Genomic DNA, 144,179 nt, shown 5'->3' with positions numbered 1-144,179 from the left:
GCCTTGCAAACCCTCTAAATCTTGTGGAAGATCCTTCTCCTCCTCCATCTCATCCTCTCAGAGATTTCCCCAAGACTGAATACGACATAGGACCTACAGGAACCATATGCCTTTCTGGAGTAGCAACTGGTACCAGGCAGCATCTGCAATGATATTGGATACCTATATTTGAGCAGCCCTGTGGCTGGGTGCCCCTCTGTGCATCGCAGAGGAGTGATTCCCCTCCCACCACCCTGACTGAGACACCAGCAGCCCCAGACCAAGGCAACCCTGCTGCTTGCCCGTCTCACATGGCTACAATCCTTTATGAAAATATACCTTACTACAGGATTTTTAAATTTCTTTAAAGAACATCAAAACCACACAATAATCTTATTGCCCCAGTCACTTAGGCTTTGTAATTTACATCTATGAGATCTACTAAATCAATGCAGACTATAAAAAACAAAACAGAGGACATTAAATACTAAGCACAGACGTTCCTCTAAGACATGTATCAAGGTGGGAGAAAAACTATGATAGTTATTATTGTTGAGAGCCTGATGCAATTCTGAGTTTTCCTGGTGAAATTCAAACCTGCAATAAATATACCTCTTTCTTTACAGTGTGTCAAGTTTTCTTGCTGTACTATTTTTAAGACATTTGTAGTAACAACAACAACAACAACGAATAATATTATATAAATAGATATATTCTATATGCAGCATACTAGAAATCCTGAACTACTTAATGACACTATTGGCAAATAGCCATGAAACACTGCTTAGCTATTCCTTTCTCACCAATTTTTACATAATTCAGGTCAAACAATATTCAAACAACATTCTTACAGTTTAGTCCTGCTGCAGATTTGAATCCAAAAATACATAATTTAAGCTTGAATCAAGTTGGTGACTTAAGAAAGAAAAAAAAAAAAAAAAGAATAGAGAAATACACAAAAAGGGAAGGGATGCCATCCAGAGGGACCTGGACAGGCTGGAGAGGTGGGCCTGTGCAAACCTCATGAATTTCAGCAAGGCCAAGTGTAAGGTCCTGCACGTGGGCCGGGGCAATCCCAAGCACAAACACAGGCTGGGCAGAGAATGGATTGAGAACAGCCCTGAGGAGAAGGACTTGGGGGTGTTGTTGATGAGAAACTCAATATGAGCTGGCAATGCGTGCTCACAGCCCAGAAGACCAACTGTATCCTGGGCTACATTGGAAGAAACGTGGCACAGCAGGTCAAGGGAGGTAATTCTGCCCCTCTACTCTGCTCTTGTGAGTACTGCGTCCAGCTCTGGAGCCCTCAACATAAGAAGGACTTGGGCCTGTTGGAGCAGGTCCAGAGGAGAACCACAAAGATGATCAGAGGGCTGGAGCACCTGTCCTATGAAGACAGGCTGAGATAGTTGGGGTTGTTCAACCTGGAGGAGAAAGAGCTCCAGGGAGACCTTATAGCAGTCTTCCAGTATCTGAAGGGGGCCTACAAGAAGGCCGGATAGGGACTTTTTACAACAGCATGTAGTGATAGGATGAGGGGGAATGGCATCAAACTGGAAGAGGGGAGATTTAGAATAGATACCAGGAAAAAAAAAAATTGCACTGTGAGGGTGGTGAGGCACTAGAACAAATTGCACGGGGAAGTTGTGGATGTCCCATCCCTGGAAGCGTTCAAGGCCAGATTGGCCAGGGCTTTGAGCAACCTGATCTAGTGGAAGATATCCCTGCATATGGCAGGGGGGTTGGAACTCAATGATCTTTAAGGTGCCTTCCAACCTAAACCATTCTATGATTTTGTGAATTCAGCATTTACTTATTTATATTAGAAATGATCCATCTAGGATTCACTGGTGATGGGTTGGGCATTTGGTTTTGCAAAGCTAGATACAAGCAGAGGCAGCACCAGTCCCTGTTTTCAACCAGATAATGTCAATAATTTGTGAGAGCAGCAGAACTGAAGCAACGTCCTCCCTTTGTGACCAACTTATCAAGGGGTTCAGTTATCCTAATAATAAGATTGCTAATAGCATGCTGAGTACGCAGCCAATTTCTTTGCAGACATGGCTGAAGATCGATCAATGGGGGGCATGCAAGCTCCCCTGTCATCTTCCCCCTTGTGAACAGCCGTGGTGACCATCACAAAACTTGCATCTACAGCCTCATCCTGGAACATGTCCAAGATCATCTCTTGAGAAGCAGTCATACAAGATTTCCTGACAAACAAACTCTGTCCATCCTTCTGAGAAGGATGGCTCCAAACTATTCTATCACTTTATGTCACAGTGCTGGCGACCTTCCAACTATATGAATACTTAGCATTTACAAAGCGCAGGAAAGTGGAGAGGATTGACATCAGCAGGCAGGGTTGGGTTTTTTTTTGTTGTTTTTTTTTTTTTTGCAAGCCCATTTGCTATTATCCTGTCTGTCATAAATTCAGGATTCAGCATGTCATAGAATCAGAATTCTGTGGCTCTGCACTACAGGGGCAGGGCATGTTTGGGCAGGTGGGCATTACTGAAATCAGCACATAAGAGCTGTGGCAATAGCAGACACGAAGAAGGAGCAGTAGGTGTATAGGCTACATAACTGAGGGAGAATTCAGTTTTCAGAAACAGATGATGTCTCTTTTATCCAGTGTAAAAGGAAGATAACTACTGAAGCTTCCCTCCAGTGACCACTTCCCACTTTACTTTGCCACCTTCTGTCTCTTAGTGGTGTCTCACTCAACTACATGGTTAGCGTCCCAAAATATTTAGTTATAGACCCATAGTTGGTTAAGCTGGCAACAACCTATGGTTGTCCCCATCTGGCAGCTGTTTGTTGGCTTGCAGAAGGTAAAGTGGTCTGTTTTCAGTGTGGAGGAGGCCAGGTGTCCATGCCATTAAAAATGCCAATGCCACAACTGTTACTAAGTGATGCCACTGATGTCTGCAGAGAGGCCAGGGCTGGCCAGTGCCAGGGAGTGAGGAGTAAGCTACCAGCCGGAGGACAGTCAGTGGAATCACTCCAGCTGTGTTTGATGGGAGCTAGACAAATCTGTCTGCGGGGCTCCTCCTCCTCCTGGTCTCTGCATCAGTGCACAAGTCGTTTAAAAAGTGACAAAGACAACATTCTTCTTTAAAACGTTACAATAGAACTGAATCTTACCATGGTTTGAAAAGGGCTGTGAAATCTTCACCTTGATGAGTCTTGTGCTATTTAAAGCAATCTAGCATATTCTTCCCTCCACTGAGCTATCAATGACATCTTACGCAATGATCATGTAAAATAGTATGGCAGAATCCACAATTCTGAACATAAAGCAGATAGATGGTTTTCTTCGGAATAGCTTAATCATTTTCTCCCTCTAGTTCCATGGGTTTTCTGCTTTTGCTCCACTCAGCAACTTTGCAGTGGAGGGGGGCACTGAACTGCATGACCTTATAGAATTAGCCACCTGCACGACTCCAAATACAAACTGTTCTCTCTGCAGAGCAATCAAAGACACTTTCTTTTTCATCAAAAGCGAACATGTTAACTAAACCACCATGACAAACTCTGTACTATTGCAGTCAAATCTAAATGGCTGTTCAGTGATGCACAACAGCCTCTTCTTTTAAATTCTAGCCTGCTTTGTCTCTCTAACACAACCAGTTACAATTGTATTTTTCATTCTTTCCACATCCCTTTCAACCACCTGCAGTCAGAGCATGTGTTTCTCATCCAATCCGTTCATCCTCTGTACCTGCCGATGTGGAGATGACCTGAGGTAAATGGATAACACAACCCACCAGCTACCTGATTCTTGTATGGAATAAGCTTCAGGAAGGGTTTCAAGAGCTTAAGCACGTTGGCAGTTGGGAGCTGTCTTTGGAAGTATATAGAAATAAAACATAAGCGAGGATCATTTTGTGGTCTGATTTTAGTCATTACTGGCCTAGATTTTCTGACTCGGCACTTCAGTTACCTTTAGCTTAGTTAGAATTTCTCAGCACTTCACAACTGGGATCAAAGTAACTAATCTTACAGGAACTAGCCCATAATTTAGCCCGGCAGTGCTCCTTAACAGAAGCCCGACACTAGGTTAACCAGATTCACGTGAAGTAGAGAAAAGCAGAAAAATGGCAGATGCAACTCTAGCACAGCATCTGTCCATGCTGGGGCTAAAGTGAGCCACTCCGGGTAAAATAGGAACTACCTTTAATTATCTTACACCCAAACAGAAAACCATTTTTGGAAGTGGCCATCTGTTGTAACACAGTGGTGGTTTCCAGGGCTATTCAGATCCCTCCAACATTTTCAAGTACCCAAGAAAATAATGTTTTGTATATATTTTACTAAAATTGCAATTTCTTCCTTTCATTATGTCTAGGCATGTATTATCAACATCTACACATACCACTTCTCTGGGAATTTACATCTGTAATTTAGCATTTCTCAGTTTGCAGAGAAAATGGAATAAAAAAGAACTATCTGACAGTATTAGGTAGTGCTGGATAGTATTACTCGGCTTTGTAATTATGTCTACCTGCGCAGCCATCTTTTCAATCAAAAAAACCCTCAGTGACTTCTACTCCTGCTGCAGATAACACAGGCCAACAGATCACTTAATCTATACCTATTCCTCCGCAGAGATGCTAACAGAAGTACTAACTTCCCTAGGATAGTCTTGCAGACTCATCTAGGAGTAGGAGAATCACTGCTGGGTGAAGCAGAGACACCCCGAGATGCAATTCCACCATGAGTCGGGTTTTCTTGAGACCAGAAGTTACAACTCAGAGTAGATGTAGGTCCTATCTAATTATTTTATCCACTTCACACACACTCACATCAAACAGAGTTTGGTTTCCTCATTATGGCTGTACGACGAATAGAAATCACTTTTCAAGCCCTTTCTCTTTTCATAAAGTCCTGTAACACTGTTGCTATAAGAGGTTTTGTTCTCCTCCACAGCACACTATGGGAGGAAAACAAGGGTAAAAGGACACACAGGTGAGCTCTGATCACTCATAGCCCACTGTGGCTCAGGGCAGAACCACATTCAACCCCTTCAGCACTAATCCGGGTTTCCAATATTTCACTATTTAATTGCCATTATAATTTTTCCCCCCAAAGGATAAGCAGCAAAGTAAGAAAAAAAAAACAAAAAACAAAAAACAAACCCAAAATGAAAGAAAGAAAAAGACAGCAGCAACCCCCCTCTCCAACCCCAAGAAAACAAACACCACTTCAACAAACTGTCTTTTGGATACAGTTCTATTCAGTAGCGAGATGAAATTAACCCAAAGTATTTTGCCAAGGCTGTGACATATGTCAACTGCAAGTATTAGTACTGTGGCATATACCTAATTTATAGCTTTTACAGAACATTTTCAGCTCTGATCATGCTTCTCTCACACTATTTAAATCTATTTTAAAAAACAAAGAGCCCTGTAACACATATTCCCTAATGCACATTTGCAAGCAAAGCATCTATGGTCTCAAATCCAGCATGACTCACGTTACAGAGCAAAAAGAGTAAGATGATTAAATAGACTGGCTCACCCAGCTTGTTTTTACACATCAATAAATAACCTCAACGCAGCAGAAATAGAGATGTGGTTTTCCGTTTGGAGATAATTCAAACACTGGCTCTTCTTCAGACCTTCCGCACTATGTAAAATAGAGCTGGGCGAATAATTCATTATGAATTATTCATTCAATTAATTTAATTTCTTCTGCTCACTAATTAACTACCTTGACTTTTTTGAATGTTTTCATTATCTGAAAATTATTTACTCAACAGTTTCTATGAATAACTCCTTGCCTCTAGATTGTTCACAAGCAGATTACTGCAAGAAATCAAAATTGTAAATTCAAGCTGTGCTGAATAGTTTTAATTAGACATACAAGTCACATGGCATTTTTCAGGTTCCTTACTGGATATATGGGAAAAAAAAAACACCTCCAAAACAACACAACACCACAGATATCTCCTGCAAACAAATGCATTTCAAGAACTAAATTTATTTGCCACAAAAATTCCTGAATATATTATTTTTATAGCATAGAATCATTTTGTCTTAATTTTTGAAAAAAAAAAAAAAAAGAGTAAACTAAGCATGTTAAATCAGAAAAGTAAAACACAAATTGCATGCATCTATTCTTTAACCACTTCAGCTTCCCCTAGAAGTCTAGGTTCTCTTCAAGCTTCAAACCTCTACCGCAGCTCCCTACTCTGGATCTGGATAGGGAAGAATGACAGTGCCACCAGTAGGAACAACATCAAGAGGTTGTCCGAGTCTCCTCTCTAGTCTCCATCCAAGGAGAAGGTCATTTCATGGCCAGGTTTAGCAGGCTGTAGGGAAGCTCTTACAGAGGCTATGTTGTTCTTTTTCTGCTTTCCAGAGGAAATTGAGACATTCACGGGGATAAACAAAAAGACCACGTAGAGTAAGTTTTGTCTTTTGATTCAAATCAGACCTCAGCGCTGGGTTCGCTGTTTCCTTACAGTGGCACCCCGGCAGGTCATTCAGCCATCTGTGCCTCTGTTCCCTGGCTACAGGCACAGGGACAGAAACATGTCCTTATTGCGTTTGGTTAACACAACGGTAACAAGCGTAAAAGGGAATGATGGGATGGGAGTCAACTACAACAAGCAACCAGAACATGGTCAATAGCGATGAACCCGGCTGGGAAATCATCTGTATACGCAAGAGATGAGGTCCATAAAAAGCCTTTCAACTTTCCAGTAACCAAGCAAAGGAAGATTTCCCCTGCATCATCTAATAACAACAACAAAAAAATCTCCCCCAAACCCCAAACCTATGTTGGGCATATCTTTCTTCTTCCTACAGCTGTTGTTGCTTGTAAATGGGAGATGTTCACTTCCACCCCTTCTAGGGTGAAAGGGAGAAGTTAAGATGACAAATAATAGTCTAACAGAGCATAGAGTATTTCAAAGAGAAACACAGAACTACCGACAACTACTTACTGTTTCTCAGAGGAGATGGCAGCAGACCGTCTCATATGGGATGGAAGAGTGAGAAGCAGCTATGATTGCTGTGATCATTACTTGCTATTACTTGAGGGAACTGAGCTGCTGACATCAGTTAAAGTTAGTTGGCAATTCTCTTGCCAATTTACAGCCAAGAATTATATCTGCTTCCCACCCACCCAAGGTGGAGGAATTGTGCTGCGGACATCTCATCAGATGTGAACAATCAATCTTAAACGAGCTCATGAGACACATGTGATGCAAGTCATCTGCTAAAAGTTGCAGATTTTAAATTGAGGTGATGGTTAACCAAGTATATATTTTCATAAGAAACATGCCAGATTTGGATATATTCACCCACAAGAACAAATCTTTAACCTACCTCGGTGCAGATGATAAATTATTTCAATTTAAGTCCTAAAGTGTCAGTTTGACCTTTTCCTTCAACACATTAAAGACCCCATACTCCACAACTGAAGACTTTCTGAACAGAAGGCTATACGTAGGCTTTGCCAAGCAGAACTCTTAGCATATGGTACAAATGAAATAGTCTTTAAAAAACATTTTTCAGAGAGTACACGTTACAGATAGATAAAATATGATTTCTGTTAAAATAATTTCTATCTCTATCTTTGATCTAATATAATGTATTTCCAGCCAATTAATTTCAGTTAAAATTAGTGTCCCACAGTATTTTTATTCATACAAAACTATTTTTCCTATAATACCACACGGACCTATATTGATGAAAATCCTTGCAGGCTTTCTTAAATATTTACAGCTGAATTTTAATTCTGCTCACAAAAACAATCCTAACTCATTTCTTGACTACTGGAATTCCTCTTATTAAGTCTCTAGCATACGTGTTACAGCCAACAGATGAAACTCTTGGTGACAACATGCATAATGAAGAGACCCCGTTCCGTACAGAGAAGGCTAATTAATCATTAGGTGAGTGCTATTAAATTTTCTGAATCACCAAGTTTCTGACAGACACGCTGTTAAGCCAGCAGAATGCCCACAGATGTTACTTGCCCATCAGAGGGGAACATATTCTCTTGAGGACTCTGAGCATCTTGTCACAGTTTATTTATTTATTTTTGAATGAAACGAAAAATTAGCAAACCCATGTAATGATTAATGTATATGTGCAAGCAAATAATAATAGCATGAAGCCTATTAATAATTAAAACTAGTGCTGGATTTTAAGATACTAAACCATAAATGTGAATTGCTTTCCAGCAGCTCTGAAATGGTACACTTAATAGATCTACTGCACTGTCTCCCTAATAGCCTAAGCATAACTTAATTCAGAGAAAACAATCCTGAATTTTCACAGCGGGATTCTCAGTTCTGCTTTACCTTCTCCCTATGCCTTTTAGTGCTTTACTAGAGCAGTCTCCACACAAAAGCTCCATCACTAGTTCAGTAACCTGTGTCATTCTCTCCCACCGCATATAAAAGCCAGAGCCTTGGTACAGCTCCACGTCTGCCAAGAACCACCCGACCCGCTCTTCACCTGGTGGGAATCGGAGGAGACATCACACCACTCTTCCTATGAGCAGGGCTCACCACTGTCCATGGGGAGCCTGGTTTTGCCAGCCAGGATATGTCCGAATATGCCATAAACCCAAAGGCAAAATTAGACGCAAAGCAAACAGCCTGTGTAATACATCAGGTGCTTGGATCAGGCTTTTGCAGGATACAGATTATGACAACGTACTAATCAATGACACCTTAGATCTGCAGTTTCATTTAAATTCTCATTCTCCTTCACAGATTTTATAAGGATGGTCTCAGAAAAACATTAAGGAGGGTTTTTTAAGTATTTCTGTAATGACAGGGATATTTTTTCAGGTGCAGAATTCCAGGCAGGGTCTCAGCAGGATTCAAGCCTGGAACCTCCCTTCCTCGCTAAATGTTTTCCTTTCAACAAATCTTTAACTTTTTCTTTCCTCCTGCCATCATAAAATGTATTAGGGGCTGGCATATATGAAAACTGCTGTTTCTTTTATTCCTCCCCCTCCCTCCCCAGGTATTAATTACATTACAGTTCATTAGCTGAGCTCATTAAGACCACAGTACAGGTAGGAAATAGGTAATTGGCTGGGTACAATTATTACATTAATTTAATTAGCTGGTTTGTGCTTTTATCAAAAAGGTGACCTCTGTGGATACCGGACTAGGTTTCATTCCCTTGCTGCTTGCTGGGTTGCAGGCAGCCATGGGTCTGTCATTACCTAAGAGAATGAAAAGCCACATTAAAATTGCTTTCGGTGTGGTTCAGACCGAGGGGAAGAGGCAGCTGTATCCAGATAGCTGTCATACAAGATTCTTGGATTTTAATATGACTCTGTCCCTCCTCGCTTACTTGAATGCCACTGATGCTTTATCGCGTGCCAGGCAAAACACGGGCCTGGATATGGGGAATGTGGGAGTGTGCTGCCTCAGCCAGACATCACGGAGGCTCTGTATTCGAGGCAGGCCGTATCTCTTAAGATACCAAGACAGTAAAGCCCGAGCAAAAGAGTCAAAAAGCATGGGAGAATACAGAAAATATACGCGCATCTCCATATAAATGCAACTGAGCTAGCTGATGCCAACATCGGAGGCCCTGGGACATCCCTCCCATCCCGCTGCTGGGCCGGCGCCTCTGGCAGAGCAGGCAGCAATGACCCACACGGGCTGGCTCGGTGACAGTGCCACGAAGAGGACAGCAAACCTTTCACCCTGTGTCACTGCTGAACGCTTGCACAGGGCTCATCACAAGCTGCCCCAAAACACTCCTAAAGGTTTTTTTTTTATTTTAATATTGCTTTAATTAAACAAGTAGAATGATTTGTTCCTGAGAATACCACACAATTGAACACTATTGATGGGCAGCAGCTCTAGGGATGCTTTCAATTAAAACAGCAACTGGTAGGGGTGGCAAGGCACAGTCCAATTACTAATTAAGTAAATGTGACATCTCCCACTGACTGAGCTGGGTGCTGGACAAAGCCCAAAACAGAAAAGGAGGGGGGTCAAGCCGTGAGTAAGTTCAAAACAGCATTAAGAAGTTTACTTGCCACCTTCATGGGAAACTACCTTTGTGTAGTCTACAAAGAAATTCCTATTTTCCAAAGAATCTTCTACCTAAACTGAACGTAGAGATACATTCTGTTTAGGTAAAAAGAGAGCAAAATTTTAAGTGGAAAAAAGGTGGTTGGTTTTTTTTTTTTTTGATGTCATCTTTGTCTTGATTTTGAAAATTTTCTCTTCAAAAATAAAATATCTGTGACTATTCCGAAGCTTAACAGTTTTGTTGGTATTACAGATGCTCAGTCCTAAATTTCACATTGCTAAAATCCATGTTTATGTACTTACTGCTTCAATATTATGTAACTTCCCAGTGTTGGCAAACAGCACAAATAATACCTGTCTGTTTGTGCAATCACACAGGGGATGTAGCTGGGATTATAAATTACCTCCAGACAAATAAGAGGCACAAAACATAAGCTTGTCAAGTCAACTGGAGCAAATTGGTATTGTGCTGGAACAAACTGGAGAACTAACAAGCAATACAGATGAAATCATGGACAGCTGAAACAGATCCACAGTTTATCTTCCAGAGTCAGTTAATGTCAATGTCAGTGGAATTTGCACAAGCAACAAACCCTCAACCTCAGCTCTGCGCTAGCTGACATTTCCCTCCTTTTAAAATTGGCAGCGTGAGCTGTGGAACCTAAATTTAACCTCTGGAGAATATGCCACATGACATCTGTGTTCTTTACATGTTCAGCTTAAGACTTTGAAAGCTAATTTATCCATGCACCACCTCAATAAGTGACTCGCCTAGCAACTACTGAACTTCTGTCACTTGTTGGCTTCTGTTGGCAGAGCCTTTTTCTCTTGGGAACTCATTCTTTGATAATGACCATCTTAGACCCCCGAGGATGACACTAATGAGCATTTGAAAATGCCAAAAAATATCTAACAGTGTTCAGTGATTTTTGAAGAAACTACACCTGTTAAAAGTGGCCATTGCACCAATAGATTTTTGCAACTAATTGTGCCAGGCTGTGTTATTAGATTCACATTGAATCTCGCATCCAAAATACAAACATTGAAACAGACGTTTGAAATACTGAATGCCAAATTAAAGATTTCTTACAAAGTGCTGCCTGTTACATGCTTAAGAGAACAGTATGTGAAAAGAATTGCTAAACAAATATAATCTCCAAACCAAAATAGCTCCAAAATAATAGACTGAAGTACAGTCACAAAAGAGCTGTGAAGTCCAGTCGTATCTCCTCCCCCTCCCCAAGATTCCCTGAATCCAGTTGTAAGTGAAGAAGGATACAGAGAAGCAGCTTTTCTGCCAGCAATGACACCGGACCTGTCCTTGCACTGATGGAAAGCAGCAATGCTCTCAGCCACCGGAGAGACACTGCACTTTTTGCCCTGCATCAGCCTACATATCCATAGAGTTTCTGCAGCTATACAGAAAAGTCACAAATTGTACAACCATGAGTTTACTGAATTTCCCTCCTCAGTGAAAGTAATTCTTTTCTTTCCACCTATGTGGCTTTTGTTCCATGTATGTCATCAAGACAAGAATACGAAATAACTCTATACCTGCAAAATAAACATTATTGAGAAAACAGATGCGTAATGCTGCAGTCATACGTTGGTCAAAGAGGCTGGTTCCACGGTGACGCTACTACGCATTTCCTTTGGTCTACACACCCTGTGCTCTTCTCTCCATCTGCCCCATTTCTTTCTCTTAGGTTTCGATGCTCTATGTGTATGACAGTGAGACAACAAGACAAGTCTGCAAGGTATTTACATGAGTTTGAAATGGAGACTATAAGTACCGAATAAAGATAGATACTTCTACCACTTCACAGATATTCTTAACAGCTTCCCTTAAAGAAATAAGCAGTATTGTACCCAACTGTATTAGCAACAAATCAAATATTCTGCAAACATCACAAGGCCAGGAGAAAATGAGTTTGAGAGATTATCCAGATTCTTTACTTACACGCCCCCATTTGTGGAAACACTCAGCTATATCCTCCCTTTATATTAGAGCAAATTAATTAAATAAGTTACCATTTAGAACAAACGAGAAGAAATAACCGGTAATACAAAGCCACACTTAATGAGGAAATGTTACTTGAGAACAGATGGATAGATGATAACAAAAAAAAAAAAAAAAAAAAAGAGAGAGTAATTTAACAGGTTTAAAACTCTTTGCCTTTCATATATCCATGGTCATTTCAATAAAATGATGTGCTTGTTTTAGAGGAATCCAGCTCTCCTGAAGGCTAGGTAAGAGTTTAAATTACTCCATCTATTTACAGTTACTGAATAGCAAAGTGCTAAAGGAAACTATGTCCGAGAATAGCTGGATAAATGTTGATAGAGTCTTGTCACCAACCTGAGATGGGTTCTTGCACTTATTTAAACATCCAGATAACTTTACACAGGGAACAGGAACTATTCATATGTATTATCGAACCATTGTATAAATGCCCTCTGGATCAGAACCCTAAATTGTCCTCTCTGTAAGACGGGAGCAATTTCTTTACTATATGTTGACTTTTAAAAAAGTGTCCCGATTCCTGTCTGTAGACATCAGATAAAGCATTAAAAACAAACAAACAAAAAAAAACCCTCAACATATCCAAATTCTTTTTGATCTGCCTGAATACGCGCACCCACACATCCTGCCCTTTGTGCACTGTTTGGGTGAGTGAGTGAGTGAGGTTGGGGTACTGGAAGCTGGCAGAACAGTAATTCAGATCAAATAAAAACTATGGCTACAGAGAACAGCCTTCGTTCCAAAATATTAGTTCCAGAAAACATGCCATCTAACCCACTGGAATAGCTGCGAGAAAAGAAACGTTGTTTATGGTTTCACGAGTTTGGTGTGCAATCGCTGGCAGATATTAAAGACAGAGCATGCTAAATGGCCAGGGCTTTCAAGGCAACCATTTCCTCATTCTGTCTCTGGTTACTGAGAGTTGTTTTTCTGCTTATTTATTTCCTCTTTCATTTAATTCAACAAAAATAAACACAAAGCAGAATCTGAATTGCACATGATTAAAATTAATCTCTTCAAATTCTACAGATCCAAAATCCTCTTGGTACCACTTTATTTTTAAGGGATGCCCAACAATGATTTACTGGGAGATGAATAATGCATTTATATCACATACCAGTTGTAGCAAAAATAATCTATAAATGTTTAATAAATATTCTGTAATGCTTTTGGTGAGCATGTTATAAATAAGTAACAATAGATTTGCACTGAAATATTTATATGCATTTTGGCTATTGTTATGCTTTAAGTGTTCAAGGAGCCATTACTAACAAAGTGAATGGAGTTATCAAGGTTATAGATATGTTCTGTAAGCCATTTATAATGAAATGTTCAACACTTAAAGTAAACGCATTTGTAGAGGTTGTTGACGAAGTGTAAGTGTCTAAGAAACCATTCATACTAAACTCCACACAGATATAAATGATACGTAGTTATTTGATAAGTCGTTTATAGTGAGATGTGAAACTCTTCTCTGCTGGGAATATATTGTAAGATGTTTATGTGTTCCTGTATACTAACTGTAGCATGCTTACAAACACACGGTCAGGTCTTGGCAAATCTCTCGCAAGTCATATTATGGAGACTGCATCTCAGCTATCACATCCAGATAACTTGAAGGCTCAAGAGCATGGATAACTTCCAGAGAGCCACGGGGGTCAAAAAGCAGCTTCAGCGTTCTTCCCATAGAGCGTGATGCTAAATATCCACTGCTTCAAGGCATGGCTGTGGAAGGAACACAGCGAAGCCCTGGCTGACTAACGGGCCTTAGGAGTGCTACAGAGATGGCGTCAGCCTAATATATTTAGCTAATGCCATCTCATTTGTAGTGACAGCAGCTTAAGAAGACGACACCTCTGTCACAGAGATGCCCAGAAGATAATCAATACTATAGCAAGTGTTTTAAGGAAAAAATTCCTCAGGTTTAACTATACACACATCCATCCTGGTATGAAGAACAGCCATTATATGAGGTTCTGACCTGGGCAAGATAAATTGTGTCCCCTTGAACTTTACGAACTCAGAGTACTCCTGGTACTATTGAAAAAGATATCCATGAACGATTCGTATGGATATTGATAATGTATTTGTATCACACGCTATTATCAGAGACTTCCACCTCAGGTTTCACAGCACCCTTGTTTGCGGTGGGGAGCACGTGTGGTTGCTGTTGGCTCCCACAGCTGCCGTAACTGTTGCTGCTTTATACTCAAACCATCCTCAGCACTATCACAGCTCCTACAAAACACACCAATCTCTCCAGCAATCGTGTTCACAGCTCTTACTGACCCTCAAAGACTAAATGCTCTGGACAGTGACATTCTTTTCATGATAGAAAATCATACTGATTTCCTCACTTAATGAAAAGAGCACTACAAATAGTTGGAAATGTTTAAAACCTGTTTTAAATAATACCATTAAAAGGTAGAAGGATTTAACTTCCTCTTACATAGCCACTCACCCAGGGCTTAACAATAGGGGCTTTGGCTTGAAAAACTGCAACAATATCAGAACAACAAGTTGAATACAGGAAAAAGGAATAGTCATTTCTGTATTTCAGTTAATCTTCCAAAACACGGGACTATTATAGTCTGCTGGAACAGGCATATAGCCACAACAGAACTGAAAAATAAATGAAGACTTCCTTTCAGTCCCTCGCAAAGATGATAAAGTGGATGCCATTGAAGGGAAGAGGACATCAGCACGAGATAAATTAGCCAAATCACTTGCTCAAAATATGGGATTATATTGCATTAAACTTCTACGGATATAAACACAATTTTAAATTCAATAACTTTCTTTGACATTAGGAGCTATTGTATAGCAACTGTAATGCAAATTTAATTGCTATACTATTTTGTATGTAGTTCTACGGTGCTGATTCATTCCAGGGTCAATATGAGGTTTTCTCATTTTGTGTCTCTACCAGGAGTGTCAGGCACATATGAGAAGTATTAGATTTTGCTCTTCATTTATCCCCTTTCAAATTGCAAAATAAGTAAGACCCGATACATGAAAATAACCTTCACTCTGTCTTTAGCTACTTGCAAAGGTAAATTCTTATCTCAACTTTATCCATATCCTCAGCTTTATAGCAACACTAAAACATTAGAGGGAAATACTTTCTAATAATGATACATTAATGAACAATAAATTACAGAGGAAATACTACTTAGAACATCCATATTAATACTAAACGAGTTCTTCATTATTAATATAGTACCATAAATATAAAAAGGAATTATCAATAATTAGGCTATGATTTTATATTGTTTAACACCAGAGATTATATTTTATTTCAAATAATTTTAATAGATGTTGAAAAAGTCATCCACCTTCCTGCACAGAACTTCATATCAGTGAAGCAATCTGTGCAAAGAGCAGGTGCTTCAAATGCACAAGCCCTGCCATGCCTGCCTTAAAGCAGCAATCATCTCACTAACAGGGGAAGCTTGTTTTCATGAGGATTATAAAATTAGAACTAACACAGCCATAGATTCTAGAAAAAGGAAGTAACGATAATTTGTACTGTGTTGTGGTTTAACCCCAGCCAGCAACCGGGACCATGCAGCTGCTTGCTCACCCCCTCCAGCTGGGATGGGGGAGAGGATCGGTAGAGTAAAAGTGAGAAAAAAAACTTGTGGGTTGAGATAAAGACAGCTTAATATAGTTAGAGCAAAAGCCACGCACACAAGCAAAGCAAAACAAGGAATTCATTCCCTGCTGCCCATCGGCAGGCAGCTGTGCAGCCATCCCCAGGAAAGCAGGGCACCATCAAGCGTAACGGTTACTTGGGAAGACAAAAGTATCATAACTCTGAACGTCCCCCCAGCTTCTTCCCCCAGCCTTATATACTGAGCATGACGTCATATGGCATGGAATATCCCTTTGGTCAGCTGGGGTCAGCTGTCCTGGCTGTGTCCCCTCCCAACCTTCCCCACTGCGCACTGACGGGGCAGTGTGAGGAGCAGAAGAGGCCTTGACTGCTTAGCAACAACCAAAACCACCAGTGTGCTATCAACACCATTCTCATCCCAAATCCAAAACATAGCATGACACCAGCTGCTAGCAAGAAAGTCGACCCCATCCCAGCCAAAACCACGACAACTGGTATAACACCTTTCTGTTTGTGATCATAAAGCATTTCATAAGCAGAGTACTCAAATGAGCATCATCAATATGAAGTATGTCCCAGTGCTCCTGTGCCTAATGTCCACACTAGTGCAAACGGCAGCTTTTTGACTGGAGTTCATCATCCCATGTTTTCAGATGTTAGACCCTGATAGTGCAGAAGAACACGGGCTTTTTCCAACAAAACCCATTCTGATGAGACAAACTCAGATTTATTTTCTTATACTTATTTTCTTCTTCTTCTCTCTTTTCTTAACCTTCCCTGATGAAAGATCTCTGATACAGCGGCTAAAAAAATGCTGGTGGTGATGCTGCTTCATTGCAAAAATTAGTTGAAAAGAAATAGTGTTTAGGCAGTGCATAAAATGATAAAAAAAAAAAAAAATCTAAGTTGTTGTTCCTTTTCTAGCAGCTGAGGAGTATCAGTGTAAAGGAATCAAGTAATTATGTGTTTAAGTGAGACAATGGGGGCTTCATCATATATAACAACTCCATTTCATGCAGCAGAATCTTACTGGCGTATTAGAGGGGTTTGGGCTGTTTAGTCTTAAATAAATGACGGAACTGGGGGAAGGGAGCTACAGAAATTCTTTTTAGTTTTCTGCCTTCTCATTGTTTAAGGAGAGCCTCTGTACATAGACGAATTTGCACAACCCATCATTAGTAAAAGCTTTGGAAACTTAACACTTCATAATTTTACTTTGTCACAGATTTTAAAAAAAATAAAAAACAAAACAACAAACATGTACACAGCAAGTGACAAACTGCAATCTCACAAGCCACCGTGTCTATGCAAATGCTGTCAATAAGGTTCTAAATAGCTCATTCATCGCTAGAGACTCATACCGAAAATTGAAGCTCTTCTCACCAAGCTATTGCAGACTGGAGGTTATTTTTCATTTAGATAACAGTTTAAAATATAACTATCTTGCTGAGATATCATTTGTCTTTCACGTTCTTTGAAGAAGCACACAATTCAGAATTTTGCTTGCCGGTGCTAGAGAGAGACAGGTGTCACAGTTGCCTCCAGCTTCCCGCTGGCCCTGCTCCTCTTCCCATTGCCCTCTCCGGGCTTTGCGGAATCCTCTCCAGTTCACCAGCACTGATGTTTCTCTGAACCATCAGTAAGCAGATTCCTCTTGCCAAATCATTAAAAAAGCCCACACATCTTTTTTGCATTGTTACTGGGGCTGCATACATTTGATAGTGGGTTACCCCTGAGGTTGGAGAGGGGCAGCACGTGGGCCAGAGCAGCACAAAGGAAGCAGTGGAAGTGCAAGACAGGAGGACAGGAGTGGGACCATCCTACTAAACAGCAGTGACATGTTAGTCCAACTTTAGCTTCTTAGGTGAAACACCGTAAGAGAAGCATCTGCAACCCGACTTAGTCCAAAAACGTGTTTTTGTGATGGAGTTCTCCGTTTCCACCCCAAGACGACAGAAGAGTCTTAGAGACGAAGCTGAGCTATGTATTCTGCTCCTGCATAACCTTCATGGAAAGGGTAATGTCAGATGGGGACATAAACTGTAATCTGTGACCAGAAAAAGAAAAAAAAAAAAGACTGCTGCAGTGTCAGAACAAACCACTAGTGGGAAATATTTAGAAAGAGGAACATGGTTATACAATCATTAAATAAAATTTTGTGTTTTCACGTGACTATTTAAATATCATAGTTATGCTCCAAAAGAAATAACTATCAAGGAGGTGTATAATTAGGGGAAACCAAGAACCTCACTGTAAACAGGAATAGCCTGTCAGATCAAGATTTCTCTTTCACAAACTCATGGAATTGCAATGACAAGAATTCATTTAATGGATATAAGACAGTGATACTGCTGCTTTCTTGTGTTACTGATCTTGCTTTCAATAAGAAGACGTTTTTCCTTTCCTCTTTTTGTTGGAAATTATGCAGGGAGCCTTCAGTCTGCTCAGATGCATTCAGTGCAATTGAAAAGGTGCTTCCAGTTTCTGAGGCTGTATATTCAGTTAGTGTAATATGTCACAACATTTTCAAAATGCAAGTTTCTTAGAAAAAGAGACATTATTGTGAAAGAAGGAATTTAAAACACATGTAAACCACATTTTCGTGGGGAAGTATTTGATTCAAATCATTAGAAGACAAAAACCCATAAAGGTCTCTTTTATGCCTTCCTTCTTAATCTTCAGCCAAAGTTTCAGGACCATAAACTGGTATCAATGGAAGCTGCATCTCACGAATGAAAGGAATATATGGCCTTTAACGGAAGAAATTTTTACACTTAGAGAGAGAGGGAACATTTCTATGCTTTGCAGTCATTCAGCATAAAATTACTTACTACTTATTCACAACCATCTTTAAATGCTTTATTGAAGCATAATGCAAAAAAGTACCTGTCCATACTTAAAAACCAAAATTTCATGAATCCAACCAACATTTGGGTTTGGGCTTCAACATCTTTCAAAGGACTTCATTATTTCCCCTTTTTTGACGTTGCTAGGTCACTGCACTGTCATTCCTTGGGTGTGACAGGGACAACGCCTTACCAAAAAAAAAAAAAAAAAAGTCACAGCAAATTTCAATTGTATTGCTTGCAAAGGAAAGCTAAAGATAGAGTTGCTAAGTGATAGCAAGAGAAAGTCTGAGGTGCAGCAGGACTTGCTCTGGGTATTCAGTGTCCTGGGACCCACAGAGCGCATTTTTTCCTTAAGGCTTGCTAGTAGCATTCAGTTTACTTGAACCCAAAAGCTTCACGCACCTCGACTAAACTTTCTCATTTCACATTGAAATCCTCTGACTTATTTCTTTCCCCTGTATTCAGGATATACAGATTCTGCTTTTTCAGATATTTTGGGGAGGAGGGAAATGGATAACACTGCCTTTCTACTGCAGCCCATCTCAGATTCTGTGCTTTGACGAATCCTGATTTATCAGCAACCCCTTAGTCCTACCTGGAGCTACTCCCAGGGGAGCAATCAGCTTGTTTTTCTACACACAAAAAAAGGGGCTTTTGAGGAGCAGGCAACTATTCTCCTGAATTTGGCTCAAGAATAACAAAACAAAGTACCTGCCAGTGCCTGGGTCAAGCCCAGCACGCACTCAGATAAATTCCATCAAAGTATTAGAGCAGACAGCTGTTAAGCACGTATATGCAATTTGCAAATATTAAATATTTTTTCCAGGTTATGAAGAAATGGCTTAGTGAAGAAAAAACAGTGGTTTCATTTAGCAAACTGTTTCGTTTGTTAATGGTTGCGTTTTTTCTGATGTTGGGAGCTCTCTTCCGCTTTACTCACAACTTCAGGTTCGTGCAAGTCTTTCTCGGGTAGAAAATGCAAGTGTGATGACTTCCCTCCTCTGCACTCCTCCAGCTTTACCCAACAGTGCTGAAACTTCACGGAGGCCCCAGCAGCACCCCCTGCCCATTCGCGTTCCCTGTTGCCACTGCACATCCTCAAAGGTCTGCTACAAGTGCACTGGAATGGGCACACATTCCCCACCATCCCTCTATTTCCTTCTCATCTCTGCCTGCATAGTGCAGTCCAAGCTACATTGCCTTACTCTGAGGCTATAAGTGTAAAGCAATGGCTAAAGCATTGATACTCTCCTTTTTTTTGCAGCTGCTACAGATCAAGGTATTAGGCGGGTTGTTTGCCACACAAAGATTTGATCCACTATAATTAAAGAGACGCTTGAGCCTTTCTAGTTGCTCCCTAGCCAGACAGAAAGGGCAGGACATCTCTCTGCCTCCTGAGGAACGTGGGGAAGAAAAGCAACCAGCTATTCCTTTCCCACTTTGATGCATACCTTTGCAATCCCAGTGTCTCACAGAAGTCAGTGCTCGGACCAGAGAGGGAAATTAAAGTCTTCTAAGTCTCAGTGGAGAGCACCTGATCACCGCACTATTTTTCCCGACAGACCACCTCTGTCAGAGTTGGTGAGATGATGTAAAGAGTCAATGGCAGAGTTGCCAGCCCTCTGCTACACAGCAAGTGGCCACCACGTGGCAGCCCAGTGCCCTAACCTAAGCCACTGCCCATTCCCGGTCAGGTTTACCCCCGGCTTCAACGCCTGGCACCCCCAGGCCCATCCTTGCTCCAGGAGTCACAGCCTCTGGCAGTGGGAAGGCTGAGCACTGGGAAATGCTGACCTCACACCCATCCCAGGAGGAGGAAGTCAGCCAAGCTCAGCATATCAAACAGGCCTTTTCCTAGTGTTTAACATGGACCCAGGGCATACACCTGCATAACGTTATTCTGCAAATGAATGGACTTTTCATTCTGTTAGCGGAGTCTCCCTGTTGGTTGGAAGTTTACTCTTTCGGCAGTTATTCTGGTGGAATGTAATCATTTAACTGTGATTTATGGTACAGCTATATGCAGCTGGCTTAGTGCAAGGTGAACGCACAGTAGTATTTTAATAGTTCTTTTCCATTAGCAGGTATGTTTTTCAGTTGGCTTCACCGCGATTGGAAGAGTTGATAAATGTAACATATAAAACACTGTTGGTAAATGTCTTCAGGCTAAGAGTAAGCTTACTGCTTGCCTCTCAGAAGGCGAGATAACTATATGCCTCTAGAAAATAACCTTCCAGGTGATAGCTGTGACTAAAAATTTGATGGGGAGGAGGAAAGTGTTTACAGTAGTGAGCTTGAAAGGAGTATCTCTACTCAGAAAGAGATCTAGGGGGAAAGAAACAATGCGCTCTTTTCTTGCATTGCTCTTCTTGCTTATAGACTACCTTTCTGAGTATCGACACTGATGCTAAATGGCATTAATAATTGCTAAGTTATATTAAATTGTATATCAATCAAATTAATAATGTCTACCCTACTTGAGGCACTTAGGTTCTTCAAAATCACTAGCATCTGCTCCTATTAAAAATGACAGATGATTTGCAAATCCAAACTTTTGGTGAAAAACATTAGCTAACAAGGTGAAATTAAAATTTACATCTTGTTCCAACATAATGAAGATAATTAAAAAGAGTGATAAAACCCTTTGATTAACCCTCATCGCATTTTGCAGAGCACTATTATGCAAATTAAACATGGAACACTGTAAACTTAGTACCAGCAAAAGATGCCAATATAAATATATATTCTAATTTAAAAATTAAGAAAAAATAAAAACATGCCATTGGATCTCTGACTGCACCCTTTGTCATTGCTGAATTAAAGAGCAGAACTGGGGGCATATGCCGCGGGGAGATAACTCATGTCTTGAGTTGCTGAAGGATTAGAGTTTGCTCCTGTTTCTTTCTTGTACCAGGCATGGTATTATTCCCACAATGATTTTGGTGTATAGTTTAATTAGCCTCCCTACTATAATCAAGCTGTGCTCTGTCATCAGAAACGTTCAAACCCTGCAAAATATGCATCGCAATTGCTGCGTTCTGGGTTACTGGGTTTTGTTTTGGTGCTTTTTGTTTAGCTTTATTTTTCCAGTGGTAAAGGTATCACAAAAATGTTCATTTTAAGTTCTGCCCGACAGAACGATGCCTGGCAGCACTATACAGCTCGGAGCATTTAAAACCTTTGTTCAAAGTCCTTTCGGTTCCCCGGGACTCCTTCCTTTGGTCTCTACAGCTACTCTGGGAAGGCCTCAGCTCTAGACAAAAGCACATCAGCAGTACTGAGTTTAAGGATTTTGTTTCCTTCTGTGTGTATGTTTGTTTTGGAAGGACAATTCAAGGGTTCCTGCCTGCAGTTTTTGGGCAGGTAGGCCTGCATTTCTGGCACAGGACTAGAACAGCTAACAAGTATTCAAACCAGAAACTTCTTTAAATTCACAATATCCATCTTGCAGAGAAAACTATCACTGTGCAGGGACACAGATGAGGTGGTACAAGGGCTGTAGTCTATCTCTCAAATACCAGCTGCTGCTTAGAAATACTGTATACAATGCTCTCTACCAAATTTACAGTAAGTCATTGACCAAACTACTTGTCTGCTTCTCCCCCCACCGCCCAAATTAGAGTAGCTAACTTAATGAAAAATGATTTTTTTTCTTTTTGTCGCTTAGGAGGGTCTGAACATGAAGCTCTTATCACCAAGCCACAGCTGTAGGAGGAATCCTTTAATCACAGCCTCCCTCCTTGAAGAAGAATATAGATTTATGACCGGACTTTGGTTACTGAGCGAGAAAGAAATATTGCCAGCAGCCACCATACTACTTCCCATAGGCTGTAAACAGCTTTAATCTGCTTTAGCTGTCATTTTGAAGTCGAGAGATATTAGAGTACAATGTAATTATGTAGTTGTGGGCAGAAGCACAGTTTATTTTCTTTAAACTAAAGCGGCAGAGGTAAATTCGTAGACTGTGCCTAAACAAACCAATCCTCCTCCCTCGCTCTTACTGCCACCATGGCTGTAACAGTCCCATGCCTTTTGTGCTGCTTCGCTCGCGCTGCTCTTCTGCTAATACGCTTTCACGGGGACCCTGGCATCCCGCCACGGTGAAATGAGTTCACGTGTCTCTCTCCCACGCACACACAAAAAGGTAATGTTTTCTTGGATAGTACAAAAGGGTACTGGAAATGCTGTATGCTGTTTTTGTTAGGAGCACAACGGTGAACTCTGAGCTTCCCAGGGCAAGAATAAGCACAGACGCCGACTTCTTACTTGCTTAAAAATAGCATGTATCTGTTATTATATAGAGAGTTTTAAAACAACCTGATTATTTATCATTTATCTTTGCTTTCATATCCAATAGGGCGTGTCAGGAAAGAAAACTCCTACTTGATCTAATGCACACCAAAAAAGGGCATTTAGCTTCCCGCCCCCATCTCTAGAAAAAAGAAAGTAGTACCTTTTGAATTTTTGGGGAGGAAAGACCCCTAAGTTCACACCTGGAACGTGCAAGTTCCAGGTACAGCACTTATTTGAACAGTTTCCTGTATTCTAGGTGAATGTTACAAACACGAAGTTACAGAGTTATTCTTCATCTGACCTAACATTTTGCTTTGCATATGAAATAAAATACTTCAACAGAAAATAAGAGAAAGACCAGTTCTCTACCACGGTACCTCAATTATTGGCCAATATGGTACCTGCTTCTCAAACCTCTGCAACCTTTAATTCTGTCCTGTACTTGAGAAATCTTTACAGTCAGTTTCTACAAATATTCTCAAAAGATGGACCTATTGGATCCACTTCAGTAAAGCAGAGCCATAAGTGCTTAAATCTAACTTAATTTATCCTATCATCTAAGCGCACGCTTATCTTTACTGGGATCCATAACTTTATAAAACTGTAATAAGCATACGGATATATTTCCTCACTTTATTTATTTCTTTATTAAGTGAACATAATGAAATTACGTGGACTACTATCATTAAAGGATATTTGCTTCTTGGTCTGAGATTTCAGGGAAGAAAATACTAAAACAAACTTTCTTCCTTATATGATGTAATTCTGCTGTCTTTGCATGAGTTAAGACAACAAAGTGCAGATAAATTGCAGTCTTCCTGGGTTTATATTGTTCTATGTTGCATACTGCATTTTAAGATTCATAGATTGAGGGATCTATTTGCCATCAGCTACACACGATTGCCTTTTCAAGGAGCTACTGTAACTATTATGCAGGACATTGCAGCATCTCTGGATTTTCGTACCAATAATCTCCTCCTGATCGTGTGAGTTTGTCCACCTCCCAAATTCTATCAGAAAGTGCTTAAACAGTCTGAGCCTGTTACATGCTGAGTGCCATCAGTTCAACTGGTTTTAGGAGATGCCTAGACAAGATGTCATGCATTAATACCACTATGACCTAGAGAAAATACATTTGCTCATTCGTTAGCAAAAAGAAAAAAAAAAAATGGCAAAACATGGTTTATTAGATGAATTAAGAGGAGAATGGTGTGCTATAGCACTGGGAGCAGTAATTATCAATTCTGTCTGAAAAGGGAATAAACAGTCCTGCGGGGCTTTTGCAGCATCATTTTGCCTCTGTATTCCAGCCAGGCATCAGTCTCCATGGAATCCAGTTATCCAAGCAAATTATTCCTGCTAAGAGCAAGACTTCTAGCGAGCACTCAAGATCTTGGTGCTGTGAGCCTAGCGGTAAGATCTATTAGGCTGAACTTCTAATTTCAGAAGCTGAGAAATATATTTAGCCCAGATATACAAAGAAGTAAAATACAGTGGCATATACGCTTCAAGAGTCCTTCCTGCTACCCAATAGCTCCCTCAATTCATTATCCAAATGAAAACACAAAAAGGATAGGCAATTTTAGCATCACTTCCGAACTTTAAAAAATGAAGTTGCAGAGCTTCAAAGATTGAGCAGGTCTTTTGACTGAAGACAAACATTTTCAATTAATAACTTTTATGGTAAATTGTTGTGATAATTAAATGGGAATAGACGTTGCGTTTGTATAAAAAGTTCAGGAGAGCCAGTGACTGCAAATTTCTCCAACGCTGTTCTCCATCAGCATCGACCATTCATTCCAGACATTAAAATGAACAGTTAAGCATAATCCTGTACAAAACGGCACCACAGTGATAAAAAACCCTAAAAAGCAATCCTATCATTTCTATTGAAATAGACAGGGATGTTCATTCAAAACTGGCATCTGCTAGTGGGAGATATCAAGATAAAGATAACCATCAAGAATATCTTTGTTGGATTAATGTCGTAGGTGGGGTCACACTGACACTTTTCTGTAGTAAGCTCTATGATTAATAAAACTGCTTGGAAAGTGGTTCTTTTAATGACAGACAGATATATATTGTATGACCCAAGTTCTTCGTAAATGCCATCTTATTGTCAAAATGCTGAGAGAGAAATTTGATATGATTAATGTTCTTTCTTCCTCCCTTTTCCCCACACTGATCAAACGGAAGAAGCTAATCCAGTTGCCTACGCTGAAGCGATTAACAATAAAAGGGTGATTTCTGCAAAATTCAGTCCTTGTATCTTAAAGTAAAACCTTTCATTTGACTCACTTTGCACTACAAATAATTACGGAATATGAATCAGAGGGCTGGAAGTGACCTCCAGAGATCAGTTAAATCTGTTTCCTGGCTTGCAGGCAGAAAAATCATACGTGGGGTTTCCCAAGGGATGTGTGTCTATCTGAGGTTGTTAAAGACCTGCAGATAACGTTCTCTATAGCCTCCCTAGCCACTCTGCTTCAACGTTTCATGATCGAGGAAAAGCTTTTCCTAACACCTAAGCTAAATTTTCTTTTCTATAGTAAGAATTTATTATCCCATCTGCCATCAGCTTGGAGAAACATGAAATTTCACCGTTATTTTAAACTTACCCAGGATGATATTTTTGTCAAAAGGTGTGATCCCAGTGACTCTGGCTGCACATCCCTGTTGTGTCCCTTGCAACGGCTCCAGTGATTCAACATCCGTCAGCTGAGCTGCTGATGCACCTGAAAGTGAATTGAGAAAACCTGAGTAATTTTGAAGCAGATCAATGGCTGCAAGGCAGTAGGTCAGCTTGATGGCTGAAACTCCTCCTGATGTTGCTGCTACCAAGAAAACCAGCCCAAGATCCTTTCCCACTAAATTTCCACCTAGTCAGCTGTTTTCTACCCTGTATTTAGGCACTTGATTATTCCTGTGCAAGCCCAGTACTTTCCTCTTGTCTGTGTTGAAAAGTCATGTATTTATAACAAAATCGTATATCTAATCATCAGACCCAATCTCCTGCCATCCAGCATTCTGATTTCTCTTAGTTGGTAACATCTGCAAGTTTAATAAGCCTACTCTCCATCATATCCTCGTGATCATGATTAAAATAAAATTAAGCAGCATCAGTATTAGACACAGACAAAATGGTGGGTTGGTTAATGCTTCTGTAATTGAGGACACCTGATAAACATTTTAATACAAAAAGAACAGAGTGCTGGTGATGCATCACTCAATTAGAAATTGGGCCTCACTCCTACCTCATCAGCTGTAATATCAGAACAACTGGAAACAAATACAGCAAACACAATGGTCATATGTGATAATGAGCCCGGCTTCTTTAGAGAATTAACTTTATTATTTCCTTTCTCATGCTAGCCATGATGGATCTTAAGAGACATGGAAAAAGTACGGTGACTACTCTTACTATTTTATTGTAGCTACAACAATTAGAAGCCAAGATTGGGGGGGGGGGAAGAGAGAAGGCCTGCCTTTCAGGAGGAATAAAACCAACATTTAATGGAAAATTACTGCAGTTACTTATGGCCTAAAGAAAATCAGTTTTCAGCGACTTCATGAATATCACTGTTTGCATTCAGGAGTAATCTCCAAGCTGTAACAACCCCTGTAATTCTTCGACACAAGATGTTATTGAGGCCAAGAGCTACAGTAGACCTAGCAAAGTTATTTTCATGTTAACATCAGCAAAGCCCTCTATGGTCTCCATGGGGAAGATGGAAACACCAGAGAAAACTTTGAAAGACATTACATAAGCTCATTTCTAACAACAAGGGCTATGAGAAGTGTTAATTGTGACTACCAGAAGTTTGCTTTTGAAAAATAAATTTGTTGAAAACGGAAGGGTTCTCAGATAAGGTTTGTTTACTATTTCTCTTCATAAGAAGCTTTCTGATACAGAATCAGGGAGGTAGAAGAGGGAAGGGTGGAGAGGAGACCCTATGGAAGCTGGCCATCGTTATCCAAACAGCAGCGTTAGGAACCTAGATTTGCCCCTTTCCATCCAAATCCCCTAAACTACTGGGATCTGGAGTTACATTGTTTCTCCCTTCCCCCACAACCAGTATCTACTCTTTTTTCACCTGCTTCATAAACCAGAATTACTGTGTCTTATATAAGCCTCGAGAAATGGGACACTAAATTAGATAGACTACTGGCTAATCTGTTAAGGTGAATTCTTGTATTCCTCATGGAGACCAGTTCTTGGAAAGTCACACTCATGAAGTTAAAATTCATTCCCTGTGGAGAGAACCAATATAAGGCTTTTGTGCCACTTCTCAGCCCTACAGCTGTTGTGCTGCATAGATATATATTTAACCCATTCATATTAGTGAGCAGGAGCTTCAGGACTCGGTTCAGTCATTAAATAGACTCTAGAGGAGGTTACAAGAAGAAAGAAAAAGAACGTACTTGTTCCACACCTACACAGGTTAAAATCCTACGGGATGTTTTCTGCTAATCGGAGTCTTAAAACCAAAGTTTAGGCGTGTCATTTGCTCTTCACAGGGGCACAGTACTACCACTTCCTCATGTCCTTTCCTCTACCTCAGAGACTGCAAATCTAACACTTGTTTCTTGAAAATAACAAAATTGTTAAAGTACAGCAGTTTCATTTAAGCACCAGAAAAAATATATTTACGACTAGAGCATTATGTGCTAATATAACATTCAACAATTAAAATTACTTGCATCCAAATTTTATTGCCAGTTAATGGCATCTAAAATAATATTGATAACAAATGACGCAGAATATCTTCCCAGAAGTCTAATTCTGATTCATAAAATTTTTTCATATACTGGCTTGAGTAATGATGCAATATATAATGGGAATAATACATCCCATTGGTTGATTATTTTCTGCAAGTTCTGTTAGTTTTCTTCAAACTTAAACAGAAAGCTCAAGAAAGTAAACTTCCTCATATAAAATTCACAAAGAGGTTTAAACGGTGTCTGAGACCAGCTCCGTTTTTCCTTGTGGTTCCAGCAGCAGAAAAGGAAAATCCAAACCAAACCCCAAACTCGACAAGCTTTTCATGTTTACAAGGATTTCAATAGACTCCAGTCCAAAAATACGCAAAGATGGCCCCGTTCCAGAGATCACAGTACGGCAAGTAGTCCTTTTAACCATTATAAGCAAAGGTAAAAAGCAATCAAAAGAAACTCCGGCTCACTGGTATGCAAGAAGAGAAGGAAGCAGTCAACAAGAACTCAGGTAGTTGCTAATTAGCCAAGTTTTCCCATAGCTCTGAGAGCTTTCAAAAGTAAGCATTCAGCTCATTTACATGTGTTAGAAGGTGAGCACTTATTGATGACTCTTGAGAGCAGTAGGGGGTTGGTGAAACCCATGCACTGAACTGCTTTTTATTGCTCCCGAAACTTTGCAATCCCAAGAAGTCTATGGAGTAAAGCAGATACACTCCCCCGATGGGTTCTTTTTTTGCTGCTCTTCACTCATTCCTCACTAAACTCTTTGGGAGTGGAGCTTATAACTCCTTTACAGAGCTAAGTCATTCAGATCATGCCATGCATAGTAAATGCTCTCCGGTTGCCCTTTCCTACTGCACCAATTCTCACTTGATACTATAGACAGGACCATGTGCGGTCCCTTTGCCTGCATTTTGCAGAAATTAGGGTCATCAATAAAAGAAGTCATAGCCACAGTACAGATTCCCTCGATTCACAGCAGGAGGGAATGCTACGTCTGAAAGAAAGTGCTGTCATTTCAAATGTCACCCGGTATGTCACCAAATGTCACCTTCCTAGATTTTTTTCTGTAATGACAGTTTAAAGCTATATGTGATGTTTGCTGAGCCCCCTGGTAGATCATCTATTATGTTCCACTTCAAAATCAGATGCCAGACCTTCCTGACATCTGGCAAGTGATTGCCCTGTAGTTACAACAGTACAAAATGAAAAGAAACCCAAAACACCTCCCTACACACACGCACGTGCATGCACGCACACATACACGCACGCTCAGGAAGCCTTTACCTTTCAAAAACAATTTCTAAGTGTCTTTTAATCCACACATGCACTTAAAGATCACACCAGCACCTTCACCTTTCACTCCCCATCTGCAATCGATTTTTCTGCTGTATGTCGTCTTTAGGGGTCGCTTATTTGGAAAGGTGAGCATTTGTCTAAAAACAGAGATTACTCGCTACCTTTTTTTAAAATGAAAGTTCTGAATGGATCTTTCAACAGGTCAGGACAGATGGACTCTCTTTTTAGACTAAAGAGATGTTTGTAAACAGTCACACATGGAAACAGGGCCCAAGTATGAACATTTAGAAGAATTAGTACAGGAAAGCTTGCTCCACTTTGCTGCTATTTTTCATCAGCTGGCATTCATGGTAAGTTCTGTTATACATTTTTGAAGTGTTAGCGTTATTTCCAGTTTATATTGGCACATTTTGAATATCAGCCACACAGCAGCAATAACACCTGGTTTACATGAAAGAGAAAAAAAGCAGCTGGTGCACATTTTCACAGGAACTCTAGCAGAGTTAAACACTAAATAAAACCCTCAGCTCCATCAAGTGCCACACCCCAATATCATCCAACTCTTCTACAATTTTATATCTAACACCTCTGCTCTGACAAGCCTTATTTTTAACAATTTGTGTCTCCAAAAGCGACCTAATCTCTTATCCCCCTATGCAAATCTTAAACCAATGCAGGGACATTTTTAATCGCATTCATCTATTTTTTATTAGCATTGGTTCTAAAACACTTGCAAAAGAAGCGAGCAGTTTTATTGACGACACTCTCCGGGTTTATTTCCTGACTGCTAGCCCACTGTTTATCGATGCTCGTTTTTTTCTTCTAACCCTCAACTTTCCCGCTGCTCTTTATTCTTAAAATTCTTAACACTTGACTCTACTTCAAAGCTGCCTCTGCTACATTTATTGTCCTGCCAAGTGTAAGGCTTCTCTCTCTCCGCTCTGCTTTTGACACGAAACTCAATGATCAGTTGATCAGTCTAGCCTATCTGTCTGGCTGTTGACATTGAGCCCCTTCAAGCTTCTGTTTTCCTGTTCTATTTTTGTATCATTCAGCAACTCGCGTTTTCCTCTGAGGTCACCCTTAAAGGTCCATGTGTCATGTTTTTCATTTCTGCCTTGTCAGGAAAATCTCGCCACTGCATCTATCAAAGCAATCATCAGGCCTTGATGTAAGAGCGTGGTTCCTCTCACATTTTTCATTACCAGATAATTTATTAATATCCTCCTGAGCAAGACTAGATTTATCTTGATAAAACCACTATCAGTGGCGACACAGGATACAGCACTGAAAGTGTTCAGCTAGTTTGGTAAATGCTCAGAGAAGAGGTGTCCTTTAACCTCTCCCACCCCTTAATTCCTCAGCCAGCTAGAAGAAGATTTTGGCTCCTGAGGCTCTGGGCGTCGTGCCACTTCAGTAAAGCTGACCCGGGTCAGCCTCCCCAGCCCAGCCCCTGCAGCACATCTGGCTTCTCCGTCGCGACACTCTCTGTTGCTGGCACGGAATACGCGCTCATTAAACGAAAGAAAAGTAACGTAATGATACACATGGAAGCAAAAAGCTTTAGAGTTAGGAGTGCCATCTGATACCAAGAAGAAGCTCCAGGCAGTCCTTTTCCATTGCAGGCTGGGCAGCCCCCGCCACCGCTCTGGGTACTTTCTACCCGGGCAGATATTCTGTGTTCCTCAGGCAGTTGAGGAACACAGCTGTGCACCCCTCCCCACCTCGCCACACTCTTCCTCTAACAGCCTTTTCTCTTTTACATTATCTTTGCTGGAAAAAAAACATTGTAAGGCTACTCAGCCAGCTCCCCGCTCTATTATATACTGAAATTAAAGCACAGGAGGCCCTCCACAAAAGCGGCTGGCTAATGACTCTCCTGGTGGACATTAGGCAAGAGATGCATTTGTGACATGAGTGGCAGCTGTGCAGACACCAGTTTATGTGATTCAGCACAGCTATTTCATTAATTGTGTTTCACGGTTCATTTCCTCAGATTACACTCAAAATAAATAAATAAATAAGAACACAAAGCTGCTGTCTTCTCTGAACCATCCACCAAACAAAAAGAAGGAAAAAAAATGCCCTTCTTTTAATTGGCTTCCTACATATTTTCCTGTCTTCGGTGCTTTTCAAACTGTAAAGTCAAAAATAAAATAAATTGCACTTATATTCTGCTGTCTAATTATCTCTTCAGTTTTCCACAGAGACCTGGTAGCTTACAGAGAACCCCGCTATGAGGAAGCGTGCTCTAATGAAAGTGAAAATATTGCGGAGGCTTACCTACAAACATGAGGCATCTATATCTGCTGCTTTACATGCTTATGTTTTGTTGCTTAAATTTAACACAGGAAAACTGCGTGCAGTCTGGGGGAAAGAGACTTCTTCATTTACAAACTGACCCTCTATGTATCTTCATAACTACATGCATAATGGCCAAGTAATTACAAGAAACAATGAAAAATGCAAATGCAGAAATGGGAAAAAAATTGCTTTGATTCAAATCAGTAATGTGAGTGCTCTAAAAAGACATCCAGCTCATGTTTGAACAGACAGTGACAGGTGATTTGTTCAGCACCACAAACCCCAGGGAAAGCAGCCAAGGTGGTCATGAATTTTTAAGATTAAAAGTTACGGGAGACTGTCCCAAAAAATTATTGTTTGATAAAACAGAAGTTTTCACATCAGAAGGTGTAACGTTAAAAAAACCCCACACCTTCTGTGAGGAGCTTTTCCTAACATTGAAATTAGAGTGAAACCTTGGCCCCATTCCAGAGCTCACTGCTGGAACCTTTGCCACTCATAGCCAAAAATCGAGCTGAATCAGAGGCAGCAACCCTCTAAAGACCAAAATCTCTATAGATTTTTCAGAAGCCTTTCCTTAGGAAGTTTTTCAGGTTTACAGAGGAAGAGATGCACCCAGGAATAGCCTTCAGCCTTGCCATAGAGCAATCATGTGGGAACGTAGGTTCAAATCTTCATTCAAAGTTAGTCAGGGCACGTTCTAGAGAAAAGTCTTATAAAGCAGAGACCAATTCTTCCTGAGAAAATGAACAACATCCCCTCAGAAAACGACTGCTTTTGACAGGGACAAATATCTGGTGCTTCTTTTTTCTTTTTTTTTTTTTTTTTTTAACAAAAGATGCAAATATTGAAAGCTCAATGTTTGCAAAAAATTGAGTGAACATATTTAGAAGAATATAGGGCAGGGAGTCTAGGCAATGGCTGAGATATAATCATCTATCTACTATAAATATCTATAGTGTGAAAAAGGCTCTCTCTCCCTCTGTATTTCGGTGCTGCTGCTAAGCACTAAGCTTTTTTGTGGTTTCATTTTAGTAATCAGGATCTCTCGTACTTCCCGGACAGATGGCCATTCACACTTCAGTGCTCATTTAAACACATACGTCAATGATGACAGAACATTTCAGCTGAGAACAGGCCAATGTAATCTTCCAAATTCAAGGCTATCTGTCATTTTTGTTGGTTATATAAAACCAGAGTCAAAAGAAAGTAGGACTGTTCTTATTTGGAGAGCTAGAAAGAAAATGGAAAATTCCACTTGGCTAGCTGTCAACGTGAAACTCGCGCAAGGCTATTTAAAATGATTTGAGAAGGTTTGGATGTCTAGCCTCTTCTGATCCATTGGCAGTTGCTCTTGGGGCCTGCTAAGAAATGGGAGAAGCTAATATCAGATTCGAGAATGAATGTTGGGCATTGCAGGCTGCTCAGAGCCCCCACAAGAGCATTAATTCTATATATCCTCTTCAAATCCATCCCATGTTTATAATGTAATGGTCCTTCGTTTGTCTCTTAAGGTATTCGATAAGTACATGCCAGCACCTCGCAGCTGTGCTCCGCAAAACACAAAAGACAAATTGGAAATGGAGGGCAAAGCACCTTCCTCACTCTGATGCTGATCCCCTGTGTTTGCTCTGAGTGGACGCAGTACTTATGTGGATAAATAGACAAAATTATTTTCCACTGCTGTCAAGGCAGCATCTTCGACAAGAAGGAAAGCATTTAAATTTCATAACATTCTCTTCGGTTTCAGGGTGGACTACGTATAAGAAATTGAAAACTAAAACGTGCAAAAAATCTCTTCATAACCTTTCTGGTACCTGCCAGTTGCAGGAAGAACTTGTATTCTGCCAAGAACGTCTACTTAACTGAGGTTATCAGCAAATGATTATTTATTTTGTTTTTAGTTCAAATAAACTTTACAGGCAATCTTTTGGGAACTTTGCCAAACCTAAACCAACCTATGAGCCATTTAAAGTTCAATTAATTAGTAATTAGGAGGACAGAATTAACACAGGGGAGCATTTAAGGGAGCGTATATGTAATCAGCCAATAATTATCAACACAGCAACAGAAGTGTGACACAGTATGAGGTTCCAGCATATCTACCTAAGTGTGCAGCTTGCCATCCGCCTGAATCTCTAAGTCTACTTCTGCAATTTGCACCTAAGCTACTAACCGTAAAGCTCAAGAGGCTCACCTGGGAGTAAAAAATTTCCCTAAACTTACAATGCTGTTTAACAGCCGAGTCTCAAAACTGTATTTTTGGGGAGTGCTGCCAATAATTGAGACACTGTACTTTTGCCATTTGTGTCTGCAAAAGGAGATTTCTCATTAATAAACAAAGCGCAGCAGTGGGTCAACAGTCCAGTCGGAGTTGCTAAACAAATGGGTCTTACAAGTGAAAAACAAAGGTCATGAAATTCAGTTTGACCCTGAATGACTCTATCATCCTGAAAATAAGAGCTGTGAAAACTGCAGAGTTTAGAGAACACATTTTACAAGTGAGTTAACTGAACTGATGCTGCAGTGACTTACACAGCCAGGGCAACCACTGCCACCCTGCTGTGGAAGTCTAACACCGGTGGTACTGGAAACTACTAGTGCATCGCGAGAATGCAGTCATGATCCTCACAAATGGATCATAAAAGATCAAAGAGTTATCAAGGCATTCAGTATTTTACTACTTCTCCTGACAAAAAAATTTAGAAACAAATGATTAGGCGGAATAAAAATCTTTGCGATAACAGAAGAAGTATAACTACTTCCAAAGGTGTAAAACACACCAGCGAGTAGTTGGATTTAACCTTAGTCATGTGGTTTGTACTGGAAAAGGCCCCTTAAACAAACTTGTCTTGTCAAACACATTGCGAAATAAAAGAAGCTGACCCCAGAAGGATCCTTCAAGGCACAACAGAGGAGTGACTTTACAGATCAGCAGCTTTAACAAAGTAGAGGAACTGACCCAGGAAAGGATTAGCTGGATAGGCGAGCGGTATGTTGTGAGCACCTGATTGAGCTGGAACAAGACAGAAGATGAGAATAAAACGCCTTTTAGCTTCTCGCAGAAGGCAGTGCTAAACTTTCTGGGGAACTAGATAAATTTGAAGGAAGAGAATAATTAGCTTTTCTTCTGGAATGTAATTGGTAATTCACTCTGACTGAAGAAAAAGGAATGCTTTTTTGTGGAGGAGGCTGAAGGTATCTGAAAGAATCTCTGTGCCTCACTTTTTTGCATTCTTGGAATTCAGCTGTCTCTTGGAGCTGGTGGGAACATGTGAAGTTGACTGAATGCAGACAAGAGGGCAGGATGGTCAAGATGCACGTTCTTTTTAACAATTTTTTTTTCTGTATTTTATAAACTTCTGTTGTTCGTGCATATGATGAGATGTGCCACATCTGGTTGACCCTCCTCTATGGGACTGTCAGCAAAGCAGAAATTGCTTCTAGGTGAACAATATTCATTTAGAAATATCATTTTTTATAGAAAGCTTTAATCCAAAATTAATTTCATCTTAACTATATGGAAATGCCATCACTCTTCTTGAAAGTAACAGTAACTCTCTATGCCTCCTACTGTAAGTTTTACATATTTTGCTTATGTAATCTCTGGCAAAAGTTGGTTAACAGTCACTATAGACTTGGGTGCAACGTATATCAAATACTACAGATCTCCTTTGAGTACGTCAAATTTTTTTACCACTCAGTAGTAGATACGAATTAGATAAAGATTTACTGAATGCTTAATTTGAATTGAATTTCTGAGTTTGGGGTTTGTTTGCTTTTCACTTACACGTGATTTGGCACTCCCATATAGTTTAAGATGGTTTACGAGAGCTCTGAATTTCATTTTTGCAAGCTGCTAAGTACTCACCTTTAAACACATATTTTGAAATGCAGATGAAAGAACAAAATGACATAAATGAGCATTATTGGAGCACTTAGATATGCAAATGTATTCCTTTCAATATCCCTCCTATAAGCAGATTATTGAAGTAGGATGGGCTGTCCAAAGCCTGTTGGTCTCATCTGAATTTTTCAAAAGGTATCTTTCAGCCAAAGAGAGAGATCTACCTGCTCGGTAACCTAAGTCTAAAGATTATGATTCATGATGTTTCTCTATATACAGTTAGTCGGTTCACTGCCTGCCATCTCAGCACATTTTCCTATCAGTTATAGGACTTTTTTTAGTCTCAGGGTTTTTTTGTATACTTCTTGACCGCATAATTACTACTAACGCCTACTAATTAGGCATATAAGCAGGCTTCAGTCTCTGTCGATAACGTAAGATCAGTTCCTCTGTAGGACACATTAGCTTTTGATATAACTTCTTTTGGTGATGCTCATCGGCTCACAGGAAAGGCGGAAGTCAACGTTCTTCATAATTCACAAATACGCTGTTTGTTAGTCACCTTGCTGTTTCAGTCATTGCATCACCTCAACCACACAGCCAAAGTAGGTAGGTGGTTATGGGTTTGGGTTTTGTTTCTGTTTTTCAAGCCTGAATCATCAATACACCATTTCAAGCCGTCACTTGAGAAGGACTGCTTTAGCCCAAAGTAGTCAGTAGCAACAGGAAGAATTTGCTTGGACTATCTAATTATTATTTGTGGAGCAGTTCTGTTCAGTAATATTAATGACTGTATAAATAACAAAGTAACTTCTTACAGTTTTGCAAGATGTAATTCTCTTTTAATACCTGACCTTCTTATGCTTTAATAAACTTATTGAAATTCCTTTTTTTAATTATTAAACACTGTAGCTATAAAAAGAGAGAAAATGCCTTGGATATTGCCTGTGGTTTAAATACCATAAACAAGAATTTTGCCTTTCAAATGTCAGTTGTCAAACATTTTGTTGAACATATGTCTTTCATTTAAAGATGATGGTAGTTGCACTGCCTGAACTGCTTTAAAAATATCAATCTATAGATATCACCAGTACAGCCCATTTTCCTACCTTCAATTATCTCATAATAGCTTGTACAGGATATCCAGCTGGAATCTAACTCAGTATGGAAAAGAAAGGGCAGCCCCATTTGCGCAAGACTTGTTCTGTAATGATTAACGATTTTATTTGTGCCGTGCTAGTGCCCAGGAGACTTGCCCCTTATAAACAACACTAGCACCAAGAATTGCCCCAAAGTCCTACTACCGAACGAATCCCAAGCTGAAAATCTTTACACTGTGTGTTCCTCGTGGCTAAGTTTAGAAACTAAATGTTTCTAAGAATATTTCTGAGCAAATGGACTCTTCCCCCTGTTTTCTTCAAACACACATCACACCCCAGAAACCTGAATGGCAACTCAGTTACACGAATGTGAAGTTAACAAATGAACACAATAACAGCAGAAGATGTGAAATCACGGGCCGTGACTCATTCCGTGAAGACATACCTATTTCTCTCTAGAGAAAGACGTTTGCATGACATGTCAACAGAAGATCTGTAACCACTAGGCAGAACCACTAGAAAGAAAGACTTCAAGGGCTAATGAATCTTTTGGAAAAAAAGTGTTTATGTAACGAGGTTCTCCACACACAAGCAGCTTTGAAAAATCTTTAAGCTCTGTTTCTTCAGGTAAATTAGAACCCCCTAGCAAACTAATAACGAATGCCAGCACAGTACAGTTGAACTTCCCTTCTAAATGGAGCAGGAAGAAGGGACCGATTTTAATAAGACCGAGATTGGTTAGGAAAAAATTACCCCAAACTTCCAGAACACTTTTGTCTTAAATTTTATGTGACTACCCGTATTTGTTTGTGAAAGAAGAAGAGGAGAAACTCCAAGTTTTTTCTTACTTGTGTTTTCTGAAATTAAGTTATACTTACCATTACGTGACTGCTTGAATAACATCTTTTGCTACCTCATACTCTAAAAAACAGTTTGGAAAATTGTAAAACCCTATTTCAAATGGAGAGTAGTCTCCTAAGAAGCTAGGATCCAATCTACAGCCATCTTAGCTCTGTAAAACAGATCATTATTTGATTATCAGACACACATGCCAAGTCATAAATTAATATTAAAGTCAGTGATGGGACCTGAACCTTGATCTGGTGGCTTCCCAGGTGAGTGCTCTGCACTTGAGGTAATAGAGTAATTAGACAGCTTTTCCCTCTGAAGGATAATTGCTAATACATGTTAGCTGTTGGAGAGGAAGCCCTCCTGAGGAGCAGATGTGGGCTTCCTTTTTCATTAAAGAAGAAACTTAACTTTTTCAGTGGTTAACCTTCAGCATATTAAAATGTTTAGTGCCTAAGTTAGATAGAAGTGTTCCTCTGAGTAACAAACAATTAAACATAGCAGTCAAGTGGGAAAGTAGGACTATGGTTCTGAGACAAACCCACAGTGACAATTAAGTAAAAGCTGCCCCGCTAACCACTCTGTGTAGGCGTAACCTACAGTACTGCAAGCCAGCACACAACTAGTACAGTTGTTGATAAAGGTAATAAACCCACAGGTTTAGACCCACAAGAAGCTCATAAACAGTCTATACCTTACCTACAATTGTAATTTTTCAGAGATGATACCCAAGGTGTGTCACACTACATGTGTACAAATCTCTGCTTACAAAGTGCAAGGGCTCAGTTTCCTCATTTTTCTTAACTCTGCTATTACTTTTGGAGAGTCACAAACCTGCTTATACATATATTAAATAGATTAATAACTGTCATTTGATCTAAATCTGTTCTAATCTTAGCAAATTAAGATTACCCTCACCCATACAAAGACAGAAACACTGCATATACTGAGTCTTAAAAACTATAGATACTCAGAAATTCTGATAGATGAAAGAGAATTGTACAACTCATGAATACAAAATGTAATACCCTGTCAGGAGCTCAGTTTGGTCCACTGAAATGTGCAGGAGTTTTCCTATTGACATGAATTAAACCAGGTTTAGAGTCTAAATCATTTAGGTCTGATCCTGTCTTCCCTTACATCTTCTGTGATCAGTAGCATTTTAAAGACTGAACGTCCAGTGGGTATGAAATGCGGCTAGTCTGTTGAGTCTCAGAATATAAAAACCAAGATTTTCATTTCCTTTTAGGTATTTTTACTTCCAGAAAAAAGTTTTTACTTTCAGAAGCACAACATAAGATATATCTCAATACATTAAAGCTGAGCATATTACATTGCTGGACACATTCCATGGGCTTCATCTGTTTGGTAACTTTGAATTGGAGTGACAAAAATCCCTTCAACTGGATTTCAGTGCTAACATGAGATAGGTTTGAGCAGCAGAGCATCCTTTCCTTCATTCCAATTCTTTTTTGCCTTCTCTCAAAAATTTTCTATAGCATCTCTCTCTACATCTTTCCAGGCCGAACTGGCATTCCTGGAACTCAGCAATTCCTGTCAATCACTAAGAGTTAAGTCCAATTCCAGAAAATTTGAGCTATCGGCACGGCAGCATCAGTGCTGCAGGGACAAGTGGCATGTCAGCAGTAGCAGATGAAGCCATTTACAAATCGCATTTAAAAAAGAGGGTATGATTACTGACCCCTGGAAACAGAGTGAGAACCCATCATAGCATTTTTGGTGATCATCCCAGACTAAACAGTAATATTCATACTAGACAATAATAAATGCACCCTTTTGTTTTCAGGCCACGCTTCCCCATTGCGCTACTTTACAGTCACCATCAATAGTACGCTGGTTAGTTTCTTCTGGAATAGGTGTGAAGTCAAGGTCCTGTCCATAAATGCTTACTGAAGACTGCTCTGTGCTTTTTGCACATTTGGAAACATTAACTTGCATGTTCTATTTAAACTGCAGTTTGAGTAACCACATATGCTAGCCCCTCAGCTTAGACTTTTTCAAATAGACAGGTGGTTTTCTTGAATGTCTTTTCATAAATAAGTACCTGCACATATATACACCTGAATTTTCAATCTGATAACAAAAAGAAATGATTCACTTTTTCTATTTACATTCTTCCTCCGTGGACCTGCTACCACACATCCTCACAGATAATCCCTCGGCATTCGTGTCAAGGGACTCTCTACTTGGAGCGCAAGTACCTCGCAGTGCAAGGGTGAGGTAAGGCCGTGCCAGTGTACTCTGTTACAGATGGGAATTAGGGAGACACTAAGGCCCACATCTTCAAAATTATTTATGCACCTGTCTTCATAGATCTTAAATACATTCATGGATTTCAAAGCAGTGCATCCATAATGAAACAGAAAACCGAAACAAACTTTCCGGAATCTCAGATTAGTGATATTTCCTATTCCCAAATGCAGCAAGCCTGTACATGCCAAATTTGCTAGTACTGTGCAGGACCTCAGAGCCCCACCGTTTGCACAGGAAGGCGGAATATGTGCAAGCACGCAGACTTCATCGCAGGGAGGGGACTTAAAGTTTTATGGATGAAAAGCTGTGGAGAGGAAGATTTCCATTAGAACAAAAAGCAAACAAAGGAGAGCAGCAGTGAGAACTCTCACTATGCCGCCTTATTGCCAATGTATCTCGGGAAGGACAATTAATGGAGGCCTTGTGTCTGCATATTCATCAGTCCTTTCGCTGAGACTGCCAACATGAATAACTACGAAAGCTACTTGTGGTGCTGGCTGACAACTGTCCTCCAAGAACCTGATCGAGAGCACTGTGACCTACAAAACTTCATTTTACAGATGGGAGATTTTGGGGTCCAGTTTGGGCCTTCAGAACTAAATTGCCTTAAAATGAAGTTTGGCTTTGGGGTTGGACGGGTTGCAGTTGTTAAGACTGCAGCTGGGAAGGGTCTCTGGGATGTCAGATGCCCCCGTATAAGACTGTTTTATTCAAAATGCCGTAGGAATGTTTTGGAGTGGGAAACTAACAAAGTCTGCCTCTTTGTCTGTTGGCAGGTTACTGTTCTGTAATTTATTCATCCCTGCTTTATCTGCCAAACTCTTTCCAATATTTAGCCTATTAATTGGACACCAACAGTGTACATTATGAGTATCTGATATTCATCCTATTGTTTCTGACTCTCCTCTGGGTGAGAAGAGTTCTTGGCAGCTGACTTCCACTGTGACCACTCAGGCTTCCAAGTTCCACATTAACTTTCTGGTGAACATTCTCTAATAATCACTTAAAATTTACTGTTTCGGCAACATTACTGCCATTAAATCTACTTGTCTGAATATTCACAGAAGTCAGCCCGAACAATATAAACCCAATATGTTACTGAATATAAGTAAGGTTAAAAACGTGTATTAATCTAATAATTTTTTGTTATTTGAATATTTCAGTCTGTCACATTGCTGATGTCATGGTATTGATAATACTTTGGTTAGGCAGGCACTGTTTTCAAGGATTTGCAGTCACTACCTTTTATGTTCTAATTGATGTGCATGCCATGGTTTTATTACAGTTCACTTATTAATCTGGATCTGAAGAAGCTCTTAGTTAACATATTAAAACTGACAACACCTATACTGACATATTTCTTCTTAAAGCTGAAATTTGTTTATAATATTGCCAGAATTAAAATTTTCCAGTGTCTAGGATCCAAAAAAAGTAGTTTATATAGCATAATTTGCTTGGGTTTGCCATGATATGGTTCTCCCATCCGCATTTTCTGACTGCATTATTAAACTTCATGTTTGGCACGGATATTTTAATCTACCCGGCACAGAAAAAGACTTTTCTCTGGTTTTATTTCAGAATTGTTGAAAGTCGTATTTTACTCTATTTTTTCATATCTATTTAGATGAACTTGATATTTATTAAAAGAGCAAACTGTGTTATGATGCTGGCCTAAGAGTGCCCTTTTAAATTTACCTCTGTCTTTTAAAATCTGAAAGATATGCTGGGAGAGAAGATGTGATCCATGTGACCATAATGACCATTCAGTAGTCAAAGAGGCAATTACTGAGTCGATGTTAGCAAGGAGTTCAGGATGTCAGCTTGCCAAGATGAAACAGAATAGATTCTGCATGAAGCCAGGGGCTCTATATCTGCTTTGTGCTCATTCCATTAATCTGAAATCACAGGCTCAACATATCCACAAATAAGGAGACCAGACACGCTTTAGATTTTGTTAGTGGTGTTACTGAATAGTGAGCTCTTATGTGCGGATGTGGAGATTATGGGTGGTTTTGTATTTTATTCAAATTCTTATCTGAGTGATTATGCAGTAGAAATGAGCCTTTGGGGTACCTAGTTCCCATCCAGTTTAGTTGGTTTTGAAGTGGAAAAAAACCAACAAACCCAAACCAGTGTTTTCTACTCACTGTGACTTTCTGAATGTTATTATTCCTCTAGGGTTTTCTGGTTTTACATGGTTTTGCATTTCCCTAAATTTTCTTAGCTGCCCTTAAATATTACTGTAAGTCCCTTCGCCCGTTTCCAGTTTGGCAAATCAGCTTTCTCTTTGTTTAACCCTTTGCGACAAACATATTTTAAAGACACTTTTCTCCCCTCATCTTACTTTCTAAGATATCAAAGAAGACCCTTGGGATCACTAAGGGTAGAAGGAAATTTTTCACACGAGGAGCCTAATGCCCTGATCACATTCGGGGTTGAGTAATTGCATTTCATGCATAGTGCATGAACACGTGGAAGAATCTCCTCTTTGCGCTGTCAGCTAGATACAGCACTATGGATCAAACTGTTATTTTTCAGATTGCTAGGAATGCTTTATGGAGAGAAATGTATATCTGCCAGCAAAGCATTTTCCAAATGAAGACAGAGCATAAAACCACCCTGCAAGTAACACAAACTGGTAACGGTGACATTTTGCAGTATAACTGCATCTGCTAGCACAGTAATAAGAGGTAAAGAGCAAGGTTTTCACGGGCATGCAATGTCAGGGAAAGTTGACAGCATTAGCGTGCAGCTTGTGCTGGAAAAATACAGGAGAGGCCTCAGCAGTGTCAAGAAGGATTTCTTCCCGACAAACAGAATGTCTCCTGGCTTCCTCATCCTGCAGCCATACCAGCCGGGTCCCACAGTGGCAAGCGAGAGCGTGCCCTTTGCTTGTCAGTCCCACCAGTACCGCTGCAAGCAAACATTCAGATCACAAACAGAAGCTGTACTTATAATCTGTGTTGCTCTTCTCTCCTCTTTTGCAAGCATTTGTCTCATCTTCTCTTCAAGGAAACAACACTGAGTTGTAACAGAAGCAGCATATGTGAGCCACTATCAAGTTATTTTTTCTTTTTCCCCAGGAAAGAGCAAATAATACCGTCACTGGTGCAACTGAAAAATGATTAAAAAGGTGTGGGTTTTTTTAAATAAAATCTGCTGCTAAAAGGGAAAGGGAATAGGGGACCTTGGTACAATGAATGCTTTACTTTATACATCAAATGCTTTAAACCACTTACTCTTTTTTCCTGCAACTTTAAAGAAAGGTTAGAAATATTTTTAGATGTGATTGTTTGCCATGGAAGTAAGTGGGTCAAAGCCTCTATACTTGAAAATCCGGATCTTTTCTCATTATTTAACTCTGTGCAGCAGCAAACCAGAACTTCCTGGATTCACTTATTCCATAAAAATTAATGGAATAGTCCCCATAGAGCAAGAAAAAACCCAACATTTTTTTCCTCACGTTTAGAAAAATAAAGGGCATTTAGTTACCTAGGAGGAACAGAACATGCTATTCACATGCTGGTGATAGCAAATTTTAAAATTTTGCAACACTTGGTAAGAGGCAGAAAAGCTATACCAATTTAAACCTGTGAGAAATGCAAAAGCATACTAACATTAGGAGAACAAGAATTTATGTAAATCTAGCTCTCGGAGGGTAACAGGTCTATTTTCATAGTCTGGAGACTGGAAATGTTGTCTGTCAGAGGGCTAGGTTCACTTCAGAAAGTAAAAAGAAGTCTTTAACTGTTCACACAAAATCAGAAGTCAGCTGATAGCTGAACAGAGACAAGATTTTCCTGTTTCTTGTCTTTTCATCCCACACTGATTTATTTGAGCGTCTTTTTCATTTAAGGGAGAGACATCTGCCTGATTACAGAAAATGTATGAAATCCCTAGATCACACCATTAATGAACCCCAACGTAGAAGTTGTTTTCTTCCCCAAGTAACTTCTCAGAGTTGTAGAGCTGTCCTTGTTTATTTAATCTCTCCTCATATGGGTATTTTCTGTTGTGTTCTCTTCTGATTTCCTAGCAATTCCTAATGTTCTACTTAGTGCTTTGGCAGCAAATCAGCACTAACCTGATGTCTAAAGAGAACAATTTACAATGACTTTAAGATGTCTTTCTTGAGTGGCAATATTTAATTTAGAGCCCATAATGACATAAGTAAAGTTAGAATTACTTTCCTCTCTATAAACAATACTTTGAATTAATTGTCCAATAACTCAATATTAAGTGATCCTCCTGTAACTTTTCCATGTCTGATATAGATTAAATTGTCCTGCATAAATTTACATCAAGCAAACTTTGTCAGAGAAACTCTCCTCAATACACAGCACAAAGTTTAGCACAGAGCCCTGCGAGACCTCATTAATAACCTCCTTCCAGCATGAAAATTAAGCATTTATGCCTATCCTTTGTTTCTGTATTTTAACCAGTTAGTTCACAGAAGAAACCTGCCCCTCTTAAAAACACGTCTGCTGACAAAAAAAAAAAAAAAAAAAAAAAAAATCAGGTTTGTTATATTGCTCAGGTCAGCCTTATCCACATAGCATGTTTGCTGCTGGCACCTGTGGATCTGCACAGTCACTATGCGTACGCATAGCGGGTCCAATGTTGCTGTCATGAAAAGGATATCACACAGCCAAAATTCATACAATCTCCCACACCTCTGTCAGCATGGAATTTAGAGGTGTGGGGGAAAGTGCTGAGCTGTGGAAAACACATATATATGTAACCATAATCCTTTCATCAGATCAGCCAACCTCTACTCATGAAGCAGCCTAATTCAGGAAAAGCAGAGGCTGCTTCAACATAAAGTGGTGATACAGACGTTTTTTAAAAGTATCAGAGTCTATAACAGCTTTTAACTGCCCATCAGTACGATAGGACTGCAGTCCTAGATGTCTCCTGTTGCTGCTTGAGTCCCAGGGAGTTGATAGCATTGTGGTCCTGGTGGCAGGGGCTGCCAAGCGTAATGTTGCTGGACCCAGGACTTGCTTATTCTTTTTTTTGTTTATGGGCCTTTGAAGGTTTGACGTTATGCCTGGACCCAGCAACATGAACGGGTGTTTCCCCCAGCAAAAGGTAGAGGCCAGTATTTGATCCAGTGACACCATATGTTCTTGAACTATGGTTTTCTCAGCTACTCACTATATTTTTAGCACCTTCCTGATCAGTTTTAACCAAGCTTGACATCTGGGTAGAGGAAAGAGACCTTGCTATGTCCTGTCAAAGGAAAAACGGGAGAGTTCATCTTTTCATCATGGTGACTGACTGAAATGCTGGATAGAAGTGTGGAGGGAGTCTGGGTGCTGTCAGGACCACAGAGGAGAAGGAGAGACTTGGAAGGGGAACACTGGGGACATGAGCAGGTTCCCAAGGGAAGAGTGGGGTGGACAGAGCAGTGTTGGAGGGAACGGGAAAAGGAGGTTGCAATATAAGGAGAATGCACACATGAAAAGCATTTGAAATAGAGACACGCAGGGGATTTAAGACGCAAAAAAAGTGTAGGAAACCAGACTTCATTTTCTGCTGTTGACAAAAAAGAAAACCCCACATTTCTCTTCTACTAAGCTCTCCTTGTTAACAGTCGTCTTAGATCGCAGACATTTTCAAAGAACTAATGGTCTCTTCATCTACTGCAGATGATTCTTTTTTATGCAGCTGATTGTTAATTCCTACAACTCTGGTGTAATTCCAGATTCTGAATTAATCTCCATTCACTTTCAGGATGTAACTATCATATTACTCCTTGAAGTCATTAAATTCACCTTTTCTTATTCAAGAAGCATGATGAAATCCTGATGGACACTTTTGTTACTTCTTAGTTGAAGTACTTTAATGTGCTTGATTTGTTTTGGCTTCCTAATTTCTGTGTGAACTGTTTCGCAGTAACCTAGAATACAGCACGTTCTACTCTTTGAACTCACTACTTCTGTAACTTGTCAGAGTCTGTGTCTTATATCAGACTATACAGAAAAAGCTAATGTTAGCCTCAGTGCAAAGCCAAAGATGGCACTGAAAATATTTCCCACCCAACTTCTGTCACAGTTACCATCCAAGCCACTAGTTAAATCTGGCTCCCTAAAGCACACAAAAATCTGGCCAAAGTCAAATCATTCAGTGATTACCCCTTCCATCCCCCAATTGTTTACCAGTAGTGAGTCTTGCAAAACCGTTCGCATCACAGTGTAGACAGCTGATTTTCAGCAGAAAATGTAACTGTAATAACCATAAAAGAATGTGCTCCATACTTAAATTTCTTTATAACATTCATTGTGTATAATTACGAAGAATGGTATATATTTAAAAAAAAATGCATAAGCAAAAGAATGTACATTGTTTCTCTAAAAGTAAAAATTCCCCATTGTCTCAGACTTTCTGCATTACGTTATGATACAGAACAGTAGATTCAGGATTTGCTAGACCACAGGAGAAAGCTAACTGCTGATTAATATAATCAATACTGAAAACACTATCTTGAGATACTTTAAAGAAATGCCAAAAGCTCGACTGTTGCAGCTGGAGGATCAGGCAGGTAACTGGCCCCCATATATTACCGCTGACTTTAAGCGGAATCACTAGGACTCTAGCCAGATTCAGAGATGCATCTAGTTTTAATTTTAGGACCAGGCCTTGTTACTGAACTAAGCACTGCAAATTCCTATAGGATGAGGGGAAGCCGATTTTCTCCTACGACCATGTTCTTCCCCCTGCAAAGCAGAGAATGGGCAAAAGAGGACTCTGCCTCCTCTACACCTCCCGACCCTCAGTTCCACTCGAGTTCAGTCCCTCTGAAGCCCTCCTGGGCTCCAAAGCTGAGACACAAAGTTGTGAGCTTCTGCACTCACGCTTATCACATGAGGGTTTGCTGGGAGGACTTGACATGGTGTTGCAAAAAAGCAGAAATGGATGAAGAATCCATTTCAAACTATACTCCTTGTTTTCTGAATCTAAATGTGACATACTGTCAACAGAAGGCAATTTAATAGCCTTGCATTTGTACAGGTGGCTTATAAAACATATATGTCTCTCCTCCAGCTAGTGACTATTAAAGAGAGCAGGTAATACACAAACACGTGATCAAACCTACTGCCTGAAAATGTGGAACAATTAAGATATTTTATCGCATGCCCTTCTTTGTTTAATTCCAGTATAGTTACAAAGTTATAATCTGCAGTGCCTTAAAACCTAAAAAAAAAAAAAAAAAAAAAATTAGCATGCTGTTCACCTGAATAAAAGTATGTTGTTCTTCACCGATTCCTTTAAATGGTCTGAAAAACAAACTAACTAAAAGTTTTTTTTACCTAACAATAGCCAACTCCAGTATTTCAGTTTTCACTGAAAGGGTAGCACAGCAGAGGGTAATCTTCAGATACGTAAATGTAAAAATATTACTACCTTAGTAAACAGGAAGAGACAGGAGAAAGACATCCGTAACCGTTTATTCTGTTCTCCCTAGTTATTCAAAATACCTCGTATTTCGGCTAACTAAAGGTACTTACAGGAAAGGTTGAAGTGGTAAGGGTGAGAATGAGAATGGGTCTGGGCAGTTTGGTTAGTAACCTTCGTGTTGATTTCAGTTGCTATGTGGGAGAGGAGAAAAATTATTCCCATTTTAGTTTTAAAACCTAAAGCCAAAACAGTTTCATTTACTTAATGATGAAACTAGTCACAGCAGAAAAGATTAATTTTTTGTTAAAGTACTTTGCAATATAAAAAGATCTTTGACAAGCTTCAAAATAATCGTATGACATTTCTGCTTTTTTCCATTTCTCCCTAATATCATATATGAATATATGTACAATAAACAGTTCATTTTGACAAAGACTTCAAAATAGGGATAGAAAAGTGATGGCAAAATCTATACCACAATAGATGACCAAACAATAGTGTTGACTCTCTCAGAACTGCTAAGTAGATTGAATTCTTGCAAACACTTTGCCATTATGTATCTAGTAATGTTTTTTGAGATCATGTTCCCTTAAAGCATCTTGGACCGTACAAGACTAAAGGGGCCTACCCATCCTGAAATCCAAATGCAGTCTGAGCCAGAGTCTAATGCTTGCAAAGAATAAGGACACGTCACCTCACCCATGTAGCGCAACAGCTTCAAGATCATTATTTACTTGAATATTTCTTGATTTTTTTTGTTCGACAATCCACACGATTTTACTCCTGATAACGAGCAAGTCTGTGAAACACAGTTGTCCCGCCTGCTCCATGTGCAAACAATATGATTCCTCAAAACCTACAACCTGCTAAACTTGTTTGCCATCAGCCTTCATTGAGCAAGGCTTGAGGAGAAGAGCTGGGGCAGACTTGCAACTCAAATGAGCCTGAAACCATACAACTCTTTAAACCAATATAATAAAACCTGCAAAAGTAATTTTCAAAAAAAGAGGAATCAGAAAGAACAGGTTAGGATGTATATTCCAAGGCAGAGGTCCACCAGCATAGTCAATGACATGCTGAAGCCCCTAAAGGAAAGAGACTCCCCGATTAGGAGGATAAAACTCACGAAAAAGGCTTTTAAATATAATGACCGTGATAGCATGCTAAAATATTCTGATGCCTTGGTTGGGAAGGTGATGCGTAGATTCTATTGCTGAAAGCTTTTTAAGGATCTAAACAGAAACTCCCTATGCTTTCAAGGTTGAAATAGCATAGCCTGAGGAACACAGCTGTTGCTCAGAGCCTAGTCAGAAAACGTCTTCTTTTTAGCTTTATAAATCAATCTAGTTGAGGCTTTCCTGCTTTGACACAATGTTCTAACCTCAGAGAGGGAATTTTGTGCTTGGGTGAGAAACAGAGGGTAACAGATTTGCTGAACATTTTGCATAGTAAAAGAGGAGACCTGGCTGCTTTCTGATTGTGCTCCCTGAATCTGAACAGGTTTCTGTTAAAATAAATGGCAAACCAAGCAAAGAGAGCTGACAGAAGAACAGACGGACACCTTGAGTTGTAACAGCAGAGCAAAGAACATGACTTTGTTCTGCAATTACTTTAGCAACCCACAGATCATCTTGAACTTACATTCTCGTTTGTAATGACTGCAAATCTGGTGATACACCAAAACAAGGCTATTCTGCAGTAGCCCAAACCCGATCTTGTAGACTGCCTTACAATACATTTTTAAAATACACATTTGTGTCCCATGACATGACGTGTGTCCCGCGCGTCTAATGCATCATCCTAAAACCTCACACTGCCTGAAATGCATGAGATTAAAGAATGGCAAACAAGAGAAAACCAAGAGTTCTATTTCATTTTGTGTCTGCATCAGTAGAAGAATTTTCTTTTAACACCCTCCTTATTAATTGATGCGCTAACGTCAGTTTGGTCAGAAACGGCACCTGCTCCGGTGCCTGCAGCACCTTCCCCCCCCCTCACCTGGGTGCTCACAGAGCTGTTTCTCACACTGCGTTCCTAACTCTACACCAGGCAGGGCTTTACCCTTTCTCAAATCTGTTTTCCCGGAGGCACCGCCAGCATCGCTGCGGGGCTCAGCTGTGCCCTGCGGTGGGGCCGTTAGGGAGCCAGCTGTGCCTGGCATGAGGCAGCCCCAGCCTCTCCCCTCAGAAGCCCCTGGAGCCAGCTCCTGGGCACGGACCCCCACTACAGCAACGCAAACCAGTACAACAGCTACAGGGCCGACGGGCCTCAACTATGCTTGCTTTCCCAGAAGACAAGGGCATGAGATTGTTCAGTATCACACTATACTGATGCATGAGGCATCTGTGATGCTGATTACCAGTGCTCATTAATCACCCGGACGAAACACAAGTCCTAACTCGGCATGGATTGGAATGACAAAGGCCCAGACCTGAGTGCCATCATTTAACTGGCAATTGTGATTTCGAAGTATCAAATATCCCATAGTTGATTCCATGTAGCTGGAAAAACAGCATGTGAAGCTAGTCAGGAGACTCGGTAAACATCCACAATTTTTCCAAGATAGATATTCAGCTATAGCAGACTTTACTGTAGCTACACGCTTACTTTATCATAATCGACATATACACCAAGCGTGCCTACTAACATGCAAGAGAATACCAAATCATTTCCAACAAATCCAACTGGTGTTGTAGATAGCGTGGCTGTGTAGTGAGAAATAGGTAAAATTACCTTTCAACAATGATAGACAAGCTTTTAGCAACCCAGAAAAGAAGTTATAACCTGACTGGCCTTTATCAAGATGGTTTACATATTTACAAAAAACAGATTCTCATTTCATTTCAAGTTCAAGGAGAAAGTGGGAGGGGGGGAGGGGGAAGTAACAAGCTGCAAACTGACAACATACTCAGTTAAAGAAAACCGGGCAGCAGATTCATAACTAATGCTCAGGGCGAGAATAAATGAATGAGCAAGCTACAGTTCATATTTTCATTGTAAGGAATGGATGTGGGGTTTCAGAGGGGAAAACTTAGGTCGGGGGATGTTGGTATTAAAGAAAACATTGCCCTTGTTTATAAGCAGTAAAGGGATGGTGAAAATGTGTATTTTACTCTCAGTGCAGAATTGTGCTAGCTCAGGAGAGCGCTTTAAGACCCGAGTTCCGTGGATATTAGCAGAGTCAGATATACAGAAAACACTGTGGAGGATTTAAAAGTATGAAAAGCATAAGGATTATATAGACTTGAACTGTGAATGAGGTTGAAGTGCATTCAAGAAAGCAATAAAGACTAGTGAACCAGAAACGCCCTGCTCACTTATGATAAAATATCTAGTTAATACCAAAGAAAAGCTTCAAATAGACTTGTCTGGTTCTTTAGAAAGTCACTATAAAATAATGCCAGTATTCTTTGTATAAATACTTTCACAAATAAAGAGTCTCTTTTAGAAGGAAGATTGAACTTGGTAAGTAAGCAGCTTAAGCAGTAAGGAAATGCATATTAAAATTATTTCTGAACTTGCAGAAATGTGGAATAATGGTCCGTGGCCATGTTCTGTCATGACAACAGACCATACACTGTTCCCAGAGTAACGTAGCTTCCCACGTTTTACATACGAGACACATACCAAAAGGTTAATTTGATCCAAAATGGCAATACTAACTAACACAAGCACACCAACTACTTACTCTTTAAGTTTTTCAGTTGTGTTCATTTTCTTGAGAAGTGGGGAATTCCCCAACCTACCTACTCTTCACCACCATTCTTTTCACCATTTTTAGTGAAAAAAAAAAAAAAAACAGAGTTCAGACTAAGTGGATTAAATTATATTAATTTTACTAACCAAAATACCTGATGGAAAGCATGAAAAGCTTTCACCTTAATTAGCTCATATTTCATTTGAACAAAGTCAGACTCGCTGTACTTCAGAGGAGGGAATCTGTAGACACTGTAGACCCTAAAAGTGCCTTGTTTTGTTTATGGGGGATCTTACTAGAATTAAGACTCAAGCGCACTATGCAAGAAATAAAAACACATTCTAGCATAAGAAGCATTATAGACACTAAGGCAAAACTCAGCACTTCTCCATCTGTTACCAAATGAAAATGTGATCCTCATCCATTTCGAATGTGAGACTAGTCTGGATAAATCAAGTATTGTCTTACTGTTGGGTGAGGATATTGTTTTCCCTTTTCAGCTATGGAACTTGGGAATGTGAACTGCGAGACTCCTACTCTAAGTAGGGGTGTACGAAGCAGTGCTAATCGAATAAAGACAGCGTCCGAGTAGAGCCAGGAATCTTTCTCATTCTCTTAAAGCTCTGGGCACTGAGATTCCATGTGGAAAAGTGCATGGAGAGCGCCAATAACTAAACTCTTACAGATGCTGAACTCTTGCTCACCAAACCAGCTCTCGATCAGCCTCCTAGCACCACCAACTCGTTGTCTGTGCCTCCACATTTGCAAAGCCTCATTAGCAACTCATTAGAAACACTACAGATGTGACACACAAACTTGCTCTGGGAGAGGGAATTAGGGAATGTTTATTGGAGAACTAAGTCAGAAACATGGAAACACTTTAAATGATTGCTCAGAGAACACTGATCATTATGTGAAAAATAATAAATCACCATTTTTAGCAAACACCGAGTGCAGAGAAAGATACACGTTTTTAGGGTTTGAAAGGTTGAAACAAAAAGAATTGCTGTCTAGGTCAATTCCTAAATTCTACTTAGATTTGCAGTAATAACAGAAGGAAGCTATAGCTTTTACTTAGAGCCTTCAGGAAGGACTGAGTTTATTTAAAGGCAGTCAGTGTCTTCTTACTATAATGAAAAGGATCTTTCTTTCTGCCCTGCTGTTAGCATCAACAGCTCCTAAATAATTCTAACAGTTTCTTCTCTCTTGTTATTCATTTATTATGCTAAAACAAATGACACTTATCTGATACTTGTTTCACACTTAGTTCAGCCTAAAAAAATCACGTATTCTGAATGGACTCAGTCCTCCTCAAAAAAATCCATAGCAAAATTCTGCCTTAATTCTATGGAAGCAGCCACAGCGCTGCATCATTCACACCCCTTATCTGGGAACAGAGTGCCTTTTAAGGATGGAATACCTGGAAATATACAGTTAAAAAGATGAAAATGTTGTGACCTACACTTGTTCAGCGGAACTCCTCAAGTCTGTCTGTAATCCTTCCACCTGAGCATGTGTGATGGGGATACGTTTGTTAAGACTGTGATGGGAAGAAGGGTAGAAATAAGGCTAAATGTAAACGACTGCCATACCTCTGATGTAACTTTGAGCACTGATCCTTGAACACAGGGAAAAAGCTGAATTCTTAGCGGAAATATCTTAAAAGTTGAGGACTCGGTTATACTCATGTATTACACTTCTTTCTTCCCCCACCAACATCACTTTTCGAGCTGATAAAACTGACTTCAGTGGGGTTTATCATAGCCTATTTGTAAAGAGAAGGGCCATTTTAAGGCCAAAATTTACACAAAAAATAAATACAAGCAAGTTTACCTCTGGATATATCAAAACAACTAGTCGCCAAAGTAATTACAGATGCCACGTTCTCTTCTCTTTCTGCTGTTTTCTGCTATTCTTCCTTTCCAAAGTAACTGAAGCAGGATCAATTTAATCAAAATTTTGTCTTTAAACCATCTAGCCTGATAAAGTATACAAATGCAAAATAAATACCGAAGGGGGAAGAAACTTCTGAGGGTGTTCATGGAGTTACTGTTGCTATGGGAACTATACAGCTGCTATTCACAGGCAGCAGGTTTGTCTCACTTTGTCTCTGGTGCCTGGAGGGGCAGGAACTGCCCTGTGCTGTGAGGTCAGGAAAAGGGAAACTTATCGCATCTTTCAGAAATATTCATACACACCAATTCAAAAGGTTGTTGGTTAAAACGGACCCGTGAGAGCATATCATAAACTCTCATGCTCAGAGTAGTACGAACATCAAAAATTCCTGTTCTCCTCCCATTGCAACCCCATTCCTACTTCCTTTAACACACTGCATTTCTGTATCCTATACCTTTCAGTGACTATATGCTATACACTAAGGAAGAGGATTTGTGTACGATAACCTACTTGGCAGCGCTCTGTTTTTTGTCAAGAGCTCCCAGGGAACTAAGAGATAAACCAAGCAAATTAATACAGATAACTGTGTGAACCACCAAAACAGGTAACATTGGCTCTTCCTTTCTGCCAGTAAATTTTAGAGTAGACACCATCACTTTTAAACATACTTAGAAGCCTCATTTATGTTTGAACAAGCCCAAAGCCTACTCAGGGAATAAAGTAGTCTTCAGTATTTCAAAGAGTGATCACATCTTGCATACTGCTCATCACGGTACTTATTCTGGGACTACATTCTGTGCTTAAATTTTACACCATCAATCTGGTAGGACTTAGCACATGAAAAGTACAGCCACAACGTTGTGTTTAGACTTCTGTTATCTAGGTGAATGCTAGACCAAAAGAGCATTCTTCTTTTCCCCTAGGAAATACTCGGAAACTTAATTACTGGTTTCGGTGCTCACTGAATGGATTTCATGCATGGTCAGTTCATAAACTTGAGTATTCCTGGAGCAATCCAATATTAGAATTATTGCTAATCACAGAAGCACAGAACAACTACAGGTGTAACAACTAGACACAACTACAAGAGAAAGCAAAATGCTGTTGAGGTTCTGTATCGTTTCAGTTTCCCATTAGTATCATCCTAGGCAAGGATTTTATGTCATGTATGTAGGTTTCCAGCAACAGAAAATGCTATGTATGTCATCACTGTAGATCAGCTATGTATACGTAAGCCCAGTTGCAGCACGTCTGGCAGATCCAGATTAGTCACGCTTCCTGTACATGTCCTGGCCATTTAAGTCACCATTTCCACCTGTACTCTGGACGTAAGTGTTGGAGTGCCTCATGGGACTGTGCAAATCTGTGCCATCACCTTCTTTTAGGCAGAGGCCATTTCCAAGGCAGCAGACACAAGGCATTACATCAGGACAACTCCAATTTAGGATTTCTTATACTGAGCAAAGCCACACAGTCAACTAATGTATACAGTCAAGACATCAATCTGTTCTCAGAAAATTAATACCCAGACCCAAACCCAAAATAAAGTAAGTCAATAAGAGCTGAAAGAAGGCTGTCAATTCAAAAGCAGCGTACATGAGTAGTTGTACTAAATAACTGTTCTAAAATCCCATTAATTCTAACACTCATTTGAGTGAAAGGGGGGTTTAAAAGAATCACAGAATGGTCCTGAACAGTTGCAGAGAACTATGTGGGTAAGCTATATCCTAATTATCCTATTCAGGGTTTCTTATGCTGTCTTCCAAGTACCTCATCTCAGCTTCATCTGATAAAAAGGTACCAGTCTAACTCAATACGGCAATTTTCATTTATCTATGGTAATGCTGAGGAATTTTATGAAAGCAGATTTTATGTCATGTTGGCTGTGAATTAGACTGTGGACTTCCCAGACTAAGACCTTTGATTGTGAAAATTAAAATGAAGAGTTCCTAAGTCTTCCTTGGAAAGAGTTCTAGGATAATAGGTCCATTTCTTCAGGTTTTTTATGACCTGTTGTTACCCATAAGAAAAATGCACTTTTTTTTTATTAACTTACATATCTTTGTGTTTATTTCCTTAAATTTAATAAAGCCTTCAAGCTCTCAGGGTAATTTAGTCTCAAATCTCCACTTTCCGGTCCAGTTTTCATTATTTCACATGATTCTTTTACCCTTATTATAGAAGCTGGCTTTATTCCCAACTCATGAAGTGACCTGAATTCTCCAGGAAGTATTTTCTAGCATTGATTTTTCTTCATTCATAATGTTAATGGCACGACTGTTCCTATCTTCACTTTCTGCACTTTCTTAGCTTTTATTATTTTCATAATCCCACACTAACACACTATTTTTTTTTTCCTTATCTAGACCACACTATCTTTCTTGTAATAATGCTACGTGCACTTCATTTTCCTTTTCTCTCCCCCTAACCCCTTAGACAGCAGGAAATAGAATTTGGGGTTTTATCTGTTTTAAAAATAACTTCAAACAAGAATACAAGACAACAAAAATTTTACAATAAATTCTTATTTTGTAATCTTTGAGTCCCTTTTTGACACCTGTAATTCATGTGACCAAAAATTCCCCTCCGAATATATTCTAAAGCTCTTTATCTCGAATGTTTTTCATCTAGAGCACTATCGGCATTATGTAAACATGGTTTTGGGGATGTCACACCCACTCTCTTGTTAATGGCATTTATGAGATCCACAGTATTTTTTAAGCTAGAGTTTAGGACCCAACATTTTTAGGATGAAATAATTTCACCCCAGTATATAGTTTGCCTCTTTAGTAAGATTGTCTGTACGTGGAAAACTCCAAATATTATTACCTTTGGTTTATAAAACCTCATCTTTCTTCCTTCAAAATATTATTGCTTTTTTAAATGTACACTTTCTCTTAATTGTTTATATTTTTTCATGTACTATATCAGGTTTTGTGAGATAGCCATTAAAATATAGAAAAATCTATCATCCTGTTTTCATTTAGGGATTAAAATTTGCCGTTTAATTCACAATAGAAAGTTTAACAATCCTCTATCAAGTCACTCCCATTCCGACTTAGACTGGTTTCTCGATCCCTTGCCTGGACAAGGTATAGTAATTTCTTTCTCCATGGCCACGCCATATGTTTCTCATCATTGAATGGCATGGTTTTATCCCAGACAGATCTCTGACAGAGGGAAGTTCCATCGCACAAGGCCCATTTCAAATCACTAACATCCATAGCTAGTCCTTTGCCATACTTTTACTATTTGCTTTCTTAACAGGAGATTAGGTAACCATAAACAAGTCTTTCCAAAAATCAAGGCCTTCATTCAGTAAATCGAAACCTCTTGACTCTGAACTTCTAACCCTTTCTTAAAAAGGATAGAATTTTTTAATTCCACTAAAGTCTATTTCACCTTCCTTTACAAAAGACTCTCTCCTACTTAAGAAAAAAATGACGACAAAATATCATCTCTGTTAAATTACTTTTTCAATAGTAGATGATTTATAGTTGATTAGGTAATTAAATCAAATACAAGTGGCTGAAAGTAAATCTATTTTTATCATCCCTGTAAATTAAAAGTTCCGCATCATAAAAAATCATGACCATCTTGAAAATGACTAGTCAAGTGCTTTTTATAGGCAAGCAGGATTTATTGTCAATTAACGTATTGAACTGGATAGTCAGCATAACCCTGTGCTCAAGACTTTTTAAATTATTGGCTTCCGCTATCAAGCTGCTCCATATCACAGTAATGAAATGTATCTAGCTATTCACATATTGAACAATTCCTTAGGTTGGGTTTATATCTCACTATAACAACATTTCATTTTATTATTATCTCCGATCCCCTGTAATGAATACAAATACATTCCTTTTTTCCATCATGGGTTTATCAATTTTCATTGATTTGCCTGTAATGAATGCAGACAGGACAGAGGAGAAAAAAATTTAAAGAGATCATATCCATTAAAATATCTGTAAATTCAAATGTTTTCCACTTGCAGTCGCATCATTTAAAAGAAATCATTCAGAAAAACAATTAACAGGCAGTATTAGTTTAAGTCTTAATACTTACATAACTGTAAGAAGGAATTTGTGGGCCTCTATTTTTTACAGAATATTTGCTTTTGCAATTTTCTTTCCAGAGACCTTAAAAAAAGAAAGATAATTTCTTGTTATAGGTTTGCATTTCATAGAGATTAATTTGTCGTAATGCACCACATTTTTCTTTTTCAATAAAGGTCAACTTGACTAATGAAAATGCAGCTTATGGTGCAGTGTGTGGTTTGCTATACACAAAAGATGTTTGAAAATTACTCATGCCAGCATCTGCCTTTCCCATTGGGGAAGCCCCAGATCAGCCCTCACTGAGGAAAGCCCTCGCACTGTTGAAGCGCTTGCTGCACAGAGGAGACCTGTAGAAAATACAACCCATGTATTTTCTACAGTTTGGGTACTGATACTTCCAATGTTTTTCTTCTTTCTGAAACCTAAATAAAACCTCATTGGTTGAAGACCAATACAGACATCTTGAAACTCACATTCAAACTGTGTTACAAACTTTCATATTGAAATCCAAACTTTTAAATGAAAATACAAACAGTGTTCTCAGTTGTGACATTTTATTGCACTATAACAATTGCATCTGCTTGTGTTTGGCAATTATATCATTATGCGACAATATAATTTGATATGAAATGAAGTGATACAATAACATCCTGGCTTTCATTCACGCATAGCAAAAAAAAAAAAAATAATCCGTGGAACATTTAATGTCCGGTCCATCCAGAAAAACAATACTGACAGCAGAATCTGACCCATTGTATTTATGTTGTGTGGCAGAATAGGACAAGGTTGACTTTGTAAAGGAAAAGGAAGAACCGTTAGGCATAAACCGGCTATCCTACTTTTTACACACACAGCCACACGCACACGCTCATTTCAATTGGCAGAAGACTTGTTTGAAACAGATGCACAGATAAGTTTGGTGGGGATTTTTAAATGAGGAAATGCACTTCTAACAGTCTAGAAGAATCCTATAGGGTTTTAATGCCTCAGGAGATCGTAACTGAACACTATAATCAGATTTTCAAATGAGACGGATAGTATGACCAATAGTAAAAGCATGCTTCAAGCAGAGAAAAAAACCCCAACTCTCAGACATGAAAACATAAGTTGCTCACACTGATTTCTCATCTAAAGAAGCTAGCAACGTTCAGTATCCTTTGTGATGAACACAACATAATCCTTTTCTTTACGGAGAAAAATGTATTGCTCTTCTGCAGTCCTGTCTGAAACCTCAGATAACTTAGTCTTACTGGGAGAAGAGTAGAGAAAACTACATGTGAACAAGGAGACCTAAGAAAAGCAGAGAAGAAAATATCATCAGTTTCCAGATGACTTTTCTCTGTTCCTCATACATTTATCTGTTGTGCAGAACAAAAATATCCTCTACCACCCTCTTTTTTTTTGTCTCTCCATTCATCTAAAAACACCATCTAGCATCTTTGATAGCTGTGACACTTCAAGTGCATAGTACAAGTGATCCAAATAGCCGAAGTAATCTGGTCCCTAACTGGTGCTGTGGGTCACCTCCTCTAGAAAAAAAGACAGAAAAGATGCAGGGGAAATAAAATAGGCAGTTACTGTACTTCTGCCAGTTACCAGAAAAGGTGCACAAAACTAGCAAGCCAGTGCCATAATAGTAGTTTCCAAACTGCAGGTACCCTGGTTGTGCTGAATATACAGGTTCCTTCTCCAAGACAAGAAAGATATGGCTAATACCAGTCAATATATAGTTAGAAAACGGTGCTTCTCAGCATTGCATGTTATGCCCAGAAACCTCATTGTCATGCATGTTAAAATTCTTGCATATTACAAAGCCCAATTATTTTTCAAGTAAAAAAAAAAAAAATAATAATGAAAAGATATGTAAGAGCAACTCAGGACCTCTTTTTAGTGTTGCCAAATCGGGAAAGAAGATTAAGATGCACAAAAAAGAACACGTACTAATAAATTTTTTCTTCCCTGTTAAGAGGAAGTTCAGAAACTGCCAGACTGATTCCCTCTAGACCTACTGAATCTCCTTTTTCCAAGGATATTCTTAAATTCAGTTCTCTAGATCACCCTACTGAAACTCAATGAGTGAAAATTCCAGCCTACAGCATTACAAGTAAGCTTTGAATACGTTTCTTGAAAGTAAAAATGCCCTTACCTTCTACCATATTAACATCTTCAGAAGGCTTTCAGTGTTACTCTTGTCAGCAAATAAACTAGGTATTTAATTTTCATAGCTGATTTTTTTTTTTTTGCCACATGTAATATCACAAGTCACAAGCGTTGCATTTAATACTTAAATAATCAGCGTGGTCTGAAGCTTGATAACATTATGCATAAAGAGGTAAATAATGCATGTTGAACTCAGTGGTGCTATTTGCGAGGTGTGCCAGATGGAAGAGACTTTCCTTGCAGTCTTGAGTGACAACAAATTTGCAGATTCAGAGAACCTTAGAAGATAATACCTACTGTAAAATACTCAGATGACTAATTTTGCTTTTGATCTTTGTAGCAGTAATTAATCTACTTTGATCCTGTCGTGGTTTGGCCTCAGCCAGCAACAGAGAACCACGCAGCCGCTCGCTCGACTCCCACAGCCGTGGGAAAAATCAGCAGAAAAGGGCAAAACTCGTGGGTTGAAATATTATAATTTAACAGAACAGACAAAGGGAAGAAGAAAGAAAAACAATAACACCGGTAAAGGAATACAAGAACGCGATTACAGTACCGCCGCGAAGCGCACCGACCTGACCCGCACCACCGCAGCCCGCCCCCGAGTGGCGACTGACTCCCCCGCCCCGGCTAGCTCCTTTTATAGCGGGGCATGGGTCACGTGGTATGGAATACCTGCCTCCCCTGCCGGCTCCTTGGGGAAATTAACCCCATCCTTGCCGGAACCAGGACAGATCCAAAATATTTTATTGGGAAAAGTAGAGGTAAAATTATTTAAGACATTATAGAGACTATAAGCATGTAAAAAAAAAAAGCCATTATTACAGGAGGGCTCTGCTGTAGATTTATAATTTCTTAGAAAAACTTTAAAACACATTATTTTGAAGCTAAAACATGGATTCACCATTGTAAGTAAAGTAAAGTAAAAGTAAAAAGTTGTCTTCTCTTGGAATTTTTTGTATCAGTAGTAAAGCAATCAGTACCATCTAATCTGTCAAAGTAGAAACTGAAAATGTGCTGAATTTTGTCCCGCCCCCCCCGAGAACAGTCAGTGCTTTCTAACAAAAAAAGAGTTCTCTAAACTCCTCTTTAAGCATAGTCTTACCTTTGTGCACAATTGATACATTTAAAAAAAAAAAATAATAATCCTATACTATAATATTGCTTCCCAAGTCCAAGCTTCCCCAGTAGCCTCAATGTTTGGCAGTTTCGTTCTGGTACTCTGATGAAAACCCCTCATTCATCTATCGGAGCCAACCACTGGCAAAAGAGTGGCTAGCTGGTTACAGAAACTACTCTTCTGAAGGAGAACGTTATGTTGTAGATCAGATTTGAAAATATTAGTGCTCTTCCTTGGAAAATAGAAATGAAACTGAATAATGCAAAATCCAGACTAAAAGTCTGCCCACCAGTCAAGTTACAATGTTTTAGAAATGGCTTCACACCACTGCAATCTCTTTCATGCCCTTTCAGCGTGCCCTAGCCTCACCACAAAATATTTCACATCTTTCCCGGTCTCTACCAATACTGTTAGAAACTCTATTAATAATGACAGCATACAACCTCCAATGGGGATTAAATCCCCAAGCAACGTGGCAGAAATGCAGCTGGTCAGAGGGATGCCAGGCATCTATGATTTACTGAACTGCCAGATCTGACTGCTGAAGAAGGCCAGAGGCTTAACAGCTTCATTGACATAGTGACTTTTTGCTAATGAAGGAAAGATCTAAAACTAAGGTAAGAGACAGGGGAAGTGACCTGGTTACTTGTGACCCAGAGGATCCCGATTCAAACCCAGAGCCTAAGAGAAAGAAGTAAAGGGAGGAAAATAACAGCTTGCTGAATAAATAGACTATGATTCTAGCACTCTTTTTTCAACTTGATGAAAAGGAGACATCTTTGTCTCCATTGCTTTAAACAGGTTTATTTGGTGATAAACTCTCTTTATTAGCAAAGGCATTTTCCTCTTACTGTACTCCCAACTGTTATTTTGTGATTCTCTTCCTCCTCCCACTTTGTTTCTGGACATTTCTGAGCGAGTTGAGGCGAGATGCCTGTTTGCCCAGTGTCTCATTAACACCCCAGACAGACAGAGGCTGTGCAAAGTCATCCTGACACAAAGCGCATGCTGACCACAGTGCCTTTGTGCAGCACTAACAACATAGATCATTTGTTGGGTTTGCTGCGAAGGTCATAGCTCCTATTACACACTCACAAGCCTAAAAGCCCACCACTGTCTTTGAAACCCTGAGGATAACCGTCTCCTCAAGTGTTACCACATTGTTTGAGACAGACAACCAAACAAAAATCTGCAGAAGTTGCTTAAAAGCAGCACGTGGATTAAAAAAAAAAGCTTTTTGCACGATGGGTCAAGTGAGCCCACCCTTCAGACACAACATCACCTTCCATGCCTAGGTGCAGCCTCTCCACCTTCAAACACTTTGCAAGACACCTCAGTAAAAGAACTTCTTCAATCTCTTCATTTAAAAATCGATAACCTTCAAGCTTCCACAGCTTCCTTTGAGACCGAGGTAAATAAAATTGAGGGGAAGGCTGGAGGGATTTGAAAAGCAATGGAGTCAATTGAAACTCAAACAACAAAGAGAGGAATTCTATAATAAAAATCACAAAGGAGAGAAAACTGTGTTTAAGCATTATGGAGCTCTTGAAAGAAGATTAAAGCCTTTGGAAAAAAATAAACAGCATTGTCATAGTACTTAATGTTCTAAGCATCTTCTCTGAAAGATCCAAGATGGCCAGAAACGTATGGAAAAATCCAAAGCAGACATAATGAAGAAAACCCCGTTATCTACAGTAGCAAAAGCAATACATCTGCACCAATGTTCAAGGCTCAAAGTGCTGCATAGGAACAACATAATAATCACAGAGAGCATGCAACTAAAGGCAGGGTTTGAGCAGCAGCCAAAGAATTAGAATAAAAATGGAGATCAGCCATCTTACCACTCCATAAACCCTTGGCAAAGGATAGGAAGTAACTTCATTTGAAGAAAGAAAAATTTTTACTAAATGACCCTGCATCAATCTTCTATCCTGCCAGATTGCAATTACTACTCTTGAGAGAAGAAATGCAACGCTGCTGGGAAGCGGAAGCAGCACAATGTTCCACGTAGAACTGAAAAAGAGGCAGCAGGAAGAAGTTAGATAGCTAAACCTATCAAAAATTCTCCAACCTACTGGTTTCATTCTTTTACCATGGAAGATGCATTTGAACATGATTTTTTTGGAAAAAACTATTTGCCCTCTCACCCAGCGTGTGGGAAATCAGTGATTTTACTCTCACATGCTGGTATAAAGGAGTACGTTCAACTAAAAATGCAAAAGTTTAATTAACATAAATCATTATAAGGCTGGTGAGCTCTTATTGGTAAACTAATCTAATTCCTAAACTGCACTTTCAGAGGACCAGTTTTTACATTTGCCTTATGGTAGCATGTGAAGATTGCTATTTGGACTAAGAACTTTTGCTAATACATATTGCTAATACGGAAGTTAGTACCTCGACATCATTAATAATTATAAATCATTATTTACACTATTACAATATAATAAAAAGTATATGATAAATACCTGTAATAACAGTTCACCTTAGGACACCTTCACTTTAACCTATTGTCATTGGTTCAAGTAAAGCCTTCATCTTTGGTACCCAAGAGTGAAAGTGTCCTTGCATATCTGATCTAGATACATTTATTGATACTGAACTGATATAAACTGGTATATTGGGCCCAAAGGGAATGTATGAAGTATTCATGGTAGTGGCAGTACTGAGAAGGAAGACTGACTGGGACAGCACGTGTCCAAGATGAGGAAACATGCTTAAAGACAAGCATTAACTAACAAGAAATCTGGTAGAGAAATTGATGAAGTGTAGTAGATTTATCTCAAATAAGCTGATCAAGTGTCAGGGCACCAAGAGACCTTCTCGTCCTTGAGCAGCCTCACCGGGTGCCCCCCCCCGACTCCATCTGCCTGTGGGCCAAGAAGAGCAGTTAAGGCCAGGCCCACGCCCCACCCTTGCTTGAGATATGGGGTAGGCAGGCAGTTATCACAGTAGGCAGCGTTCTAAACCAAATCACTGCATCCTACAGATTGTCTTCACTTTCTAACTGAGTAGTATGGTTTGTATGGTTGCATGATTTGTATGACCTAAACATGAAGTAGAAACAGATGCAAATGCAAATATTTTGAAGCACAGAAATTAAAAGGGCCACTTTCCATCCCCAAAATGTAAAAAGTGGCAATTTCGCTAAGGACAAATTAAGAGGTTCACACTAAAAGTTTCCCTACATGTGAAAAATAGTCTTCATTGTTTACATTGAAACTAGAAGTGTACAGTTCTACTGACATCCTTGCTCCAAAGCGTTGGGGTTGAACAGAAAGCATCCGGGAATAGGATTCAAGTAGTGTTAATGCATTTACTGTCTAGCACAGGCTCATGTTTTTGAGTTGGCTTGCTTTCAGTTTTTTGACTTATGCACATATGAAGGCTTCTGTGGCTGGCTGGTTTGTTTGTGGTTCTTTGTTGCAATGTTTTGTTAACCTTCCTTTATGTATTTTTAATGAATACTACAAATAAGAAATGTGTAAACTCATCCTGAGAAGAGGCTATAACGTCTTCCTGTGCTTTTGATTCACTGCCTCATTTGCAAGATTGCTGCTTATTCACAAATTAATTATGCAATGGCATCTTTAGCTAATAAAGTCTAAACAAAAAACATTTAATCCAATTCATAGTTTTCTCTCAATCAAACCAAGTCTGTCAAACATAATTACATTACACATGCAAAGCAGGAACGAGCCAAACATGTGCCACACCTGCTTAGCACTTCTTCAGGCAGACGATATACAGTAGGAGAACAGTTGGCAGCACAGATGGCAAAGCAAAGACAACTTGTGAAAAATGTAGTTGTGGAGTGTGGTTTTGTGCCTTTTATTGATGGGAAGGGTCAGATAGTGATCTCAGTTTATGCCAAACACACCTTTCTGGTACCTTTAGGCTTGAGAACTCTAATTTTGGAGATACAAACCCCAGCTGTCCTGTGCTTTCCAAAGGAAGAGACCTCTGCAGCTCATAGGGAGTCACTGCTGGTTTCCAACCACAGCCACGAGCTCTGGGAACATGTATGTTATCATTTATGATCACGGAGGCCATACTCTATTTTACGGTGAATCTAAACAATATATCCCTCCACCACCATTGCTGTATAGCTATATAATGAAAGCTATTTGACAATAATACAGATAGTGATTCTGTACATTTCAGTGCATCGAGTTCACATAAAGTCAATAAGGAGCCAGGTGTTTCACTTATGAGCACAAAACCAAAAGATAACCCAAGCAGTTCGGATAGCTTTTCAATTTTTTGGATATGCTTAATCGATAAACCAGATATGATTTAGTATTAACATTCATTTATTGTGATATCGACTTAAAAACTATGCAATTACATCAAGAGGTAGAGTTTCTGAAAATTGCTTTAGCTAGACATTTCAGGAAATCTCCTAACACCACTGAAATGATCTCTACCATTTCATTTACAAAGTTAGCATCTTGCAGGAGGCAAGATACCCAAACCTAACCAACGCGTTACTCCTTATTTCCTAAAAGATCTAATATCAAGCCTTTGGCTTCCTGTACACACAAGAAAAAAGAAACAAAAAATGAAACTCAAAATGTTCTTATTCAAAACAGTGTATGCTTCTTATCCCGGTTACTGTTATCTGCTTCTTTTCATCACTACAAACTTGTCCTCTACAGAAGTCTTTTCACACCTGTTGTATATATTCTGTATTTGAATTGCATCCATGCTATAAAAGCTCAGTACGAAACCGTCACTGCAGTTAGCTGCTTTGACCATGTCCTGTCTTTGAGGTTCTTCACAACTTTCTCCAGCTTTGCCAAGCTTTAGGGAAACATTATTTCCACCACAAGGGTTTTCTTTCCCGAGACGACTATTAAAGAAGATCTTGGGTTACATCCACAGAGGATACATCCATAAAGGAATTATGTGGATGTGAGGGCAGTTGGGTTTCACAAACTTTACGAATTGCTACAAAATGTTTTCTCTCATTTCTTTCATTATAGTGGTTCTATCAAAGATACTGTATAGTGTAAGATTTGGCGTAAACTTACACCAACTGACGTAACTCAGAGAAGGACGGTATGCCCTTTTCCATTACACATGCAATGTGCCCCTGCAGTACTGCATCACCACAGCCCAGTGGTCCATGCTGCACTGGCTGTACCGTCCTAAGTGGGGAGAGCTGGGAGAGAGCATGGGAGGGAGCTGCATCTCCATCCTCGAATGCGGTAATAAAGAGAGAAAGAAGAAGAGACTAAGTTCCAAGCGAACAAAGTTAATTCGGGGCTCTCCACATACTTTCAACTGTACATCTGGTTGTGCCATACTGGCTGCAAGTTTTTACTAACTGTAATATAATTTAATAGTAAATTAGCTTATTAACAACATTTTCTAATAGTCTTAAGACTCCGTTGTAAGTTCACTGTTGTCATCCCTGCATCAAAGCAGAGTATAGCTCTATATGCATAATTATTCTACAGCAGGACAAACGGACCTGTCCTGACTGCTGCTTTTCAAGTATGTTATACATTAGAGGAGCTCATTCTCCACTGAAGTTTTCCTCCTGCTTTCAAACTTGTTTTCCACTTACGTGACCAAAATGTTAACAAAGTATTCATACAGTATTTCCCACAGGTGTAGGTACACTAAATGGAGACTCTGCAGCATCAAGGCCTGGGAAAATGGTATTGAAAACAGTACATGTTCAAATACCTTCTGCAGTCGTCATTCCCCAGAATGCTAAATTTTCGAATCTATTAGTGCGCTTCCAAATTCAAAAATATTCCAGTACAGAATATTTTGCCTGCTTTTCTCCAAGGACGCTTGACCAGAGGGCTGTTAGCAAGAGCTGGAAAACTGTCAGTGGAACTAAAAAGATAGCAGTAAATAAATAAATAAATAAAGCACAAACCGTTTTTCAGGGACTGAGTGCAAAAAAATTATTCAGAGGAAAATACACTGGGATTTAACTTAAACAAAGTTTAAAGAAATTCACAAAGTTTAAATTACTGAGTGAACAACAAATGTCCTGGGAGAATCCTTATGACAGCACAAGTCAGAAATAAATCAGCAGAAAGGAATATGTATGTTTTTCTGAGAAGAGAAATCTCAGTGCCATCATAAGTATTAAAAATAAAAATAAAAAAATTAACCAATCTTATTCAGAACACATATCCGTTCCAGAGCCTCCGCTCCATTGAAAGACACCGAGATGAACCAGCAAGCAAAGCTATAAAACCAAAATCCCAAACGAATAAATAAAAAGGCCATCTTCTGTTTCAGAAATCAGCAGTCCCATAACACATTGCTCTATAAATTTCTTCCCTACAGACTGGAAAGGGAATGTTCTTGACTAACAGATCTTTCTTGCTGAAATATCACCTGGGATGTATAGTACTCACTGGCAGGCTTGCACCATCTGCTTACTGAGGCTCTAGTAAAGTAAGCAGCATAAGCGTTTCATGTTTGCATAGCACTGATTTAGAGGAAATGGTATCCATTTTTACTTTGTCACACAGGGACGTTTATAAAAAGCCCAGGTTTACACCATGTTATTGTCTCAGCTGCGCACTATTCCAAATGAAGCTTAGTGAGCATTTTCCTAAATCTGAGAAATGCTGGTTTTCTGGTATTTCTATTTCAGTCTGAACTAGATCAGAACCGGTGAAGCATCAACTGATAAATTTTAACACTCTTCATAGATGGTTGTGGATTCATGGATTATACTGATAGCTGTTTGAAGGGTGGCCACCGGGCTGCAACCTGGGCACCAAAATCTGCCCCCTCACCCCCCGCCCTGTTTCCAGGTACCATAGTCCTGAAGTCTTTGGGCATTTCTACTGGGTGCAATGGAGCACAGCACAGACAGCACCAAAATAAGACCATTTAGAGCCAGGGGCAGCATGGATATGGAACTCTACACCAAGCAAGTACTTAATAGTCTTCCTGAGACAAGAAGATCATTAGCATGGGGTGCAATGCTGACATGCTGAAACAACCTAGAGGATATCGCCACATCTTGCTGCAGTGAACCAGTGCAAGTGCTAACAAATCTGGCAACTCCATCGGTAACATTTCACAGCACTGTGCTGCGCCAGGCAGACATAGCCCTTGCAGTCAGCTCTCCTGTGCTTTTGATAAGGATGCAGCAAAACCTCAAATTAATTTAAAAAAAAAACAAAAACAAAACAACTAAGCTGAATTCACCCTCTCTTCAGCCAGCACTATTCATATGAGATTAATATGAATCTCATATGGGATTAATACCCCCTACAGACAGAAGGTAAGATATGCTCAAGTTTTAAAGTCAGAAAAGGACCATTACTATCTCAGCTTTCAGCCTTTGGATTTTACAGAGGATTTAGGTTCCCCCTCCCAATCAGATAGAGGTACCATCTATTAAGTGATCTTTCATCTTTTAATTTTTTAATTTAAAAATATGAAATACTAAAGTAATAGACGATTATTCATTCCCCTACCTTTAATACCAAAATTTAAATAAAAATGCTTGACATAGAATGTATGAGATATGCAGTATCCAAATTTACCATCTCTCATCATTGTGGCAACAGTCACTACACTTGAGTTTCACTTGAAAGCTAGATACTGTAAGATTTTGAAGTTTCATTAAAAAGCGCTAGGTCTCAGAGAACGAGAAAATATTCCTACATGCTTAAAACACTCAAAAAATATACCAGCAAACATCTCTATTATTTCACTAAGCTTTGTTATCTAACGATTTTTGTTTGAATGTTTGAAATTGGCTATGAAGTTATCCTTTATTGCACAAGTGAATGTTACGAATATTTATGTATGATTTAATCTAAGTATACAGTCCCAGTGGTGATGTTTACGTGCACAACCATAATCATATGCATAAATATTTGTCAGCAAGTATCTGTTTAATTTCAGAACTGATTTTTAATAATTGATGGTTTTATTTGGAAACAAGATTATTGGAAGATAACTGCTTAAAAATTGCACTATTTTATACCCAGAAAAAATGTCCCAGATTAGAACAACAAATAAAATTTTAAAAATGCTAGACCAGATTGATAAGCTTGCAACAAAATACGGCTATCCAAAGCCCTTTGATTCTCTTAATTTTTAACATTATTCTAGCAAAAGGGATTTTTGACAGCTTTTCAAGTCAAAACATAGCCAAAAGCAACTTCCATTAGAGCAATACAACAAGGTAACCTAAACATCCAAGTTGAGCAGGAAAAGATTTTCACTTGGCCCACTAAGAACTAACGTCACACCTTCTGCTATGGTAGGGGTGTCAGAGTAAGCTTGCTGTCGTTCGTGTCATAGTCGTCTTTTACCCTCCCACAGGCTAGGCTCTTTCACTCATTATTGAAAAACAGTAAGCTCTCCTGCATAACGCGGCAGCTCTTCAACAATGAAAAGACAGACTTGCATGTGTCTATGTCCTGCTGATGCTCCACTGATGGAAAACATTCAACTGTACAACTATGGAATTTTAATAAGTATCGATTTTATTCCTGTCATGAAGAGAGAGGACCGTGAATCTTGTCAAACCAGCACGAATACAGGTTAATACCGGGTTATATACTGATCCATTTTTCTCTTTACTAAGACTATTTATTCTTCCACTAGCAGAAAAGTACAGAGTGATGCAAGCATGTTCGGAAGATTTGTAAATAATGAATGCCTAATCTCACTCACTGTTTGATGTGGAGTAAAATTCTCAACACCCACATGTTGCTTTGTTTATGTTAGGCTGTGAAAATTTAAACTAGTAGGCACTTATGGAGATGCAAGAATGCCAGGGGAGAGGAGAAAAGGATTTTGCCATTCCTAAACCCATACAAAGTTTTTCTGTGGAAGAGCTCTGCCAGTTGGGATCTGCGTGCTACATGCCTAAAATACATGGGCAGGCCTGCAAAATTGCTGAATAACCTTGTATGCAAAAGGAACACAGTGACAGCTGAAAAAGATGTTCATACTCAGGATTAAGGCCAGTATTTATCTTCTTGGCAAAGGTGTCTACATGAAAGACTAGAGTAATGACACCATACTCTACAAACTACTACAAAAACAAGATCAAGAAGAATTGCATAAGTACACCTATATAACGTCCATCACGTTAATGAGAATGTAAAGACAAATGCAACTTGCTGCTAAACTTGGCATCTATTGACTACAGAAGAAAGTTAGACACTGCAGAGACAAATACTATCCTAAAGCCAGTGGAAGACCGTGGATCTGAAATGATTTGACACACAAAAGTTCATCTGTCTAACAAAGTAGTATCTTGCAGGTTTGGCAGCCCACCAAAACCAAACCTGAATGCTGTTATCATCTTAACAAGGGTCTTCTCAGCCTGGTCTTTGAAAGATCTGCTGGGGAAGCCGATCTCACAGCTAGAGGAAAACATGGTAGGGCATTAGAAAAACCTCCATTGCCAAAGGTGTAGGTGAACGCTATTTGAATATCTGAAACCAAGGAGGAAGGTAATGACAGCTGGGCTAAATTGATGGACTAGCAATCTTAAAAGACAAGCGCTAGTTTAGCAGCAGATGGAGCAGAAGTAAAAGATCTTTTCTTCCTGACCAATGAATACACCAAGTTATAGGGATATTTGCTCAGCATTTTGCTGGAGAGAATGGAAGAATGGAAGGCTTTGCAAAGCTAGTAGGGGGAAGTTCGCATATACTGTGGAATGTAAAAACTTTCAGCGAAGGACAAGAAGTTCTAAGCTGGTGAAAAAAGTACCCGTGTGCTGTTTAGTCATATTGATCTGATTTTTTAAAAGCATTGTGTTAACTTGATTCCCATTTTCAAGCTTTTGTAGCTTAGAAAATTGCAATGCTTTACTCTTTGCTTTCCACCTGTAATTCTGAATTGTCTTCCAAGGGAAGGTAAAAGTCATAATTCCCATGGAAGTAAGGTGGCACTGAGAGATTACAGATACTTTTTTTCCTTTTTAAGTCCAGAGTTCTGTTAAGCAGTTTTTCATCAAAAACAGATTTGATGGCTGTATAGTTACACAATCAGTTATTATTGAATCCTAAAGGTAAAAATAAAAATACCACTTTAATGTAATTGTGCTCAGAGCTATTAGTAATCTTCCTTTTTTATTTTTCTTTTACAGTAGTCAGGCACAAATGCTCTTTAGCCAAGAGCTATGTACAGATAAGTGGATTTTTTTCTGCTAAATTTATGAGACAAAAGATGCAAAAGGTTCAGGTTGCACAAGAAGTCATAAAGAAATGGTTGTTAATGATTGCAAGGGTGAGCACAAAGTAATAAAATGTGATGTAAAATGCCTGTGTTTTGCTCAGAAAACAAAGCAAAGTAAGGTCCTACAGAGAGCGGTATCATTGTGAACTGTAGACAGCAGATGGTCACGAGCACGCCTTGAGTCCCACAGATGCGAGTCAAAGTGATGATTGTACAGCCTGCCTCGAGTCCATACAAGAGACGTAAAATATCCACAAAAGGATGAAGCTGTTAAACACCCCCTTTTGTAAGAGAACCCATTTAACGTTTGGCACGAAGCTCTCTTAGTGCTCAGAGTTTACTGTTTCTGGTGAATGCCAAAGGCCTTCTGCATCTGTGTCATACCCCTATGTCAGCAAACGACCGGCAATTTCTGCATTGCCTGACAAACATTCGAAAAGGCACAGTGTAAAAATGTATGCATTTCAAATGTCTCCTCCAAATTTTTATTGCCAGACCTGAAAACAAAACAGCTCCAATGGCACCAACTACAGAAAAACAAAATGAACCAGAGTTACCGCTCTCCCAGATTGGTGCTGATTGCGGCTCCTCTCCCTAGTCACAGCTCTTTGCAGCTGTTTGTTGTCAGAGTGGAAAGCACGAGCCTTGGCATTTCTCCTCTCTGCTGTACTCTGGATGGCTGCTCAGCACATCGAGGTAATCGACTCATCTTGGCTCAGTCATAACCTCAATCAGCTGGACCATCTCATTTCCCCCACAGCCAAGGAATCCTGCCGTTCTTAATATTAGGGCAGCAGCCAACCTGTTTTCAGAGGGAAGCTTATTGCAGACTATCCCTCTGTATCCCTGGGAATTAGCTGAAAGCTTAAATGTTTCTCTTGAAAGAAAATAATTTTTCCAAGATGGGAAAAAAAAGATCACTTCCTACTGTCTTTCTGAAAAATCTCTGAACAAAAAGCTGAATCCCAAAACAACACAGGGAAAAAGTAAAAGCAAAAGACATTCTGGGTTAAACATGATCCTCACGCTTGCCGAATTCACAATCAAAATATTTGTTCATTGGATTTGAAATCCACCACAGGTCACTTTCATCTCATCAGAGTTGCTAAATGGAAATTTCTGGTTTAGACATTTGCAGATTTTGAGGCATTGGGATTCAAAGAATCTGTTTCAATAAAAGCGACAGTCTTTGCCTTGCCTCTCTGGGAAAGCAACACTGTTCCTTCTCCCCCTGCTCACCCCAACAGTCGTGGCTCCGAATGCAGCAAACCTTAATCAAACCTTTATAAATATTGAAGTGACCAGGTATTTTTATAAACTTCACTGTCACCTAAGTTGTAACTATATTTGGGGTTTGTGTGGCACACGGCAACTATTTTATTCTGGGTTTTCATTTTGCTCCGTAAACAGAAGTGGAGTTCAGCAAAACCAGACAACCTAATTTTAGGAATTTATATTGATGCCAAACCATAATTTTACCTCAAAGTCAGACTGCCGTAAACTTTAGGGATTTTTTTTTTTTTTTAAATTTTGACAGCAGTAAAGGCAGGGTAGAGAAGGGAGGTGGGACCACAGCAGGAGCAGCAACACATTCTCCATGAGCTGAAGGCAGGAAAGCAGCACAGACACCATTGTATGGTTGAACCATCTTGCTTCAACTGATTTCTGCCAAAGGCTGAACTTCCAGGAGGAGGGAAAGCTCTTTCCTCCAAGCAAGGTAGAAGGCTCTGCTCTGTGCTTTTCATTTCTCTGTCAGGAACTGCTACCCATGACTTCTTTCTTTCCTGAGCAGTCCAGGTATGTCCTTTCCCTTCCCACAGCTCCTTGGCCAAGCCCCCATTATGCTTCAGCATATCTTATCTTCAACAAGAAATTTTCCCTCTTAATGCACAGACTAAACGCTAAGCAGTTAGACAGTCACATCCAAGTTTCACCTCGCCTGGGTAGGAGAGTCTCCCAGCCCCACATATCTGGCCCTAGTCTGGTAAGGAAGGAGCAGAGAGCCTGCCAAACTGACATCCTGTCACAGTACTTAGTGCCAAAACATTTCAGTCAAGCTCTGATATTTGCTATAACACTGGCATACATAATTACAACTTAGAGAAGAAAAACAGCTTTTCAGCTAGTGCATTACAGAAAGGAAAATAATATTTTCCTCCAGAGCATTAAGTCTGGAGATTATCTGCCCCCTCTGCCACTCGCTTTTATTTTTGGGAAAGAAGAAAAAGGAGAAACTCTGCTGATGCTTTTGCAGTCTGTGGCGCTCCTGACAAGCCATGCCCCAACACAGGCTCTGGCTTGTCCTTCATGTAAACACAGCACATTTCCCCTATCTCCTGATTCGCCTCTGGGAATTTGAACTAAACTGAACAACTGTTCCTGGATGCAATTGGTGGTAGTGGTACTGTTCCTGCCCCTTTTCATCTACCCTCTTGTCATTTTTTTCAGCTTGCAAAAATCCCTACTCTTTACGCTCACCCCTCTGCAAAACTGTTACTCTCCAACTCAAGTCCATCTGAAGTGGGGGCAGAGAGTCAAATGAATTCACCCTTATTCTTGAAAAGGTCTTCTTCATCGTGTCTTTTTTCTCTCCACTTTCCCATCTTTGCAATAACTCATTTCCAGCTTTTTCCTTCCAGTCTTCCTCTCGTACAATCCCACAAAACGAGGATAACCCCCATAAACATACACATCACGCTGGTAAAACTTAGCTTCTGAAAATATTTTGTGGTATGCCAAATTTATCATTTGGCCTGGAGGACCTATTTCTTATTGCGACACGTGGAATTTCTCCTTGTAAGCCACCTATGCAATGCTAGATGCGCATACAACTTTATCAGAAAAGATTTCCTCAGTTACGGGAGTAAAGTTCTGGAACTGAGAACTGGAACTGAGCACGCAAAGTGGCCACTAAGAGATACTGAAAGCTTGCAAGAGGATTATCAGTGATACCAAGCAGTATCCTTGTTCTGCGACACACAGAATTTCCCTCTGAGGCATCTCACACTTTATCACAGAAAAAGCTCGCTAAATGATGATTACTTTCACTTCAGTTCTGCTAGGAAATCTAACTGAGGGGGAAAAAAAGACAACTGGAACATGTCCAATGGGTTTCTGATGGAAAAACACTCCACATGTAAAAATCAAAACATTTTGCAGGAATGTGTTGATTTCAATGTATTTTTGATAGGTTTCTCCTGTAAATCTGCCCAGTTCCTATCTGATGTACTGCCAGCCTGACTGTCTGTTGTTTAAGCCCAACAGCTGTCTACCTGGTGGCCTTCCAGAGCTGAGCTCCCAAGTAGCCCGCACGTTGTACGTGGGGATCAAACAACACTGTACTCCTTACCCACAAGGGGACAAAAGGCATTGTTCCGCTTTTATACCTGTTGGGCACATAATGCACTGAGACATTTCTTGCCCTGCTCCAGACAGCTGCTATGTAGCTGTGCTGAGAAGTGTACAGCAAAGGACTGCAGCAAAGTAATGCTGGTGCTCACGCTGCAAGACATGCAATCACAAATTATCATTAACAGCTAGCAGCAATTACCTATGTATTACATCTTGCATATATACATGCAAATTCTTGCTCAAAATATATGCCAATATGCATACCCTTGTATGCATATTGTGTGCCTGTAAGTTTAGAGAACACATTTCATCCTCTCTTGCATAAGAGGAGGTATTTTTGGTGCAGCCTTCTGAAAACTAAGCAAAGGGTGCAAAGCAAAGCTACAGAAGTTGGCATTATTTCCACTTAATCAGTATGAAATCATTATAGCTTTGCTATGAAAATGAACCAACCCTAGTCATACAAGATACATCATGACACAGAAAAATTAGAAAACACTGTGAGCTCTGCGCAGCAAGATTTGTAAGCCTGCCAGCAGAATCACAAACTCGCACAGCTCTAATTTGTCTAGGAAAAAGGGGTGTTTAATTGCTGTGCATAATAAACACACAAACGTCAGAAAGCAGCCATGGATAACACGCAGAAGTAGATTCCAGCTGTACTGCTAAGGAAACATAAAAGTGATTTATTTTATATCTTGATCTTAAGTCCAAGAAATCCCATTAAAATAAAATGACCAAATTTCCCTAAGTGCTCAGCACTCAGCAGCTCTTGCTGGCCTCGCTACTGAGCTCTTCTGGAAACGCATTGATTTCATTTAGATACCTTCAGGGTACAGTGCCACACAGCATTACCTGAACTACGGTGGGCTCCACAAGCAACAGCTTTTTAGCTTGTTTAATTAGCCCATACAAAGCTGAGCACTAATGTTCTAGCGCTTCTAGTGCCTGAACTAGTTTGAGAGCTACCTCTAGTCAACCTTATCTCTGCTCCATGTGCAAATCCCCTAAGCATCAGCTGATTGCTTTCAAAAGCCTGTCCAGTCTGTGTTGCCTAATGAGAGCCTCCAGGGGCCAACCCTTGTATAAATATCTAGTCAGAAATTCATCTTTGTTCTGCTCCTAACTACAGCCAGCACAGATCACCAGATACCCAATGTGTAGCCGAATTGGCTTATTATAAAACTATGTTTCTATCTCAGAATTTCTTTCTTTTCCCTCCAGAGAGAGTCAGGAAAATACAAGGCAGCCAGCCTACTAGAAAGGATTTTTTTAGCAGGGGGTGTGGGTGTGTGTGTCACCAACCTGCAACTGGCCTAACATCAATACTCTTCATACTGTCTTCTCAAGCTCATCTTTTATTGATAGCTGGAGAAGAGACGACATGTTAATGCAAACGATTCTTGTAGGCAAGAAGTTACTTTTTGCAGGGGTGTGATCTAAGTCACAATTTAACCCATTGCAACTTTCCATCTCGGTGAATGCTTTAGAATACATTGCACAACCCAAGTTACAATCTACTTAGAAAAACAATTTAAACCCAAATTGTATACAAGTTGTAATCATTAAACCTTACTTTCCAGATACGAAGTTGTCTAAGATTAAATAAAATCTTTTATTCAGAACTTAAGTCTTTCCAAAGTGTTGTTATTTTTTCCTTTAAGACAACTTTTAATTGAATGATTACTTCCTTGTTACCTTTCTTTCTCTGCCTGACTGGCGTCAAGAAAAAACAAGAAGTATTCCTTTCCATACTGAGATTACAAATCACTATCAATGGCTTGAGCAGTAGATGACAAACCACTGCTACAGAGTTTTCTTCAAGGCTTTAGACACCTCGGGATTTATCACTCTTCACAGGAAGTCCTGCGTTTGTACATGGCACCTTACTACCTGCAACTACCCCTTCTATACTACAGAGCATTTCTTACTTTGTAGCAAGACTTTACATCAATCTAACCAAGAATAACACTAGAAAATCATAGCAGTTTAATTGCTTTTTCATTTTAAAGTTGTAGGGGCCACAGTTTGAATTAAAACTGCATAAAACATTGAGAACATTTATCTCCATGATCACAGTGATGAAAAGAGCTTTACCTGCACATGAAGATATTGCCATAATAAAAACAGATAATAAATAAATTCGTCCTTTGTTCTAGTCGAAGGTGCACAGTTGGAGAAAGGAGAGGCTTGGGACTCAGTATTATTTAGTGCAGAGGACTGTTCAGCCATCTGTCCGTGAACAGATAGCATCCTTTCCCATTTGTGCTGGAATAATCTCTTTGCAACATCTTGCTAGATCAAGGTTGGTAATGAAAAACTGACTGAAAGAACTGGATATAAAAGTCATGTTGAACAAAGTTATTAAGAGAAAACCTTAATAGAGAAGACAGTCACAGGAGAGAATATTATGATGCTAAGAATATAGAGACAGATACAAATGGTGCCTCCCTAAACTCTTGCATACTCAGAGAGCAAGAACATATTTATGAGATCATAAAGCTGGAAATTTTTCTTTGAACACCACACAAAAAAATACTGCATCTCATATTAGGTAGCCAATAGGTAAAATATTAAAAAAAAAACCCAAACTGTAAATGAAAACATATTTTTGAATTTTGAAAAGGTATTAAAGTAGAAATAAGGCCTAGTAAGAAGAGCCGAGTAAAGCATTTGCCAGAATCACTTGTTAAAAAACTCTTATTAGCTGTTGCTGTATCACAAAGCAGAATAACAGAAGGCCTCAGTTTTAAGCTACTTCTAAGCATACTAAAAAAACCAAACAATTCTACTGCTCAAGCAAGAGTTAAGTTGCCACAAGAAATAATACAAATATAATTTTTTTTATTATTATTTTTATTTTTTACAAACAGATTTCTTCAAAACTTGGAAACTACATTTTCTCTGTGAATTGAAAAGTAGTTAAAGCATTAGGGTGAGAGGACTCAGGCATTTAAAGTGTGAAGTCTGTGTTTAAGCTTATAACCTATGATTCAAGTACAGCCTTCTATCTTCCTGGCACTATTTATATGGCAAATAGATCATTGTTATGGGATTTACATAACTGATCTGTATATAAGAACCAAGTTAAAATAAAATGTTGCACTTCCTTTGTCAGAAATGGGAAAACATACACTTCCATTTTGCAAATTGGTGAGCAAACAACAGATTTAAAGCCTGCATCTCAGAGTACATATGAATCACATCAGGTTGTGCGGTCGAACACATAAAGGCTAGAAGTCTTCTAATGACTTTACAAGTCATCTTAAAGCCATTCAATTTAGATAACCTTTTCAGAATAATGGATTCTAAAGCTGCAATTCAGCACAAATCTGGCAATTTTCCTGTACAGCACATCCACATCTTTGAGAAACGATCAAGGAAAAATTAAACCACTTCACAACAGGATAAAGTATTGCTTCAACTTGCAGTTTTAAGTGAAGTACAATCAAGATCATCTTGAAGAACCCCGCTTCAATATTTAGATTCTCTAGTACCTAGAATGCTTCTTTAGGTTTATCAGATTTACAATAGTAGGGAGACGGGAGATTTAGTAAGTCAATAGTGCTTGCTAAACTACATTTCTCAGTCTGAGTTACAAGCACATTATGCTTTATAAATTAAACTGGACTGTCAAGATAAATGCATAGGCAATACAGTGCTATTTGTAAGTAAATGCCTCTTTATGTTTAAACAGGTTCTTATAGACCAAGAGGCTGAATCTCTTTTTCCTAACACCACTATAAATCTAAAAGCCAAAGGAATAAAATGAAAAGGAAGTGGGCCCTAGGTCTTTGTGAAGGATTGATGACTCAAGCAGTACTAAGTCTACCAGAAATGATTATTTTTCTTGTCTTTAGTTGGCTTTTGTCTAATCATCATGGGGAGCGGTGAGGGGAGGGAGGGGGGAGAAGACACAGGAAAGGAGTAAAGAAAAAGCAATTTTAGCTTTTTACTTCTCCTTTTAGGAAAAATTGCCTTAGTTACCTGCATATCATGAGATACAGATAGTACTAAGTCAGCAAATTACCTGTTCTGTTGGATATGCTGTACTTACTATGATTCACCCTGCCACTCACAGTGAAATGACACCCTATTGTAGTAGCAGAATGACTACACTTTAAGGTTGCAGAAACATTCACCAATTATCACTAGCGAGAAAGGAATATCAGTTGGTAAACTACATAATAACAATCTCCTACCCCAGTCCCAAAAGTCTGTCATCCATCTCTGCCCATTAAGTGAAAAGCCCTGCACCGATGCATTGCAGGGAATCGGAAGCCCCCAAACACGCTGCAGGAGCGCAGCGGCAATGCAGGGACCTCAGACCCTGCAGCCCTGTGTGCTGCAGGACTGAGGCAGTTCTGCTGCAGGCTGCTCTGTCCCTGGATGATGGGGGGGAGGAAATTTTAAAAATTTCTTTCTTAACCTACCAAATTAATGCCTGGAGCAGTTATTTCTGTCATCTGATTGAAAGCGCTGTAGCAATTAGAACGGGCAAGCAAAAATAAGCATCTTTGCAGCAATAGCACACATAAAAGGCGCTAAAGCTGTTGTTTAGTGCAAAGCCAAGCCAGAGTCAAACAGATAGACTTGATTTCAAATTCTCTTTTCAAAGATGGTAGGCTCTGCTGTTAAAGCTAATGACTCCTCCCCTGGCATTCAAGAACATATCCCCACAGCTTGTTTACAATCTCTGCATAAGGATACACAAAGATATACGTAAGCATTTGTAATGACACACTGTTTTACGCTTGGCAAGTCAATATAGATTCACAGTTTGCGGCGTATAACTCATTAGCTGTAGGCTGGTACAGCACATCCTACATTATGAAGCATTAACAATGCAAGTTATGGAACCTGTGAAATGAAATATTACCTTGTGTACAAGTCTGTCTCCCCGGCTCTGGAGCGCTGGAATAAGATACTGCCACAGACACAGAGAAAAACTTACTTGGCTGCAATTGCTCAAATGGCAGCTCTTCAGAAATCTGATAGGGTAAGTTAATTAAATAATACATCAAAGCTAAATGTGTAAGGCCTCAAAGCCTGAGCAAAAGCTTTTGCTTACAGGGAACTCCCCATGCAACAGATGTGCCCTGTGCAAAATGTAAACTTTTAATACTAAAGTAGCCGGATGAAGTGCAGGTTAGTGTCTGCCAAACGAACTGTCTGTGGTTTAGCTGCCAAGGACAGAAACCAAATTCAAAGTATGAGTACAACTGAGTAACTGCTTTACCTGCCCAGGCGCTGGCGGCAGGAGCTGGGGCGGCCTCTGTGAGGAGCGGGCAGGGCCACCCCTGCCTCACACAGCCAGAAGGTTCCAGAAGGTTCTGGTGGGTTCCAGAAGGTTCCCACCTCAGGGCACAGTGGAGCCCCTCACGGTGGCCCCTGGTGATGCCTCTAGGAAAACATGTTCCAGGGACCCTGCTCGGGCCTACAAGCTTTTCCATCTTATGTTCTCCCCCGGCCTGTTGAGGAGGGGGAAATGAGAGCGTGGCTGGGTGGGTGCCTGGCAGAACGCTGAGGTGAGCCCAGCACGCAACTGATGCACTGTGAAGATAAACAGGAACGTTAAATAAAGCACCTTTGCTCTGCTCCCTCTGTCCACATGTTTTCATGAGCTTTGTTGAGAAAGGAGTACAGACTACAAAATGGGAATCCCTGGTCTGTATGAGGATGTAAAGTAAAACGTAACATCCAATGTCCTACCGAGAATATTATAAGAAAAGGAAACAGAAATGGTTGACATTTCCAAATTGCGATTTTCCTGATTCCATAACAGCTCCCAAGAACTGATCAGTCTCAGAGTTTCCAAGAGAAGTTAGTGCAATTTAGTGAGAAGTCAGCGGAGGCTGTTGTTACGCCTTTGGGGAACAGCAGCAATTGTACATATCACTGGCATATGGAACAGGCCTAGACGGAAAAAAAATAAACACTATGAGAAATTATTGCTTATTACAGCGAGGCTGGCAATTTAGTATAAAGCAATAATTTTCTGGAATATGACAGTAGCATTTGCTCTGGTGTTTATACAGTTACAGTTTACCCAAGAGGCCCAGGAGAAAAAAAAAAAAAGGAAAAAAAGAGCCCTGTCTCTCAGGTTCGCACAGAAAGCAGAACAGGGGTCCACTTTCTCATGTTGTTGCTGCCCCAGCTGTCAGAGCTATACAATGTGGACTTAACATCTTCAGATTGGAATATTGTGACTGAGGAAGCTGTCTCCAGAAGCTAGTTTTCAGATTGAAGTACTTCTTCTCTTGTGTTTGTTAAGAAAAGACTGCCCTGACCTAATTCATTAGTACAAATACCCTCGGTCCTTCAGCAAATAAAGTACCACTGTAAGTGCATCCTCTAACTTCCACAAGTTAAACTCTGACCGCGCACGGGACGTTGGCTCTTTGCATCCCCAGGTGCCACATGCTGAGCATGGAGAACGGCAGAGAACAAAGGGCCTGAAATTCTCCCACAGCACAACCTGGTGGGGTATATGACCACAGGAGGAGCTGCAAACCCCACCAACCCATGGCTGATGCTGCTGGACACATCTGATACATGGGACATATTTCCATAAAGCAGTGTGCCATACTGCAGCCTGGCAACTCTTGTTGCAGAAGAGTTTTGATGCTTTGTTCAAGAGCTGCCCACAAGTAAACAACAATCCTCCACAGGGCATTTAGAAACTATGGCTGTAGATAATATGAAGCAGCCAACTATGCAGAGAAGCCAACTAGACATAAGCAATCCAGGACCAAAAGAAGAGAATACTCAATTAAATTCATGTTTTCACTTAAAGAGGTACTAATTTGAAACAACTACTGTGAGGTCACTGTAAATAGCCAGCTGTAATTGAGAATGCAATTTGGCTGTTATATCCAAATGAAAATGAAGAAAGAATACAAAAAATCACGAGGGAGCAGTTTGGTATTGTAGACAAATTGTTGTTATTTAGCACAGAAAGTGGCCAGAGATGAGCTTAAAACCATTACGTTTACATGGTTTAGACTTTGTATGTCCCTTTCCCCCCCCTCAACTCTGGCTTATATTGTCTAAAATATTGCCTCTTCTCTAAATGAATTTTTTATCCCAACATTAGTTGAACTGCAGACCCCATAAGTTTTGTATGTATGTCTGACCATCCAATTCTAAGAGCAAATATGTGGTGCAAATGTTCTGATTTGTTTTGGAACAGAATAGCCATGTGCAGGACTTCTGCAGTACATTTTGTGCCTGTGAGAAGACAAAGCTTTCACTTTTAAAATCTCTTTGTACCCCATCAATTAAATATTCGATCTCTTAGTACAAAAGAAAAGACAAATTCCTTTCTGGAACAAGCACACAGATTGCATTGAGGGTTTTTTTTTTTTTTTAATTGCATGGACTGTATGGACATCCCAAAAGACAAAGTTTCCATCCAGTGCCTGTAAGAACAGATTTGTTTTAATTTGTCATTTTGGACAATTCATCAGGAAATTGAGCTTTTTTCCTACTGTTTTTGTTTCACTTTATGCACTCGTTATGATACCCAATGAATATAAAACATTTCTGCATCCCCTCAGTCTAATTGTATTTAGATTTCAGTCTGTCTTAATCAAGGCATTTTCACCCAGTACATAGCTCCCTCAGAAGCAGTTCTAGTTAGAAAGAGAGGAGATGAGTGGTCCCTTCATACAAGGCTACCTTCATAATGATCTGTGGAGACGTCGCTTTTCATCTACTGCCCTTTGATAAGAAAGCAGAGATTTCCCACTCAGCTGATTAAAACTGAGTGACTGCATAATCTTATAATAATCTCATCTATTACTCAAACAAAATGGTTACCTACTGCATCATAGTGGCTAATAAGAAAAAAGGGCTCCATTCTGTGTTAAGGTTTTGTAAATTGCCTGCTCTACCATATTTAGTTTGTGGTTAAGTTACACAAGAAGATGTCTCTGCCTTCATGTATTTCCCTGTAGTAACACCAGCAACTTGGAAGCATTTTATGCTGTCTACAGTTGACACTACAATTTGGTAAAGTTAAAAGACAACTTAAGATCCCTACAATACTTCGGGATAGCCACAGGTAGCCTATCTTAGGTCATATTGCTTTCAGAAGCCTATAGAAAAGTCTAAAAAGCACCACTAGCATTTTCTAAAGACACCATATTATCATTTTCTTGTAATCAAGTTTTCCCACAGAAGTCACTATAAAATTTTACAGCACACAATACAAGTCGAAACCAGCTAAGTCATGGGGATTCAGCTAGTACACAACAGGAAGACCTATTGCCACAGTTTTCCTCCATGGCCAGGATAGTATCTGGATCATGTTGGCCTATTTAGATGGTTCTGTTTACAAAGTAAAGATGAAATTTTCTTGCTGAGAAACTCATTCCATTTCCAGACGCAGAGAGGGACGTTTGCTTTCCTTTCCTTTCCTCTTTCATCCACAAAGAAGGATTCTACCTTTCAGCTTTCCTGCTCTAAATTTCTCATCAGCAGTCCTTGCCTATTTTCATAACATGCTGTACCCTACTGCAGTAGCTACGGTAAGAGCTGCCAGCTTGCAGGAACCACACTGCCAGCATCACACCCACAAAGACCTGCTCACCTGCAGCCTGTTACAAAAACTTCATCCTGGTAAAGAGTCTTTATTCCCCTGAAATTCAGCTCTACCTCATACCTGTAGCTGGAGTTACTACAACATTTACCTGGTGATTATAAGACAGTATTGCTATCTTCCCCTCTGAAAAACTTTTGAATTAGCTCAAGTATTATCATACCCACTGTCATGTATCAATGAGGAAAGACTTCATTAATATACAGGAATTCCTGTTGGGAAGGACTGCTTTGAAATTTAATGTGCTGCAAGGTAGTAACAACATTATGGTTGTAGCATAGTAGCATAAAAAAAGCAACGGAGATCCTTGGTAAGCAGCCTGGGATCAGATCAAAATTATCAATTTGTTACTCGTAAGGATTAGGTTTTTGACTTAGAGCAAGCATCACAAAACATAAACAAGGACTTCCTTCCTTGTGGTCCACTCACTTGTTAGGCAATTTTGAAAGACCCAGAAAAGATTTGCTATATAAAATGTGCGATTCCACTTTATTAACAATCTTTGCCTAAGAGTAATGATATATTCTTGGCATGTATGGGTGGCCACACAGAAAAATTGATGCACAAGGCTTTCATCTGGGGTTCTGTTTCCTAAAAGCGCCCAAGATTCCTCATCTTTAACATGCTGATAGCTTTTATGAAGTTTTGAAGGAAAAATTAATCATGTCATAGTGTTATTATTCATGCTGTATGTACAGTTCCTAGCAATATGAAAACTGTAGGTTTGGGTCACAGTTTCTGTAGGACTTCCAGAAATCAGGAGAACTCTTGGTTTGCATTTTCTGTCACAGTAAGTTATCAGAATAGCTGGAGAGGGAGAAAATACGGCCTTATTCCATTCAGCTCAAGTTGTGCCCTTAAGTTCTGCAGGCAGATAGACAGGACTTCAGTGATAACAAGCGTTTTGTATTCATATGAAATGTAAGAACATCAGAACTCTCTGTACAAGCCTGAAATATTTCTGTACTGCTCTTTATATATTATTAGGGTTGCTTGCATAACAAAAAGTCTCTCCTTGAAGAGCATCATTTTTTGGCTGTGGACTTCAAGAGAACAAGACTTCACCTCTGTATATCTGGCCATTACACTGCAACTCAGACATGTAAATTTCCGATTCTTACTGCAGAATTATCTAACGCCAGCGCTGAGATGGCAGTTTTACTTTCTGTTAAACTATAGACCATCTCAAAAGGGTAAAAAATATATAATTACTGATTAAGTTGAAACTGCTAGACAGTTTTTAACTGTCCAGTTAATGGAAGCAGAAATAGAATCTGCAAAGGCATAGCTATGAAACTTGAGTATGCATACAATAGGAGACTGCTTACCTACAGTAATCTAAGGTTTCTTCTTCCTACAGTGGCCTAAGGCATCTTTCAAAAGTATAGAAAAATTATATTTCAAAACAAAGGGTTGAGAGATTTTGTGGTTTTTTTTCTTATAAAAATTAATATTTTTATTACCAGGCTTTTTGCTACCAGAATGCTCTTTGTTTGGCTGCCTTCTTTGTCTTTCTCTCTTACTTAAAAATAAAATAATAATAGGTTGATATCTTGAGGTGATATAAATAAATCCATTTGTTATCTAGTACCAATTTTCAAAAGCTGGATTGGTTCACAGCAGGAATGCCTGGGATGCACCTGGAAATGCTAGATCTAGGGCAGATGCAACTGCAGGACCACTGAGATCTCCAGACTGCAGAGGTCCTTTACAACGTAGGCAGCTAAGCATCTTTTATAGAAGCACTTACCAGCACAGCCTGAACTGTCCTCAGGCCAGATCTAAAAAAATGACAGAAAACCATGGGGTTTTTTCCAGTCCCATACCTGAATTTTCTTCATTAGAAAAGGAGTTGGGACGATTCACTATCTGCATTTCCTAGCGCAGTTTAAAAAACGGGGCTGGGGTGGTGGTGGTGTCTTTACATTTTAAATGTCAAATTGTATGTCAAAACATATTTTTTAGTATCTGCTATTACAGTCTGAGATTTGTTCATCTATTATACTGAATTTTTTTCTGGCTGTTCTGTTGACAGTTATGCAAATAATGCCAAAAATTCTCAAGTTTCGCAGCTATCTTTCTGTATGACCGAGGTCCAAAAGTTGTCCAGAAGTATAATTTAAAAACTGAGGCTCCAAAACAGTATTTGTTTTTTCTACACATATTCGAAGATCACAGTCGTATTGTGATCCTCTTGCTCTGTAGTGTTGAGCCACTCAGCATTGCAATGAACTCTTAACTGCTCTTGTGTTCAAAACACCCATGTGAGTGTAACGTCACTGCCATTTGCATGGATGTGATCACAAACTTGAAAATATTTTCAAGTTATCTACTTCGTTAAATTGACACTAATAGGAACTGTTTACAGTTTTAAAACATTTCACAAGTAAAAACTGATAAATGAACCATCCTTTTCTACTGTGTAAGATATTTTTTTTTAAAGAGCAAAGTTCTGAAGAATTAGCTAAGTAATTTAATCTCATATAGTTACTGACATTACCCTTTACTGAAATGAATCATTTAGCCTCAAGCAATGCTGATATTGGGGAAATATCATTAACTAAAGAAAAGTTACACTCAGTATCTGGACTCCAACTGTACTGATAAGAGGAAGAAGCAAGCATTCAGGCATTGGCTTCGAAGGACAGAATGCATCTGACGGATGGTAATCCGAGAGCTGTGCCACGTCCCCTTCTGCTGACATTCCCCAGGCAGCGAATCTAGCTCAGGTCCAAAGCTCTGTTATCAAATGGGCAGTACTACCACATCTTATCTTCTGCTACCCCAAAATCCACACATACAGTTATAGACAAAGAGGTCACCTCAAGTTCCAGGTGTAGAAAAGAGGGAGGAAATCATACTGCTGTATTTCTCTTTGCGCAGTATTTTAGCTTTATTTTACTTCATCTGTTTAATCTCCATCTGAACAATAGTTTCACAACCCAGATTAATTTAATTAAAAAGTGGAAGTATCACTCTGTATATCAAAACACACTGCCTACCTTATCTTTCAAGCCAACTATTTAAAACAGAGACTGTCACCCTGAAAAACAAACAAATCACTTATCCTCATTTGCTCAGGTACCACAGGAACAATGATGTAACATTGCTATTGCACAGTGCTGTCATATTGTCTCAGCCAAAAGGTCTTTTAAGGCCTGCATGGTGAAACCACAAGGATATTCTTTATAGAAAAGAAATTCAAAAGAAATCGTTCAACTGATGTCTCCGAGTTTACTTCTGTTTTCTTACGCACCTCTTTGCAGAAGGGAATCAGCAGGGAACACACATCACCTTAATTATTTCTGTCCCTAAATCTACAAAAGTGACTGGCATATTTTTCAAAGGCAGAAGCTTTAAGTACATAAAGGTACTGTATAGCTGAAAAAAATCATAGAATAAAAAAAAAGTTATGAGGAATTTTGACAGAGGTGTATGTATTGGGAATAATTATGGAGAGTTTAAACGATGGCTTGAACTAGCATTCACCTAAACCACTACCTGGACTACTGCATAGTTATGTTTGACCATGTAACTGTTCAGAGAATTGGTTCAGAAAACTGAATGCAGAAGGAGGTCACAGCATTTACTCTAACTGTTCCACAGAAGAATTTGCATGTTGATTTTATGACTTCATTGATAGATCTGTAATTACACTCCAAAAGATGTCATGAAATTAATGAATCAAAGGGAAGAGACATTGCTGAAAGCATCTTAGGAAACACATCTAAGACTTGGGTAACTAGGTCAGGCAAGCTATACGGGTTGCACTCTCCACCGTATTAAATACTTGGGGAATAATACTGCAACACTTTAGCTGATGAACGTTTTTACTAAGATGATAGGTAACTTCATTATTAGGGGAAAATAGGTGTCTTTATAGGGTTAAAGACAAGCAAAAATCTGCACCCAGCTCTGTGGTAGCAATTAGAAGTCATTCCTTAGTGAAGTGCCAATTGTCATTCTCTTATATAAATAATAGCTCTCCAAATTAGAAGATAAAAGAGCTGTACCCCTTTGCCTCAATATCAACCTCTTTCTTCCGACTGGGAGTCACGACATCCATTTAGCTCAAGAAAAATCTTCCAGCTTAGAATATAGGTGCTGCAACATGCTAGTCTATTTCCCCCTCCCTTTGCCCCCAAATCCCAGTAGAACAATGGAAATTAAAAAGCTCTCAGTCTTCTATAAAGCACGTTGGCCATAGGTCTAAAAGTGAGCAATGGGAAACAAAGACCACTGCACTTAACTAAAATGAAAATGTTTTGTTTGCTGCATTACCAGATAATCATTACATTAAAACATTAAATTTGAAGCCTTTGTTATACATAGTTCCGTGTTCACACGGAAAAAAAAAAGCAAGTTCTGCTTTTACACAGAATAATGAAAAATGGCTTTCTATATTCATTGGTGGAAGTTCTGTAGGTTTTCAACATCTAGTTTTGCTCAAAATTTCTCTCCAATCCTTCTCTCAAAGAGGTTTCCGACTAAGAGGTCCACTGTCATTCAATCTGCATGAAACTGTCTGTAAATGCTTTACTAATTGAGATAAACTTTCAAGTGATGGATTACATATTAATTTGCACTTTTCTATGATAATTTTATATTAATTAAATTCATTATATTAAGTCAAAATTAAATTAGCTCTTGGAATAAAAAGTTAAAATGAATTACTTTGTGGCATGTTTCATAAAATACATCAAGGAACTCTGGAGTGAGCTTTACTCATATTACATCACATTGCAGTATTAGTAAAGATGAAGAAAAATCCGATATGAAGTAGAAGTTTTTAATCATAGAAGGCATGATAAAGTTCACGTGACAGAAAGATTTAGAACTTACTTCATGGTTGACACAAACGTAGTTATCTGATCATTAAAATACCAGTAAGAAATTTACTAGAATAAGTAGGCTTAGATAAAGGGCCGAGGGTATTAAATCCAAAGACTCACTGCATTCTTACAAGACAGTTCATACAGTAAGCCTAGTTGGTTTCTACCTGTTAGTATAAAACACAGATATACTGGAATTTTCAGTTATCCCCAATAGTAATGCTCTTAAAGTATTTGCATTCCCACAAAACCAAGTAACATCCAGCATGGTTAATTCCATGAAAGCCAATGCCATAAGCAAAGAGGAAGTGAAGTAATCAGGAAGAGAAAAAAAGCCCAATATCTGATATGAGGCATGAGAGAGAACAGAGAAGAAAAGTAAGTGATAGTAAGAAAAAAATATTTAAAAGGAGACTGAAACACACAATAACTAGAGATCGCCATTCACTGTTAGCGTGTAGTACTGCATATTAGTAATACTTTTTTCTGTTCCAGCACTGAACAGGGAGTTCAACTGACAGCCACTGTAATGTGCTCTTCAGTTTCATTGCTAATTGTTCAGCACATACTACCTTTGGTCATTGCTACCTCTTGCTTACTGTTGGTTTCGCTACGCTTTCGGCCCATTTAATCTATATATATGTTGTTCCAAAAAACGTCATAATGCAGTGTTCTCATTTCAAGTGTGATTTTTTGATTCAGAAGTGCCAGGATTCTTGTTCCTCAACATTTCTACATTTCTTAGGAGTTTAAGGCTCAAATTTCAACCTTTTCCTTAAGATGATGTCATGACATTCCCAGTGGATACCTTTAAACTTCTTCCAAAGACCAGAAATAAATTCACAGATCCACTTCTTTTTCTACAGTGGATTATATCAGGAGCAATTCTGCTGAAGCGAATGGAGCTGCAGTGGTGAACTTCAAAGGGAAATCAGGGAGGATGGCAGACTGGATATTTAATTGACTTCACCTTCAGAAAAAGCAATGGGAGCCAGACTGAACCAAGAGTATTTCCCAATGCAATGGTAAAGATTCATTATAAAGGTTAGGACATAAACACTTTGGAGAATATTCAATGTACTTACACAGGCTCATTTATTGCCTAATCTTTAAATTACTCGAGTTCTACAGGTTATTAAAAAAAAATAATACAATTCCCACAGAAGTGAAAAGCACACTATTAAGGTGCCCAACTAATTTCAAGAAGAGCCGAAATACATAAGGACTTGCCAAAGATCATAATGAATCATGTGGTGGAAAAGGACAGGGCACAGGACCTATCTATACCTTATGACAACGGTGATGAACAAACAGCATCACTGTCAAATCTTGATAGCTCTTATTAAGCTAAACTTATTAAATGTGAAATTCTGGATTCTCTTTGGCCAATGGCTCAGAAAAAGAGCTGACTCTCCCAGCACAGCGCATTTAAGGGCCAGGAATGAAAACAGGAATTATTCATACCCACTGCTTGAGAGGAAGCAAAGGCAAAGCGGGATCAGGTCCCTATCACAGCTCAGACCCCTGACCGGTTCTGCTGGCTAGATGGGCAGTTTGTTTAAATGTAGATTAGTTGTATTACAATTTTCATTCTTCTTCTAGCAAATGCATATGCATTTGCCCTATGTGACCAGAGGAAGATGAGACTATCCTATTGCAAACTACTCTGGTGCTGCATACACACTTCTGCAAAGGAAAATAAATCACTGAAGTGTGACTTCTATGTAATATAAATGTGCTGTTCCCCTTAAAGAACAGAAGTACAAACACTTCACATTCTGGGTGATCGAATGATACCCTTGAAAACTGCAGCAGAGGATATCCAACATAACTAAGTATACTGAATTTTAAGTCTTGTTCCATCTAAATACAGGTAAAAGAACAGTTGCTTGGCAGCAAAAAACTTCATTTAAAAAAGGAAACCAAGCTATCTGCCACAATTTTTAACAATGTATTTTCTCACCTTTTATGACAAAGAATTTTTCAGAAGCTCAGACATTAGTTTCACTGATATATTTCCTGTCCATCACAGATACATTTTCTATTTTGCCAGTGTAAAACTGATTACAAATGATGGGCCTCTGACATCTATATATCTGTTACAAAGAAAACCAGGCAACCTCTCATATGTGCATTGCAAGTATTGCTATTATAATTCCTTACACACTAATACAGACAGGGATACATGTGAAGTTAACAATAATAATAATAATAAAAAAATCCCAATGAGTACAGTGAGCATTCCTGACAAAGCGCATGTTACTCCTAGAACGCTAAAAAGGCTTCTAATCAATATTCATAAAAATGCTTCCTTTTCCTCTTGAAAATACACCTTTAAATAATCCAGTCACAGAGCCTACAAATCAATTCAGTCTTCCACCAGTTAGACAAATGGCAAACTTGAATTACTTTGTTCCTACCCACCTACTTCATTTTGGTTTTCCTTTGTGCCAACCCACCCACCCACCCAAACCAGAAAACCCAACCAACCAACAAAAAAAAGTGCTCAACCTATTTTTACTGACCTTTCATCCATACTGAAAATAAGCATTTTGGGGGGCTGACACTTTGCTTAAGCTGGTGATAAGCTGAAAACTGCAATTAGAATGCAATCATGTCTGGGAACAACACACGATGATCAGAGGATTGAGAAACTCAACTCTCCCAGCTTACCCAAAAGACAGTTAAGGGTTGAGCAGATCACAGTTTGCAATTTTCTGTGGAAGATATTTACCTTAGCAGCTCTTACTCTAGCACAGAGCAAGACAATGAGTTTCGTTGTTCACAATTAAAATGGGACAAATTCAGAGGAGCAAAAGGACACACAATTTTTAACCTACCAAGTAACCAACCACCAGCACACACTACATAGACATACGTTATTTGACCAAGCGACGTCAGAGCTCCAACTATAGGTTCATAATGGTTCAGCCTGATCTTAAATTCATTATTCTAAGAGTTCATGTTAATTAAACAGCCTCTGAGAAGCTGAGGCTCAATGAAGGGAAAAATTATTTTATCCTAAAACTATTTTTTACATTTTATCATACTGGATGTGGGACTCATGTTTACAGTATGATAAGCTCTAAGCAATGGTCATCAGAAGAAAGTCAGCTTATAGCACAAATGATGCTAAAGTCTCCAGTATCAGAAGAAGCTGAAATATAATGTTATTTAAATGAGAACCAAGCAACTGGACTTAAAGTAATTTCAAAGTTTGGCACATCTGGAAGTATTTTCATATTTCCCAACTCCTTAAAGGTGCATAGCTCTTAAAACACACTCATAGGCAAAAAGGATGAGGGGCTTAGGATCAGCTGTAAGCATAGAAAGAGGCAACTTTGAAATTGTCAGCTTGAGGTCAAAGTAGTTTGATTAAAGAGTGCAATTATTATTTCCTCTTATCCTGCAAACAACAGAGTTTACCAGAGCACTTTGTCATCAACACATGTACTACAAACAATAGGAAATGAATCTATCTATCCATCACTGATAAACAGATGTAGTGAAGATATATTTTGTCTTGCTTGTAATTACAATGCTCGGAACACCCTCCCCATCGCACATGCCATTATTCCATTTGCCTCACTGAATTCTGTGCTTTGCTTGGAAATTAAATCAGGTCTCGAATTTGAAACCAGGACGATATTGAATCCTAAATCTATCAAAAAGTGCTGTCTCCTTAACTGAGCAAAAATTTCCATTTTCTCCTCAAACTATTAATATTAAGATACAATCACAAGAAAAAAAAAAAAAGCTGAGCTGAGCTTTAGAATATATCTCTTCGCTGAATAAGTGACAAAAAGTTAAAAGCAGTAATTTAGGAAACTTAAATGTGACAGCGTGTGATAGATGTGAGTTGGCAAGGCAAGAAAATGAGAAACATTAAAATCATATATTAGAATAGATCAAGCTCTACATACCAGTTTATGTCAGCAAATTTCTTTTGATATGTCAAGTCCCTATAGGGCTAGAATTCAAGTATACTTTGAAGATGTATTTGAAAAGGAATATGTTTATGTTTAGAAACTTAATAAGGTCATGTGTGTATGAAAACCAAAGAAAAATAAAATTGAATGCAATATTGTTAAGTTCACTGCAAGGTTTCTCACTGTGCAGCATTTCTAATGTTTTTCATGTTCTCCAGAACATTGCAGATTCTTTCACGGATATAGTCTTCTGCTTTCCCAGGTACCAAGCAGAATGATGTAAAAGGCCATATGGGATTTTATCCCCAGCCATTGCCTATCAAAAATTATACCAAGTCAGTGAATTGCAGCTTGGTCAAAGGACATCAAGCAAATTGAATTCAGGCGTGCTCCATCTCCCACAGGATGCTGTCAAAGGCTTTGTCACTACCAGCAGGGGAACAAAAGCCATGTTCTAGTCAACACTGAGCCAGACATTCACAGGGAAACGGAATCCCTCTCCCTAGCTAGAATCCATAATATCGCTGAACAGAAGGTCACTTGGTTATAAATAAATAGATTTGTGCATTGAATCCTTGCCACCACTCCATTTTAAATACCACACTGTGGACTAGCAATTAGATGCAATAGCAATAATTCTGCATCTGAGATGCTATCGTTAAAATCAGAACAAGGACCGTTTGCATATTTTCATATGGCAACTTCACTATGGGGCTTGCCATCTTGGTACAAGTCATGCAGACAAAATGAAAGGAGTGATGTCGTGTCATCAGAAACTTGGTAGTCCCAAGTCTGAAAAAGAAAAGAAGGATAACGTGCTGTCAGTCATACCCAGCCCAGTTTCTCCACCACCATCACAGTAGAGATACAATGCTAGTGTTTCAGCCAAAAAGAGATTCCTCTGCCAGTAGGGAGAGCCTCCAGAAGTTGAGTCTGCCCAGTATGAATGCTATTTAAACTACCTGTGGTGCCTACCACTGCTATTTTAAAATACATCCCAATACATGTGATAAGATGTGGACAAACAGGGAAGTAAAAAACAGTGAAGCAAGAGGATTCCTCCAACACATCACAGAAGGTTGGCAGCTGGATGAGAACTCAGTTTTATTGACTGCTCGTGTTTTGGATCATTCTGGAGGGTATTGGGTATCCCAGGAAACAGTAGAACACTAGGCAAAATCCTCATCCAGACCTAGTGTGGTGCATATCGGATACAAGGGGTGCAGGTGCTCCCATATGGGGGACTGTGCCTCTGTGCCACACAATGGCACTGGCAGCAATTTTAACACAACGCTTCAGTCTTTTGCATCTTTTAACTGTGGAATACAATAAGGTGTGATTACATGTTTGCATTCACAGAAAGATTATCAGATTCCCTCTCTTCTTTTTCCCTTTAAATGAATGGCTTAATACGTGTGCTTGCACTATGCATCCTGGTGGATAAATAAACCACCTGCTGGTATATGAGCAGGTTTACAGTTTACACATATATGCAGAAAATAAGTGATCAAGTGAAATGGCTTTCTTCTTCCTGACTGTGAATGGATCTACGAAAAGCCATTTCAAAGACTGATGTTTGACAGCATCATAGAAAGGCACAAATGCTTAAATGATTCTGAATCAAAGGTGAGCCAAAGGTAAAGAGCATCTAGAATGACAGGGTGGACCATATACTCCCTCAGCAGCCACCCAGACCCAGCTGCAGCTCCAAAACCATCAACACAAGTGCCTGTGGACTCTGCCAGGAAGCCAGATGCCATTTCTGGAAAACTGTGTTCTACAGCTTGGCATCTGGTATTGTGATGACCAGCCAGTAACTATGAGGGGAGGGGAATATATTTTCTTCAGTAAACGGTACTTCAGTGAACAATAAGCAACTGATCCCCCCCATTTAAAATTGCCACTCTAAAGAAAGAAACATAAAAAGGCGGGGGGGGACACAAACAAAAACCCAAAACAAAAAACCCCAACCAACCCACAGGGCCTTTAGTAACATACGTGCACAAAAAAAAAAAAAAAAAAAAAATATTTTCCTGCATCATGAATGTGATAAAACCAAGCTTTCATTTATGAGCTCTCATAAATGATACATTTTTAGGAAGGTTTTACTCAGGCATGTGTAAAATTTGTTCAGTTCTTTGTTTTCATCCAAATAGTCTACTGGCAATAGGAGGGAAGGTTATGAGACAGTTCTGCTTCCCACTTTCATGGACCATCACCTCTCCCTGCCAACCCCTCCCCAGCTTTGATCTAAAAATGTTTCATTCAACAGACCACTAGGAAGCCTTCCAAACTCCACAGTTGGATAATAACCAACATTCCCTCATCTGCTGCACGTTGAAATTTCACACAATTCAGGAGACCAGGAGTTTTCTGTGGTGTGGCTGGAAATCAGACCCCAAATGCAAAATGTAAAAAGGGGGATTCTCTTCTGCAAGAATTTCACTGACCGAAAAATCAGCCTGCTTTCAAGTCTGAAATCAAACCTACAGTTACTGATAATCGTTTACTTTGAATGAAGTATTCCTCAGTGTATTCTCCCAGCACAGACTCATAACACGCCTTCATCCATCACAGATAAACTATAAAAATTAGGTGATCAGAAAATTTTTCTACCAACACCATTAACAGTGCACCTCAGATTCGCTTATAATAAATTTCAACTGCAACCACAATATTCAAACTTAGGTTAAAAAATAAATCATACTACAGTCTCTCTGGTAATACATTCATCCTAAGCAGTAAAAATCTTAATCAACAGTTATTTTTCTCATGTTTATTCAATAATATTTTGTGAATCTGTGATTTTTTTCTGGCCTTAGCATTGTGCAACATCAAAATCTGTTTTGCCTCAGGAACAGACTATCAACCGGACCACGAATCAGTGTCATAATTTTATTTCCAGCATTGTTCTAGGTAGTAGAAAAGCAACCTAAGCCAGCTCTACTTCTAATGCATACTGCTCCTCAGATCGCCCTCATTTAATAAAGCATCTGCACTGAAGAGGAATTCAGAGTCAAGCCTCTCCCCATCTGGGTAGGAAGACCCTGGCTTCTACACAAACTCCCGAGTCCTGGAAAGCAAAAGGCTGCACCACCTCTCTTGCCTTCATTTAGCACAAAAATTCTCAATATCAGAATGTAAGTCATCTTCATTTATCATCTTTTCTTTCATACATGACTTTTTAAAACTAAGTTCAAAGCCTTATAAAAAGTCTTGTCGATCTCTTCAGGCTTTGGATCAAGTAAGGACATTTCCAATTATAACTATTTCCATCTAAAATCTTTTAAATAAAAGCATACAGTAGTAAGACTAGCCGCTCATAAATTTATTAGTGCAGAATTTGAACCATGATCTTTTTAGTTTCAAAAAATGTGTGCAAAATCTTTTCTGATCTTTTTGCATTTTCTGCATAGAGTAGCTTGCTGTACTCATATTCAGAAATAAATCTGTACATCACTACTGTAAAATACAAAAGATTTAAAAGAAAAGGCACAGATATCCTGTAAACTGGGAGTGTATGTCGTTCATGTCATTTCTGATACAGCCAGACCCTAATTGCACCATGTTAAACAGTTGAACTTAGTAAAATTTATCAGATTGCAAAAGTGTGTTTCTATACCTAGGGTTTCACAAAATGTTCAGAAACAACAATTATCACCACATTAGAAGCTTTTATACACACGTGCATACAGAGACTACAGAACACCATTTATGCCATCAGCAACCAGATATGCACCGGTTTTATAATGTGAAGCCTAACACAGAATAGCAGCTTTAATTCAAAGCTCTCTTGTTGCCCAGTTATTGAGAAATAAAGTTGAATTTAAGCATTCATCTCACTCCAAATGCAGAAGTTCTAGTTCTGTCATTTGTAATGAAGTCACCTAACAAGGGATAAAAGATTATTGGCAGGAAAAGACAACTGCAGTACATTAAAAGCAGATTAAGGTTGTAAGAAAAAACAGTGGCAGGAAGGAAATTCACAGTTAAGGGGAAAAGGCTCCATATGTCTCCTAACACCGAGATACAATTGGGGGCACGGAGGAAGTCGTTAAGGAGATACCCCATTGTGTGCTGGAATTACAAGACATATGGCACATTTTCCCCAAACTGTGGATTTTCTTGATTATCTAACATCAGCATACAATTCTAATGTTTTTCAAAAACAATTTTTAAAGAGGGGAAACAGTAACATCAGAAGTAGTTTTCTTGTGCAAGAAGTACAACGTTGCCTGCCAGTATCCTTCAGACAGAGCAAACATATGAAGAGTTTAGAAACCCCATAGATCACATTTAGTAGCAGAGGTCAAGCCACACTGCCAAAAAATGAAATAGCAGCGAGGAATAAATTTGCTCTATTCCATGATTCACATAAAATTTGGGGATAACTTTCAAGTTTTAAGGAGGCTATGGAGGTAAAAATCCCTGTTGGTGAAACCATCGTTGCCAATCTGGTTTACAGCAGTGGTTGGTGACATATCCTAACTTGAAAAGAAACCGTAGCTTACAGTAGCATTTGTATTGGTCACCTAAAAACCTCATAACTCTATAGAAAGCTCTGGAGACATCCAGTGCCCTCAAATGCTAATATAACCAATAATATAACCAATTAATACAACCAATATAACCTAATATGAAAAAAAAAAAAAAAAAACCACAAACAAAAACACAACAACAACAAAAAAACCCAAAACAAAACACTGACTGGTGCCCTGGAGAGGCATGTTTATTAAATAAACGTCTAGTCTCTTAGACTATGTGGGAAGGATCTCCCAACTCAAGCCACCCTAGCATGATCAAGAAACTCAATTTTGTACTACAGCAGGAAGTCTCTAAGGGGATACTTCTCACTGAGCAAACACGTGCAACAGTAACACAAACGTTTGGCCACAATCCAATGACACCTCCGAATTCAGTGTTTCATACGATGGTCATATTACAAATCGCAATAAGACTACACTGTGATGATACCTGGGATGAGCACGCTCACCTGGCCCACCCATGACAAATGGCTGGTTAGCAACACTTAATAAAATAAGGATGCGAGAATAAAGAATAAGATAGGAATAATCCCTATGTTTGTAGATGTAACACACAAAACTGTTGTGAAACCAGTGAATAACAGCTTCCTTGCACCATACAAAATTTGGTTCATAATGAAGATTATTTGAAGCTCAATGTTGGGGTGTAAATGAGCATTTTTCCAGGCTTCTATAATAGAAGAGAACAATAACCTCAGTGGCTCATCTTTTCAACTATGAGAGTGAGGAAGGACAGCCTAAAGGCTTACCTGTTTCTGCCACATGTCCCATTGGAGAAGCTTTTGGAGCTAGTCCACTGAAATAAGTGTAAAGACTCTCCCTGACTTCAGTGGGCTTTCATTCAGGCCAATTGTGGATATAGCTAACTGTCGAGTTAGCCAGTATTGTATTTGATGAAAGTGCACTTGACAAATGCTATGGGGTTATGCACTCCGCTATCCACAATTGATAACGTATCTTTCTTTTACTGCAACGGCCAACTCCAATGAACAATTCTGTATGAAGTCAAACTTCTTAGTCCTCTTTACTTCATAGACGAATTTATGACTGCATCCACAACAATTGTCAATAAATACAATATACTTCATACTATCATATTTTTTATAGTATGAATCCTTTTTAAAGCATTTATTATTTTCTACTCATTTTGGCAAAATCTAGTTTCATATATTCCACTACTATTGCATTAATAATCTTTTATTACCATTTAATTTTTAGCAAATTAACATAATGAACTACATTTGAAAACTACTCACAATTTCATTAAGATATTTATTTCAATTTGGTAAAATGAATCCATAATAAGTCTACAAAAAAAAAATATCTATTAGCAAAGCCGTTGTATTTCCTGGCATGTTTTCATTACTGCTAATCATCTTACTGAAGTCAACGGTTCAATCTAAGAACCGCAAGTCACTCTGAAAGGATGTGGCCCGAGTATGATATACAGTATTACAGACTGTAAAATGAACATAGAGGCACAGGGACCTTCAAATACTGGTGAGGCCTCCCACATGGCATGTCAGACCTTTCTAAGGCAATCGTGCCACCAGAATAACTTTTAGCCCCTCAACATAGAGGCTGAAATGCTGATTCAACTATTTTTTCCCTGCATGACTAATGCCAAGTTGGCTCCTAGAGAGACACTGCTGATATAAGCAAAATGATCAAGTTTTAACTGAATTTGACCTAAATTTCTTCCATGCCTTTGCAAAACTGTCTCCATGTGCGAGTTTTTCCTCTTTGAGGTATGCGGGGGAAGTTGGGACACTGTCAGAGCCCAGTACTCTCTCACCAGGTTATTTTAAGATATTCCACACACGGAGGGTGTAATGTTTAATACGAAGATTACTTATTTGATCGTACTTGCTGTTGCACAGGATTTAGCACAGCGATACAAAATATACTGAAAACACAATACAAATGTTAGTTACACTTAGAAAAACATAGCAATTGTAATACACAGTTCAACCCCAATACCAACGTTACCAGTCTCTAGAATATGCTCACCGTCATGATGCAGCCCCAGTTGGGGAAGAACACATGGGTGGAAGCCAGTTCCAAAGTCTCCAAAATTCTTTTGCTAGTTGCTGAGTTTATATACCCCATGTTGGACTGAACCACTTACTCACTCTCCCCATGCTGGTCTGGCTAACTCAGCGACCACCAGTTTCCACTCAACAGTTGATAGCTGTTTAGCTAAACCAAAAGCCCCCCTTTATCAGCTTCCCTGCAACAGCTGTGGCCAGGCACACCCTGCATTATTCCCTGACCTTCACCGGCACCTCTCCCTTGCCCAGCCCCACGCAGCATTCCTCCCTCGGGGGTGTGGGGGTGTGGGTGTGTGTGTGGGGGGGGGCGTGGGGGGGTGTGGGCAACCAGTCAGGGGTTTAGTCAGTCATAGGCACTAAATTCACATTACTTTTAGCCTCTTATTCAGACTTACCGAAAGTGAATTTAAGGTGACCTGAGAAGATGGTTGCAGTTTTTAGTCATCTTTTTTTTTAGAAGGCAACGAAGATTTCAACCCCTTTCTAGCATTGCATGTAGGCACACACACGCACTCTCTCCTTAATTCAGAAATGTCAGGTGCATTATATACTTTTTCATGCTTTTGCTGAGGACACCTTGGAGATCTCAGATCCTCCAAAGTGACTCTATACCATCTCATTTAAAAAAGCTTATTAAAAAAAATAAACAAAGGTTCTCACTTTTTAATCTTATTACGAAATATCTCCCTCAAAAACTGAATCACAAGATTCAGTTTCCAGTTACTGAGATCTCACAGTCCTACTTATTATTTAAATGTAACTATTTTCAAGGAGAAATAAAACAAGACATTATAATTCATAAACAAACCAGAAACAAAAAAACTTTCCAAATAGATCTCAGATCTTCAGTATTATGAGGGAACAAAAGAAATCAACACCTTCCTTTCTCTCTCCTTGGGAACACACATCTCTGTTCTGGAGATAAGCCTGAATAAAAATTGCTGTTCTGCAAAACCCCGCAACTTTGTTGGAGCTTTGACTTGGATTCACACATCTGTGAAATCATTAGACACATGGAAACACTGCATATAATTAGCTTGATCTTAAGCACCTTAAACTCCACACCCACAGAATCTCAGTCTTCACATGTATAGAACAATACAAGTATCAAGTCACAGATCACAAATCCTTTGGAGATGGCTATATTACATTATAAAAGGAAGTCTTATGGAGTGTAAGAATAAAAGAAGTATTTTGTTTGGTGGGTTCTCCAAAGCGCTATGGAAATGATCAAATAAACATTTTAAGTAAAGACAAGGTTGCTGATAACTATCCAAAAGACAGTATCTGTAAGGAATGCTGACCAAGAGGGGAAATTATGAAAAAACGCAAAGCCCTATGTTTATGATAAATTTTCCTTTACGTATAATGTCTGAATGAAGCATTAATTTTTCATCTAAATTACATTCTCATAATGATCTTTCACTGAGGACTTGAATTCAACCAAAATGTATGGCTTCTTCTTATTGTTTCTTCATATTATTTGAAGGCTCAATTTGTCCCCCCCAACAACAAGGCTCCTAAAAGCTTGTTCTCCCTCTTTACTCTCCATTAGTTACAAATATGTTCAGGTAAAAAAATATTTTAATTTCTTCATGAATCTTGAAGCATGCAGCTTAGGTAATAAGATAATAACAATTGATGACAGCATAGTGAAAGCAACATGGTAATTTTAAAAACCAATTTCTAGAAACTGTTGTTTTCTCAGTTTAATTACCTGATAATACAGAAAGTTTTCTTTGTAAAATATGAAAATCATTGAAGTCTTCAAAAATTCATGGAGCGGAGTAAAAAAACTTTCAGTACCAGTCTCACAAAGACATGATGTGAACCAGCAACTCCAATCCAATGAGATACAGAAACTTTTCTCTGAGCCCAATCAAGGAGCTGAAAAGCAACTTCAAAGATATTTGTGAGCTGAAGACCCTTACTTACTTATTTGCCGTTATATTAAGAGGAATTGGGGGGGGGAGAATCCAAAACTTTTCAATCAGTTTGAATCATAATTAGGAGAAAAAAAAAACGTAGAGTTTAAATGAACTAGGGCAACTCTCTTTGTCTATGACAAGTTTTAGTCCAGTGATCAGAGTTTTAACAAGAAAAGTCTTTTAACTAATCATAAATCATAAATTAATAAGTATTTGAACTTGTAAGGATGTATCTGGTGAAACAAGACACCTTTAAAAATCCTGGTACAGTTTGAATAGTGACAACAGGTGAAAAAAGATACAGTAATGTTTTATCTATCAGTGACGTGAATAGCTACAGATCTCTCCCCCCCCCCCCCCAAGCCCCAAAAGAAGTACAGTGAAATTGCTGAGTGACACGATTGAAGTCATAGACCTGTAGAATGTATAAGTTCCACTCAATGAAAACAGCTGTTTTCAAGGTGAAACTACTAAATGATAACAAACATAAATAGGTTGTGAGTGGCAGGTACTGTAAGGTTTGTCTCTAAAACGGTAGCCACTATTTGCAGTTTTCTTTACATGGGTAACATTTATTTATGAACACAAAACCGTGTAATGAAAGCAGCAACTACACCTTTTCAAAAAATACTTACCGGTTTACTTTTAGATGAAAGCCCAGACTACAGAAGATGATTCCAGCTATTTATACTTCCATTAAACTGACCAAATCCTGAGAGCAGATCTCAGCCGCTACCGAATTTCCCCAAGTCTTCAGTGCTATAAATGTCTCCTGACTTTTTCTTAAACTCACCTAACTTCATAAATAGCCTTTTGCTAAAATTAATTTCTAGTAACAAATCCCCCCAAAATTCTAGAAAGCTAGAAGCAACCGTTTCTCTGAAAAGCTGTGGTAACAGTTTGAAGGAAGCAGAAGAGAAATAAGCTCCTGTTGAGACAACATGCTCTTGATTATCACCAGAAAATGGCAGCAGCCTCTTTTGATAAGATCCACCTGAATGCAGACTTATCTGTTTGCAAATAGAATCTCTTCTAAAACCTTTGTTCCTGCAGGTAGAAAAGTGGCAATGTGTCTGATTATTGGATATCACAAGTAACAGGTGCTCACGCACAGTCAGATCCACAAGTTAACATTAAATTTTGATGTTTGGGTATCTTTTCCACTAGGACTTTGCCGAAGCACAAGAAAATGACAACATTATGCTCATGAATAGATAGGGCAAGACAGAAATCAGAGTGGTAAACTCAAGAAAGGAAAGGGACGGATGGAGAGCTGGGCCGGACAAACTGATGCGAGAATTCCAAGTTTTGAATAAGTGCACCTCACTCCTTGTTCAGTGTTATGCCAATTTTGGAAATATATTTTCAAATTTTACTCATCAATAATATTTTATAGATAGGAGTATCCATTTCCACAATCGCACCCCATGATTTCATCCAGCAGTGAAACATCAGTCTCTTAATAGCTCTTAAAATCTGAATCAAACTGCTCCAACTGAAAACCACAAACCCATCTTTTTACCCTATATTCAATAACTACAAGCAAACTGATCTCTGAATGGTACGTCATGTTCCCTGAGACTAAACACACGTGATAACTTGAGGTGAACTGACATTTCAATATTCAAAAAGACTTGTTCACTCAGAATTGTAGAATTTGAACTACTTATCTTTCTATCAGCGTTTTCGCTTGCCCAATTGCATTATTTAAAAAAAATTAAAAATTAATCTAGAATTTTCAAACTACTTGTGCTTTCATTGCTCGTTTCCTCTCCTAGTCTTCTGCCCTCCTCTGACAGATGTTGCCTTTTCTGAGAACAGGGGGGTCTGAGGTACTCATAATCCAGCTCCGCGCCTTCAGTCTGGCGTAGCAAGACAAACTCAATCTGTGATAGACAAGGTGAGAGCAGTAACCATTTCAGACACCCAGTTTCAATCTGCTGCCAAATGTCTGTCAGAGCCCAAAGGCATGTTAACTCTAAGACACCAGTACTATTTCTTAGCAAAAGCATCTGTCTCAGCTAAGACACCTTTTTAGAGGGAGGATAAAACAGACTTCGACATTTATAAACCAAGCATATGTATTAATACCTAAAGTGCAAGAGAAAAATCCCACCCAGCTGGCCACATTAGTAACACAACATACAGTTGCACTTTTTCTGACAAGAAAAAAAAAGTAGTGTATCATGAGTAGCCTCTGTGTGTGGCTATTGACTGGTTGACAAAACAGGCTAAAAATCAATAGCATTTTCTATGAGAAGTTAGATAACTTCCCAAGAATACAAAAGAAGGGTCTGCCGAGGAATAGATGTCATCTCTGCTGATGGCTTCACTACAAATATTTCATTTATTTATTTCTGCTTCTTGGAGAGCTCACTAAGTTCAGTCCTGGTACCACCACTCCAGGGAATAAAGGAAAAGAGTATTCCCATATAAAAGGAAAAGGGAAGCATCAAGCCATGGGCAATGCTGAACACATAGCCCTTCTCTTGGTGTAAATTCCAGAAGAACCACCTAAAATTTTTGAGAAACATTTACCGGTGCAAAAGTGATCTGACGAGGTAAGGAGAACAGGCTCCCAGAGCCAAATCTTAGCACTCCAGTTTCCCATAGGACTGAAATTCTGTTATGCTTCATCTCTCGTTATGGGCCAAATGGAAAGCACCTTATAAGCTACTAATAAAATAGTAGTTGTCATCTCATTTTTGTTCGTAGTCTATTCACGACAGTGACAAATTTCAAGAGATAGCTAAGAACACATAAAACCAGGAATAGTTTGGTTAGCAAGATATAAAATGTGTAAACCAAGATTTAGAAAAGGGAGATACATTCTGAGAAACTATCCCTGCTGCAAGGGAGGCTCGGGTGGTCTTTCTGCTGCAAACGGACCCTGAGCGTTAGTCAGGTGCACTTCTAATTTTCAAATGACCAACTGGAAAATTGCAGTATGTATTCATATAAGTCACGTGCAGCTCCTCTTACCAAAAATAGGTTAGAGGGGTTTTTCCAACATGAAATGGGCATTTAAGGGGGGGGGGGGGGGAGGGTAATTTGAAAATTATAGTAATTGTGCTTCTTTCCATTTAAATTCTTTGTGCAGCATTTCTTTATCAATAGTTGTTATCCTCATTCTGCTATCTAAGGAAAAATTAGTGACAAATATTTTGAGGAGTAAAGTGAATAATTTTCCTTTCTTATCAGCAAATGTTTTACTCTTTGTTGTGGCTTAACGTGAATACAACTGCAAATTTAAAAATATGTTATTTTTTACTGCAGGAAAAGTAATTAAATCATTTTTGTATTTGCGGAGCTGCTTTAAAGTATTAAAGTAACTTGATCCCCAATGAACTTAAAATTTTAATTCATTTTACCTTATGCTGGCTGTGGAAGAAGTCAAATTTCTAAATGCAATATGACATATGGCTGTTCATTATTTATACATTCTCTAGCAGACTATAAATTTTACTTTGGACATATATCGAAGCACTGAAACCATTTCAGTTGCAAACACATAAATCATAGTTACAGTTATTAGTCTAAATGTAATGCCACCCAGGTTCTAGATCAAAACCTTTAAAATCCATTATAATTGACGTCTGCTGCATAACTTATGTCTGATTTTATTAAAGGAGCTCATTATTATTTATATCTTTGAAACGTTATATTCCTAGCTGTGTAACCAGTTAAATGTGAAAGCTTTGAGGAATGGGGGAGGGGGGGGGGAAGGAGGGGACAATAGTCCACAAACCAGGAAGAATAAGGCTGTAATAGAGGACAAAGTGTTCTGAAATGAAATTACCTAATTCATGGGATGAATTAGCCAGCCTGCACTAGTAACTGACGTTCATTTGGGACAAATAAAGCAGGAGTTCTGTATCGGCTAACTTCGACATCAGTGAAAAGGCTGCAAAACAAACCCCATGCTACATGCTGACTGTTGCTTTACAAGACTGGAGGGGAAAGGTTTTAGACAGTTCCTATAACTTGAAAAATCACTGAAACAAACCAGAAAGGTCTGAGAGGTCTTTCTAGATTTATTAGAAGGCTTTTTGCTGACGAGCTGTTTCCTTTGTGTAGCGGGGATGCAAAGCGCGCTCTCGGATGTGCATCCTGTATACACGAGCAAGTCCTTTGCTTTTAGTCTTTTGCCAAAGTGGCTGGGCGTCAAAGCCAGAAGCCTGTCTTTTTTGGACCACGGAGACTTCATCATTCCCTTCCTGTTTTTTTTTTCCTTTTGTGTTCAAGAATGGCTTTTACTTGGCTCTAAGATGTAGCCAGAAGAAATAAATGAGAGCAGCTATGTCAGTTAAATGTCTGCTGAGGACCTGATGCTCCTATCTCAAAAATCAATGACAAGACTTCAAAAGACAAAGAATCGGACTTTTAGGTGGGTTTGAAGTTTTCAATGAACGAAACAAACCTCTGAAACACTGTAAATTACATACACGTAAGTTACTAACATCCCAACCCCCAGCAGGGACAGGGAAGGGCCTGGCTATAAACCCAGGCAGGTGCTTTGCGTCCTTGGCCCAGCCTGGGTGGGGACCAAACCCACTTAATGACTGGTTTGCTGGGAACAAGAAAGCTTTATTGCCTTACTCCACCTCAACCTTGCCTACTTTTTAACTATATTTAGCATAACATATTTCTATATTATGCTCATTATGTTTATATTATGCTTATATTACTTACAAACTGTATTTATATATTTAACTATATTTTAACTCCACTTAACCTTCTTCACATTAGCTGAAGAGAAAATCAAGAAAATGAATATTACTCTGCCTATCTTGCTTTAGTTTAGCAAGAATATGCAAGAAAATGTGATGGGGGAAAAAGAATGGCATTTTGAGCACAGTAGAGCTAGCAATATGACTTGGTATCTTCCGGAGTTAATTTTTGAGTTTCTGTCATACTTGGCCTCCCTACAATAAATTCAACTTCTTGAGATACTTTGCATATTTCTGTAACTCTCAAAGTTAACCGTCACTTCTTTTTATTTATACTTTAACAGTGAGTATTTTCTTTTACTTAGATTTTCATAACTTGGGCCAGAGGTAAACCTGGACTTTGATTTGCTCATTTGTACAAGCGAGGAGCAACAAGAGATCTTTCATTTCTTGGTGCATGATAGAACAGATTCTCAGTACTGTACTTTTCTGAGGAGGATGCCCAGTCGGTATACAGTAGGACCAAGAGTGTATTAAACAGTATATAGCACAGCATATTAAAAACTTGCATTCTATTACAAATCTAAACAGTGGAGATTCAATAGAGCAAGTAAAAGATTAACAGGAAGGAAATTCACTGTAACAGAGCATCACCAGCAAAAGAAATCGCACGACAGAAGCTTCAGACCTCTGTAATCTTGGTGGTTTAGGTAACTCAGCTGACCTGGATGTAGTGAAGAAGTGCAAATCTCTTAAATGCAAGTTAACGGCAAAGTTATCCTTAGCTATGTTCCTGAAATGTAAACCAAAGGTGTTTCTTTGTGTTTCTTTTGAAAAATAGATAAAGCAAAACTAACTGACTTACCTTACAATACTGCTAATGTACGCAACTTTTCAAAGACATTTATTAAGTTCAGGTTACAGTGAAGCTATGGAAGCAAAAGAAAACTTTTACATTTGCAAACGCCTCCCGTTAAATAATTTCCATTGCTACATTACAGAAGAGAGCAGGGAGGAGATTAGGGTAGATGAGCACAGTGATACTTATTCAAGGTACCCAACTGCATCTGAGCAGTCCCATACACACGACTGTGCATATGTGACAGGCACAGAAATATCTTTCTGATGGATGTGGCCCAAAGTCCACACTCAAGTGAAATAATGGGATATGGGCTTTTCTTCTGGTAGGCCTAGACAATTTATGTTTCTTGAAATTGAGAAAAGCTCAAGGAACAGGAGAAAGGGAACAGAAAATAGCTGCACTCGCCTAAAAAATGCAAGCAAAGAATATATATTAAACTTGTATTTTAAATGTAAAGTGAAAGAGAAAGATGTTGCTAATACAGCTTTAGTGAGCATGAAATGCTAATAAAAAAAAAAAAAACAACACCAATTTAATAGGAAGATTCTTCACTTTAAAATAAATACTGAGGACTTTTTCCTCATGATTAATCCCATCTTACAGAACTACTTAATGAAAATTACACCTTTCCTCCTAATTAAAAAACTGCACTTCTTGCAAAATGCTTTTCATGAAACATATTGTCCATTCCCAAGTTTTACAACAAGTTCTTTTATATTTTCCTTTGTCCCTAAATGCTAGTTTCCGTTGAAATAAACTTCACATTTCAGATAAAGGAAAGTTCAAGCGTTGACATAAAGCACAGGAAGAACTGGCCACCTAGACCTTCAATCTGGATAATTTGTAAATCTGCTTGTGCAGGCTAGCAGTAATAATAAAAACTCATTAATCACGTAAGGCTGTGGTGCACGTTACTCTACAATAGCCCTGCAGCATTTCTTTGCTGTGGGGACAATATGCTTCATAAACTCAAATTAGTGTGCTGTGAAAGCTAATTGAATGCATGTGTGATACTTTGCCTAGGGATAGCATACACCCAAAAGTCAAATGGTCTTACAGCTTTTATTACTTGGTTAAAAGCAGCTGATAGGCTTCTGTGCAACCCAGTAAGTCAGTCTATAAATTATCTGATTTTCTGTTTCTTTTCTATGAGTGGCCTCATTTTTTATTTAAGCATGCAAATTGTCAACCAAAGGAAAAAGAATAATCCATTGGTTAATGGCCAAATTTGAGCTCAGTGTGAATTTATGAAAGGGAAGTACTCGCACTGCCCAATTCCGCTTGGTTTCCCTAGATTTGCTTTATCTAGGAGATCCAAAACGCAGGTGACAGAGTGACAAATTTATGTTCTTGCTTTCAGATATTTAGATTTTAGATATTTAGATAACATCCTCCCATGGGTATTTTCTGGGCCACATCTGTGTAAATCCTAGAAGATGTACTCACGTTCTTCCTCAGGTGCTCTCTCTGTGAGAAGGCTGATAGATATTTAAGGTCCAGAATGAGAACAGATCCTCTATCTAATGACTATCAAAAAGCCAATCATCTTTATCTTACTGCCCATGAAAATTATCTTGTTGCTGGATGAGTAGTTTGCTGAGCTTTAACTTTGATTTTATATTAATTAAGTTCGTTATAAGACTGTGAACCTATAGAATGCTTTACGATTATTATATTTACCGCACTATTTACTGATATGACTCAAAAGACACGCAATGCATCAAAACGTTTACCTGGCATAATAACATTAATGTCGTGTCGTATTTGCATCCTACCACAATAAAATGAATGGACAGAATGCATACTGAAGATTAAAATTCTTCTCCCCCAAAGTTAGCCCCAAATGGCGAGCAGATTTCCAATTCAAGAAACAGAAATATCTATTTCAACTCTGCTTGCTATCTTTACAGTAAAGAGTATTTTAGTGTACTTCTGCTAATGACATAACTTAGGATGTTCTACAGAAAAAGAGGCTGTACTACAGATTTTGGCGATTTGTCCATGTTGCATCCATTCATTGGAGATAGAGGCATGTTTTTGATGTCGTTCTTCTTCAAAAAGAGTTTCTTGCTCAGCGTATGGCTCCCACTGGTTTCATAGCTTATTAGAAATTTAGAGTGGAAGACCCTGTTTTATACCAAATTTTAGATGTCAGTAAATCTCAGGAAATCAAAGAAAGTATTGTCCCGAACACGAGTAATGATTCAGATCCGCATAGTTACCTCCTTAACTTGGCAGTTGTGTACAAATCATGACAAATTAGATATTGACTCTAAAAAGTCAGGATGATTTTGTTTTCATTTCAGAAATGATATCAAATACAGCTATTACATTTTCAGAGGTTAACAGACTATGTGAAAAAAATAATTTGTAACCTACTGCTAAGAAGATTGAGGAAGACGGTCAATAAGAGCGTGAATCTCAAAGTGGCCAGAACTACGCTATTTTTTTGCAAAGGTCCTCTAGCAGAAAAAGGATGCTGTCGAACTAGTGTATAGTCTTTTCCCTCTACCGTCGCAGACTTGCTTATTTCACTTGGTTAAATCAAATTACAGCTATTTAAGCCCTCCAGGTGCAACACAGCCTATCATAGTCAAGTTCTTTCCACATAATCAAAAATTAAACTAATTCCACAGTGTTCTTTATAGTTGATCATCAGAGGGATATCTAAAGCAAGGGAAAAGAGATGCAATGTAACTTCAAAAGGGCCTTGATCCAGTAATGTCAACAGCAAATCGCTTTTGACCACTTATACACTCAGGTACTCTTAAGCCCTGAAATCTGAGAATCTAACATTTAACTTCCTAATATGAATAAATTGGCATGTATTTTAAAATAGTTCCTTCAGTTTTGATTCCTACTACTACATCTGATATTGGTGGGAGACATTTTCTCTAAAGGCTGTTTTTGCACACTATTTTTTCATTCTCCTTAGGTTAGACAGCTATTTAGCTGTTTAGCTTGTTTTCAGTTACCAAACACAAGTGTAGGAAATTGCATTAATTTGGCGGTTATTAGATTTGTTTAATGTTTTTTCATCTCTTACTATTAAATAATTGGATCTGAGAGTTATTTTAAAAGGCAAATGTCTTGCTGTTCCTTAGAAGGGTATTAAGAAGAAGAAATGGCTAAGATTTGATTTCATGAAGGCTTTACTTTGGCTTTCTACAGTTGGAACTGTTGTCCTATGTCACTTGGTTGTCCTAATGGCTGCCAGCTGTGGGTGAATATGAACAGGAAACTTGCAAGATACCTGGATTATATTTTTTGTTGAAAGATCTAGCATTTTGATTTATCTGGTAAAAACAGATTTAGCTTTTCTTTTTCTTTTCTCTATTGTCCAATTTGCTTATTTGTTTTAAAATTCTATTAAATCTATTGCAATACAATGTTATTTTCTGTAGCACTGAATAACACCTTCCATCTTTTAATCTTTTTTCTAGAATGATTGTTAGATCCTAGTCAATATTATCAAAATTAATGCCAAAGGAATTTTAATTTTTCTAACATTCAATTTAAAATGTTGCCAAATGCCCTCAACAGCTATAGTCATAAAGTGATCTGCTATTAAGGTGAATTTTGCATTTTCACTCACATAGGTGGCCTTAGAAAATAGGTTTTCCATTCAAGAATTTAGAGATGCATTTTTAGCAGGTGTGGCCCCCAAAAGAACAGGTTTATATATATTAGATAGTATACTGTAAGAGACGTTCTGTTGACAAAGAAAAATTCTATAAAACACCTTTACTTCCACACACAATCAATTTTCTTAAAAAAGTGGGAAAGAACAAAATTTACTGCCACCCTACTCTATGTGTAACAGGAAAGGCTACGGTCAATATATGAATGTTTTCCCTCTGAAATGGATTTACATCAGAGGCAGATGATTAATGTATTTTAGAGGTCAGACAATCTTGCAAACAGTGTCTCTACCAAGTAGTGTTCACTGCAAAGACTCATTATTCAAATCCGGTACCCCTTACTCTCATTTGTGGCTCCCCTTTAGAAACTGGGACTGTCGATCTGCGTCAGCTGACTGAAAAATTTCACCAACATTATCTTTTGCTAAAATATGCCACTTTACTGAAACTACAGCATTTCATAGAGATGCACTGGTTTTAACAGTTTAGTCATAAGAAAGGGAAGGAACAAGAAAGAGCGCTCAAATTTCCTTTGCCTACAGGCCCCGGCGCTGTTTCTGAGCATAGGATAAATGATGTTGACAACTGTGGCTGGGCTTTTTGTGGCTCATTCAGAGCCACTTGGGATGAAGGGTCTTCAAGCAGGAAAGGGAGCTCTGGTGCATCACGTTCTGTTAAGGTCCAGGTAGTACCCTAAGTAGGGACTCCCTGAACGTATGATACATTTGTTTTGTACGTGAGTAGAAAATATTTTTTCTTCATTTCAATTCACTGGAAAGCTAACATAAATAACAACTGACAAAAGGACTGGGGCCCGATTCTTTCTGAATTCGTATTGATATTAGGTTATAATTGTCAGGAGGCCTGAACAGTGCACCAGAAGAGCAGAGCAAGGTAGGGGAAGAATTCAAATAGGCCATAGACACCACAGCAGCAATGATGAACTAAACAAACAGTCAGCCTGATTTTACAATGAACAGGGCAAATCTCTTTTCAGTTCTTCATCTTCCTTTAATTCTTACATTACAAAAGCTTTTGCTTCTAGCATCAACGCTTTCAAATGTTAATGGCAGGACCTGTCCTCTTATTTCTTTAAATTCTGTATCCCTGGAGCCACTTTTTTTCTCGAATTGTCCCTTCTATATCCTCACTGCACCTCACAAATAGGGCTGAGGATCTGAATTGGTGACAACTTTTCAACTTGAACAGTTTATTTTGGAGTATCTGACTCAGATTGCCAGGTCTGAGGTACCAAATGATCCTTATGGGCCCCTTCCAACTCGAGATATTCTATGATCCTATATAATCTATATATACTAGGACAGGCTCATCTGTCAATATAATTCCATTGTAAAGAACGTAACAAAAAGAACTGGAAAATGAAGCATTCACGTTAGCCAAATCTTTAAAAGCAAGCTAACAACATTACTTGTGTGCAAGAAAGTCCGGTAGTTCCACATGGCAGAAGTGCACGTGTATTACTGCAGATGTAACTGTTAACACTACCATTTCTGTAGATTCCAGAATTCTTTATATTAACTTTTCTATTTTTAACATCAGCAAAACACACAATATTCTTTTATTAATGATAACAGAATTCTATAATTCTTTAATGTGTCATTGCTTTCCAGTGTGATGTTATGGCACTAAATACCTGCAGTATTATAAGGGTCAATGCACGACATGCACAGGGCAAATCTCACAACACATTAGATTTTGGAAAACACAACAATATGCCAAACAAAGCCAAATATAAATGAAAGGCTTTTTATCCAGTAACAGCGAAACAGGGATGGCAAAGACAACAGATACAGCTATCAACATACTGTTCCCTCTGACTTAGGACAGAGGAATGGACTTTGTGGCCTCCTGAGCCCTATTTTCTGAGATCAACATACTGTGCCAGAAGTTGCGCGCTCTTTGAATGAGTGCATGGTGGGTGAGAGCACACCTCCTGCCTTTTGCTCTGTTTTCTTTCTACCCACAGCAGTCAGAGGTCTACCAGTGACCCAAATTAAAATTTTGACAGCTGGAGACATTTAAACCTGAACCTTAAACCAGTGAAGGAATGTGGACTGCCTTCCAGAAGCAAAGCTGACATGTTAATATGCCATACAGAAAGGTAGTCTGCATTTTACATCCCATTTGATGAACAGGAAACAAACTTGGCACAAAAAGTTTTTAATCAGTGAAACTTGCTGCAGTATATCCATTACTGTTACAAGATGAGAGTTGTATGCTTCATATATTTTTATCGTTATTTATTTTAAGGAGTATTTTTACACTAACGCATAGAAGATTATATGTTATTACTTGTTTAACAGTTAAACATGACACTGGCAATATTCATCAATGTTTCTCAACTATCACTCCTAAAATTAGTTTTCTAGCAGACGTTTAAGTAGCTGGACCAATTTTCAGAAATTATGAACATCTCCAGTTTCCACTAGCAACTTAGTCTATTTACTCTATCAATGTATACTTCTAAGCACAGATTTCAGAAATTACTTTTACCTATCTGTTCAGAAAACCTGGACCATGATGTTTTTCAGTACTTAGGTTTTGGATTTCTGGTTCCACTCCCCTGCCTTTTTTCTGTTAACTCACTGGTGGTGAGTAAATAATCATAGAATGGCTTAGGTTGGAAGTAACCTCAAAGATCATCTAGTTCCAACCCCCTGCCATAGCCAGGGACACCTTCTACTAGACCAGGTTGCTCAAAGCCCCATCCAGCCTGGCCTTGAACACCTCCAGGGACGGAGCTTCCACAACTTGTCTGGGCAGCCTGTTCCAGCGCCTTACCACCCTCAAAGTGAAAAATTTCTTCCTAATACCTAATCTAAATCTACCTTCTTCCAGTTTGAAGCCATTCCCCATCGCCCTATCACTGCATGTCCTTGTAAAAAGTCCTTCCCAGCTCTCCCGTAGAAATCATAATGATGATTTCTACTCAAAACACACCATACCTCTTAGAACCTTATAATGAAAACAAACACAGATTATAAGGAAAAACAGTTAGGAGTTGTCAGCTGTGATTCCTACATTTTCTATTTTTTTTTCTAGATGTGAATAGAAAAGAAGGGCACTTGGGAAATTTGTATTTTATTTCCTGCACACACCTCATTTTTACATCTGTAAAATGAGGGTGAATCTTCCTCTGCCATCTGTGTAGGTCAAGAAACTATGTAAACATGACACTTTTTCAAATAATGGCACAAAATCATCTGTGGAAGAGATATCTATGCCTTTACAGCTGCATCTTCTGGTTTCTCTAAAATTCATAAAACCTGAAATGCTGAGAAATCTGGTGCTGTACATTTGAAATAGTTTATACCAAGAACAATTCTTTACACATCACAAAAATCTTAAATGAATTTTAAAGATTTAGTTCCATTGTGTTTCCTACCCATTTTTCACATGGCTTAGGAATAAACTTTGAAGGAAGGTCGAAGTTTCCTATAGTAATCTCTGTATCCCTTCTTTCCCGTTGTCACAGGCAAAGACAGGTGAACCACACAAGTTATCTTTTTAAATAAGTCTTTCTTAATATAAGCATTGTCAGACTACACAGTCTTCTATACATACAAAAATCTTTCAAAACGGTATGACAGGAAGAGAGGTTTATGAGTTCCTTTGCTAAGCGAGGAAGATGCAGTAATTGAAAGTGCCCACGGGCTTGGAGATTTATTGTTAAGGGAAGTGTGCTGTAAACAAGAGTAACATTAAGGATTTGACTGTAATAATTCAATCCACCTTACTTTACAAAACAACATCTAAGTTTGCAAGTAGCAAGGCCTTGTTTACAAATAATTTGCAGCCTTCATGATGTAGGCAGCTTTCAAAACCTCCCAGATGAAAGAAATGTAAGATATTGCTACCAAAGCACTGGTCACAAGTGTGTAGTTTAAACCAAGTGTGTTTTTCATTGAAATGGATTCAACCTCTGGGCACTTGAGTGTGTGGGAATGGCAGTAAAACAGCAGAGCAGAGGAATCTTCCTTTGTGGCTGGACAAACAGATCCAGGTGGCATTACTGAATTAGGAGTTGGGAAACTGCAAGATCAGATGAACTTCAAGATGCCTACATTTGGGGGTGGCAGTCACGTCATCCTGCACTAAATTCTTGAGTACACCTGAGCAATTCCAGTCTTTCTAAAGTTGGTCCTTTTCTTTCTGTAACTTCATCGCAAAAGGGTGCTCCTCATAGCCACCCAGCTGGGCAGGCCACGTCAAGAATGGGCACACAGGCTCTCCTCTCAGCTGAGCAAGTCTCATCTCCCAGTAAGTGATCGTCATTTTGATAAAACAACAGTAGGAACTACACAAACCTCTCAAGTACGTTAAAGGAATTTGGCTAGAAAGCGAAAACGCGGTTGTGGAAGAATGGGATCACAGTGAAGTGTATTGTAAAGAATTTGGTTTTCTTTGCCTAGGACTTTTCTCTGTTATATCCCAAACATTGAAAAACAGCACTAAAACTGCAAAATGATAAACGCAGTTGGCCCCACTTCTTTTCTCAGGAATAAAAGGTGCTTCCTTCTAGTCATAGCATTCATCTTAAATTGATCCTAAGGGAAGAAGAGGGTGGAAGAGCTCACTTAGCAAGATACTGAATACTTCGCACATGCGAAACGTTCCTGTATCGAACACAGTGTGATGGGACAGCTACCTTCTGCCCCTCCTTTCCCCTTCCCACTGCTTCTGGCACTCTATTCAAAGAGCACAGCTGTCTGCCATTCGGTGCATAGACACATCTGTGTAATGAGTCAGCACAATCTTTGCAATGTCGGCATTTATTCGGATAGAGTGACAGACGTCCTTTGCGTCCCAGAGCACAAGATTAAAATCTTCACCAGAGACATTTGATTTCATAGGTTGTAATTTTTACAGAAAGATCACAGGTCTGTCATTTGAACACACAGAGCACTCCACAAAAATATCCAGATGCACTACAAAATTTGTCTTGGATCAGACAAGGAAAGGAAAAGATTAGATAACCCCCTTGATCTTACATAGAAGCGTATGCTGCTCCAGAGGAATTATTAGAAACTCCGAACCTTAAGGACAAAATTGTTAAGCCAGTACTTAACTGACACAGTTGTTTTGCTGTTATTTTTAAAGATGGTAGGAATTACATTGCTGCTATCTTTACAATCTGCTGTTCAGCACACCACTTGGCACAAAGACAACTAAAGCATGTGAGTTTGGGGTATGTAAAAACATAAACTAGGTATTTAAAAATACCTTGCGTTTTTAGAGCCATCAGAATATATAGCATAATTAAACAAATATAAAAGGAGCATTAAGAGAATTATTTTAAGGTTCTCCTAATATCACTATCTTACCTGGGTCTCCTGAAGTTCTTGCTTAAAGACCTCCTTCATTCATCTACTTAGAAGTATTCCAGTCGTTCAGAGAATGAAAAGTACTCTCAATTCTGGTGTTCCTATTATGCAGAGGTAGTTACTGGGAAGATGTACTAAATAGCCTTTTACACCTCCAAAGCACATTACGATAGTGATAGATGGATGCACATGCCAGTGTGATGAGGGAAAAAAAGGAAGTGAACTAAGGACTGTTCTATTTTCATGGCAATTCCTTTCTTAAGCACCAACAAAACAAAACAAAACAAAAAAATGGATCTATCTATAGTAGAGGTGGTGACAATTAAAAGAAAGGGCTACACCAATCATCTATTGATTCACTGCTATGCAACAGTCTTTAGCACTAATCAAAAGCACTGAAAAATATGGTTGCCTAACAAGGAGGAACAATCACCAGAAACATTTTCATTTCTTCCTTGGTGTATAATAATGTCAAAGGCCTTAAATACTTCTGTGATGGAGAACAAGATAGACAGATATAGAGTAGGTCTTTTAATGCAAAGATATAAATACACTTTGTACCTATTAATTAATTCAATTCACACTATCCCTGTGAGATATTAGAACAAATTTTATAAAAGAACAAATTAGGGCATAAAGAAATTTAGATTCTTCAGCCTTTGAAGTTGAATGGTAAATTTTCCACTAAGCTGTTACAGAATCGCGCAGTAGATTGGTCTTTAGATCACACAATGAGGCACTGTCTGAGCCAAGATTGGAATGGTAACAATGAGGAAACCTTTCAGCAGTGTGTACTTATTAAGAGAATGCATTACTCCAGGAACAGATACGACTAGTCACCAGAAAGTCAGCCAAGACTTGCCACATTCACCTACCATTTAGAACTTACATGGAATTTATCCTGTTCTTTTAATTTTATCACGATTGTGTTATCATTAAAGTAACACAGTTTTGTCCTCCTTGTTCTCCCAAATTAAGCACTATTGCTATATATTTATTTGTACCCAAGAACAGCCATAAAAACCTTTTCATAATATTTTTGTTTTCCTCTGTCATTCACTAGCTTTTGGGTTTAGGGTTGGGGGTTTTTTTGTAGCAATGGAACAAAGCTAAATGAGTTTTGACTTTCAAATTTTCACCTACAAAGTAGTTCTTTACACTAGTTACATTGCAAAAAGCTTTAAGAACATATACTGGCCCTCAGGGCAGAGCAAAGCACGAGGAAAACAAAGTTGGGAGGTGAAATAGAGCTCATCTGGGAAATAGGTTGCTTCTTTGTGGTCTAAACCTTCGAGATGGAACAGTTTTATAACCTGGAAGAGCTGATACCAGCGTGCTATCGGACTTTCAAATCAGTTCTTCTCCCATCTCCTACGTCCCTTGTTACCTTTTTTAACAAATGCAAAATTTAGTCAAGACACTTGTAGTTTCTCAGTGAAACTATACAAAAAGTCAACTTCAAACAAATGTTCAGGGAAAAAATCACCAGGCTGTCTGAGCATAGTTTCATATATTCACTGAAGACAGAATACAACCGCCAAAGCTATCTTTTCACCATTTGGTGTTTGAAATGCGCAAGCCTTAAGTAGTCAGAGAAGAGGAAAATCCAAAATTGAAAGGTACAAGGAAAGCTGTCTTGAAGAAGGGAACTGTTGCTAGCTGTAGTGTTTGGTGACCGTATGAGCTGTGCTCCCCATCTTTCTCCAGTGGATAAATATGTATTTTAATGCAATTTGCAATGGGGTTTGGGACTTATTACCAGCTGTCAAGAGATCAGTTATTGAGGGCTTAACTGGCAGTGGATAATTAGCTTCTCTATGAACGGTGATTGTGTTTCACTCTGAAGATAGTGTGGTAAGAAAATGAAACATATGGTAAAGTCAATTATGATTTTTTCTCAAAACTGTTTTTAATGATATTTAACTATTGATCTGTTGGGTTCCAGTTTACTTTGATGGGTGTGCAGAATCGTAAGAAGCTATTGTATTTAGGCTATTTTCTATTTTAACTACTTATAGCCTATTTAAACATAGAGAAATTAGTATATTGTTATTCCAAAAAAGGCTATTCTTTAGAACACTTTATGGAGCAAATAAGAACGCTTCACAGGGCTGCAGAATTACCAACAAACAGATTATAGTTTTGTCACGGCCTTAAGGCAGGCTGAGTGATCCCTATTACTTTCACTGTTCAGCAGAGTTAATGCTGTCTTGGAACCAAACATATTGAAAAAAGTCTTCTAATGCCATTTCCAAAAGTATTCTTTCTGCCTTTGTCAAGCAATGCAATGAGAAATTACCACAGCATTTTAAATAATAAGTACCAGCTGAGGAGCACAGGGTTATCCTAGGAGACAGAGAAGCACACAGCCTGGTACTTCTCCTTGCATACCTACATTTGCGTAAAACATTAATTGTTTGCAGACACCTAGTACAGAAGGATGCCTATTGGATTAATAATCTTAATATAGCTGTATCACTCCTGTACAGATACAACTAAACTAAATAATACAAAATGACATATTTTAGCAAAAACATATCCTGTGTTCCTATCCTTACTTGAAGGTATTAAGATAATGTCTTGTTTCCTCGTTTGTGCTGTGTTAGAAATTTGGCAGGATACTTTTGAAACACTAACTTCTTTCTAAAAGTGATGAGGAAGACTGAAGAAGACAGCAGGATAGCAATTTCTCTTCTCAATTTGGCCATCGACTTTCTGTGCAATACTGGCAACCCCAACACTTTAATGTCCAGAGGTTTAATTTCAGGCCCTTCTAAAAGGTTGGAATTCCAGAAGGCGGGAGAAGGGAAGTTTATTGCAGTGAGTCATCAAAAGTTAAGAGTCTAAAATTCCTAATCTAATTAGTTTAGAATTTATATTAAGTCTTAATATTCTGGTTTCTCTAATAATACTAGACAGAAGTAATGTGATTTACAAAACACGAAGTCCTCCAAAAACGGGGTCATAAAAATACTGGAAGTCTATTTCTATTAGTGTAAGAAATCAATTCCTTACAGATTTAAGTTACAGCTTTAAAGAAAAAAAGATACATAATCGGATGGATACAATAATGTTTCTTCTTACATCCCACTGGCCTTTTAAGTCAGATGGATACCAAAGGCAACAACTTGGATTCACACATCAAGTCTGAATTTGTTCAGGCAGTTAAAATCTTTTTGAGGAAACTCCTTTTCCTCACAGCAGCGTACTAAAGAGGAAGCTTATTTTCTGTAGCACTATGTTATATAACATTATACCACTATCCAACTATTCTCACGGAGTAAATAGAACTGGTATAACCGATGAGCTAATTCAATTCACCTCTGAACTTACTTTCCTTACTAAGTAAAGGATATCTGACAAAAGCCCCAGAAAATAAAAATTCCCTTTCCTTCCTACCTTCCCTCTTCTCCAAGAGAAAGAAGCAGCAGGGCACTAAACTGAGACTTGCATTTCTTGGTATCCTCAAAGCGTCTGTGGCTTTAGATAAGGCCACACCAGAGAAGGCACGCCTCAAAGTGACTGTGGCTGTGGATAGTCCACACCACAGCAGGCACACCCCCGAAGAGACTGTCGCCCATGAATAAGTCCATGCCGGAGCAGGTACACTGCTAAGGGACTGTGGCCCATGGATAAGTCCACACCAAAGCAAGGGCAAGGAGTCCCACCTGAACCCTTGGAGGGTGAGCCTCACAAGCAGCAGACCCAACCTGAGTTGGCTTGGGTAGCCATTGACTCCACATAACACACCGCCTCTCTGCCCTGAGTGACCCCCATAACAGATGGAGCCCAAAATCACGGACTAAATGACCTCAATGGGCATTTTAGGGATGGGGTGGCCCAAAGACTAAGGCAGGTGGTGAGTAAGGAGGATGTATTGGATAGTGTGGAACCTGAGCATGACATAAATGGTATGGAATAAGGGACTGGGTTTGGCTGGGCTAGAATAAGTTTTCTTGGTAGTAGCTCCTATGGAGCTATGTTTTGTATTTGTAACCAAAACAGTGTTGATAACACAGGGATGTTTTAGTTAATGCTGAACAGTGCTTACACAGTGTTAAGGCTGTTTCTCACGCTGCCACACCAGAAAGTAGGTTGGGGGTGCACACGTTGGGAGGGGACACTGCAGAGGCAGCTGACCCAAACTGACCAAAGTGATATCCCGTACCCTATAACATCATGCTCGGCATTAAAAACTGTGAGGGAGGCAAATTTGCCAGGGCTGCCATTGCTCAGGGACTGGCTGGGCATTGGTCAGCTAGTGGTGAGTAACTGTTGGTTGGGTTTTTTTCCATCACTTGTTTTTCTTGGTTTTGTTTTTCTCTGTTTCCTTTTTTTCTTATTAAGCTGTCCTTATCTCAACCCACAAGTTTTCATACTTATACCCTTCCGATTCTCTTCCCCTTCCCACTGTAGGGTGTGAGCAACTTAGCTGCCTACTGGGATTAAGCCATAACATTGGATTGGCATTGCTTCTAGTGGGGCAGAGCAGAAACTGTCTAGTCTCCAAATCCACACAATACAAAACATGCCTGTAGATGCAGTCACTGAAGATATCCAAGTCAGTTGTGATGACACACCATTTTATCCTTTGGATGCACATCCCCTTTTTTGGGAAATAATCTGAAATCTCAAAAGAAACTATATGAAGATTTAGGGTTCTCAAACTGATGGATTTATGGGCTGCTAAGTCACTTCACTCTAGGTTTTTAAGTAAAAATGGTAAAGTTCAGAGGCCACTGATACAGCATCTTTATAACTGCAGCTTTCCATGACTAACAGTTTAGCCTGGATTTAATTCAGAGATCTGAGACGTCAACAGCGGGCAGATATACTACCGAAAGAGTATTTCACTGTGTAATGAAAGCAGAGCCAAAAGGGATAATATCCAATTCCACTCTAATGGCTTTTATCTGGAGATCTCAAGATGCTAGTGATATTCCACCAGCTAAGTATATTCAGCTCAGGAGGAGCTCAAGGGCAGAACACCCATGGACTTTAAAAGTTTGCTGGACTGAGGCAGATGTATCACAACATATTACTCCAGTTTCTGTCTTACATAATAAATTGTGGGCCAAAGGAGCAGTAAACCAGCAACCACCAGCCTGATAATTGCATTTCTAATGAAAATGTGTGCCCCTTCTGTGTCATTTCTACTGTAAAACAGCATGCTAGTACCCACTAGTGAACAGTGCACTCAGCAGAAGCATAACTAATAGGAGAAATAAAAATTATCTCCCTGATGGTGTATTTTTTAATGTATTAAATAATGATTAGGGGCAAAGGGCAAATATTCAGCAATCAGCAAGCAACCAACAAGGGAAAAAAAAGATACTGATTCAGTAGGTAAAGACCATTAAAAATCTTAGTGTAGCCCTTTCTGAAATCTTCTCCCACTCATCATAAAAGTACTGAAACATATCATCCTTCATTTTGATTGAAGCTAGTCTCTTCTCCAGATGTTAAGGCTGTTCTGTTATCTGTTACTATGTCATATATATTCCTGAAAATATACTGTCAAAAAGACATACTTGCAGGTTGACAGCTAAGATATTAAAAGGCAATTCCAGTTACAGTTGGCCAAATTTTTGAATAGCTCTTCAGTAAACAAAGGGCATTATTACTGACAGTAGGTGATTTCAGACAAGATAGGTATATGTCATAGCACAACCTTCAAGCCTGTGTTGTGTGTTGTGGTACGTTAAGAGATAGCACAAGCATCTCCAAGAACCTTGTTGCCGGGCCTAAATAGAGACAAGGGTAAGAATCCAATCTGCTAAACAGAATTTCTCAATTGTACTCCTCTTTCATATTGAACATACTGAAATACTTTTATATACAAGTGCAAATTGTTGTTAGGCAAACCTAGATGGAATAGGATATCATTTGGGGGCTTTATCATATTTCTGATCCTTTATAAAGGTTGGCTGAAAAGAATCTGTACGCAGAAAAAATGACAATTATTTCTTCTATAAAAGGAATGGCATAATACAGACAAATGGATGTTGTAGGAGAACTGCCAATTATACTTGGCCCAGTTCAAAAGGTTAATGATGAAATATATCTCTGGCTTATATTTCAAGAAGAAAACTCGCAGTAAGGCAAAATTATTCATTGTGAAACAAGTAAAAATGTTTCCTTTGGTCTTTCTCTAGCTATTGCTAACAATTCACTACTACAAAATGCTTTCAAAATGAAACAGGTATGCTTAATCTTCTAAATTAAATTTAAATACTTTCAGACAGAATGTGCTAGATTTTTTTTTTTCTTTATCTACTACTTATATACTTCTAATGATTTAAACAGAAGAGAAGGAACGATCTTCATTAATCTGATAATACTTTGTGTTTAGACCAGGTCACGATAATATTTACAATAAAAAACTTCATTTGCTCTATGGGTTGGTTTAGGAAAAGGCAGTTAAAAGAGAACAATTTAGATAAATCTAGATAAAACCTCTCCTGGTAAACAAGCTGTTAAAAACAGTAATTACTTGCCCCATCAGTTGTGGAAAAGTTAGGGTGGTTTGCCAGGCTGAGACTGAGCAGAATGAAAACAGAATAAAAAACTTTCCCGCTGTCCGGGGATGGAAGAAATCCATGAGGTGTTTTGATGAGCCAGCCAAACTAGACTTCACTGCATCTCCAAAACAAAACACACGTGCACAGTATGAAATGCATAGCAATTACCTCTTTTTGATCTTCTAGGTGGAAAGAAAAAATAAATATCAAACATGAGGTGAGATATTGAAACACGCAGCCTGTTCATCATGCTGTTGTGTTTCTTATTTTTGCTGCTCCTTCTATTAAGAGAGTTGTCTGTTGACAGCTCCCAGAGAGAAGACTTGGAGATATCCAGCACACTCATGCACTGCTGTGTAAACTTTGCTAATCCAAGACTCTGTCCAAGGCCATTAAACCTAGAAAGGCTGGGCACAAAACTGAGAAAGTCATTGAAAAAGCCATGAAACTTCCATATGACAATAAGAAACCAGTGAAATAGAATAATTAGTTGAAAAACTTTCCTAAACTGATTTTTTTTTTTTTTAAACTTACATTTTACTGTTCTTTTGAAAAAACCCAAAAGCCACCAGAGTAGGAAATATATTCCCCAGGGTGTCCATTCACATTGATTAACTGCTACTGAGACGAAGGGGAACTAGACACAAATTCCTTTGTATCTTGACAGAATTTTTCCTTTGGGAAAGAGTTGGTAGCATTGCTAGTCTGCAAAGGTATAATTTAATCATTAGTTCACATACATGATACAGTAAGTTTATTGAAAATATTCTAAATCCTATTGTTATATTACATACACACATTTAACTCTCTCACACGAGGGAAGCACCTAACAGCGAGTTCCTGCCAGAAGAGGCACCAGCAGTTGCAAGAGTCAAGAGGTTTTAGCCTTTTTTTTCCAGGTACTTTCAATTTTACAAACCTTACTGTCACAAGTCTTTAAAGGATTTGATTTGCTAAGAATATATCCCATTAAAAACAAAACACCCATAAGATATCTTAAGTAGGACATTTAAAAATTTGTAGCTATTTTTAAAGGCTCTGACTTCTAATAGATAACCATCTGGAGAAGAACTGTTGGAAGATGAAAAGCAATTTTACATTTAAACTGAGATTTCATAAACAAACCAATACTGTTATGCAGCTACCCTGTTTTATATTTCCTTGTTTTACCCCATTAGATCTCTCTTATAGTTTGATATTTCAATTGCTTTCAAAAGTATATATGCATGGTCAGACTGCTGCAGGAAAGTATACCTTTATCATGTACAGCGCCCAGGACAAAATCTTCAGTCAAAAAACCCTCACCAAACAATAACAAAAGCCCCCAGCCCTTTACCATGATCTGAAATTTGTAAGAACTCAGGTACTGACACACAAGCAGAAAGCAAACTTCAAAAGGGAGTATGACACAAAATATGCTGAAAACAACAATAAGAAGTTAACATTAAGAATGAAACAAATAAAGCCATTGAAGTTAAATAGCAAAAACTATCTTCTGACTAATATATACTTCAAGATAAATGTCTTTACCATTTTTAACACAATTCCAGAGATCTGCATTTGGGAGTGAACTGAGATTTGCTCCAGGTCACACCACCATCTGAGAATATTACACAGGTGACATTCTTCATTCTGAAGACAAGGAAAGGCTATTGCTCACTTTGACCTGTCAGCCCAATTGACATCAAAGTTGTCAACAAAAATAGAAAAAGGTGAATGGGGAAGCAAAGAAAAAAATATGAAGTAGCAAAAAGGAAGACCTGGAAAGAAAATGTCTTGCCATAGAGGACCTCTCTGCTTAGGTCATGAACTCACGTCACATTCTCATGATAGTTGGCAATAAATATCTGTTAACCTCATACAGAAATGAAGCACAGTCGAAATAGTCAATATTAATTGCTGAAATAGAGCACGTTGATGTAAAATAAAGACTGTATAATGATTAAAGGATACCACTGATGATAAACTGAATAGAGATGTGTGGAGCCGTGAGCTCCTGAATTTTAATGTCAACTGTGAGAGTTTATTAGGTGAGTTTGGCAAGTCGCTCGCCCTCATTGTTCCATAGACCCACACAGAATATGAAATAACAATACAGGTTTGGATACACAGCACTGTGCCTACAGCTACTATAAATCTAATTTTTCATGGACATCATCTTTGTATGTGCTTTCCAGATGTAATTTTGGTAAGTGTGTCTAAGTACTTAAAGATTCAGATGTTTCCTATAGCCAACCAGAACAACTGGAGAGCCATGTGAAGGGGCAGGCATGGCAGTCAAAGGAGGACAGCAAGAGGTTTCACTTGGTGTTTGCTATCAGAAATATGACCACTCTATGAATACCTGTTTATTTAGATTGATTAATTCAGGTTAGATTTCATAGAGGACTTGATAAAACATTGCAAGTGCCAAAGGAAGACAGGAATATCATGAAAATCTGTTGATTAGGTTTTGCTTAGTACAGAAGAATTACGTAGAGACACTATGTTTCAGCTACTTTTGGCTGCTTTATTATATTAATATCAAATCATGAAAGTTCAGGATCCAGGAAACTACCGTAAGTTCCTACTTAGAAAAAAAAGAATTTGAGAATTGAGATTTAGTCTACAACATCTATTTGCTCAATAATTATACTGAAAATAACTGATAAATGTATTTAACAAGAATTGTTATTAATTTAAATTTCTTACTTTGTAATCTAGTTTTACTGAAAATAAACCCCGACATCCTAAAACTGCTTCAATAGAGCATGCTGATCAAAATTGTTTAGGAACAAGTTTCATTTAAGTCTAGCAAGGTATTTTGAAGTACTTTACAGCAGGATGAACTTCAGTTTTGTGAACTGACTCAATTGTTCTATTGTCACGTTATCTAAATTTTTTTTAAGTTAGTTGCTGATGGAAGCAGAACACTGGCAAGTGCATTCTTCTTCCTCCAAACTAACTTGAGGACATATCACATACTCTAAACTGATAACTAAATATTGTTTTAAAGAAACAAGTTAAACAGCGATTTAGACTACAAAAAGATGAAAGATTAGGAAATATTATTTTCTTTTAGTGTTTTAGAAATCAGTAATACTAAAAAGCACAACAGATTAATTATTCCTGTTATCTTGCTTGATTTCCCAAGAAAACTAAAGGAATCCTTACTGAGGGAATATCATTGTGACAGTCAACACTGAAATCAAAAGCACTGATGCATCACCAGTTTCAGCCCCCATATTTGGGAGCTCTGAATGCAAAATGTTACTATTTCCTTTGGGTAATTTCCCACACCGAATAGCCTGTATCAGATATAACAAATCTTTAAATTGTTCAAATACCTTAGGTGATAAGTGCACAGAAATAGATATAAATAAACTACCACAGCTTCAATATTCACTTTTATCTTTTACAGAGCTAAACTTATTATACAAATGTATGATCATACAATGCATCTTACACTTTTTAGCTGCACATTATATTCTGATAATAGTTATTTACATAATTATTCTTTCTGCGGGGAAAATATGGTGCACTATGAAAAACATAGTCAGGAAAAAGTCATTAGACAATTACTCATACAGTACTCTGGAGCTAAATCCACAGTACTGTGCAAATAAGTAACTTCCTCAATGCACTTCTGTGAAGGAGGGTTATCCTAAGTGAGTTATCAATTTTAAAGTCAAATCTCCTTAGGTGTGGAGGCAGACATACAACTTACATGCACTTACCAAACAAACAGATCAATTTTGTATAGCCATTAGAAGTACCATTACTCCTGTGTTAGGGTTTTTTTGCCTCTTTCTACCATCTTTCTTGCTGATATGTTTTGCATGAAATAGAAATGAAAGGTGAACCTTATGCTAACAGTAGGATACTTTTTGGCTTTGCTTTTTTGTCCTCTTGATCCTAAACAGCTTTAATTTTTTAACGACTGACAACTTACGCAAAGAAAAAAGAGACACGTGTGGCTCACATACTGTGTGAGGATGATCAAGCAATAAATCCACATTGTATGAGATTGCTCACACCTTTTAAGAGAGACCAAAGTGAGTTTACTTGTATGAGGACAGTTTGGAAGACAGAGACAACAAAACGAAATTGTTTGCTGCAAGGCAGTGATGAGGATGATCTTTGTTGCCCACTGTGTAAGGTTTCTTTTTAAAAGGCAATTCAGGGCAGATGAAAGACATGCAACTTTCTAGTACAGGAATACTGTGCAATAACTCCTTTTCTGAGTACTCCTCCCCAATAAGAGTATGTGTATGGGGCCTGTCTTCTTTATAAGTTCGTAATTATTTGTTACAAAAAAGGATGAGAAGAAACTAATATTCCCACAATCATCAAAGGATTTCCCCAGAGAATTCCAGTGAGCTCAACAGGACCACCTAGCTGCAAAGAAACCACTTAGGCAATTCAGGATCTGGGGAGTGTTCACGGGTAAAGAAGCCCCACGGACTCATACTAAATCTGCTGCATACAAATACTCGCAGGATGTTGAAGTGGTCAGGACACTGGGCTGGGACTTCATCAAACCTGGTGCTACTGTGCAGCCTTGATGATCTCTCTTATTCTCCCATAATGGCCTGTCCTCCTTTACCAATTTAAGTCTTTCTTCTGGGAAAAGCTGTCTTTCATTGTCTGTATATCCGCCTGGGCCCTAGCCTTTGCTGTGGTTTCTAGAGGCTATTAGAGTAGAGATCACAATAATAGGGGGGGGGGTGTCTTAATTTGAGGAACAATCCCACAGTAGCAAAGACCAGCTCTTACTCAGGCTTTTAACAAGCAGGTGGAAAACACCTCTGAATGGTCTGTGAACATAGTGCTTAGCTTTAAATAAACGTTGACGCTACTAATAACTAAATATCATTGCCCTGAGCCAGCAGGTTTTGATACAGTTCTGTATATTCCTTACAGTTATTTGCCCCCTAGTTGTGCTTGTTTTCTTTTGAAGAATAATTAAGATTTAATGGCATATTTTCACAGGTTTTTTCTGCTTGCTTTCTTGCTGCCTACTGTGCTGATTGCTTGCGTCTGATCCTGGTCATTACAAGAACTGTACAGTAATTGCCTATCTGGTGACTCATTAATGAAGGTCCCCAGAGAGATGAGAAGCTGTTCTTTTGAAGTTCATCATGTTTGCTGTTGGCCTTCTAGTTTAATCTATACATTCAGGACACCTTATTCAATTATTGGAAACTCCTTTTTTCTAAGGATATAGACACCTTGTAAACAAGGTCCTTTATCTCTGCTAACAACATGGCTTACCTCTGATAAATCAAAGCATTTCACACACCAGACACACTCTTTTCATCTCTGAAAAGCCAGGATGGTTCAGAAAAAGAAAACCAAAACATTCTGGTACAAACAGGTGTTTGAATCAGGGAATTACCTCCAAAACGCAGCATTTCAAACATCAGAAATCCAGGAACATATTGTAACAAAAAGCTGTGTTCACTCAGCTTTTCCAATTCTCATGAGTTGTTTTTTCCTCTTTTAAACTGAGCTTTATAAAAGAAAGAATTACATTTTAGATTTTCTGTAAAAGAAAGGTTTGAAATTGCTTTAAAAATGATCATAATATTTGGCACCAAGCCAACAAAAGCTTCCAGCTATTTACTTTCAGGCATCTAACCTGCTTTTGCAGACAGACAATCCATAACTTATCCTTTATCCCTCCCCTAGCCCACTGCTACCTAGGAATGCTGCCTCCTCCCAAATACTTATCTCTGACTCCCTGCACTTATATACCCCACCAACAGTAACCTCAGATGTCTCCAGAGCACCGATTGTTGCGTTAAGGGGCAAAGTAGTTTTGGCAGAAAACAAACCCCCTTGCGTTCTAACACCCCTCACCGAGGTGGGAGGCTAGGTGCGGCTAGGTTTAAATTCTGAGTGATGCCCAATCCACCACGATCAGTCCAGGCGCATTTAATATATATTAAACTGTTACAGTTCTGGATACACTAATAGCAGACTGCACCTTCAGCCCAGTCGTGCTCATGAACTAGCACAGCCACTCTTTGGTTGCGATCAGTGAGAAACCCAAACAACCGGCTGCCTACACAGTACAATTTATTTAAGCAACGGATATACAAGTTCTTTTGGATTGCCAGTGATAGTGACTGTCTGCAAAGCACGTGCGAATACTAAAGACTAAAGATTCTAGCAATACAGCTTGGTTACAAATGCGCTACGTTATAAAACCACTCTATATAGAGATTTCTAAGTTTCCCGGGGAAGCACTTGGTATAGCCAACTGTTTGAATCTTACCCACAAGCGTCCTTATGGGGGAGGAAGAGAGGCTCAGCCCATCGATTGGTCCCAGAAGTCCACGATGGTGTCTTCCCTAACATCCCCCCTTTCTTGGGCTATTTTTATACTATTTTTTATCTTCAAGGTGGAGTTTGAGTGACTCTAGTCATAAATACTTTCATTATGATTGGTGTAAAATTTTCTCGCCTCACACTTAAAGGTATGGTTTACAAAAAATTCAGGGCGCAGACTCAAGGAGGAGTGGTCGCACCTTGGAGGCGGGTAGCCTTTGGGATGAAGGTGTGTTTTGGTATTATAATGACAATATAATGAGCAAAGATCACTAAAGGACAGCATTTCATCCAAAAAAATGGCAGATCGTTGGCTCAGGGTAACAAGTAGGCAGTTTGTCAGTTCCGTAAGACCTTCAAGGTCTCTGTTTGGTCCTCAAGTTCCCATTTTATCATAGAGTTTTAGCCACAGTTCCTCCACTCCGCTCCATCCTTCACACTTTTTCTTCCGTGGTGCCATCTCATTCCCATATTTGCTGGATTATCACAGGGTTTGGCCTTGGAGTCTCCACCCCACTCCACTCCCCATGTTGCTTTGCAAGCAATATTGTACAGGGAATCGCAAATGTAGCGGATTCTTCGCATACCAGCTGCAGATGTATTCTACCTACCCTTGATTTTATACCTTTCCTTAATGTGGGACCAATGCTGTATTATTGATCATTTTTAGTAATCATTCCACAGTGATGAATGGATTTTTGAGAGACCTATCCACGTTTCACCAGAAACTTAGCAAAATGTTTTACAACACATTCTGGTTTTGACAAATTAACCTGCCAGGGAAAAGACTGTTTCAACCAAACATTCCTGGAAATACTCAGCATCAGTTCAGACAATTAGATTTTTGATTTGTTTGTTTGTATGGTAGATGGCAGTACACAAAGGTGGAGGGGTAGTGTTTTGCCTTCAGTAAAGAGTATACTGAAGGTGATTAACTGCTTCATTTTTATTATCTGTGTCATTTACTTGATTGTTTTACTGCAGTTGTGCTATCCTTACAAGAGGGCTATCAACCTGCATGGGGGCTCCACTGTTTGAATTAACAAGTCTGCTTCGTTTTCACAGTTTGTCTACGTATAATTTAACAGGACAGGAAATAGCTGTAAGCAGAAGGAAGACTCCAGAATGAGGGCTCTGAAAGGGAGGAGCTCTTACTGCCAACAAATGCGAAGGTGTGCTCTAGAAGGCTCAGTCACCAGGAGTCCCACCAATACATCAGGACTTGAAAGATCCATGCAAAAAGTTTCTCTGGGTGTCTACGGAGAACATCAGGAAAAGATGGATCCCTACTGACTTTAGGTTTGACGGTAGTGGTAAACGAGCATGACAGGACTACTGTAAAGTTAAGCAATCACACTGGCAGCAGTTAAAGACAAGTTTTGCATAAAAGCAATTATAAACAGATAGAAATGGGGAGACCTTAACAGCTCCACAACAAATTTTAGTTAGCCTAAAACACCTAATGATGATACTGCCCCCTCTTGGGCACCTGTGCTACTACTTCTTTGCACACAGCCTGACATTTTGCAGAGCACCACTCTAACAGTTCTCATCAGCACAACACAAGATATCTCACTTTAAAATTCAAGCAACAGTTCTGCTTTGTGCATACTTGTTGCTATCCTGGATATTCTAATCTACAAGAACGAAAACTCAATCTATTTTCATAATTGTACATGGGAATCGAAGCAGGACAAACTTAACACCACTTGTCATAGCAACTATATAGTGGAGAGGACCTGGTGGATCAAAGCAAAGTCTGTATTACCCCCTCACTGGCTGAAAGCAAAAAGCAACAGTTAGTAGCTATGGCTGACATCAGGTTGTCACTAAGGGACTGTCATATGTTTGTTTAGTTGCACACAGGGAGTTTGGGTTTAACTTGTTTAACCAAGTTTCACTGTATAATCTTTCTCACTATGGAGTGTTGTGGAATATGGCATGTCGTACCTCTTGAAACACTGTCACCAAACTGAAGAGATCCCCAGGACAAGCAGATGGTAACACCAGTGTATTCTTGGTCCTGTGGATTTGAATGAAGATGCATGATCAATATTTCTGCAACTGCAAGCCCTCCTTCAAAAAAATATTAAGAAATGAACGCTGGCTGTGAAAAATCCATGCTGCTGAAGACTTGATACTTACTCAAGAGATCAAAATACATATCTAAGGCATATTGTTAAATAAAAATACTTTTCTCAGATCAAACTAGTAACAAATTTTATCACCATACAACAGTGTATGTAACAAAATTATAAGAAAGCTGTTAAGCATCTTTCAGAAAAGCTTAGTTACAGAATGTTTATTTGCCTCATGCAATTGTGCTGTGCTATACATTTTTGTAGACCATTTCAGTAGCAAGCTGGTGGGATCATTTATTGATTCCTTGCATATTGACACAATAATTTGTTCTTTTAAACTATTCATATTTTTAAAAAACATCACTCACTTGTTTTCCTGAACTCTTTACTTACCTTTGATGTGAAATGATTGAGAATGTTTGGAGTTTTACTTAACAGCTGATTAAAACAACCACTATTTGAAAGACAGAATTACTGAGGCATCAGGAACCTCTTAAATGAGCTGGAAAAATCGTGTGGACTGTAATATATGCATGTGATTAAGACTTCTCCACTGATTGGGTTTCCTTTCCTACTGTCTATTATAAAGGCATTAGGAACGTTGCATCAATCAAGATGCTAGCCCTGAAGTATAAAAGTACTCCTTTTTTCAGGGAAAGCACAAATAAAGGACAGTGTGAAACCTCACTTGGTATGACCTTCTTTATGAAAGAAACCCGATGATTTGCACAAATTTTCTTGAGATTCCTTTCAAACAGCCATTCAATGAACATCCCTTAGAACAGCCACCAATTTATCAATATAAAAAATCAGTTTTAAGCTTTTCTGGGGAGATTCTTGCACCTTGTTACCTTAGAGTAGGCATTACCACTGCCTTTTACAACAGAGGCTACAAATACTTTTTGCACAAATAAACTCATTCAAATTTGACAGTAAAACTACCCATACTCAAGTAAATTTTCTTTGCTACTTCTACAGAAGAATGAATTATTGTGTAACTTTTCACAAAGTGCATAAAGTAATCCTGAGTTTTAGAATCGAAAGTTTCTGCACAGTGTTAAAGAGGGACATTAACATCAAAACCTGTTGCAATTGGATCTTTTATTTTTTAGCATAAATGCATTTTTAAAGGACTGTGTAACTGATTCCACCATTCATATCGGTGTTTCTTTATTTCTCAGTGGACTTAATAGTCTGGGAAAACCAAGTATTTTCAGCTAAATCTCAGCACTAGTTTCTAGTCAAGCTGGGGATGGTAAAATTCATGTTTCCTTTGTTAGCAAGCTTCCTTGGAAATATTTCCAAAGGATTTATCACAGAGTTATCTGAACAAGCCATTTATTTTATTTTGTTATTCTATAACAACAGGAAATGCTAATAGTCACTAACATAATGTATAATCTTACAGTCACAATTAATGCTAATATGTTTTTTTCGCTTTTACAATCCTTTATTTTGCTGGTTTGAATTTTAGTGTGTCTTTTTTTTAGCACTACATTATTCCATACTTATCTTCACTTTGTAAAAACACTAAAAAGTAGGGCCAGTGAAGTCTATTTTAAAATGTCAATTATAAGTGGGATCTGAGAACCATGGATGCATTCACCCTTTGCAAAAAGAATCAGAGAGGGTGTAGGGTGTAATGGCAAGAAGGAGGAGCTTCCAGTGGTCCTGAGAATAGAAGATAGAGACATGGAGACAACATGTTGCAGTCAGCTGGGTTATTTTATTAATTTAATAGCCTGGTACGCAAGACTGTCAAGAGACCAGAAAGATTAAAGTATTTTGTTTGTTTGTTTTTACATCAAGTGATTCCTGGCAGCTGAACTCAGTTACTTCAGGTCTCTAACTAAAGAGATCACAAAGATAAGGTCTTTAGTGATTGAAATAGCTCTATTCTGGGGTCCTTTTCTCAGTGTCAGAATACAGACTAGTCAGCAGCCACATCAGGCCAGCACCCCCACCTCCTTTTCCTGTCCCCTCCACCCCCCCTTTTTTTACAGGGGGGAATGAGGAGGTGGTTGGATCTGTTGTTTTGGTTGGGTTTTTTTTATATAGAAATAACAGCCATTGCAAAGGATCTTTCCAGATTGCATCAGTACTGTATGCTTCTAGGAACCCAAATAGTTCCCTGGGAGGCTTCTGCATCAAATATTTTCCTTTACCAGTGAACACTACGCTATCACGACAGAGCATAAAAGGGTGTCTAACACAGTTTGTCTTCTCAATGGGTCCAGACTTTATCAAATAATACACTCCACATTAACAATGGAAAGCAGGTAAAGGACTTCTGTCATGTCATCCTCTTTTGAGGATATGAGCTAAGATCCAAGAGGATGGGGACTCAAGAAGCCGTAGGTACATCCATATAATGGGCCTGTTTCGTGCAACTCCTCACGGAGGACATTCCACTGCCATCAGCTCTTCACTTGATAAGAGTTTACAGGATCTGACCCCTCATTTGTTAATGCTTGCACAGCACTTTGAAAACACAAAGCGCTCTCTCGAATCATAATTATTATTATCATCTAAACCAGTGATTTTTGGAGTACTCATATAACTGAAAATAACATCTTATTCCAAGTACAAACATATTATTGGATCTGATATCGAGGCCATAATGGAACCTACACAAAAAAGGGCAAGTAATTCATTAAAAGGCTGCACCACATGAAAGAGAATATAAGTCTTGACTCCTAAGCACTTTCTCTTTTTCAGTTTACAATACAAAAATGCATATTTTCATCAGAACCTAAATTATCTCTCTTGGTTTTAATATTAGAAATTCTATTATGATTCAGAAGATCTTATTACTGTAGTAAAACAGAAGAGTAATTAAAAGAATTTCCAAAGGCAGCAGCGTAACACTGTTGACAGTAGAGCGCGCATTGTTAAGCAGCTCAAAGGGATTAATACGTGGGACATCAACAACCTTAACTTCCTTTATCGTCTGATTTTTCTTACAGACATCAAATAGAAATCTGGAAAAAGAAGCCATTTGCTTCTCTTTCGCAGGTCAGGAGGACCAAACAGGAATGGGCTATGCTGTGTGATTCAAAACTGCTCTTTGTACCTCATTTCCCCTTATACAAACCAAGCAGGGAAAAGCAAGCTGCCTCCCAGCCACTGACCCTACAAAAAACCCTCTCCATTTCTCTTTTTCCTCACTACGTTATGGTCCTGTAAATTACACGCAGGACTGAACAGCTTTAAATAAAGACAAGCTTTAGCACTTTTTTAGGATGAAGCACAAAGCAAGGAAGACAGAGGGGCTGCCTGTAAATTCTTCAATTTCAACATCTCACAAGTATCATCACCCATTGCAGCCACAACTCCTTCCTCTCTGCTTCCTTTTTTGGCCTTGTATTTGCCCTGTATTCAACAAAAGCAAGTTGGTAGTAAAACACCATTATTCACACAACATGTAGGCCTCCTGCACTAATTCTTTGCATTTATAGCATTCAAGCAGAACTTTTCATCAAATATTTGCAATCCATACGGTTCAATAAAAAATGTCTATTGCCCAATTTTGATCTGACACGTCTTGAATATTTTACAATGTTAAGCAAGCTTCAGCGTTACTGATACTTGCTGGATTCACATATTAGATTTTTTCAGGGTAAAATTAACATCGTGTTAGCAGGAGATCAAACTCAAGTAGTCTTGCGTGGAGAGACCTACCAGTCAATGTGGAAAAGTTAGGGGGTTTGTAACTTGTGTCTGCAGTCACATAATGTCAATCATTCCTTCATCGTTCCTTCTCTGTTCTCCCTTGAACGTGACATATGCAAAACACAGTTCTCCCAAATTAAAGTAAGAAATCCACACTTACGCACCTCCTGGCTTTCTTGGCCTCTGTATGCTTTTAACAGCTGTTTTGCTCCAGCTGAACTTCACCTGCAGAGAAAAGATGCCACACTGCAAAGTAATACCAGATGCAACATGGGCCAGGTCACTTGTTATCCAGCCACCTTCATTCAGGCTCTGCATTTTTATCCAAAAAGGATGTGCCAGCCATGGGAATACAAACACAAATTTGATTGGAAGTTTCATCAAGTAAACAAAACATGAACTGCCAAAGAAACCTAAATTAACTTTACCTTTTTAATAGTTAATCACAGAGTGTTGAAGAAAAGTAAAAGCATCTTTAACTGAGAGACATTTGATCATAGCAAATTAATGATTCCACTAAGGTTACTTTAGAGATATCTTATTTTGCTATGAATGAAAATGTCTTTACCTCATTCCTCCTTACAGTATTCTACATCTAACAAATCTGACACCAAGTAGAATAAAAAAAATAACCCAAACAAAACATACAACTTTTTTATGGCTAATGAACAATAGCCATTTACTGGCTCTCATATCATTAAAGCACTAACACAATCTAAATTAATAGATATTGCAATTAAGATTTAGTAATGAGAGGGCTAAAAACTGTTCCTGGTGGCTTGTCATTTCAATGGGGAATGACAAAACCAGCAGCAAATCATTTGGAAAAAGCACATGATGGTTATGGTATATAATTTTGTAGATCTGAGTTTTACTTAGTGAGACTGCAGCGAAACTAGGCTATGAAAACATTAAAAATAAATATTTGCGCAAACATAAAATTGATGATTTGTTGATTAAAGAGAAGATTGCTCCATTTGACAGCCAGTTTGCCTAAACATTCAATAGGTTGTATTGTTAACTCATTCTAAAATCCATTCAGGTTTCTTCAACCAGCTAACCCAGCTCAAAACAACTGGGTTTTCTTCATTAAGATCTTGGGCTGGCTTAGCCCGTATATTTTTCTTACTGTGTAAACAGGGATTTTGAAGACCTCTTTGATCATTTGGCACTTAGGCCTGAACAATCTTAAGCGTAGAGAATGCCTTGTATAAGATGGGACTAAACGTATAAGCTTAGAGCCACATCATCCTGAGGAAATCACACCAGAAAGACTAAAATTTGGCAAGTGTAGTTAAACTCATCATGTTAACAGTTGTCAGCAAGGCCAGTGCTCCTTAGATGCATTCATTCTCTACCATGCCTTGCAGCTGAGTGCAAAGAAATGGGGGATTGCTAAGTATGGCTTGAAATTTACTCCATTTAACATGCACCAATATACCCAACACCGCCGTTCTTTTGCTCATGTGTAAGACATAACTCACACCCATGCTTGAATGAAATCAAGGTATTGTCATTATATTAAACAGTACACAGCCTTGCAGCAACGAGTTAAACTTGGGTTTAAAAAAAAAGGTGATTAAAATACAACAAGATCACAATACAAACAGAATTACTATAGTCATTACCAAGCAGGTTTCGAACATGGGCAAACACGGGCTCATATATCGCTAGGAAGAGGGAATTAAATTCAGCGATAGCATGGCAGAGCTTCTGTTGTGGCATCAGACACAGCCATTACATAGCACAGGAAAACTGTTATTTGTAAAGGAAACCAATGTCATATAAAGAATGTAGTAAAGATCTAGATCAAAGTATTTAACCTGATCCACAGCTGTCATTCCTAAAATGGACTGGTAGAAAACAAAACCTATTCATAATCACAGTCTTCATATCTATTTCTTATTCAAAATGCTTCCCTCTTGCCACAAAATTCAGTTTACAGGACAAAGATGCAAACTGAAATAAAGAGGGTATTAAAAAAGGCTGTCTGTTTTCTTTGATTTCACGATGTGACCTGATGCCCTTTAGTATTTTGACGTGAAGAGATGCTCTTTTGATATCGGAGCCAAAAGACAGTTTGTATAAGGATGCTGGAATGTGACATAGCCCTTTCGGTGCTTCACTACGAGGTCTTCTAAGGATAATGAGTGTTTTTATGTTAGCGTTGTTATAACATCAAAAGGCGAGTGTTTCTCAGGTTAGAATCAAATGGAAGGGAAACTACTGCTGATGGTTTGGTCAAGTTTGCCATTTTCACGTTCCAATATAAAATTATTTTTTGTCCAGATCCTAAGGGTAACATCAAGAGGAAGATTTGTTATCTATTCCTACAGTAGATAGATGTTTAATGAGCACTTGATGATTCATCTAGAGTATAAAATTTCAGCTGAGAGCCCGGTGTTATTATTCAAGCCCATTTCACAGGCAGACAGCTCCCACTCTTCTATAAAGTGTTTTTTTACTCTGTGAAAAACAAGGCCTTGGAGGCAAGTCAGGGGCTACACAGTGGCATATTGAATTTACTGGCTTTATCTTGAACAATATGGCAGAAATATTTCAGTGATGCAAGATCTAATCTATAAATAACTCAAAAACACGGTAAAAGACTGTGCCAACAGATTGTTGAAATCCCCAGTGGTTTGAACGGGAGTTTACTAGACAGAATTCCTAAAGGGTTACAGTCTCAAGTGGAACTGAGCCAAACAGAAATAAAACCAGAGAACCTAAAATGTCACTGCCTAGAGGAATCATCTGATACTGCAAGGAAGCAACACTTGGTCACTCTCTGGCATTTTACAATTTCAAATATTTGAATTTCTTTAAAGCAATTCATTTTCCCCTCCTTTCTTTCTCCTGTCTCCCTTTTTTTTAAACAGGAGTGCATTTTAAATACGTGCACTTCAAGCCAGGAGTGGGGAAACACAGACACGGTACCATAGAGTAGTCCAAAACGAAGATGGCCAAATGAGCCATCAGAGCATGAAATTCCCCTTTCTCCTCCCCCATCTGTTTGCTGGTCATGATTTCCTAACTTCTTCTATTCTTGCTCTGCTTTGCTTGGCAGCTGCTGCAAAAATCTTCACCCTAGCCAAAATTTGAAGCTAAGAGGTTCTTTTCAGCACTGATGCCAGCGCAGCTCCACAGAGCCCTGCACGGGGAGGATACAAGCTGCAGAGCTGGCACCTGGCTGCAGCCTGTCAGTCTTGGCAGTGCGACTCTTCTCCTAAACTTGGATCCGTACTTGAAAGCACAACACAGCAGGAACTTAGGCAGCAGTATGCATATATACCTCTGAACGCAGCTCACTTGAGAGAAGCTTGAGGGGAAATGAATTTTCCCCAAATTAACCCTTCCTTTATATCAAGAAAAGCTAAACTGACAGCTTCAACTATCTAGAAGCCAAGCAAGCTGTGTTTACAATCATATAGGAGTGAATCACATCTCAGCTACTCCTATATTTGCCAAAAAAAAGTATTCAAAGCAGCAGCTATTACATAACAGGTTAAACTGTCACGGTCCTCTCCTTTCTCCGACACTGCAGTGACATCAGGAGAAACAGAAACTGGCCTGAATCAGGGCCCACGCTGCATTCAATTTAAATTATACTAAGCTTAAACGTTTGAGTCAAAATTCTGATGCAAAGCTTGTCCCTATTAGGGGAAGAGGTGAGGTCAAATAGCATATTAGATTAAAAAAAAAAAAATTTAAAAGAAATTCAAGATGATGAAGCTGGTTTCTAGCTCCCTGGTGTCAACTGCTACCCCAAGATCCACTTCTGTCCTGGTTCAGGTGCTATTAGAGACAGAGGCTTTCTGTGGTACTCCTGTTGTACTGGTCCTCCTTCCCCCTTCCACGCACACTATTTTGGCTGGTCTTTGAAGAAGGCTCAATTCAGGTAGGGAAATCCTGTCCCCTTAAGATATACTCAGGCTTTCACATCAATTAAACTAATTGGCAGCAAGTACAACATGTACCTTAATCGTAACTACAAACATCCGTGATTATACCACATCCTTTCCGAAAAGGAGAGTGCTATTTTTATAGGGCTCTAAAAAATAAATGTTTAAAAAGAAAAATAGGAATTTATGTTAGAATATTTCACTGTATTACTTTCAAAGGTCAAAGAATCGAAATACATAACTTTACCCCAATAATATTATCTGTTTTAAAAGTATACCTTGCCATTTTTATTTTGTAACCATGATCTATTCTTTTTCACCAGTCCGCACTTTTAGTGCTTCAATCACTCCCTATGCCCACATATTTTCTTATATTAAAACTTAGGGGTTTAACATGCATAGGGAAGCCAGAATTATTCAATGAACCTCTTTTTCATATTTTTAATTAAAAGACTGACAGCTAAAGTGAGTTGATCACTATCACCCAAACATGAGCCAATTGTGAAGTGCTGTTTCAAAGGGGAGAGCCAGGCAGGGCTGCAGAAACGCGAATTTGAGGGGCACAGTTAATGGTCTATCCCTGAAACAGGCTTAAATCAGCCCTCACACACAGCACCTGCAAAAGACCTGGCCAAGAGTCTTCCAGCCACCACTAACGATCAGGAGCAAACAAGATGCAGGAGAGGAGCACACTGCACAAGCAGCTGCTCTGCCCAGGGCAACAGATATCTCAGGAGACCTAAGTCACTAGGGGACTTTTTTCATCATTTTCCCACCACTGCTAACACTGATTGAGCTTCACTGATGTTAGTAGCATTGAAAGCCGAGCAAAGTCAGGCTCTCACTGGCAATTCAAACATCACTTTGATTTAGACCTATTTTGAGCTACACGGAATGAAGCTAGTGACTTGTCTGTGTGAGGATTCCCAACATTACTGGCATTATAAACACTGCGTGTCATTTGTAGGAGAGAAAGGCGAGGTTCCTTCAGGAGACAATGAGTGGAAGAATCAGATAACCAAAGACAGTGTTGACAGTACATTGTCCCCCCAAGTACCAAAGCTGGATCAAGACTCTTGTGGCAACAGACAGTCTAGAAAAACTGCACTGATGGGTGTGCTGATTTTGAAGCACAGGCTCCAAGGAGGCTGGTAACCAAACAAGTGAGTTACAACTGAAGCATCTACCCCTCCTTTTATAACTGGAGCCCTTCATACACCTGGGTCAGACAGTGTTGACTTGTTCACTTAGCATCTTTGAAAAGAAGGAATTATTTCAAGAGAGACCACTGTGCCTCAATATAAACAACAGTCATAACTGGCTTTGTGCAGAATTTGAAAGGAAGCAAACAGAGGATGGGAATAGTCAGTCTTCAATTACCAAGCTGGCAGATCACACTAAATGGTACACCTCTGGTTCAGACATCCCTTCTGAGCCTTCTAAGTTCTACCACAGATATCTGAAGCATGTGGAAAAAGCACTCAAGTGTTTTCATTTGTTTGTTTGTTTCCATCTCTACCAACCTAAATGTATTTTCAGGAAAAGCAGTTTATTATGATACATATCTAAGTCCTTTCCGTCTCACTACATTTTCAGAAGCCAGGGAGGTTTGGCAGGATGAGGTATGCTTGCTCTAATTTTGCTGGACACTGTCATTCACTTGATTCACTTTGATTCTCAATGTGCAATATCATAGCTTTGGGTAGTAAGACTATGCTTATTACAAAAGCCTGAGTTTTTATAAATGCAAATTTTCAGACATCCTGCACTTAGGGTAAATTTATTCTAATGCTACAACATAAAAAGGAGGAGTCACTGAAGACACTTCCTATCATGTTTTTAAAGAAAACAGCATCCATTTTGATTTTTTTTAAGTAGTAAGTGATAGGGAGAGTGGACACGTACACTGGTGATATCACCCAGGAGGAGTCCTTTAGGAGGCTCAGCTGGAGAAACATCTGCTCCATTCAGATCTGGCTTCCTCACTCTCCAAGATGCTCAGCCCTGTGAAGGCATTTCTGTGTGTACAAAAGCAAAATGTTCAGACAGCCAGCAGTCAGTGGGAAATGTCAGGATTTCCACTTTGACACTACAGTCCACAGTGCTCCCCCTTACACCTTTTTTTGACATTTTTAGACGAGCAGGCTTCAGTCAGTACTGAGAGAAACAGTTAATGCAGAAGAACGCATAAAGTTTTACTATAGCTAAGTGGTTCATGGGACAATCCTCTCTCAATTAATATGATATTCTATATTAGATGAAAACTTACAAGGATTGCTAATTGAGAGAACATTATGCACAGCATGAGCAGTTATTGCCACTTCTGAACTCTACCTTCCTCAGAGCACAGTTTTCTTACCACGCCATTATGAAGAGTTACTCTGAGGTAATGAAGACTAACTGAAAATGTATTTCAAATAACTTAGAGATTGTAATCTCTTCAGCTCTTCCTTAGTTTAGCAAACATCAATGAAAAATTAAACCAACATTATCATTATTTTGAAATTATTAATGAATAAAATTCATCCAAGCTCTAAACTCTTAAGAGTTTTAAAAAGAAAAGTAAGAAGGAAAATTCTTATGGTGTTTTTATTTAAATAACAACAGCTTGCTGTGTTCTAAATAACTTGGAGAGAGAATTCCCTGAGACACTGTGTGCAAGATCCAAGCATAAAAAGGGAGAAACTTGATTATTTTGCTTCCTCTCATACAAAAGTAATCTCTACTGGGCAGAGAAACAAAATACCCACTTTGTGTTCCCAGTAGCCAGGATAAAGGATATGGCCATGGGAAAGCAAATATAGCTTCAACATCCCTGACAACTGTAGGGTATAGATAAAAACGTAACTACAACTTAGAGGTAATTAGAATAAATGAGGAAAGGTTAGAGGGCAGTGTGAAATCACACTGATAACCTACCTAACTCTTCTCGTCCAGAAAGGCAATTTGAAGAATTCTTGGTGGTGGTGGTGTTTACTGGTCCTGGGTTTTTTTAGTGTGGGAATTTGGGGTGATAATTATGCACATTCTCATTCAAGTGGAAGTAAAAAAAGCAAATTACAACTTACAGCTTGCAGTTCACAGGGGTTCTTAATATTAAAAACATGCGTGTATCTAAAAAAAGTAACAATTTTAATGATGAGAGTATCACAAGCAACAATGAATGAAATCCGATTATATATGATGTAAGGTATTCAAGAGATTTTCACTGTAATTTAGAGATGACAGTGGAAGAAAAACAGGTTTCAGAAATAGAGACCTTTTACACAATGAAGTTCGAGCAATTCAGATTCGTTCTCATTAAATGACTCTCTTCCATTGTTTTCCATTTTGAATTTAATCTTTTTTCTGTCTCTGGAGTTTTGCCATTCGTTTTTCTTGCAGGATCTTTATAGGCTCGGTTTCTGCAGTGGCAGTATTTCATTAGTATTTCTCCACAGGGAAACTTTTTCTTTTTTTCTTTTTTTCTTTTTTTTTGATAGAATATTAGGAGACTACCTACTGGTGAAATGTACTGGCTCCAGTACAATTCACAATGAAAGTGTCAAATGCTCTATCACTGGAGACATTTAAAACTTGACTGCACAAAACCTAAGAGAATTTTCCGTAGGAAAATGAACCCACATCAGTGAGGGATTACACGAGAGCAAAAACCTAACAGTCCATCTTGTTTCTCTGATTTCTATATTCCCTCCTGTCTGAAAATGTGTAGCATATGTCAGTAACTTGTGTTCCTCTCCAGTCATCTTCTGTGAACAAGAATAATTTCATCTCCTTATTTCATATGCAGCCCCTTCCTGGTATTCATGTCTGAAAATAGAGTTTGTATATCCTCCAGGGAAAGTTTATTGCAGTGAGGCAGCCACAATGAACAGAAATGTCAAGTCTTAATGACAAGAAAGCAGTTTACCCAAAAGATACTGGTCTTGGTATATAGTAGTCTGTGCACAGCTTAGATTATAGGAATTCAACCCTGAAGCAAAGAGGCTTCTAAAGACCTCAGAACTGTGATTGCTTGAAAAGGCCATCTATTGAGTATATGCTTCTCGCTTCTTTCAGGTTTTCAAGCCTGCGTTTTCTGGGATTTTTAATTAAAAGGTAATAGCAAAAGATCTTTGGGTTTAAAATTAAATTCTCATATTTGTCTGGTTCCTCCAGTAGTCTTTAGCCCCTACCTTCAGCTGCCTCACAACTGTCAGTGAAAGAAACCAGCCTACTCAACATGAACAGTGAAATGCCCTTCACTCTTTCCCTCTTTTCTCCTTCTTTCACCGGCAGAGCAGGATGTCAGACCTGAGGAGAAATCCATGCCTTTCCACCGTGGAGGGGATGGGGACAAAAAGACACCACAGAACCCACAACCTCTGTTCATTGCGCTCTCCAGTCCGTGACACAGCAGAGGTGTTAGTTGGTTCAAGCTGCTGCTTGATAAGCCCTCCAGCCCTTAGAGGGGTATAGCCACAGTGGAAGCTGCTACAGCAGCACCTAGGATGACTCCATCTCCAAAATTGGATGCTACAGCCTTCACCAGCCATGCTTCTATTCTCTGAGTCTGGGTTCTGGGGAAGAAGATGTAAGTGATCGTGAACAACGGTAGCTCCTGGGCTTCCATCTGGAGCTTGACAGGTGAGCTGAGACAAGCCTGAACCTCTGGTTCACAGCACGCTCCAGCTTCTGACAAGACTACTGTAAAGCAAGGAAGACGTATCTGATGTCCCCCTTCCCACTAAGATAATTCTCTTCACTGACTTCCCATGATTCCAATAAATTATTCTCAATTGCTGCTTGTTCTTTCCCTTTGGGAGAGGGAACAATCGTGGTACCTGCATTTATTTCCCTTTCCCTTACTTCCTTTTACTTGCTGATTCAGTCCGCAGCAATTATTTCACCACAATTTACGGGTATCATTGCAATACTTGCAGGATAATGAAGCAATAATTCCAGCAGAATAAACCAATCCAGCACTCCCCCCAAGCACAAAAATCCCACAAAAAACCCAAAACAAAGACTCTTCTGCACCCGTAAACCTGAGCTTTTTGTCCAGAACTTGCCTTGTAACTGAAATTGTTTTTAAATCAGATATCTGGCTAGTTTATAGCCTTTTAAATATCTTATTCATCTCTGTACTTCCTATGTGATAATAGAAAAAAAATCAAATAGGCATACATTCATTTCTATGGCATTCCCTCAAAACTTAATATTTTAGTTTGCATTTTAAAGGAAATCAAAACAATATTTACTAAAGATGAAGGCCAAACACTCTTCCAAAAAAGCAAGCAGATTAGTCAGACAGTGAAGATTAAAATTGCTTCACTCCAAAGCTGTAATTTAAGGCAGATCATGGTGCAGAAAAAATGCCGCTATACAAGTTTATTTCCTCTGTCTCTGCCCACCTCCCCCTTTGCAAATTGTTACTTCATTTTACCGAGAAGGCTGAAATCAATATAACGAGTAGAAAAGCACGCAAATTAGAGAAGTGAGTGTCAAGTGGCAGCATAAAAAGAGCAAGTGAGAATTCTGTTCCAGCATAAAATCTCCAAAAAATCTTATACACCATCAATGTGGATTCATTTCCATAAGAAACAAATTGGTAGTTGATGCTGATGAAGGCTGCTGTACACTTTACTGCTAATAAGTGACACCAGGGGCCTTGTTACAAAGTATTTCTAAACATAAGAAATTCTGTAATGGGGCCCCCAAGGGCCACGTCCACAAACTGCGGACCCTCTTTGTGCTGCATGTGCACAGTCACTTGTTTCCAAGGCAACTAACCCCGAGCACATAAGCGGTACGAGACACTTGGTGTAGAGAAGTTACGTGAAGCCTTCTCGATATTTTCAGCTTGTGGTAGGGCCAGTGTATTAGGAAGCATTGTCTTTCCTTGATTTTGGACTACAGAATCAACCTGTATTTAGATACCACTTAGTATCATCATCTGAAAAATAATACATCCAAAGAAATAATACAGCGTGTCACAACTGAGAATAATAAGGGCATTATCCTCACTTCTTTTTTTCCTTTTTAACAGCTGGAAAAAAAAAAAAAAAAGTGACCCCTTTCACCAGAAAGCAGCTGCAAGACATGAATGAGCACAACAAGCAGCTGTGTCCCATTCCAGGACCTTCAGATAGCAGAAGAGTATCAAGGTTAATTGGTTTGTTCGCTCCCCGCTTTGACTGTGGTCATGCCACTGCTGATAATTAACACCAGCCAGATTTTCTAGAGTAGGGTATCAGTTCTGCCCACTCATTCTGCATCAACCCGCCTGTCAGCTATCAGACAGCAACTTTTCTGTTACCACAAACATACCTAAAGTGTGGGGGGGAAATAACTATAGACCCCCTGCCTAAACATCCCCAAACTGTTATTCATTTCCGTATCAGTTGAAGAATCACTTCGTTCACTTGGACATTTGCAGGCTTTTTGTAAATGCTGGGTTGGTTTTTTTTTCAACATTATCCTCAGAAGGCCAGGAAAGGTTAGAACATCAGAATTCCATAAAAATTACAGCTATAAAAGCTAAAAGTAAACAAATCCCACATCACAGTACTTGATCATTCATCCTATAACAGAAAGACCTTAACAACTTTCCTTGGTAGTCTCAGGTCAAGTCTCACTGCAAAAAAGAAAGTCTTCTTTCCTGTACAAATATGCAAACCTCTTTTTAGCTCACAGTTGCATATTAGTTAACAATACTCATTTCTGCTTTAACTCCTGAAGCCAAAAAAGGGATTTGGACTGCAAATCCTATGATACTGGGTCTGGGTACCTCACTCAACCCATTTACAGCTAAAGTCAGCCAAACCCTCCATACCTGGGTGCCAGTTTGAACTACAGAAATCTGCCACGCTTTAGGTGCAAATATGTAAAGCATCTACAAACATCTCCTTTGTTAACTCTTTGCTTAGCACTACTGGTAATTTAAATACTGAGCTCTGAAGAAGATAAATAAAGATACAGATAATTTTCAAGTTTTGCTGCTAAGGCCACATTTAATTAATTAGAAAAGTATTGACTTATCCCAGAGGAAAGAGGAAAAAATAACAAGGTTTTCCTACCCCCCCATTAGCATTTTGGGGGGTAACACATGCTCTACTACATGCCACTGTCTCAACCCGAGAGCCTCTCTCCGCTCCCTTGGAGCCCAGCAGAGCCTGGCAGCAACACTGACCCAGACAAAGGCACCCGCTCGCAGGGTGAATACGCAGGACTAGCGTCTTTAAAGGACAGATGTGAAAGGACTCCCCACACTTCTTCCCAGAGCAGCCTCACAGCATCACCCTCATAAGCTCAGAAAACACATTACCTACATTTCATTAAAAACAAATCCTAGGAGAGGTTATTTTCCTTTCAAGAAACCAAGCAAGAAATAAGGTTACAGGTACTAAAATACCTACAGTGTATATTAAATTCACTGAAGTTTTGATTAAACATCAGCTGTGCTTCCTGGTAGATGAAAAACACTCGCTCCTGTACAGAGAGGTGTCATGACACCCCCCCTCCCCCCCTTTTGCCTTTTTCTCACTTCAGAATTTGATTCTTTTTCAGAATGGCATTTCGGATCTCTTTCAAACAATGTGCCCCATGTAGTATGTTTATAGCCATAAACCTGTCATACAGTGGAACACTTCTAGCTAGGCATCTCATTTTTATAGTCTCTTGAGAAGCAGCTGACTTCTCCGTGGGTCAACATATTGGAAACCATACAAAACCTTACAGCAGAAGCTTCTCATATTCTCCGCTGAAGGAGCTAGTCTCATTGCCTCTCTCTGTGATACACCTGATGACTCGCAACGGCACCGCCTTTCCACTTTACACCAAAGATGCACCAAACTCACATTAGTGATTTGGAGGTTTTATTACTGAATGTGGCTTTGCGTAAGCGATGCCCCAGCCTGCTGATAACTGTGTCCAAAGCAACAGAAGTAGATGTCTTCCTCTCTCAAAGCATATCTCCAAGTCAGAATCTGAGTAATAAAAGATAAAACCTGCAGCTAAGCCCTCAAAGAGTTATCAGTACAGGGGAGAAGCAAAGGCAGAAGTGAAATATCAAAGTAATTCAGTAAAGTCAGCCTAAGGATCCATGTGCTCTCATTACTACCACCCCACGGAGACCAGCGACACCAGCGTTGAACACACAAGTGTCACAGCGTATTGGTTGCCATCACAAAAGCATCTGTTCCAGCATGGCAGCACATTTAGAAGCACGCTATGCTTTGCATTTCCAAGTTTCTCAAAGCCCACAGGGC

This window comes from Vanellus vanellus (assembly GCF_965231255.1).
Source record: "Vanellus vanellus genome assembly, chromosome: 14".
NCBI lineage: Eukaryota > Metazoa > Chordata > Aves > Charadriiformes > Charadriidae > Vanellus > Vanellus vanellus.
This window is presented reverse-complemented; position numbering follows the sequence as displayed.